Below are 123,545 nucleotides of genomic sequence, written 5' to 3'. Positions count from 1 at the left end.
TATGATTATGAATTATTGTGGTGAAACTAATTAAACTGTTTGAATTATAAAATTAAAGAAAATTGAAATAATATTTTTTTTATAAGGCATTTATTATTGATGATAGTTGAATAATCAAATTCAACTCATAAAAATCATTATTTCATGAAAGATAATACAATTCTTAATTTGGTTCTATATGTGTTTTAAGAAAAGAAAAATCAATTTTCAATTTTAGTTTGTTCCCCTTAATTTAGTAATTGAAATAATCAATTTTTTTATTAATTAACATGTAAAATATAATTTTATTAATACTAGTTATATATTTTATGAATATTCATTTAAAATGAATAATTCCTTAAAATATTTTATTAATTTATTATAATGTTTCATAATTAATTATCTTACACAAATAAAAATATTACAAACGTATTTTTATTAATATTTTCCTAATTAATTATTTTTTATTATTCAATTTTTTTTAATTGAAAATTGGGGATTGGAGAGTAAAATATGAAATCTCTCGGATTTATTAAAATGTATTTGTTATCGGTACAGTTATTTTATTTTTTTATTAGGTATTTTTTAAACAAAAATTATTCTATTATTATTTTAGAGGATAAATGTTTTGGTTCATGGAAAAGTTTGGTTCTAATAACTGAATAATTGGAATTTTTTTTTGTTAAATGAAAGTTTAGTTAAAAAAATAATTTATAGTAATTTATAATATAGTCCTTAAGGTTTAACAAGATTTAAAATTTAGTCTCTACCATTTAAATGAGAAATAATTTAATTTTTAAAATTTTATGTTGTTAACAAAATAGTCTTTATATTAAAATTTATTAATAAGTTATAATAATTTAATATTTCAAATTTCATGACACTTTACCTTTCTAATTTTAATAATCTATAACAATATGATTTTTATAATTTTAATATTTATAATAATTTAATCTTTAATTTGAGTTGACTTTATTAATTTATTATAAAATTAATATAATAATTATTTTATTAATAAAATAAAAATTCAGTTAAAAAAATCAGAGATTTTGCTAAATCTTTTTACTTTACTAAATAAGTTAATTTATATTAATATACTTAGTCAATGATATTGAAGTAATCCGTATCTTAATGAAGACTAATTCAACCAAAAAAATTCATTTATATGAGATTTTATCTATCAAAGATATCAAAATACATTAATTAATTTTAATTCGTCACTATACACCTAATCATTATAATTAAAAGAATAACTAAAATTATTTTTATTCAAAGTCAAACAATACTAATAATTCAGAGTAAATACGTAAGTTAATATTAAATATATTTAAAGGTTAAAATTTCAAAGATGATAGCTCCTGCTTGCCCTTTAAATCGGGGTTTGAAAGCTGTGTGTACCTCAACTAACCTTACCATTTGTCTCTTATTACTTCCTAATGCATTTAGAATCTTTTCCTTACACCCTATATATGTTCTGATATTTCTGATATATAGAAAATAGGTTTTTTTTCTATATGTAATGTATGTGAGCTTGAGCTTGATTTTTTAGGGGTGCCCATTTCCTTTTTTTAACGGTTTCTTTACTACAGTGACATCTGTTTCCGTCAGGTGGATCCACACCATCAATTGCCATACATATGTGAGACGGCTATTTAATTTTCTCTGGTGCACATGCGAGTAGGGCTGCGAAATGATGAGACTTACTCATTTCTCCTCATGTCTCCATCTTGGGCCGACCTCTCCTTTACTGGGTTTGAACTCGCAGATGACCCGAGCTATCTTTTATACTAGATCCTGGATCGAAGCCACTGGGTAGGCCTGCCTAGGGACGTTTCAAATTCAAGATCCGATCTATTTTTGTAGACCCTGATTTAGCCTAAAAAGGAGTGTGAGGCCCGACGGTTATCATATTCCTTATCAATGAGCTACATTAATTAATTAGTAGTAATTTTTAGGGTTAATTGTCAAAAAAATTTTATTTATAATTTTTTATTTTAAAAAATAATCAATTTAAATTTATATTTTTAAAGTTTTGAAAATATATTTAACGTTAAAAATTTCGATTAATTTACCATAGAGATTTCATATTATTGCCAAATTATTATAATATTCTATAAAATATTTGTTAAAAAAATTATATATTTTATATTTTTTATAATTTAACCCTATATTTTAAAAATATTCAATTTAATTTTATATTTTTAAAATTTTCTCCTACGACACCATAAAAAAATCATTAATCCACTCCTAAAAATATTATATATTTTTTATAGACAGACATGTTATATCATTGTAACATCATCATTTTATTAACTATAAGATAAAAATATTAAATTTCTACCTAAATTATATATTAATATCAAAATTTTTAATTTTATTTTTTCAGTGCAATTTGATTATAAATTATTATTAAAAAATTAAATAAAATCAAATAAATTGACAGTAAAAAAATATAATCTTATTTAATATTTTAATAATAATTTATAAATAAATTTAAATTGACATATAAAATTAAATATTTTGACTCCACCATATAATTTGATATAAATTTTACTTCATAGCACGTGAATGATAAGATTATATTTCTATTAACGAGATAATAATGTATTAATAAATTTTTTAATAGTCGAATATAATTGATAAAAATTTTAAAAAATAAAATAAAATTGATTATTTTTAAAATATAAAATAAAATTATAAAAATATATACTTTTTATTTTTTATAATTATTTTATATTATATTATGATAATAACATGGTAAAAATATAGCGATAATGTAACATTTTGATTAATAGATTAATGAAAATTTTAATTGTTAATGGGCATATATTTAAATTAATTATTTTCTATTTTTAAAATAATCAATAAAATCGTAAAAATTATAAAATAGGATTTTTTTTTAACAATTAATCATATGTTTTTAATAGAAATGACAATTAATTAGTTTTGTTGATGCTTTTCAAAAAATATTGGAAAGCATTTGCATGAGAATAATAATCTAATTTAACTAATATATATATATTGTTATATACATGCACACTCGATATACGTATACTTATAGAAAATAAAAAATCAATTCAGCCGCATGTACATGCTTGAGTGCTCTAAATTTAAAAAGTTTCAAATTCTATTTTTTCAATTCTTAAATTTTTATTTAAAAAGAAAAAATCGATTCAGTCCATTTATTATTTTGAGATAAAATTTTAAATTTAGAACTTATAAATTTAATGTGTTAAAAAATATCAAAATTTTAAATGCACAAAATACATTAAGGTTAAAAATTTAAGATAATAATTATTAAAATATATATAAATATTAATTAATTATCAAATAAAATGAATTAAACTCAAAAATTAACAATTTAAATTTAATAATATGATATGGTGATAATTATTTTAATATTTAAACTTATTATTTTAATGATCTTATCTCAAAAAATTTAATTTAAATATTATCAAAATTATTAACTTTTAATAATTATCTTATATAATTATCAAATAAAATTAATTAAATTTATAAATAAAAAATTTAAACAAGCATTAATTTTAAATAATAAATATTTAAAACTATTTTATATGATATATAAATAATTAATAATTTAAAATTATTTAAATAATAAAATAATTATCCATTGTAAAATTTAAATTTAATAAAAAATAACTAAATAATATAAAAATAAAACCGACAATCTCATTATTCTCTCTCATCCCACTTTTATATATAGTATAGATTAATTAGAAATAAAATTTATGATGGATATTATTATATAATTTCATGCAATTAACTTATTATATTTTATTAGAATTAACTAAAATTTATAAATTATTATTAATTACAAATAAAAAACTATTTTATTTTTTGATTTTAATTAAAATTAAAAATATATTTATTGTTAGTAAAATTTAATTTTCATTTAATTAATCAAAATTAAAAAGTTAAAGTATAAAATTAAAGTCATTAATTATAATTAATTAATAGCATTAAAATTAATTAATTAAACAATTAAAATTTAAAATACTACTCCCTCTATTTTTTTAATCTTTCATTTAAAGTTTTCCATAGAAAACCAATAAATATACTAAATTTATTAACGATGATCAATTGAGGATTTATTCTAACTACTGTTTATTGAAAAACCAAGAGTATATATAATTAATTAATTAATTATAATATCAAGTAAAAATTAATAATTTTTATTTTTAAATATGTATTATTTTTTTAAACCAAAGATAATAATATCATTAACAAAGGCGGGTTGCAATTTGACCCAAAACATAAGGTCCAAGCCTCTGAATCAAAGTCCATAAAAGAAAACCCCTCAACCCCATAACAACCTTTTACCCAAAAAGCACAAAAAAAAAAAAAGAAGCTAATATAGAGCATTCGACCCGCAGCACTGAGGATCCAGAAAAACAATTGCAGCAAGACCCATACTGCCCAAAATGCTTCTCTGAAATTCCACAAAGAGTGGCTTTAGACTAAAACCAAGCAAGAAGCACAACAAACCACAGCTATAGACATGCTCTTAGCATAGACGAGAGGGAGGAGAGGCAAAGTAACTGGAGAATCTGGACGGCCGGCCAGACAAAGCCCAAATCATCTAAATCTTGTACAGGCGAAAAGACCAAAAATAGGGGCAGAGCTAGGGGTGAGTCAAGGGCTCTCTTGAAAAATTTTGAATTATATAGGAGTATTTAGATAGTTTTTTCATAAAAAAGGAAACATTACTATTAGATCCTGTATGTTTAGAAAATTTATAGGTTAGTCCTTAATTACTTTATTAAAATATTTTATATTTTATAAAATTAAACTTTTTAATTTCATATTAAATTATTTTTTAATCATGTGTAATATTTATATTATTTAATTCATGTAATTTTAGCTATACATATTACTATTTAGTCTTTCTATTCTCTATTTCTTTTAATTTAAAATTTTATTTCACATCTCTAAGATTTTAACTCTAAATCATAAATTTTTTCTTTATATATTTAGTTATTATTTAATTTAATTTTATACACCATTTTTATTATTAAGAATTTATATTTTTTATTCATTTCATTTAGCTACTAATCTATTTATATAATTAAAATTATATATTAAATTATTTAAATTAAAAAAATAAATTTTAAATTATTATATTATTTCATATTGAAATATTTTTTATGGGTAACTATTAAATTTTAACAGTAAAAAATATATTAATTTATTATGTTATTTTAATAGTATTTTTTTATGAATTTGTTTGAATTTTTTTTAATTCGTATGTTTACGGTTATAGCAGAAAAATATATTTTATAATAAATATTATTAAAAGTTGAGTTTATAATATAATAGAGATGAACTGTAAAATAATTAATCGATGACAAAAATATATTTATAAATATTGATAATAAAGTTATTATTAATATATTTTAATTAATAAAAAATAAAAATTATTATAATTAATTATAATATTTTATTAACTTTTTATAAAAAATTAATTTATATATATTTATTTCATATATTTTATTTTCTTTTATTACTTAGTTAAATTAACTCTCTTAAAATTTCTACATCCACCAATAACTAAAAAGCCAAATTATAGATGGCGACCTGAGCGTCCTCAAAGGTATATGAAATTAAACAATATCAACGAACCGTCAAGACAGCCTTGCAACATCCAAACCACCAGTAAAAGGCTAACGTACAAGAACTCTAGCTACTTTAAGAACCTATCAAGACAACAACCAATAAAAAAAAACACTGGCAAAAAGAGAATTCCTCTCTTAACCTCCACTCTCTGAACGGTATGGAAGTGAGGCCTCCCAATGCATAACTGGAAGAAACTGACGGGCAGTAGAAGAGACTTTCTCTAAAAAATGAAGGAGAATGAAAAGAGAGAATCTCTCTAGAAACCTAGCGAAAGCGTGGCTTCTGCATATGTTAAAGAGGCTATATTAAAATGTAATCAATAAACATGTCAATAATTTCTATCAATTAATTTTGAGAAAGGAAAAAAAAGAGGACAATACCTTCAAAAGTTAAATAAGTTTGTCGTATAATTCGGTCGGAAATCGGAATACTAAAAAAAACCTCATTAGCTGTCATCCCGGTAAGCGGCGGCGAAACCGTGCTGGATAGAAGCACAAACATCAAATGAGGACTCAGCTACGTCCACACAGCTGGTTATTATCGTTGCCCACTTTCCCACCAGTGACACGTGGCCTTCATGCATTGCCCGTTTACCACCAACGATCCGACCCTCGTATCGCACACTTTTCAAAAGCATTGCTCCACATGGGCCCACCTCATAAGCTTACGTGTCGCAATTATCATTGCCCTTCATTAGCGCCTCATCTTCCAAATACTTACACGTGCCAATCGTCTCATATTTTCACCTCTCTTATCCATCACTCTTGCAGCACGTGTAGCACACACTTTCATACAGATAAGCCCATTCGTCCCTATCATTCGTTAAGCCTGGAATGCAACTTGATCCGGCCGCATCGTCTACGCTGCCTATGCCATCCACGTGTCAACTTCAGGCTCCTTGAAACCATGTAATGAGTCCCGCATCAAGGCAGACACGTGTCATTATTTATATGGGTATACGTCTTCTCTGACCTTCGCTTTCGTTTAGTGAAAAAGAGGGTGGAGATTCGTGGGGACATCAAGATCTGGCACCACGTGTCCCTGGCCTGCCAGATTGCAAAGACCACACGGCTGTTTTATCGTAATAGTGGGCAGAGAAACGAACACGTGTCCGGTTCTAAACTATCCTTACTACTGCTCCACGTGGCATATTTAGAACGTGAGAGCGTGCACCGTAGGAGAAGCACCTAAATCGTTAATTAACGATTTCCCGCTAAAACCAAAACACACGCTTTAATTAGCGATTAATCAGGATTTAGTGGTGTAACCTTTCTTAACGCTTCTTCAAAGATAAAACCAAATATGTCTTACGTGTCGTCAACTAACTTCTGCTCTTCTCTCCGTCCTACACGTGGCAGTTCTAATCCTCTCCATTTCCCCGTCCTCATAAACCTGAAATCCAAAAGCACAACGTAATAATTATAAAATAAAGCCTACAAATTGTGAAACATATCGCCGTCTTCGTGGTTCCTATGAAAGTCATAGTTTGAAAGTGTTCTCTTTCTCTCCGTTTTGTTTCTTTCTAGTTGCTGATTTGCTGCTGCTGCTTCAATGGGGAGCAACGATTGTGCAATGATGAAAAATAGAGGTTCTTCAGCTTTGAAAGAAGAAGAGATAGAGCTAGAGCTTGGATTGTCTATTGGAGGGAGTTACAAGAGACAAACTGGTACCAATTCGATTTCTGATACTAATATCGATATGGGTTCGAGAGAAAAGCACCCAAGTTGCTTAAGATCTAGCGTGTCTCGTTGTTTTAACGGAGACATTGTGCAGGAAATAGATCCGAAGAGAAAGCGTGAGATTCATGCGTTGAGGAGAAAGGAAGCGAAGAAGAAGAGAGAGGAGAAGCAGCTAAGGAAAGGTTTTTGTAAAGGGTACTTGAACGGCGGCCAACTAATTAACGGAGATATTATTGCCGGAAATAACAATGGGATGTGGTTAAAGGCGAATGCTTTTCAAGCTAAGGAGAAAGTGGCTGACTCGGAAGAGCGACAATGCAAGAAAAGCAAGACATATGATATGGGATCTAATCACAATGACACAAAGAAGATGAATCTGAACTTGTGCGTAGACCGTACTTCGTCGCCAGTGCAACCAAATCAACCGCTGCCGGTACAGAATGGCCTGCCGGAGAATGGGTTTGTGTTCCCTGGTGCGAATGTTAATGTGGTTCAGGTTCAGCCTGTAGTTAGCTATGGCTTTGTGCCATTTCAGGCTGCATCAAATCAAGGTCATAATTTGCGTAATGGGTATGAATCGGAGCAGAATGGAAGCCGAGATGGAAGGAACAAGAATGCTGGGTCGAACGGGTCCGCCATTTGTACATCCTCTACGGGTTCCGGGCAGAGGAGCTATTCTCACGAAGGTAAAAAAGACGATTATTTATTTTCTATTTGAAAATTACTTGGGTAAGAAATTGTAATTAATATCGTATAATTTTCAGGAGGTGGCGGAAACGACAACAGAAGCCATTCGAGTCCTGAACCCGAACAGCCTCAATTGAAATGTTCAAATGAAAATAATGTGAAGGGCTGGTTTGAACACACTGCAACATCTCACCTCACGGATTCTGCTCAAGTTACTAATCCATCAAAGCGCATTGAGAAAACGATTCACTCGAGTACTCCTCAATCCAACGCAGAACCCAAGGAAGAAGCTGAATTAGAAACAGAACCAGATCCCAGCAGAAGCCAGATTTCAACTCCTGAAAGTCCGAAACTGGTGGAAAACAAAGCAGAAGTGGTCGGAAAGTCGCCTAAGCCTCCAACTACACAGACTTCTTCTTTGCCTTACATGCCATGTGTTTCAACAACAGGAAATGGTCCGAATGGGAAAACCATTAATGGGTTTCTGTATAGATATACAAAAACAGAGGTAAGCATCATTTGTGTTTGCCATGGAACGTCATTTTCACCGGCGGAGTTTGTGCAACATTCCGGTGGTACGGATGTTTCACACCCTCTAAGGCACATCACCGTGATTCCATCAGATTTTTGACAACGCATTGCGTTTTGCGGGCTACTGATATTTAACGGATCCCTTGCGATGCTCCTAGCCTCCTCTTCTTATTCTTTTTTTTCAAAGAAAAATTATTTTATAGGCTCTTCCTGGAAAATGGTAGGAGGTGACTCCCAGGAGATTTTTTGTTTTTTTTAACAAGTGGATATATTATTCGGTTTTGGTGATCAAGAGGATCATGGGAGATAACTCTTTCATTTCTCTCTAGTATCGAAGTTTTGCTTATTTGAACATGCAAACTATGAACTGCAAAGGTTGAAAGCCATTTAAAAACTCTAGACAAAGAAAGGAAAAGTAATTGCTATAGGAGTTGAATATGAGCATAGCCAAGTATTTGAGTGGTATAAATGTGAATATCATCCAACTTAATTTGTTGTTGTATACAATCTATCAATTTATGCCATTATTTCTATTTTTGTTATGATTTATATAAATTTTTATTAAATTAATTATATATAATTTCATGAAAATTTTATAAGTTAAAAAAATAAAATTTTCTTTTTAAATGAAGAATTAATAAAAAATAAATTAAATTGAATTTTTTTATTAAATTTTTATTTCAAATAAAATATATAATTATAATACATTTTTTACATTATAATATAGGGATAATTATTGTCATATTTTTAAAATTTATTTTAATTAATTAATATATTTATATAGTTCTAAAATTATATTAAAATAATTTAATATTTTTATTTTATTAGTAAAAAGGATATTTATTAATTTTTATTATTAAATTTATTTTAAATAATTAAAATAATTTCATAATTTTAAAATTATATTAAAATATTATGGCTCAATTAAAAAGAATATTTATTAGTTTTTATTATGTTTATCGTTAATTTATTAATTAAAATTGAAAAAAAGTTTTGAATATCAATTTAATTAAATTTTTATACTTAAAAATTTATAAATATATTTTTTATAAATTAAGTCTCCATATTTTTATTTAAAAGTAAAATAAATTTAGAATAAAATAATATTATTTTTTGATGATAAAATATTTTTTAATATTAAAATACTTTTTTTTATTATGAAATTTTCAATTTCACAATTTTTAAAATTATGTACTATTTTTATGTATTTTTTTAACAATGTTATGTTAGTTAAAATACTAATTTTAAATTAAAAAAATATTGTTTTCACCGAATCAATAGCAAGCACGTCTTTTAAAAAGTAAAATTTATTTGACTCTTAAATAAAAGTATAAAAATTAAATTAATAAAAAAAATAAATTTAATTTAATTGACCATTGAATAAAATATAGAAGTGTAATTTGACTTTTTTAAAAAAAGAAATTCCTTTCGATCAGGGTGAGTATTCGGTCGGTTCGGTTCAAAAATTGAAATTTTAGAATTTATAAAAATCGAATTGAACCTATTTGATTCAATTCGATTCGATTCGGTTTGATCAGTTTCGATTTTTAATAAATTTTTTATTTTTCACACTTTATTTTTAATATTTTAAAATTTAATTAAAATATTTTAATTTTAATATAATTTAATTTCTTTATATTATTGAAAATAATATATTATTATCACTAATCGATTCGGTTTGATTTTTTTAATTTTTTTTGATCAAAATCGAACCGAACCGAAATAATCAAAATTTTTTAAATTAAAAACCGAACCGAACCGAATTGAATTGAATAAAAAACCGAACCGAATTTTAAAATTAATTCAGTTCGATAGATTTTTTCGATCACTACTAGCTTTTTTTTTTATCAGTCTCTATAATTTTTTACAGTTTTTTCAAAAATTAGAAATTTATAATCAATAATAGAGAGGTGATAGTGTGGACAATTACAAATTAATTAATTAGACAGATAAATTATAGGTGAATGGTGAATTTTATTAACTATGAAGTCAATTTAAATATTAAAAAAATTCAATTTTAATTAATAGACTAACTATAAAACTGGATAAAAATTAACAAATATTATTTTTAGTTAATAAAATAAAAAATAATGATATTTTAATATAATTTTAAAATTAATGGATATTTTAATTAGTTATAATAAAATATAAAGATAAAATTAAACAAATTTAACTAATAGATTAATGGTAAAATAAATAAAACCTCACAGATGCTTTTTTAGTTATCAGAATAAAAATAAATTAAGATATTTGAATGTAATTTTAAAATTAAAAAAATATTTTAATCACTCAAGGTTTACTTGAATTCCCCCTTTTTTTTTTCCTCTCATTTAGGAGGAAAATTAGAGTTGATTATCGAAATCTAATTTTGAAATCAGCAGAGTTTTCTGCATGTTAAAATTTCTCTTTTTTTTCTTAGAAGTGGAAACTCAATTCTAAATTCTTATGTGAGTGATCAAAACGGATTAAAAAACATTAAAATAGTTTTTCCTAAATTGCTTTTTTAATAGTATCTAAAATACTTTTTAAAAAAAACACCTTTTTCTTTTATTTATTATAAAATGAAAAGTGTAATATTTAAAATATTTGGGAGATTTATAATTCAGTCTCTGAGTATTGCCATTATTAACAAGTCAGTCCCTGTATTTTTAAAAACTTATTAAAACGTCGTTATCTTTTTTCTCTGTCAACGAAATAGTCATTCCGTCTATTTTTGCCATTAAAAATATAGTAAAAAACTAAATTACTCCCTTCTTTTCCTCCTCCTCATTTTTCTTCTTCATCAATTTTTCCTCCTTTTTCTGCTTCTTCTTCTACTTCTGCTTCTTTCTTCTCCTTCATCATCATCATGTTCTTCTTCTTTTTTGAGGAGGAGGAATGACTATTTCGTTGACGGAAAGAAACGATAAGGACGTTTTAATAGATGTGAGAAAAGATAAGGACTATTTCGTTGATAAAAATAAATGATAAAAACGTTTTAATAGATATGAGAAAAGATAAAAACGTTTTAATAGATTTTTGAAAATATAGGGAGGGACGATTTCGTTGACGGAAAGAAAACGATGAGGAGGGACTATTTCATTGACGGAAAAAAGTGATAAGGACGTTTTAATAGATATAATAAAAGATAAAAACGTTTTAATAGATTTTTTAAGATATAGGGACTGACTTGTTAATAATAGCAATATTCAATTACTGAATAAGGGATTTTATTTGAGAGTAAAATTGGATTTAAAAATTTCTCTCTTCTCTTTTGTTTAATTTTAATGGAAAAGAGGACGGAAGAACTATTTCGTTGATGGAAAGAAAAGACGATGATATTTTAATATATTTTTAAAATGGGTAAACTGCAATTTAATCTCTCTGATTTAGTGAAATACAACATTTTGTCACTCTGTTTTAAAAAACCTTCAATTTAATCATTCGCATTTAAAAAAACTGCAAAATAGTTCCTACCGTCAAATTTTCAGTTAACCTTCTGTTTATTTTAATGAAAATGACTAAACTACCCTTTAAGTAAAAAAACTCAACCAAACGGTATTCACTCCATCCCAACACAGAAGGAGAAGGAGGAGGAGGAGGAAGAGGAGGAGGAGGAGAAAGGATCGGGAAAAGAAGGAGGAGGAGGAGGAGGAGAAGAAGAAGAAGAAGAAGGAGGAGGACGAGGAGGACGAGGAGGAGGATGAGGAGAAAAGGAAGAAGAGGATCGGGAGGAGGAGGAGGAGGAGGAGGAGGAGAAAGGATCGGGAAAAGAAGGAGAAGGAGAAGAAGAAAAAGAAGAAGAAGAAGAAGAAGGAGGAGGAGGAGGTGGAGGAGGAGGAGAAAAGGAAGAAGAGGATCGGGAAAAGAATGAGAAAGATGATGAGAAAATGGTAGTTTAGTCATTTTTATTAAAATAAATGGAATGTTAACTGAAAATTTGACGATAGATACTATTTTGCAGTTTTTTTAAATGTGAAAGATTAAATTGAAGGTTTTTTAAAACAAAGGGACGAAAGGTTGTATTTCACTAAATCAGAGAGATTAAATTACAGTTTACCCTTTTAAAATTATAGAAACTAACTTATTAATAATGACAAATATCTAAAAACTAAATTATAAATCTCTCAAATTTTTTTTATAGATATTTGAATTTACTCGAGCTTTATAAGCTTATGCTTACCTAGGCTTTTTAGGGCTGGCCCAACACTGCTCCACAGGTCATCAGTATTTAAAATTCAATTAAGTATTATATTTAAGGTAAATTATATAGTCACTATAATTTAATAAAATCTATGCATTAATTTTTATATTTTTAAAAGCCAAATTTTCATTATTTCAATTTTAAAAAATTTTTAAATCAGTCTATTGCGTAAGAAATAGAGGTAGAATTTTCTTTAATTTTATAATTTCATATATTGTAATAAATTTGTTTCTATAATTTAGATATATACAACAAATTTAATTTTTTAATAAGCAATACAACTATAGTGAATTAACTTTTTTTTTTTTTAGTAAATTGCATGTTTCAATTTACCATGACTAAATAATTGTTTTTTTGAAAAATATCTAAACTAATATATGAATGTTTCATTAAATTAAGTTAATCGTAAATTTATATTAAAATAAAATATTATTTACAGCAAACAAAATGCAAATCTTAATCCTTTTTAATGAAAACAATCGTTGTTTTTTAAAAAATAAAATAAAAAACCTTAATCGTTGGTTCAAAGTCTATGAGGTCCCCTGATAGATCGGACCAGCATTTTCGGCCTTGACTTAATTTCACGGACCGGACCGGATCACTACAAGTCCAAGACCCCCAACCACAAGTTTGGCCCAATGACGCGACATGAGAAAGGATAATAGGGCCAGTTATTTCGCAGTTCTGTCCCCACAAGTGTCGGAAAAATTAAATGGCTGTCTGGCGTGGAGAGGACGTTTGATATTTTCGTACGTACGGAGCTGCGTAACAGAGGCAGATGGCACTATAGCAGAAAAACCGTTACACGTCACTAATAGAAAAAAAAAATGGATAAAAAGAGAAGATGACCCTCCTCTCGGACAAACTATTATAAATTCTATTTTTTAAATTTTAGAATGTCAAAAATTAAAATTTAATATAAACACAATTGAGACAACTGTTATTCACATATAGTTATTTAAGAAACACCAAAATATATATATATATATATTCTTAGAATTATTGTAATCCCTTAGAATTATTGTAATCACAATCAATACTATTCTTTTATTAATTAAATTCTAATTTTATAAAATTCTTCCGATTGTATTCCATTATTACTTATACAGTTAAAAATTAACAAAATTATTACGTTATAATCAAATAATAATAATATAAAATTTTAAAATAGAATTATTAATTTTTCTAAAAAAATATAATTTTATTGAAAAAATAGTATATAGTAAAATTATAATAAAATTAAAAAATATATGTTTTTTTAGTAAATATCTATTATGTTAATAAAATTTTAATTTTTTAGCATGATGAGATTTAAATTTATAATTGCAAATACTTAAATAAATCAGACTACATAATTAAATTTTAAATTAATCCATATATTATCAATTTTTTAAACTCACTTTAAATGTTAACATAGTCTGGAAAAAAGTGATTGATTAATATTATATTGATAGTTAAAAGAATAATTTAGAAAAAAAAAATCTAAACAAAGTTTATTATTTTTAATATTTTTAAATTAAATTATATAAAACATTATTTTAAATTATTTTTTAATATTTCATAATTAACATATTTAATAAGTTTATTTTCTTAAATAATAGTTTTAAAAATAATATTAATAAGTATGTTGGACATATAAAAAATAGATTGATAATAATTTTAATTAAAATAAATTATTGGTATGAAATTATTGATAAAAATTAAAAAATAAATAACAATATAAATAATAATTTTAAAATATATTAATAATAAAAAAAATAATATTTTATAATTTTATTAATCTTTAATAATACAGTATATTTAGTCAAATATTAAAAGGATATTATTTAATTGATAAAAAATAAAACTATAAACGTGGTGAGTAACGTAATAATTTATTATTTTTTAATAATATAAATAATAATTAAATGCAATTAAAATAACTTTAAATATTTTATTAATTTTAAATATAATATATAATTACAATAAATTTAAAATTACAGAGTTTTCTGACAATGGTCTTTTATTTAAATATCCTGTTAATATTTTATTTAAAAGAAAAAAAAAATGAATTTTTGGAGAAAAGTAATAAGAAAAATCTATATTTAGATTAATTGTACCAATAAACTGCAAATCCTAAATAATTAAAAAAAAATCTACATTTGCTTATTGTCAGATTTGAAATGGATATTGGATAAAAATCTAATGTAAAATAAAATTAAATAAAAATCGACAAAATCATATTGATTAAAATAAATATTACAACATATTAGTTTCAGTGTAATTATGAGTTAAAACTAAAATTTTCATTTGAACAAGTAAAAAATAAAAAAAATTAATTAATTGGTTTAATGAAAATCATAATTTAAATAAAAAACTTAAATCCAAAGTTGAAAAAAAAATACTATCAATTTTAGTTCTAATATTTTGAAAATTTTGAAAATTACTATATTTAACTATTTTACCTATATTATGAACAAATAAATAAATCTATTTTTTGCGAAGAAAGAAGTTTAAACTATTTTATTCTCTCATTTTATATAAATAAATTAAGTTTCATTTGTTCACAATGTATTTTATTGAAAAATATTTTTTCATATTTTATTTGACATTTGGATGATTAAAAAATTAATAAATAAAAAATATTATTTTAATCAAAGAAAATTAAATAATTTTTTTAAAAAATTACTTTTTCTTTACAAAAACATAAATCATTTTTTATATTTTGAAAATTTTATTAACATTTCTATATATAAATTTATTAAAATGTTTTATTTTTAAATGAAAATTAAACAATAAAAAATTAAGTTATTTTATTAAAAAATATTTTCTATGAGAAATATTTGTCATGAAAAAGTTGAAATTTAAGCAATCCCTTTTGGAGTTCTTCATCAGGGGTGTTTTGCTCTTTGCCAGCGCACTTCCTACCTCTCTTTTTCTTTATAGTTTTTGAGTTTTAGTTCTCCTCTTTTGGAGATACGGTCTTTCGCTTTGTTGGAGGAGGCTGTGGTGTCAACAGCGAATGCCTAGCATTATTCTTCACTTGCAATCTTAATGCTGGTAGGTTGCAATTTTGTGCGAGATGGCTTGGAATACATGTTGATTCTTCTAGGATTAGAGTTGTTCTGGTGGTTGATAAGAGCTGTTTCTTGCGGCTTTAGTTATGGATCTAAATACTGGGTGTGGATTGCTCTTCTACATGAGGTTGCTAAATATATTCGGCTGTGAGAGTAACTATTCTCCAAGGTAGTGAAAATGACCAGCTTGTTTTGATCATCTAACTTATGCCACAGTTCTTTGGAGCTCTAATTGTTGCTCTCTCGTTAGCTTTGGGGTTGATTCGTGTTTGTTAGGCTGAGTTCTACTTTTTTCTAATTTCTTATAAAAATAGAGATATGTATTGTAACTGCCTAATGTTGTCAATCCATCGTTTCCCTCCTATTCGACGGATAATTTTAATGAACTTGAATTATGTTTAATTATTTTCATATAATAGGACCTTTTGTAGAGGGCTAAACCCATTTTTCATCTATTAAAAAAATTTGTAATTATTTTTATATTGATTAAAAGTATAGTTAAATATATAATATAAACCTAAAAAAACAAAAACTTGTTCTTTTAGCCATTATGGACTCCCTATTTCACCCTTGATAATCTTTCCCCTCCCAAAAACGACTAGACGTATCATCATTTTGGCGCTGGGCAGGACAGAATTACTCGCATAATGACACTAACACAACCAACCACCTCGAAATTCCTCATATAAAACCACCAAAACCCTTTTCCTCTGTCCTTCTCATTTCTTCTCCACCCTTTCATTCTCGCGCCCCTGAACTTTTGAGAAGATCCAGAAAAACCCTAGAAATCACCATTCCAAGAGGGAGGTGAGAGAAAGACACTGCAAGTAGCAGAACTAATCACCATCTTTCTCTCACCTCACTCACTTGCTGTCTCTCTCGGATCCAAATCTGAGCTCAGGTACTCTTTTCTCTGATCTCTTAGCTCATCTTTCTTCAGTTATGGCTTTGAAGATGCTTCTGATATAACTTGAATATGAAGTGTAAGCTGATACCTTAGAGTTAAATTCTTCTTCTTCATGATTCGACGAGTCGATGCGAGTGTATCTGTTTACGTGTTTCTCTGTAGGTTAGCTATGTTTAGCTGAGCAAGGTTATCTTTGTCTTGTTAAATGTTGTGTGACGTTCCTTCGATTAGCTTTGGCAAATCTATTTCGTCATTTTTTCCTAAGGTTTTGAATTTCATTAGTACTTGTCAAATAAGTGAATGATGTTGTGTTATTAGTTGATAATTGGTAGGATTAATTAGGCCTTTTAGGTTGATTTCAGAGATTTCATCAGTGATGGCAGCCTCCGCTCAGCAAGCCCCAGTGCCTCCTCCTGATGTTGTATGTTTTTTTTCCTCTCTCTCTCTCTCTCTCTCTCTCTTCGTTAGTAAATATATTTTTGCCTATTTATGTTGTTCTTTGTCGAGTTTTAATTCTTTTTCTTTTTAATTTTTAAATGTAATTTTTTGGATTTAGGTCGGTAATGCGTTTGTTCACCAATACTATCTCATCTTGCATCAATCGCCGGAACTTGTTCATCGATTCTACCAGGATGATAGTAAGCTTGGTCGTACAGAGGAGGGTGGGATCATGAGTACCACAACCACCATGCAGGTGAGCTCCACACTTTACAGCCCACATAAAGTGCTTGTGAATCTGTTTTCTTACTTCCTTTTCAAAGTGCTTTCTGCTCCATAGCAATGAATATAAGTGGATTGTTCAAGGATTTGGGAATTGGGATTGCCAATAAGTTACAGAACTTTTTTCTGCTATTCCAGTTTGGAATGCAAACAAGGAAAAATGCCATAGTCAAAGTCTTCTTTTATTGGGTTTGAGTACTATGTTTGAACTCTGAAGAATTTAACTTAACTAATTGCCATCCGAGAATGGAATATTTTTTTCTCGTGAATGTTTTTTTTTCCAATTACTTTTAACAGTAAGTAAGCTCAGATTAGGGGATTTCTTGGGATTTTTGGTTTTTTCTGATATATTTTTGTTATTATATTTTCATTATGTTAGGAGTCTAAAATTCCTTACACAAGTGCATGTCAATTGCCTGCTGGAAGTAGAGGCTACTGAATGTGAATTATTGTTGAATTTGTGGTGCTGTAGTGCATGTTTGACTATTTATATGATGCAGGCCATAAACGAGAAGATACTATCACTTGGTTGTGGAGATTTCAGAGCAGAAATTACTACAGTTGATTCACAAGAATCATACAATGGGGGAGTCCTTGTCCTTGTGACTGGATATTTGACTGGAAGTGATAATAATCGACAAAAATTTACTCAGAGTTTCTTCTTGGCACCTCAAGACAATGGCTATTTTGTTTTGAATGATGTCTTCCGATTCGTTGATGATGCCAAGCATCAAAATGGAAATCTGGAGGTTATCAGTAGTGTTGAAGCTCCACCAACTCCTAACCAGGGTACTGGCAGAGCAAATTGCCTTATAATTACTATGTCTTTGTTATCTTCCAATTTGATTTTTTTTCTTTTTTTTTTTGTCCAGAATTTTCTTCAGTGAATGAAAATCACATTTCTGAGCAAACAACTGCTTTCTCTGAGGAAGCCAATGTGGAGGAAGTGTGTGATCCCTCTGAGGATGGGGATGGAGCAATTGAAGAAGAGGAAGCACCAGTGCCTGAAATTGTTGATGAAGTTCCTGATGATTCACATATGGTAGTTGATTCCCAGACTGTGGCTGAACCTAATGCTAAGATTGAAGAAGTGCCAAAGAAGTCATATGCATCAATTGTAAGTGGTGATTATGCAGTGTTTTGTGCTTGAAATTCTTGGCAGGTTCATACTGCTATTTTGTATAGTGGTAGCATGTCCAGTGATTTCAATACCTAGAAATGCTTATCAGCAAAAGTTATGAAAAGCTGGAATGCTTGATATCTTTTTGTTATGTCTCCCAGCCATCATTTGTCTTTAGATAGTTAAATGGTTATATATTTTTTTTTTCTAGCTGAAAGTTATGAAGGAGAACGCTGCACCTTTTTCAAGCCCTGCCCCTTCTCCTGTGAGGTCTGCACCAAAAAGCCAAGAACAAGTCACTGCTGCAGTACCTCCTGCATTGGCAACTGAGACACATGTCTTTACTTCAAATACTACTGAAAATGGGAATGTCCAAGAGAATGAAGGTGTTTAGTCCTTCAGTATTTTTCTTTTCTTGGCAGATTAACTTTTATAAATGTTAAGACGTCGATTTATTCTACTCATGCATGCAGTGGACGTGTTTTAACAACTTTCTGATCTGTTATTCATGTGTCCATGCAGCTGAAGGCCCTTCCATCTATGTGAAAGGTCTACCTTTAGATGCGACACCTGTGCTACTTGAGGATGAATTTAAGAAGTTCGGACCTATTAGGTCTGGTGGTATTCAAGTTAGATGTCAGAAGGTGCAAGTCAACTGCTAATGTGACTCAATATTATATGTATCTGCTGCTCATTCTCATTATTTATTTGTTGCATTGCAGGGATTTTGCTTTGGCTTTGTTGAATTTGAAGTGGCAAGTGCTGTGCAAAGTGCATTGCAGGTATGCTATGTTAACAGGTCTTCTTTTCTTTGTTATGTCTTCTTGAGGTCTTCTTTTCTTTGTTATGTCTTCTTGATTATCTGCAGATGTTTCAGTTGTAACTTCTTTGCTTCCTCATTTAGTCATTTAATGATCATTGTTCTCCCATTATAGGAAGGGAAAAAAGAAAATATGATATATAACTTTTCTTAGGAATACCTCTGTAGATTTAAATTCTTGTTATAAATGCACAACCTATAGCCTTGCCATGGAACTTCTCTTTTTTTTTTTTTTTTGGGTTATTTATGTTCACTTTTGTTACTATCATATGCTTAAATTGTTGAAAAAAGTTATATGCAAATGCTTTAAAAAATTGAAGAAATGTTTTGAAGAAATAATTTCTTTACTTGAATGTGTTCTGTTTGAATGGAGAATCTGATAAGAATGAGATGCTTTCTGCTTCTGGATATTATGACATGCTACTTGGTCGAATTTGTAGATGTATGGCATGTTCACTTTTGTGTCCTAGTCGTGCATTTGTGTTGAGCACAAAAGATACCTGAGTGGCGCAACTATTCGGAGAAAGGATGTTTCTACTAGTGTCATATGGGATAATTTGTGCAATAAAGGTTAGTTTCAAATGTAGGAGTGGGAATAAGTACGATGTTTGAGACAATCTGCAATTGGCGATATAGAGTTGGGTAATAGGATAAGTGTCTTGCCTACTTAAAAAAGTTTAATGACTGATTGGCTTAATAATATTGGATTTCTTTTGTAACTTGGATCTTAGATGTTTTTATTGGTTAACTTGGCAGTAATTTGTCTTATTTTCTATCAAATTTTAAGCATAATTTTCCTGCTGGGGTAAAGGGGTGCACAGGTCATGTGCATTACGCAAAATCCTGAAAAGTGCAACCCTTTTGCTCTTTTCCCATTTGCACAGAATGTGATAACATTTCAAATGAATGTAAATCAAAAGTTCTATGGAATTTCTTTGGCATTTACTGCGACAAACATGACATTACCTTCTGGAATTATAATATTTGGTAAATAATTTGAAGTTTTAGACAGTGCTGGCAAAAGGTTAAGTGCTGTTAATGAACTTGTGGATATTAAAATTTCCATTTTAACTATACATGTGGTAAGGAGCAATGGCAGTTCATTGACAGCTTCGATATAGAACTGTTGTTGGCATCCATAACTTTTTACTATTTAAAACACTGGCATTTTTCATTTTTGTAGTTGTCATCTTAGATTATTTGGAATTAATTTGTGATTTGTGATTTTATCTGCCAAAGATTCTTATCCTATAATCTGACTACTCTGAAATTTAGCTGCATGGCCTTGTTGTATACACCAAGTGCGAGGAGGAATTATTTTCCCAGCCTAGAAAGGCGTAACCAAATTAGTTCTGGCTATGGGAAATTGCAAATTTGTGGACATGAGTTCATTCAAGCGTGATAATTGATGTGGAATATTGAATGATTTTGGGGTTGCTTTTCTGTGTTGTCACCTTTCCTTAACTGTTGTTTATGGTTTCGCCTCCTTTCCATTATGAATAGTGTGTTAGGCTGTTCGCCCACCATGTCAGTAATTTTTTTTACTAGTCCTTGGGATGCAAAGACTTCATGAGTTTTACTTATTCTTTAGTTTATTATGACAATGGAAAACTTAATCATATTCAATTATTCATTGCTTTTTTAGTACATCTAGTATTGTTTAGTTGTAAATCATACTATGGTTTAAGCTTTTTGTTTGAGGCATGTTTTTGCTGATGTTTCAGGCTTCTCCTATCATGATTAGTGGATGCCGGGTTGTTGTGGAGGAAAAGAGATCTACTTCTCGAGGCAAGTTGGTCTTCATGGTCAATTTTACTTGTAGAAGATTGTTCCACATTGTTCACATGCAATTCATGGGAGCAATATCTTTTCAACTTACATTGATGCCTTAAATTTCATGTCAAGTTAGATATGAACATATACAGTACTTGTTGGTGATTTTCCTGTAGGATTAGATAAAACCCTTGCCTTGTATTTAATGGGAACAGGAAGGTGTATCTCATGAAAAAAAATTGGATTCGCTTGCCTTAATTAGTTATTAAGAATTTGTTGTCTACCCAAGTTAGGATGGGAAGCAAATGACTCATTTTTGCCAATTAAATGGGAGAATGTTCACAGCTATATAAATCTAATTTCTAGATCCTGCCCACAAGTCTGCATCGGGCCTTCTATCTATTTCTTTTTTATGCTCAAGTCTCTTCATCTGCAGGGAACAATAGGGGTCGATTTTCCTCTGGAGCTGGGGCTGGATACAGGAACGAGGGACCGAGAGGGCGTGGAAATTTTGGAGGGGGCAGAGCCTATGGCCGAAGTGATTTCACTAACAGGACAGAGTTTGGAAATAGGAATGGTAATAGGGGTGGATATTCAAACCGTGGAGGTGATGGATATCGGAGGAATGATAAGATGAGGAACAATGGTGACCGTGCAAACCGTGCTGGTGGGTTGTCTCTTAATGCTGCAGCTAAAACAACAGCACCACGGGTATCTGCTACTGCTTGAAGATCTGTAACATCGGAAGAGGTGGTTTGGAAGAGATTATAGATAATTTTATGTTCATTAGTGCAGTGATTTATCGGTATTAAATGAGAATGATACACATCAATAGATGAGCTTCTTGAAATTTTTGTTAAGGATTACCTTTTCGACTTTGTCTGATTTTTCCTGGGTAAAGAGTCGCATTTCGGTGCATAGTAAAGTTTTGTGTTGGTATGCTAGTTCATGTCTGATTCTCCATGATAGTTCTGAGTCGAATTTTCAATAATCTTGCATGAATATATTGCCTGGCTTTGATGCTCTTATATAGACTTGAACAGTTTAATTAAGCTAGTGTTCCTGCTTTGATTGGATAGGTTGTCTTGAATGGATCCTGTAATTGTTTGAATTTTTTTGTTATTTTAGTTCGAGGGGTTGTCATGAGCCTGCCAGCCTGGTTTCTGCTCTGCTTGGTTTTCATATTTTCTTTGAAATGGATAGATAATTTCTTGTGCATTGTGTAATAGCTTGCAAAATAAATTATATAGTTTAATCTATTAACAGAAAAAAGGCCTATCTCAACCGTTGAATTTTTTTTTGAAAAAAAAAAATTAATATTTAGTTTATGTGAAAATTTATTAATTAGTTTTTGAATTTTAAAAAATATAATTTATTAAAAATATAATAAATAGTGTTTGAGATTTACAAAATATTTTCATCTCTTTTTATTAATTTTAGCCAAGAAATATGGAGAAAATTTAAAATGCTCCTAAGTAAAGAGATTAATTAATTTAATTTTTATAAAATTAAAAAATATTGATCAATAAATTTTTTTAATATTTTAAAGAATTTCAATATATTTTTTAAAATTAAAATATTATTAAAAAATTATTATATATTTTATAAGTTAAATAATAAATTATTTTTATTTTTAAGATAAATTATTTTATATTATATAAATTAAATAATAAATCATATTTATTTTTAAGATAAATTATTTTTTAATTTTTAATTTTAATATAGTGAATGAATTGATATTTATATTTTTAAAATTAAATAATTAAATTTTTATAGAATTCAACTCAAATCGAATGTTTTTTTTATTATTTTGCTAGTGAAATTATAAAATATTTTAAACACTTAAAATATTTTATAATTTCACTAACAAAATAATAAAAAAAACATTTGACTTATAAATATTTAAATTATTTTTAATATAAGTAAAATTTTTTATATTATTTAAATTTTACTCTGATTTTTTAATTTTAATATAATTAATAAATTAATTTTTTTATTTTTAAAATTAAATTTTTATATTTCTTTATATTTAATTTATTTAAAATTATCGTTCATCCACATATATATTAATTTAAAATTAGTAAATAGTAAAATTTTTTTGAAAGTATAATTTTTATAAAATGCTTTTTATAAAAATTTATAATTTACTTAAAAATAATTGAAATTATAAGTATTTTTTATAAATTTTAAAATTATATACGGAAATATTTTAATAAAAGAAAATTGAAGAATAAAAAAATTAAAAAATAGTTAAATAAAATATTATAAATAAAAGTTATTGTTCAAAAATTTTAAATTATAATAAATGAAGATAAACCGATTATAAAATGATTTAAACATATAATTTTAGAAATATAAAAATTGATATATTAATTATGCTAAAATTTAATAATTTAAATTTAATTTATCTATATAAAAAGAATAATAAAAATATTTTCATATTTTTTTAACATCAAATATGAATACAGAAATTTCTAATTTAGATAAATTGGTTATTAAAAATTTAAATTTTAGATTTTAAAAATATAAAAATTGATTCATTAATTATATAAAAAGGTTAAGAATTAAAATGTAATTTACTCTTATTTTAATATGTATTCTTTTCTCTCATAATTTTCATCTATTTTGATTTTTCATTCATTAAAAAAATAATTTTTTATTTACTTTTTCATTATGCCATCTGATATTAAATTTTATTAAATTTTAAGAAATATTTTAAGAAATTATTAAAAATAAAATAAAATTGGATGAGGTTATAATAATTCAGTTATATATGTTATTATAATATAAAAATAAATATATAATAATTTTAGAATAACTAAAAAAATAAAATTTATGAGATAAAAGGTATAATTTTTTAAATGTAAAAAAATTGATGATTTATTTAACAGAAGACAATATGATAAATTATTTTAAAAAAGTTATTATAAAATCTTTGAGTTTTGGTGAAATTAAACTAAAATATAATAATTTTATTTTTTATTAATAATTAATAATCCGTCGTTAATTTTAAGTAAAAAGTCACAAATATTTTTAGAGTCAAATAATTTTCAAATTAAATTAATTAAAACGAACCAAATTAAATCAAATCAGTTGTATATATATAATTTCAAAGAAACCTAATTCTAACCCACCACATGTACGTTTCTCCCTCCATCTGTATCCACTAATCACATTCTTCCTCCTTCGCCTCTTCTTCTTCTTCTACTTTGGTCCCCAATTTCATCCCACTAACCCATTGACATCCTTGTCCTCCTCTTCTACTCCCCTCTCATCTGGCTCTCTCAGATTTTTTTTCATCTTCATTGTTATCGTTGAGTTTTAAGCTGCGAAATTTATAGAAGTATATTGAAGGTGAATAGGCTCCGTCTTGAGAATTTTGATTTTTTTTTTCTAATTATTTGGATTTTTCTGTAAATGTAATGTATATGAGGTGTATGTGGCTTTAATGGACCTGCTCCATGATTCCTCTCATAAATAGTTTTTTTTTTATTCTAATCTGTCCAAAGAAGAAATGAAAAATAGGAAATTTCTATGAAAAATTATCAGTTACAGTGCTTTTTTATTGTTTGTTAATACGTAGAGAAATTACTGTACATCCCAAGGCGAGGAGAGCTACCCCTACCTAGGAGGGACAGGGGTGGCAGCACGAACACCGATAAAAAAGAGAGGCTGACTACTTCGAGAATCTCTCTCAGAGAAGTTTCTCTCTAAAAAGAAGAGAGACAATGAGGAGTTTGAAAATGTCATGTCCAGCTGGCTTCGAATATGTTCAAAATCTTCTCAAACTCGAGGCTTGCGGCCATGATCGAAACTCCAGCCTTGAGGTTAAGAACCTCATCAACATTTGGATGACAACAGAAACTCCAAGACTGGTAGGAATGAGGAATGCAATTAAGAACCTGCAACAGCATTTGACCATTCATGGATTTGACCATTCATGGATTCGACCATTGGATCTAAACAAAGGAATTTTACTAAAAGCCAAGCTAATTTCATGTAATATTATTTGCCATGAAGTGATGTACCGTCTCAAGAGTAGATTTGAGAGCATGAAGTATTAGGAATATTCATGAATTGAATCAATCTATTAAATTCGACCAATCTAAATTAATAAACTTCATTCAATGAAATCTTGAATTAGTTTAGATATTTTATTTAATTTGTATAATTTTTTATTGATTAATCAATAAATAATTATTTTATATTTAATTATATATTTTAATCGTATTGATTTGAATATAATATTAAGGAGTTTTTTTTTTAATTTTTTTATTATTAAATATGTAATATCTCAATTCAATTATTTTTATTTTTATTTTTTAAAAAATTAAATGTCATATTTCTGCATCAATAATATATTTTGAAAATACATTATTTAATGTTTTCATAATTATTTTAAGTGAAATAATTTTTTAAATTTCTGCAAAACTAAAATTAGTCACATTTCTGAAAAAACTTAAAATAATGTATAAATTATTTTAACTTTTGCAATTCGTACAAAATTAAAATTACCCACATTTTTAAAAAAGAATTAAAATAATATGTATAAATTATTTTATTTTTTAATTTCTACAATATTAAAGTTAATCGCATTTCTGAAAAAAAATTAAAATAATCTATAGAAATTATTTTAATTTTTAAATTTTTTAAATTTCTGTAAAATTAAAATTAAAATTAAAATTAAAATTAAAATTAAAATTAAAATTAAAATTTTTATTTTAAAGTTAAAACTTTTTGTGTGTGTTTCCATTATTAGAATATAATTTGCAAGATTTAGTAATTTATAGTTTATAAAATTAATTTATTTTTTTATTATTTAAAATGTAATATCTAAATTTAACTATTTTATTTTTATTTGTTTATTTTATAATATTTTTTTAATTTATATTTTTCAATTGTATTTTTATTATTTTAACAGAATATAAACATGCAAGTAAGAGTAGTCAATGGGTATAAAATTATTAAGCGGTTTGAATGGCTAACTAACGGATAATAAATTATATTCAAATCAACTTTTAAACACCATTAAAATATTACTTTTTGCGATATATATATATATATATATATATAATTTATTTTAATATATTTATTATCAAATTAAATATGTGAATACACCTTTTAATATATATGAATTGATTAGAATGTAGAATGTGTAGTATTTTATTTAATTCAAATTAATGGATGCGAATGGATTTCTTCAAACCTTTTAGAGAGTTGCGGCAAGGAAACCCTCTCTTTGCATTCCTCTTCCTATTATGGAGATGGCACACCATACTTAGGATGGGAAACTTCTAGAGAGGGGAGTTAGATGGCATATCTATAATGTCTGGAATCAATCTTTTATAAAGAAGATAAATGGATCCCAAAGGCTTTTCTAACAAAAAAACTCGAATATCACTGATAATGTATAAAACAAAGCCTGTATTGAGATTCACATTTGTATATATTTTGTAAATGAATATGGATATGGGTAAACCGAGATGAGCGTACTGCAGGTCAATCCACTACAATGTTACATATATCTATTCCATGGCTTCTTGATCATTAAGGGAGCAACTTTCACATGTAGGGCTAGGACCATCAGTACAAGATAAAAAATTTAAGTTCAGGAAAGAAAATTTGGAGCCTCAATCTGCCCAAAAGTTCCTCATTTTCCTTTGGACCTTGCTCAAGCAACGGCTACCAACTAGAAACGAGCTGATCAAAAGATTACCCCGCTTCGCAAAAGAATACAATTTCTACGGAGAAATAAAGATCCCGTCCCATTTATTCTTTCATTCTCCTAGCGCCATTAAGATTTAGATCATCCTTTCTTCAATGAAACTCTGAGATGGATCTTTGGGAAAATCCATCCTCACATCTTCATGGCACTCGAGAGGAAAACTAATCGTACTTGTGGGTTTTATTTTATGGCAGGTGTGGTAGAGACGTAATGACTTGATCTTTCAGAATTGCTGCATTCCTTGCCGTCAAGCATAAGATAATGCCTTGAGCCATTATGAAGAATTCTTCTCAGCTTAAGCCCTCCATGGTGATAGAGATTCGACAGCTCTCCGTGGGGATCATCGGGTGGTTGTGTCGTAGGCGTTTTCCTGGTATTCATGATCCCATAATCCTTTAAGTGCTGACTAGAAGAGATACCATTATGTTAGCCAAGGCCAAGGGATTCAACAAGGTAATTGTCAAAGGAGATTCATTGATAGTCATTCAAGCTCTTAAAGATGTTTGTATCCTTTGAAACAAGTGGTTTGTGTCTGGCTATCTGCTATGGCCTCTCCAAGGCAGCTAATATGTTCCAATCTTGGACAAAAAATGACAGCCATATATTGATGTATCTTTAATGGGAACATCTTTGTTTTCAGTTTTATGGATAATGATCAATTTGGCGAAACTTGATCACCGTTTGCAGTTTCAATCCATGAAGTCACATTTGCCAAATACAGCAAAGTCTAGTTACTTGAAATGCATAAATGAAGTGAAGAAAAAGAATAAATCTAGAATTAATAAATAAGATATGCTACATTTGAAAAAGATGCTAGTATTCTTCCTCGTTAAGAACAATTGGGATCGTGTAACAAACGACTAGTGACTTACAAAAGATTTGATTTTTTGCTGCAGCACCAAGACTGGCATAACCACAGTATGATTAAAGACCAAAATTGCAGGCCTGGACGAAATCCAAATCATAGTCAACATGTTTTGTCCATAGTGGCTTAAACTGTGTCATGGCAATGTCAAGCCATGGCTTCATGTTTCCGTTGAAGTGCACCACTCCAGCGTTGCGAATCTCATCCACACTGATGCTTGGGTTGTAGCCAAGCCCCAGAACATGCCATGACTTATCCAGTGGCTTGGTTGTCGAGTAAAATGTGATTAAGCCTGGGGGCAATGTCCCCAATTTCCACAAGGTTCGATTCTCATTCTGCAATATCAGCACCATCACCAGTTAATGATAAACAGTAGAAGTTTAACATGAAATGTAAAGAAATATATATATAATAAAATCGAATTCAATGAAATATAGGGATTGCAACCTGATTTCAGCATTTACAGCTACAAGAGTCCATCCGATATTTAGTAATAAGAGTCCGAAAAACAAGTAGTAATAAGGAAACACTTAAAACATATCTTAGTTAAGCACCAAGTAACTAAGCATGTTAAGGGGGAAATAATCAGCAAAAGATTTTACAGAAGAGTTACACAATCTTACCAGGTTCTGCCAATAATGATATTGCTCTGTGCACTTCTCACTCCTCCAAGCATCCAAGTCAAAGAAATTCATCCCATAAGCCCAAGCACAGGCCTTTGGATTAAACTTCTCCTTTATCAAAGGGTGCGAGAAATTCATATACTGTGCATACCTATGAAATGACCCAAAACATGTCTCTACTGCCCCATTCACCTTCCCATCCATATCGATCTTCCACAGCCCAGTCAGATCCTTCTGCACCACAATATCGTCATCTAAAAACAATATCCTGTGCAACTTGGGGTACATCTCAGGCAAGTAAAACCTCAAATGATTCAGAATCGACAAGTATTTGGGGTTCCTGAACTTCATATTTGTAGTATCCTTGGTTGCATTCTCAAGCTTATTCTCAAAGTAGAACCTCTGCAGATTTGCAGATTCCAATTGCCTAAGCACGGGCACATAAGAAGAATTCAAGAATTTATAGTCCTCAACGGCTTTGACTTCTATATGTGCCCCATTATAATCCTTTAATTTGAACATAACCTGCATAGCTCCGAGATTCATTTTATCAGTCACGACATGAAATACATGTTTCCACGGCTCTTTTGCATTTTTCACCGCAGAGTTCACCACCACCGATGCAGCAATCACATTGTCTGAGAAAATTGCATAATGGTAAAGCTTTGGATCCTCCAATTCAGGTGGCTGCGGCTTCCCTTCATCGGTATATTTCTCAGGATATGCAATTCTCTCCTCCATCAACCTCATAGCAAGGCAATGCAAGCTTTTAGGTATGGACTTAGCAGCAATCAAACTTGAAAAAGCTCCTTGCTTTTTTGCCTTAGTTAATTGCTCATTAACAGCAAATATTGTATCCTTTAACTTTTGAATTTTCAGCTGATTGTCGAAACTTTCTTTTGCCTCGGCAATTACTTGGCGGGTGACTTTGATTCGCTCTTTCACTTCCTTCTCGAATTGGCGCAGCGTGGATTCCTCAATGGAAAGCGAATCCGACTCGAACAGAGGCCGATACGCAGGCTTGTTAAAGAGATCGGTGTAGTTTCGCGAGAGATCAGCAAAAACTCTAACGAGCTTTGAGTTCTCGAGCTTGAGCTTCCGCGCATAGGATGCATATGCGAGGGCGAGAGAACGGTGGTCATCAGCTTGTTTTCGGATCTGGTCCAATCGGGGCTTTAGTGGATCCGATCAGCGCCAATACGGATCTTCTCCCTGATTCAAATCCGTAAGGTACGGTGCTGAAGCCCTAATGGAGCCAAAAACAGTCAAACATGACATCAAAATTCTTACAGAGTCTCAAATTCTAACTGAAACGTATTGAAACATAACGCCCATTCAAATTTTGAAAAACTTTTAAGACAGAAAAGAAACGCAGAATGTAAAATTGAAGCAAACAAGAGAGAAAAATGCTAAGATCCGTAAGCAAACACATTGTACTCGGTTTCTGCTGTCTATGGCCGACATTTCAAATTTCAATTCATCTGATAATAGAGTTCAGTTTCTGTTTGTTTCTCGAGAAAAAAAAATGTAAAATCGGGAATGAGAGAGAGAGAGAGAGAATGTATCACTTACAAAGTGGTGGAGGTCGGTGGCAGAGTGAGAGTGGGAGGTGAAGAAGAAGGAAAAAGTGAAGAAGAGTAACAGAACCACCGTAATGGCAGAGGCCAAAACTCTAAACGAAAAACTGAAACTCCATATCAATCCAGTTCGCGAGCTTCGATGATTCGCCATTGTTTCCCAGTCAGCGACAGAGAGAGAGAGCGAGAGAGTCTGCCATTGGCTTTCGCTTTCAAGTTTCGAGAAGAGAGAGGGAGAGATTACGTGGTTCATACGTAGAGTGGAAGAAAGATCAGGCCCGTCAGATTACTGGAAACAAGTGGGATCTACGGCTGAGTTTCGTTGAGGCCAGTCGGGGAATTGCTGACACTTGGATGGTGCGGAACAACGTAGGATCAAATTGTCCTGTATTGTACTGTGCAACTGCAATCCATTATGTCGGTGTGTATCTTTATGGAAGAAATAAATATAATATTGTTCTAAAAAATGCATAAAATTCATGATCGACTGTAACGAACTTATCATAGCTCACCATGCCGATTAAAACATATTATTAATAATTTTAATATATTTAATTTTATTTTATTAAAATTATGTTAATTTCATTTTTCCATTAATATCTGAAATTTACCCATCTAACGCTTTCTTTTTAAAATAACATTTTAGTGCTAAGTTAAAAGCGAAAACGCAAAATACAAGCAGTTGTTATCTCTATAAAAATCTCAAGGATATGATAATTTAATGATTAAATACCTTTTTCAATATTTTTTAAAAAAGTTTCCAAATATTTTGTTTTAAAAAAGAAAAAGGACCTTGGATGCCTGGTGAACGAGATAGAATTATTGCAATTCTCTTATATTGGTTGTTGTCTTGCAAAATTGAAGTGAATCACAAAGCATCCCACATGTGAAATGACATTTGAGAGAAGGCCACCAACACATTTCTTCAAAAGTTGGTAAAGTTTATTCAAAAATTTGTTCTCCATATTTCTACACCCATATCATTGCTAGTTTTATTAACAATGCAGCATCCACCGGCAACCGGAAAATTATAAAATATTACCGTTATGTATAACAAGCCATTAAAAAAATAATATGTTAGAATGAATCACCGTTTTATAATATAATTTTTCAATGGCTTAATATCCATTCATAATATTAGAAATAATCCTCTGATCATCTAAGTTGGTTCGCCATGTTTGCCTGGCAAAATTTCTGAAACAAAACCATGCCAAATGAAGAATACAACATATTTACTTTGTGGATCCATAAACAAAGTACACAAATTTGTTGAGCCATTTAAACACTGAATTTAAGAAAATGTAAAGAATCATATTAAATTTAACGGTAACTTTTCTTCTTGGTGACATGGTGCAACCATCCAATCCCCTTGATGGCCTTGGAGATCTTCACAAGATTAGGCCTTCCAATTCCCAGATTCATCTTCCCAGCTGAGAATTTGAGAGCCTGCAAGCAACACAGTTGTCCTTCATTCTCTTCTTCTTCTTCATCTTCATCATCGTAGTACTCAATGCTTCCTTTGTTTCCCTTCTTTGTTTTGTTTTTTGCCAGCATCTTCATAGAATCAGTCTCATATGTCTCCCATAGCAAATCCATGCCTTCACTTCCATCAACATTGTGTCTCTCCTCGAAAAGCTTGCATGCCAATGTTCTTCTCCACTCTTTTTCTTTCCTCATTGATCCAAAACTCCCAAGGTTTGATCCCATTGACTGATAATCATCAGCTTTACTCCATGCATTTGCTTCAAGTTTCTGGGAATTCATCCTTGGAAGGTCTATTTCAGTTGTTTTCTCTTTCTGTTCTTCAACTTTATTGGAGTTCTCGCTCTGTGGCTTGACTTCTTTGTCTCCATTTTGGATTGCAAATTCTTCAAACTTCTGGTTTTGATGAGAGACTACTTCTATTTTATTTCCTTCAGCTATCAGCTGAGAAGTTATCAAAGCTGAACTTCCATCAAAATCAACTTTTAATACTTCAGAGACGCCTGCAACAGGCTCTTGATGGCTTGAACTGTTGTGAACTTCAGTGTCATTGCTTTCTAAGCCAATGTCTTTAGCTTCTAGCTCAGAAACTCCAACTGGGTTTTCTCCAATATCAAAATCAGATGTATCGAACACAATCTTGTATGCTTCTAGCTCCTCAAATTGATGAAACTCATCGTTGCTTCCTTCATCTGCTTTAGGCTGCAGTCTCTCTACAACAGCTTGGTATGTTCCAAGAACAAAGCTCACTTTGGATTCAGACAACTCATGACTCAAATTTTCAAGGAGAAGATTAGGAGAGATAGTGAGGAGAACTAAGAGTAAAAGAAAGGTGGTAACAAATAGGGGAGAAAGGAAAGAAAGGAGCTTCAAGAGATAAGGAAACAAGAAAATCAGGTAGAAGAAATATAAAGGATGAGAGAAAATGAAAGAACAGAAGAGGAAGAAGTCAGAGAGAAGAAGACTTGATATTGAGAAATGAGTTTTCTTGGAGGTGGTTGAAGTTAAAGAAAGTTCAGACATTTTTGTTTTCTTCTTCTTCTTCTGTTTAGAATTGAGTGAGAAAAACAGAACAGAACAGAGAAGAATCAGAAGCAAGTAGATGGAGAGAGTGGAAAGAAGATTGGTTGTTCTCTGTTTGGTTGAACAAATTGGAGAGACAAGGTATGAAATTGGAAGTAAGAGCGGCGTGAATAAAGGAAAGAAAAGATCTCAAAGTGAAGGGAGAGACAGAGAAACAGAGTTAACTAACATTTGACAAGGGGGAAAAAGAAAAGGAAGCAACTTTAGAAACTTTGCTCTGTTTCTCTACAACCACCAACTTTATTGAACTTTTAATTCTAAACAGGATAGCAAAAGCAAGATGAGTAATGACAATGGGATCTTCTTCATCAAACTAAATTTTCCAAGGGAAATTTACTACTGACTCCAATCTGATTATATAAATCTTAAATATTTTTGGCATGGGCATGATTGTTCTAGTTTGATTTTTGACCTTATCCTTGAAATTTTAATTTTTCTTATTAAATTATTATTTACACTTATTAAATATTTCAATTTCTCTATCTGAACAAAAAGAAACAAAAAATTCTTAAATTTGTATATTAGAAATCAAATAATATCTCATGATTTGCAGCTTTCACATACAATAAGATTATTATGCTCATAATGTATAGTTGATAAGCAATCAATTCCCATTCATTGCCACCTTAATCAGCTGGGTTCAAACCAACCAACAATAGATATCGTACCATGGTTTATGAATTGAAGTGATTATCTAAAAATACAAATGTCTAAGGAGTAATTTGCAATAACTGATGGACCCAAACGTGGGCCAAGGAATCATGATCTCAGAAAAATCTTAAATCACTTAATTTTTTTTAAGAAAAATTATTATTAAATCTTTAAATTTTTTAAAAAATTATTATTTCATCTTTGAAATTTACACAATTAAAATATTTTTTATTTAATAAAATTAAAATTTTTTAATATTTTATTAAAAAATTAATAAACTTATCTTAAATATTTATATTATTTAATTCTATAATTTTAACTGTATAAGTTTAAATGTTGATACTATTTAGTTTTTATAGCGAATGGTAAAATAAATTAATTAATAATTTTTTTATAAATTTTTAAATAATTTAATTTCATAAAATAAAAAAATATTTTATTCCAGCGATTTTCATATAGGAATAAACTAGTAAATATTTTTAATATTTAAAAATTTAATAGTAATTCTCTCATAAAAAAATTGCAACTTCAAATATCATTTTTACAATAATCATTTTATTTTTATATTTTTTTCAATTCAAAAAATTTATTTTAATTTTTAAGATTTTAACTTTAAATATTTTTTAAAGTATTTATAAAATAAATTATTTATTTATTATTTAATTATATTTTATATAATATGTTTTAAAGAAATTATAGTTATGTTTATGTTAGACTATTTAAATAAATAAAAATAAATTTTAATTTTTTTAAATTCAAAAAAATGAGTTTAATAAATTATGCGCTAAATTTTTTAATTTTTTAAAAATCTCAAATATAGGTAAAATAAAATAGTATTGATATTGATATGGTTAATAAGTTAAGCCATTCAAATTTATAAAAAAAAACTCTAAAGTGGACAAATTGATTTAATTTATAATATTTTTTTGAATTATTTTAAATTTAACACAAAAATTTTATATTTAATTTTGAGATGAATAAAATTAAAAATTTTGTTGAAAAGATAAAATTGAATCTTTAACTTTAATTTTTGGATCCGTCAATGTTTACAATTAGAGAATGAGCCCTTTGAAGTGATTATCTATAATAATAATTATTATTATTATCTACATTTAATTATATAACAACAAACTCGTCTTAATAAAGTTTGGTCTGATGGGATGTATAAAAATATCCAACCGATAATCATCCTAGAAAGTACTGGGGATGATTATAGACGACAAAAGAGAGAGTAAGGGGTTTTTGAGATGAGATTGGTTGCACATGGGAGACCACTCATGGCTAATCAAGTGCATGACCTTCATGCACCCCTCTGTCTCTAAGCTTTTCACCCTAGGATGGACCCGTATGTCTTGTTACACTTTTGCTTCTCCATTAGGGCTTTCCATGGAAGTATTGGGATCCTTTTTTTTGTCCTCTAATCACGTTTGACCATCAAAGTCTTTCCCCTCTTCATTCGAGAGATTCATTCAGTTCAGAGCAGAAGTAAAGAAGACAAATGGAGAAACTTCTTTCTGTTTTCGCATATAACATGAGAGGGAAAAAGGAAAATCAAAATCTTGGTTGTTGAGAAAAACATTAGTCACTTTCCAATCATACGGCAGAGAATTGAATTTCCGTTAACATTATTTACAAACGAGAAAACTAGAATGTTGCTTGCATAGATAGCCCCAAACGCTCACATATTTTCAATCTAGATACATCTTCTGAAAAAGGAACCAATTAAAAGACCTAAAAAGTCTCAACTTTTTTCTTAAAGATACAAGGCTCAGGAACTCAGTATAATGCATATGCTTCTACATTCAAAACAAGGAAACAGTGTCAACACATATGCTCTATTGCCACGGGCTAGCCATTCCAAAACCGTGACAAGCACACTCAGCTTCTTCATCTTTATAAACAAGCCAAAGAGAAAACAATCACGGCCCAAGGGACCTGGCTAATTGACAATTTTGTGCCACACTCCTAGAAACTACTTTCCCACGAGTCTTGCCCTTAGAAAGCATCTGTCTTTGGGGTCCACCAGCAGACAAAAAGATATCCGCTCCTCTACTACTTCCCCTCCCCTTTTTTTCCTCCAATTAAAAAATCCTAAAAGGTCAAAAGTAAAATTTCTACACCTAATACTTTAATTATCTGCAACAACTAGTGTGAAAATGTCCACCACTAAGACAAAATGAGGCAACGGATATTATTGATCAACCGCCTGTACATCAAATACTGTACCATTCACACTCTAGCCATTAGTTGCATCACACATAGGGTTGGTCTTCATTTTCTCCATAAAGACCATAAATCAGCTACAGTGACAACAGTATCTTTCATGCAAACAAAACGGTATATCATTATTTTATCAAATGTATTGCTCCTGCCTTGGTACTAAACAGATTAGCACTGAATGTCATCAGCATAAATGACTTGAGCAGATAATCCCTTAAACTATTATCCCTTGCCCCTTCTTTTTCACATATTATGAAAACAGAACTCATCTAAATACGAGTCACAAATGATTTAATTTTAGTATGCTATCTCATTGTATGTAAACAAGATCTCATTATAAAGTCAAAATCTTAAGTCTTGCAATACATTTGTTCATATTACCCAAAGACAGAACTTCTAATATTTTATAATAGCATTTGACACAGCTTTCATCTATTTCAAAGATTGGCATACAAGGGCACTGTCCTTCCATTTTAACAGCTTTACTCTGTCATAATAGGCTTATTCTCGCTTGCTTTGGGTTTCTGTTCCTTTGGCTTCTGTTCCTCCATTTTCCTGAAATATTCAGCAACAATTACATCTATAATTCTTATTGTCCAAAAAAAGGATGGGAATCATAAGCACAAAAGAAATCTGTAAAGGTGAACCACTTGAACCCAAGATAATCAGGAGATACTCAAAGTTAATCCAAATCAGGATGCCAAAACCATTTCATTTACAGTTTTGGTAATACAGATACAACAGATAGCATGCGCACATTACAAGAGGAAAAAAAATAAAACACCAGATTGAAAAATGAAAGACAAGTAACGAGAAAAAAAATATCTCTAATTTGAGAAGAACCTCAAGTAAAATTACTTAAATATGACAAAGGGAACAATAAACCCTAATTAAAAAAAAGGTGGACCGTAATAGATGTATAACAACTAGTAAAACTAATGCAAAAAGAGGATATATAGAAATGGGGCCCCTTACAAACAAAGGATTTTTTTCCCAAACTCATTGCAGAAATGAGAGGAAAAATTGACACCATATGACGCTATGTACCATGCAGGAATCACATGTTAGAGCTCTAATCAAGCCAAATGGACTAAGTTAGACAACAAATTCAATAAAATGTAACTCAGATGTCCATTAGTAATTATGCAAACAAGAGTCAATTTTTTTTAATATCTAATTAGTTTCAAATTATAATTAGTTTAGTTACAACCCCTATGTTCATTAGTTTAGATTCAAATACTCTAATTTGTTTTACATCTAATTTTATCCCAACTAATTTGGGATTAAGGCGTAGTAGTTGTTGTTTGCATATGTAATTTGTTTCACATTCGAACACTCGATTCAAGGACATATCATATTTAAACTTCCAATATAATACTTCCCGTTCATTTAATAAAACAAAATTAATAGTGGTAGTGCATCAGAAAAGCTGACTTTACAAAATCTCAGCGCAGATTCCATAAACTTATATAGTGCTTTACCAAATCCCTTTTCCCCGAAGTCTCAAACTGGAACATCAAGAGAAAAGAAAGTGCAAAGAATCCTATGAAAATCAACCAAATTAAAATGCCCACCCAGAGCCAAACCATTAACAATCTGGGTAAACAAATTAACAAATTCAACACAAATCGATCTTTAAATAGTACAAATGGAGAAAGAGAGGATGAAGAATACCTCCTATCAGAGGAACCGCCCTTCTGGCTGAGGAAGGAACGGAAGAGAGGAGAGTTGACGTCGTAGATCATTGTCGAGATAGATAGATAGATTGCTTCGCAGTTAACCCTAGCTTTTCCTGTGCCCTAACAGGTTCTGCAACCTTCGCTCTTAAATGCTCACAAATCATATCAATTTATGTGAAAAATGGGCCTTTTGAAAAGGCCCAACCATTATAAGCTAACTACATTCACTAGCATATGTATTTTATTTTTGAGAGATTTTTTTTCACTAAAAAATATATTTTTAAGAAATTTATTATTTAATTTCTTAGTTTTGCTATTATAAATAAGTTAATTTCAAGATTTTAAAAAATATATTAAAACTTTTTTATATAATTAAATTCTTAATTTTTAAATTTTTCTATTTTTTTTTACGTTAAGACCATATAAAAAGAAAAAATTTTAAAACTTAAATTTGTCCTTGGTCACGATGCTAATTTTTAAAAATAATGTGATTAATCAATTAAAAAAGAAAAATAAATAACAAAAGTGATAAGCTTACCTTATCTTATGATGACACTCACGCAATGAGTACCGAACAAGAGAAACTACATTCTGAAAATGGACAAAAACAAGACGAATAGAACAATAAATTTAAAATATAATTACATATAAAAAATAAAATAAATAAAAATTATAAGACGAATAAAATATATATTTAAATTTATATAAATTAAATAATATAAATAATTAAAATTATAAAATTTAAATACAGTAAATATTTAAAATGGCTAATGTTTCCCTTAATAGTAAAACTGAATTTTTTTAATTTTATAAAATAAAATATTCTAATTAAATACTTTTGAAAATTCAACGAAATATTAAATTTATTTATTTATCAAAAAATCTGTTGTCGAATGGGGTGAGGCGTACGGAGAAGCTTCTCAGTTCTCACGTTTCTTTAATAGAAAATAATAATGAATACGACGATGAGGATGTTTCTATCCATTTGCTACGGTGGGAAAGCACAATAACCTAATTTCCTTCACGATTTTTACTTGAAAACCACATACGTTTTTTTGTTTGGTTGGTCGTGGACCGTTTCAACTAATCAATAAATAGAATAGTCAACGATTTTGTGCACACACCTTTTTTTTTTCTTAGTGATAATTGCATAAGCTAAGGGTTATTTATAATAGGTTTAGATAAAAATAACCAATTAAATTGAATAAATTTAAAATTTTTTATTTTATTTTTTAGTTCAGTTCAATATTAATTTTTAAAAAAATTAATTATTTTAATTCAATTTAATTTATTAAAAAATTCGGCAAAATTATAATAAAATATTAGTAGAAATAGGAGTAAAATATAAAAGTAGATAGACAAAAGTGGACATAGGGAATAATATGTATAAATATGTAGTTTTGTTAATAATTTATGTTTTAAAATTTAATATTTTTAATTAGATTTTATTTCTAAAAATTAGAACAAATAAAAAAGTACAAATATTTTTAAAAATATTTTTATATTTGATTAATCATTTACAGGTATAAGCTTCGTTAATGAGTATTTAATAAATAAAGTTTAAATTCAGTCAAATTCATCACATATTTTTTTAAAAAAGTATATTTTTATATGTACATATTTAAATGCTTAAAAAAGCAAAGAGTTAAAGGGTCATGAGTTTTTCTTTGGTAGGGCATTACTGTGGCATCACCGGCTGCGCCGCTACGGCACCTTCATCCCCTTCAAAATATTTTTCGATCATCGGTACGGCACGTGCGCTCTTATCGTACCCTCCCTCCACCCCTGCTAAGGGTTGAGAGGCAGCATTATAACATTTGAAATTCAATTCAATTTAATTGATTTATTTTTTTATAATTTTATTATTTAAAATAAAAAATTATTTTTTTTATAATTTTATTATTTTTATGATACATAAAAATAAAAATTATGTGTAATTTTATAAAAATTTATTTAAATTTATTTTTTGAATTATTCATACCAAACAAAAAGTATGCATTGATAATGAAAAATTTTAAGATGAATTTACTTATCAGTTAGTCATTCTTTTTAAATTTCACAATAATAATGAATAAATGTGAAGTCTTATAAAAGTTAATATGGCTTTTTAAAACTGCCATTATTTTAAATTTAGTTTATTAAATTTTATTTGATTAATAAAATATTTTTTAATTTAAATTGTATATTTTTAATTAAAATTAATTCTTATATTTTTATAGATTGGTCACGTAATTACTGATAAGTCTTTTATATTTATAAATTAATCTCTTGTGAAAATAATAAAATAAAAATAAAATAAAATAAATCTGATATATTTTTTATTCTATTAATAAAAAAATATTGAAAAGAAAAAAAAAACTCTTTGGACTTAAATTTAAATATTTATTATATTAATATTATTGATGTAATTTTTTTTTATTAATTTATTTTAAACATATATGATATTAAATTTAATATATATATGAGATTAATTTGAAAATAAATATATAATTACTTATTTATAAATAATTATAATATTTAGGGATTAATTTATAAGAATATATGGATAAATTATAATTAAATAGATTATTTTATTATAAAATAAAATTTTATAATTAAATTTATAAATATTTAAATTAAATTCTATATTTTATAAAATTTTAAGGATTAAAATATAATTTTTTAATTAAAATTATTTTTAATTAATTTTAAATCACACATCAATATTTATTAATAATATTAAATAAAAAATTATTATTTTATTGACAAAAAAATAATATATCTTATTTTATTATAAATTAAATTATAAAATCCTACTAAAAAATATCAAACTATATAATAATTTTTTATAATTACTCCTATAATTAAACTAATAATGAAGGAAATCTAATTAATTAAATGAAATAATTAAGAAAATGAGAAGTAATTAGGTGAATAATGAAGGAGAAAAAAACAGAAAGGTTGATATATTAAAAGTGAGTGAGGTTGGCTAGACATTATCTAGATGCTTATATGACAGGCCGCCCATCCAATCAGAACTCGTCGGTGCCCTTAGCTCGCTACCAACCAACCCACACTATTAATAATTTCTCCTCTACCATTTTGTCTACCCTCAACAATTCTCATTATTCCCAATTTGTCCTATCTTCTTCAACTTCCTTTCACTTTCGTACATGGACTCAATTGCCCTCCAAAGTTTCTGGTTTTTTTTTTTTCTTTTGGCCTGTGTCCCAGTTTTAAGTAAATAGGTTAAATTATTTAAAAATTAAAAATAAATAGAATAAAAATAAATTTATAAAAAAATTAGAGAGTAAATTATGCGGTAATACATGTAATTATGGATAATAGTATATAAAAAATTATATGACAAAGTGCATATAATAATTTTGAACGACATGCAAAACACATGTTGCATATAAGTGAGAATGAAGAGCATTTCAAAAAATAATAATAATAATAATAATAAAAGAAGTAATCATGCATATGATGACTTTAATAGTAATTGTTGTTCTTCAATTGAAAAAATATATAAAATTAATTATTATTTTAAAATATTTTTAATTTGGTTTGTTAAATTTCTCATTTATTCTTTATTAATTAACATTTATTTAATTAAAATTTCATTATAATATAAAATAAAATTTTATTCGAAGTAATTACTTAAACAATAGGAATAATATGGCGGAGTAGATTATCTATGAAAATTATTCTACATGAATTTAAATGCATTTCAGTCTACCACAGGGAGGGCGCTGCCAAATCACAAGAGCAGAGGAGATCTGGACCGGAAACACAGGGATTCCTTGGCTACTCAAGCATCTACCACTCCTTCATGCAATGATCAGTACTTTTGATGAAATCACTGGGCGAAAGGAATTTATTATTCCAGAGCTTTGAATTCCTTGCATAACAAAGCTGCCAAAGCAGCATGCAACAGTCTCTAATTTGATATTGGTCAATCAAGAAAAGAAAATAGGTGCAAAATGTGCTTGGCTATTATCAAACTATATATGAGTCTGCTGTCAACAGTTGAGCGCCGTTAGACAAAGGAAGACAACATGCATAATATACTCAGGCTGGTTGCGAGATATTAACTCCCCTAGAGTGGAGGTTAACCTCAGTAGAAAGGATATTCCGACTAGCTCTGTAGAGGAAATTCCTTGCCTTCAGAGGACATTGATTTTCCATAAAGATATCCACACCTCATTTGTATTTGCCCAATATAGAGTTATCCGGAGTCCAGATAGCCATGTGATATCCAAATTTGATAGTAAAAGAGTCTCTTGTAGTCCAATGCTAAATTCTCCTATCCTCTCCTCCTTCCTCGTTAAGAGAAATTTTGGAGAATATGATCAATTGTAGCATCGGAAACGTAATTGTGCAGCTTATTTATGTCCCATTCATTTCTTCCTTCAGATCACTAACAAACATATTATCCAGCTGAGCATGCATAAAACCCTAAATTAAAAAAGTTTCTCGTCACATGATGCTAGAGAAATAATAAATTAAAAATCGAAAAGTCTTATTAAAATCTTTTAAAAATTGAAAAGTGATGCTACTATTTATAATAGAAAAAAAAATTATAATATATAAAATTATAAAAATATTTAAAAAATAATTAAAATGTAAAATTAACTTCTAAACGGTGAAATTTTCATTTTGAGCTTTGTAACAGTTTTGAAAGTTGTGCATCTTGAAATTCTCATAAATTTCCATCGGACGTCGACGTTAAAAGTTAGATTCACTCCAAATTTATTGTAAAGTCCAAAACTTGCTCCGTATAACTTAGAATGCAATAAATTCTTACAAATATAACTTAGATTCAGCTATATTTTAATCAAACTTGAGTATTGAGAAAATCCTCCCAGGGAGATATTTAACTTTGAGGACACGGTTGATAAGAGAGTACTGAGGATGAGATATGAGTTTCTATCCTTGCTTACTAGGTTGAAACAGTGAAGATTGTGGGATAAAAAGGTTTTCTGTATGCCTTAAATTTTAAGAAAACATAAAAATATTTTTTATATGTAACGGAAATAAACTTTATGGGTAAATTTGAGAAAAAAAAAACTTTATTTTATGCTAATTTGATGCAATGCACTTGATTAAGTTTTCTTTAAAGGATTATAACCTCTACTAAATCATAAGTTTATTTAAAAAATAAAATTTCTTATGCGCAATTTATTGTATGTAAATAGTCAATAAATTAGTGATATATTATAAAAAATTATAATAGGTTTCACATTTAAATTTAAATTAATATTATATTATTAATAATTGAGTGTATTTGCATTTAGATGTATATAAAATTTTATAACATTTTCCATAAATTTACAGTATAAATATTACAGATATTTAACTTTATACTAGAACATGATTAAATTATTTTACACAAATAAATTATATCATTCTAAATCTATATATACTCATCAGAAATAAAAATATTATATTCAAGAGTTTTTTTTTTAACTTTGTATAATAACATACAAATTTATTATTAAGGGATTTAATTCAAATTTTAAATAATCTCTCAGCGTTAACATTAGATTAATAATATATTTTTTTTAAATGAAAATTGGTGATTAAAAAGTAGAATTTAAAATATTGATAGCGAATGATTTTTTTTTTAATCCATTGATAGCGAATGATTTTTTTTTAAAAAAAAGAAAATCTAGAATTTGGTTAGATAAATAATTTTAATTGAGAGAAAATTTGGTTAAATACTTGCTCCTACTATCAACATATGTTCTATAGCAGATACTATTTAATAATTTTTATTTAAATTTAATTTATATATATTTATTGCACTTACATACATACTTAATTTAATAGTAAGTATATTTAAATAAATATAAGAGATTTTAGATTCTATCATTCAATTTCAATTTTTATTTTAAAAAAAAGATGTATTTGATTTTTATATTGAGAGATTTATATTTTAAATTTAATTATAATGAGCCAAAATTAGACAAAAATTTCCCCTTAAGATAGTGTAGTCTAATAAGATCATATTCCAATTGGAATTTAAATCATTTTATAATTAAAAAAATAACAATTGTCAAATTATGACGTCCATATGATCCTTTACGCAAATTAATTCAACGTTTATATTAGACTTCACACTTCTTTATTTTCTGAAAAAAAAAAACAAACTTCTTATTCTTGACTTAATCATTTAAATGAATCTCTAATAAATGCCACCGTCCATTTTAAGTCATCTTAATTATATATATATGGAAGAAAAGCTAAGCTTACGGCTATTTTATATTCTATTTAAATTGAAAAAATTAATTAAATTAAATTTATTTTATTTTATTTTAATAAGTAAAAATTGATAAAATTAAATTAAATTGAAGTAATAATATATTATTTATGATAATATAGAAAAATTAAATTATAAATAAAATTAAAATATTTTAATTAAATTTTAAAATGTAAAAAATAAAAAATTTAATTAATTAAATTAAATCAAATTAAATTAATTTAATTTAAATCAAAATTTACCTAAAATTAATTGGATTTGAATTTTATAAATATTAATTTTTAGTTTATTAAATTCAATATTAAATGGTCACACACTTAAATTCTCTCTCCATATACTATTTATATTTTTCTCTCTTGTTTTTAATTTTTTTTATTTTTTGTATGTTTTAATTAAACTAATTAATATTATATCATTAAATAGGGGAAATTCATCGTATGTAGCCTTTTTTTTTTTTTTTGGTAAATAGTTATATGCGTGCACTTGCATAAATTTATTTCAACGACTAATGATTGAATCGAAACAGAGAAATTAAAAAAAGATATAAATTAAATAAAATTAAAATAATAAATAATCGAATTAAATTATATCGAATTTTAATTTAATTTCAATTTCTAAATAGACCTAAAATCAAAATCCAACCTACACACCTCTAATTATTTAGATAATTATATATACATTGGTTGGATCATGAAATTTACCGTGCGGTTATCCTAATTATTTTTTGTTATTATTAATTTGGCTCTATCCTTTTTTTCTACATTTCATTTATTTTATTTAAAAATTACTCTTACGTTCTGATATATATATATTTTTAAAAAATTACTATTTAATTTTTATAATATAGTAAAACTCATTAATTAATTTTTTTATCTTAAAAATTATATTAAAATTATATTAAAATTATATTAAAATGTTATTAACGTTTTAAAAAGTCTATTACTCAATTTTTCCGGTAATTTTAGCTATTAAATATTTTACTGTTTAGTTCCTATAATTTTAAAAAATTTATTAATTAATTTTTTAAATTTTAAAAAATATATTAATTAATCTCTTTATATCAAAAATATTTTATATTTTTTTATAATATTTAACGGTTAAAATTAATAAAAAAAATTAATTAATAGATTTTTTATAATATTAAAATATTTTAATATATTTTTTAAAATAAAGAAATAACTAGTAAATTTTGCTATATTAAAACTAAATAATTAATTTTTTTATTTTTTGAGATTCAATAATTTAGTATTGTTTTCCGATCCCTTCAAATATTTTAGTTTAAAATTTTGATTTTTAAAAATAAAATATATATAAATTAATTTCGACATAAAAATAATTGTTTAATGAAAAATAATAATGATTATATTTTTTAAATTTTATAGTTTAACTTTTATAGCTTAGTTTCATCAAGTTGAATGTCCTTTATCAATATTTAAAAGCAATGATTTTAGTTTTCAATTTAATAGAATTAAAAATATAAAAATTAAATTATTTATTTTTTAAATAAAAAAGTATAAACATTAAACTTTGTTAAAAAATATGATTTAAAAATATATATATATATATATTATATAATTTAAAAATATGATTGTTAAAAAATATAATATATAAATATATTTATTACATAAAAAATAAATATTAAAATTAATATAATATTTTATATTTATTAGTTTTATATTTATAAATAATTTATTAGTATATTAAAATTTATTTACATAAAAAATTTTATTAATTAATAAATATTAAAAAAATAAGATCACGAGAAAAAGCTCTAAATGCAGCTGCAGGTAATTACCAATCATCCCTTATTAATGAATAACCAATGAATTTTTTTTAATTTTTTTTTTTACAAAGGAAAAAACACTAGCGAGCAAAAAAGAGAAGAAAAGGGTAAAATTGTAAATACGAGGGTACAGAAAACGTGGCTAACAAAAATGGTACAAGGGAGGTCCCAAAAGGGCAATAAAGGAATCCATCCCCAAACTGAAGTTCACATACAAGCACACGTTCCCTTTCTCTCCAATGCCAAATTTACCATTCTCCTCCTCCACCTCCTCCACCATCACCGCCACCTCATAAAAAACGCTTACTCCTAAATAAAAACAACGAAAGGTGGCAGATGCATGAGCCTCCTCTCGATATCTCTCTCTCTCTCTCTCTCTCTCTTCCTCCCTTTTCTTTCACCAACTTCCCCTCTTAAAATCCCATAACCTCTTACAGATTTCTCTGTTTCTCTCCTCGGTTTCTTCGCTTTCTCAACCACCATCACCACCTCCTCGAAGGTATAAACAAAAACCATCTCTTTATCTCTTCCTTGTGGGTGGCCGCCTCTCTTGTTTGCTGTTGTCTTCTTCTACTTTGCTTTTGGCTTTTCAAGGTTGTACATGGTTTTGTTTAGTTGGTGTGTCAACTCTCAGCTGGTCATGGGCATTTTGCGTTTGTGGGCCTAGAAAGGGAGAGAAAGTTTGCGTTTTTTCACGTTGGGCTTTGTGGGTTTCTCTTAGATTTTCCCTTTTCTTCTTTTAATTCTTTTTTTTTTCTTGGGGTTTTAGTCCTTCCCACTATCTAATCCTCCATGAAAGGTGGTAGGTTGATGGGGGTCGGTTGACTTCCTTTTCCAAGGAGAGAGAGAGAGAGATATAGATAATTAGAATTCTTCGCAGCCAAGTCTTTGGGCGTTTTCGTTGGTTTCCTCTAAACTCTATAATTCTAATCCCGGTTCAGTGATGTGGGTTTTCTTTATTCTCAATTTATCAACACCCAGATTTTTTCTTGGCTGGTGCTGGGCTTTCTGTCACCCTGCCGCCAGTTTGCGAGCGATTCTCTTCTTTGGTTAGAGGATTCTTGAGCCAAAAGAAGCAGTCTTTGTAATTTCTTGTTTCACATTCTGTAAATTGAATGTGGGGATGGATTATCTAGCGTAAGTACATCCATAATTGAACTTCACATATCTTAGCTACCGCCTGGATTTTTAGCTTCACTTTGAAGGGAATCGTCGTCCATTCTTTGATCGTTAATGTTTTTTCTTACTTTTTAGTTGGGTGGTAGCACTACTAGCAGCTTACTTCCAGTGATTTTTTTCTTTTGCCTGTTCGCATGGGTAGATAAAAGGTGGTAGGACTTGAATTGAAACCAGTGGTATCCATCTGTTCATCTTTCACCCAAACTGCAATCCTAATTAGGCATTTTAATGAACTCTACTTACATTGTTTTGATGCAAACAACAGCTAATGGCATCTGGGAACTTTGCTTATCAGCTATGGGTTGTATCGAAGTTTTGCTTTATGGGTTGCATTTTTTAAGCAAATAACATACTTTAAGATCTCATGTTAGTGTCTAATATTGATTGGGGTGGTTGTTCTTATGGCCTTCATTGGCATGCTTCCTTTTTTGGTCTCAACTTGGAAAAGAGATACTCTGTCCTCATAATTCTATTTCCATTTTTTATATTATTGGTATTTGTCATATCAAATGCTTCAATGGTTTTCTTTTAAATTGATTGCAAGTGTTTGTAAGTATGAATTTTTTAATATTCTTTTATGGTATTTTCAACTTTCAATTGTTTCCATCTAATCTTGTTTAATTTCCATATTTGTCATCAGTTGTAACTGAGATTGGCTCCTCTGATCCAAGGAGCAAGGTGATAAATGCTGAAGGCCGTTGTCTAAGTCATTGTGGACTGACACAAAGATTATAATCCACAATGGTTAGCTTAAGAAGGCGTAAACTCTTGGGAATCTGTGCTGGTAAACACTAATTTAAAAGAAGTTTATATGAAATGATTTATTATATTATGTTGAATTAGCCAAATTAGATTGTCCTTTCTAGTTATCTTATTCACCTTGTAGAAATCTTGATTAAGTTTTGTTAGTCTAATTCTGTTTGCAATCATAATTGATTAATTTTTTGATATTTGGTATCATAAATGTAAATGCTTTCTCAGTTGTGGTTAACAAAAACAGCCCTATAATGGCATATCACTACACAATTTTTTTTTTGAAAAATTTGTCATGTTCATAAAATATGAGTAAAACTAAGATATATAACTAAATAATAAGCATAAATACATAATATACATCATTCTCAGACACCATTAACATTAATCAATTTAAAACTGAAATAATTATGTAGATAGTAAAAACTAACAATTAGGATCACCAAATTGAGTGTTTTAGAGGTTCCTGATTATCTTTATCTTTTTTATGCTTGGCAAACATTATTAAAGTCTAAAAGATTCTTTAATGTTACTTTCCAATTACTTATGTATTTTACTAAAAACATTTTCAAAAATTGTTCAAAATTATAAACAAAGATAGTAACTTACAGATTAGACAAGCTAATGCTCCATACCATAAACTTCATAAATAACATAGCTTAAAACATAATCTTCTTCAATAAATAAGCAAAAAACACCATAAACAAAGACAAATAACTTATTCTTCGCAAAATGCATATGTGGATTGCTCTCCTTCACTTCAATAACCTTCATGTCAATAGCCATCACTAATGGTTATCATTATCTCAAGAAATGAAAAATTATAAAAAGATACAAAATTGTAACGGAAAGTTAAGAGAAAATGAGAAACGTAAGAGGAAGCCCCCAAAACCAGAAACAAAAGACTGAAATGAGTTGTCTGCCCCCTTTGAGTAAAAGAAATGGAATCCGTGTGAGTGACAGCCGTTACCATTAATGGTAAATAACAGCCATTGTCGTTCAGTAACAAGCACAGCGGGTGTTACACCTGCAACTTTTTTTGCCTATATATAACTGGTATAACAGTAATATGGGCCTTCAGAACACTTGGATAACAGTTATGTTTTTAACAGCTGTGATTTAAAATCATGTTTGGTATTCAATTAAAAAGGTCTTTGTGTCTCCAATTAAATTACTTTTTTTTTTTTATAATTAATTTAAAAGGCTCTAATGGTTTATGTCATGTCTTAATAGTATTATTTGTCAAATTCGATTGGCATTTGTAGGAAGAAATTCTTTCTTGACTCCACTTCCTCGATTTTTTGACAATGGAACTGCTTCTTTAAGTGCCACCCAGAATGCAAGGTCTGTAAGTGTACATCCTCTGCCATCAGATAATGTCAAGCAGCCCGAGGAGGTAAGGATAGCTTGTTACTTCTGTTTATTTCTGTAGATTCATGGCAGAGCATTATTTCCTTTGAATGCTTTAGATGAAGTGTTCTTGGACATGTTGTGAATTAGATTTTTATTTACATATATCTATTATCAATTTGTATGAGCTTTATATAGGGATTTTTCATATCTTCCATTCTTTGTGTGTGCAAAGAACACTACTAAAACCAATGGTATTGATATACCAATGCTGTCAAATCTAAAACAAGGGTATGATGCAGGTGACTGGGGTTTGACAAGCCTGCTTGTTTTCTCTTCCAAACAAGAAAGATATAATACTCTAGTTGATTACATTGAAATCATTGCCTAATTCAATTTTGCTTCATGGATATGTGGTGTAACAAATTATTAGAAATTGCTGGAGAGTTGTTCACATATAGAACTTTCTGTGTATATAAAAATTGGATATCCCCTTTCTTCACACCATGGTTTTTAACTTTTGTTTATATAAATATATCAAAATTGCATATTAGAGGAGAATGGATTGCTTTAGGAAGGAGGACATATATGTATATATATATTTCTAACAAGAGTTATAGGGTTCTTGATTGTTGATACATGGAACATATTTATTGGGTAGTGAAAATTTTCAAGCCAAAGTTTTGGCATGATTGTGTTGCTGACTTCTATGTTTTGACATGGAAGGAAATGATTGCATTTTTGGGACTTGTTTTTTGTGTTTGAGCAAAGAATTCTGAGATCAACCATTTCATGTAACAGTAGGTTGCTTTAACTGTGATGCAATGACCTATTATACGAAATCCTGATTGCCCATATTAAATAAATTTCAAAATTTTAAAAAATAAACTTTACTTAACTTGTAATAGGCATTGCATTATACACATGTTATATGTATAATTTTTATTTTTAATTCCTTTTCACATTTGCATTATATTTTCTCAATGTTTGTTTTCCAGAAAACTGTTTCCAAAGTTGGAGCTGGTTCATCAAATGCGTCAGCATCTAGCTCATCAAAAGAGCAGCAATCTCAACCTTATCCAGGTGTGTCTATGTAGAGAAATATGCCTTATCTTTCCGAGTTAATATTGACCAAACAGATGCAAATTAAATATAATTATGTTGATTATTAGTTAATATATCATTTCTTCTGGCAAATTAGTTTGAACATAGAAAACAAATCATTGTTAGCTAAATGCCATATGCACAGACATGCAGCATTCACCACCTTCATATGTTTTCCAGATGGGTTAATTGTAATGTTAGGGAACAATATGATACAGAAGAAGATGGATGTGGGAGAAAAATGCAAATAATCAAGAAATAGGTTAAAATGTGGAATTGTTTTCACAATATGATTCTTTTCTTTAATATAAGATCTCTGGGCACTGGGGTATGGAGGAGACATGGTGCAGAGGTGTAATTAGAAAAGAGAACTTGGTATTCAATAAAATTATTCTGTTTATATTTATTTGTTAGAACTAAATAGAATATTGAGTTTCATCCATATGATTCAGTGTTATATGACAAGTACCATATCTTTCACCAATTAATTATATCTTGATAGCCTTTAAATCAAGCTGATTCAGATTGAACCATGCATACATCTGCAATGTAAGGCTACTTATTTCTCAAGTGCTTCCCATCTTATTTTTTTTCCTAATAATAGAAAATTAGGAATTGGAATGCATCATAAACTCTCTCTAATATCACCAGTGTGCGAAAGCTTCTTGTTTGTCAACCAATATGAACATGTTTGAATGGCTTGGTTACATTGATGAGAAATTTTCCTCGGCAACATATCTGTTTGGGGCAACTTGCTGTTTTTGCATTACTGTTTGTCCTTTTGCGGTTTTTATCGCTTTTATCTTTTGCTACCTTTATTCTGTAAATTGGAGCTGTTGCATCATCACCACTCCCAACAAACTGTCAGCAAATCATTAACCAAAATTTCTGTTAGGCTTAAGTAGTTTAATTTGCCTCCATCTATCCTTTATTCGTTTTCCATGTGAATACCACTAGACAAGTAAAGTGCCACTGACTTTGTTACCATTTGTTTTTCCAGGCTTTGTAATTTTGTAATGGACTGGGAGCCCATATTGATTTTATAACTAATAGTGACTTGAAGCTGAGCTAGCTAATTCATAGAGGTTCACAAATTTGAAATCTTAATGTATTGGGGGATAAGTATTCATATATTACACGGAATCGTTCTTTGGAAACTCACTATAATGGAAGGACAACAGAAATGGCATTCGCACAAGTATCCAACTAATTAGATGGTTGTTGAATGCCATTTGATTTCCATAAAATGCTACCTTCAATGTTTGAGGAGAAAGAATCAGTTTGAAAGAAGCCCTTTATCTCTTGCATTCTATCTGTAGTGTATATATATATATATATATATAATTTCCTCCTTTTCTTTTTCCTTAGCATTTGCTTTGGTTATGTTATTGAACATTTTGTTTTATGTGTTTCTAGGGCAACCAGTTAAACGGAGAAAGCGACACAGGAGAAAGCATGTTCAAAACCAGGAACCATGCCTAATGAGAGGTGTCTATTTCAAAAATATGAAATGGCAGGCAGCAATTAAAGTTGACAAGAAGCAAATCCACTTGGGAACTGTTGGTTCACAAGAAGAGGCTGCCCATTTGTATGACAGGTAGTGATCTGAAATTCGTTGCGATGCATTTATGATTTTTATGTTTAGGAGTATCAATTGCTACAGAGATGAAAGAAATATTGTAGATAAAGATCTGTTGATTTATACAGAAAGTCTGGTGCCTTACCGAACAGATAATGTTTGCCCTCTTAGATTATTGTATGATTTATATGCTGAATGTTGATGCTTGATTACTGTCACAATTATCTAATGAAGGGGAATCCTTCTCGATTCTCATACAACCAAATAGGTAATAAGCTGCAAAAAGTCTGGGCAATTGCGAGTTGTATTTGTGGGTAGAACGAAACCTTCTGGCTTGGTTAACTGTAAGAACAAATGTGGATAACTGGAAAAGATGGTATGCATATGTTCAAACTACAAGGAACAAGATAAATTTACGACTTACCACTTGTGTGATAAAGAAATGTGACATGTTCCTTGTATATCTACAAAATAAAATAACACCTGTAGATTCCTTCAGCTTTCTCAGTTATCATTGTTAGGTTCATATTTCATTGTTTCTCATTTTTGTGCTGGTGTTCCATGCATCTTCTTCATGCTAAGTTGATAAAACAAGCAAGAAGAAAAATTTTTAATCTATTTTTTATTTTTCCTTTTTAAGATTATTTTATATCAACATTCTGGAAATCTTATCATGACATAATCACAAAGGAGATCATATCTTTGTTAGGTTAGTTTGAATAAAACTCTGAAACTAAAGGTTTTTGCATCTGCAGAGCTGCCTTCATGTGTGGGAGGGAACCCAACTTTGAGCTATCTGAGGAGGAGAAGCAAGAACTAAGAAAATTCAAATGGGATGAATTTTTGGCAATTACTCGCAGTGCAATTAATAGTAAAAGTAATATTTTCTTAATGGTCTTTGTTACTCATGACCTGAATTCATGAAACCATTGATGGATTTGTCATTAATAACTATTCCAGAACACAAGAGACGGAATGGAGCGATGTTGCAGAAGAGATCGGAACCTGCATTGCAGAATGGCGACTGGGATGACAAGCCAAGAGTGAACAGCTTGTCGGCTTCAGAAGAGATGGAACCAGACTCATCCACCTCCTGAATATTTTGGTTCCAGAATGGGGCTGAATAACACAGTTCTGACTGTGTGAGCTTTAGCTTGTCCTCCATTTTTGGTGTTACAAAGCCCCCTATCAAGGCAGATGATGGTAGGCCTCACCTTTTGGCAAGCAGATCTTTACAGTTTTAACTCAATAACGAGAGAGAAAGCGCAATATTAAATGCTCTTTCGCTGTCTGCTATCTCCATCATCTGCAGACCTGTTAAATACATAGCTGTACTTAGTTACTTACCTTTTCGTTGCCTGCCCTGCCCTGCCCCGCCCCCCCAATTATGAAAGTTAGAAACAGCAGAATGCTTTGAGGAACTTGGTTTCAGGAAGCAAAATTTCTTTGCTCAATAGTTCAATGAGTATATGATTGATTATGGTGCCCTGTGTATTCATTAATAATATATATGGTGCATTCGTCAGGTTAGGTTCAGTTCAGGGGTAGGTTTTCTTTCTTATGGGATAATTGAAATCATCCTTTACAAATACTGATTGATTCAGCTCCCTTGCTGATTTGGTTTTTATTGATAATCAGAGCATAGAGCATGGGGAAATTTTTTTTTTCTAAATGAGTGACAAGCAGCAAGGTAAAATTTGAGTTATTGAACAGTGTAAATAATTTTGAGAAGAGAGAAAAATAATTAATGGTGTTAAATTATTTTCCCGTGATTTTCACAACTGAACAAAAGGGTCTTGGGCGAGGCAGTTGCATATCAACTTCCCACAAATCCCAAAGGCCTCAGCTGATAAGGAACAGCAATAACAGCCGAAGTTGTTGATCTTGAAGAAGTCTTTGAAATGTTAACCTCATAGTTAAGGAGCCGAGCTGGACTTTCATCCCCAAGGAGAAAAGTAAAGGACAGTAAGTGTACATATTATCTCTTTGACATGTTTCAACAATATTTAACATAGGAATCTGGAAGCTGAGGCTACATAATTGAACAACATTCATCTCATTGATGGATCAGCCAGCAACATCGTTGGCTTGGTGGAGACTGGATCTACGAATTCAACTCTTGGGGATTGGTCAACAGCAGTAATGGATAGCTAGAAAAATTCTGAAGGCAGTGAAATTTCCACGTCATTAAGCATGTGCTTAAGAAATAGAAGATCTGTCCCGAAAAAGATGTAAAGTTGCATCATCAAAAACATCATGTACAGAATATTCATGACACAGACATCAAGAAAAGATGCACAATGGTTTAGGCTGCATTTCATTTACATATTTTCAAGCAGCAAGCCCCGATCTCATCCAAGATTCAAGATAAAGAATCTGCAACTTAATTCAATTTGAGGATAAACAGCATGCAGCTTTGCGGGTAGACCGTGCGAGGGGAAGAGCCTAGTCATGTTCTCAGGAGCTTATGAAAGCAGAGAGACAAGAGAGACAAACTCCAGTGTTATACGACCCTTGGACCTTGTGTTGATGACAAAGTGCTCTGGGTATTTTCTCAACAACATAAGCAAGCCGTACCAGGGTTTCCCTTTGGGTTCAGGACCAGGCCAATCCTCAGATGTGAGATATCGCCTTACCCGAGTATGATGCCAGACATTGCTATATTGCTCCACCAACTAAACAGAATGTAAAAGCACAAGGAGTAAGCAAGTGAAAGCATCCCATAGTAAGTAACTAAAACCCCAAATAAAAGAAAGTCCAGCAACAACAAAGGAGACCAAATGCATAACAAACATATTAAACTTATTTACTAGTTTATTTCTCTGTTATTTTATCTTATCTTATTTATTTATTATTAGATTTCTATTATTTGATCTTGTTTGTTATTAGATTTCTATTATTTTATCTTAGGAGTTCCTTATCTAATAATTGTCTTTATTAAACTTTTAATCTAATTAAAAGTACTATAATTGTATAAACCTCCACTATATAAAAGATTTATTTTTATTAAATAAAACAAGAAGATTAATCACAAACACAATTGAGATTTAAGACTCTCCCTTGTTAAGGGGTATGAGCTCCTTCTCTATCAATACTAATAAATGTTTAGTGCTGAGGAATTGGTAAATTGATTAGGAGAACAAGTAAATCTATCCTTGGTAGTAATAAGATTGAATGTAGTTGAAGACCTTTCGGTTCACCAAGAACAAGAGAATTAGATAAATGCTTGATATCCTTCTTTCTCTAGGATAGATTCCTCACGCTTTTCTTGTTCATTCTCATGAGCTTCACTCTCTAGAATAGTTCCTTATAGTTTAAAACTCAACCTTATCATCTTATATTTCAATGAAGGCTCAACAATCAAACCTTTGAATTCTTCAGGTTTTTGTCTCATTGTCATGAAAGGTTCAGGTCTCCAGCATGCAAACCCATACTTAAAACAACTTCAGGCTTTTCATTGCTGTTGTTAAAATCTTACGGTTCTCGATGTAAATCTTACTGCTCCGATCTATTTTCCAACAAATTGATTCGAAACTATGGAGTGAATCTTAAATGCACATGAATTTTACAATTCTTGATTCGAGTCTACATTTTTGCGATATTATAATCTATTATCTTTTTTACTATTTAATTATTTCATCCCATGATGCGATTCGCAACTAGAGACCATAATAAATTAATATCAGAGCAAGGCGTCATAGGAAATCAATCCATTTTACAATAGAAATTGAATTCCTATATCTAATTATAGGAGGAATGGTATCATCGGCAATGTAATAAGTAAAAATAGATATGAGATTTGCTTGAAGCCATAGCTAAGCATTCAACCTTAGGCAAAAAAAGTGGAAGAAAAATGAAATCTAGAAAGCAAAGTTGGAAGATGAGGTAGTCACCAGCAGAATTTTTTCACTTGAACAGATGAAAGGACGGATAACGAACCTACAACAATAATGGTTCCAGACTATGCCAAACATGACGAGTGAAGATAGTAGATGATCCACTATTATCCTACTTTCCAAAATCTATAAGAGTGAAGATAGTAGATCATGCTTTAAAAGAACATGCTTTAATTCTGAATGAAATTCAGATACACTCACAGCAGACACAAGCACGGATGAAAGAGTATGATGATAAGGGACACATAGATATTGCCTTTGATCCAAGCACTAGGGTTTGCGAAATATTATTTAGCTGGTAGGCCTATCTTGAATGGAGAGTTGCATATTCTACCTTTGAGCCTAGAACAAGCTCCTTTTCCTAGAAGAGAGTAATGTTATGGACAACGGATAAACTAAATCCATAATAAACAGATTATATTTTCTCTATTAGTTTCTTATTTTTATTATCTTATTGGTTTGTTATTAGATTTTGATAATCTTATCTTAATAATTATTTGTACTAGTCTTTTATTTTATGTAGAAATCTTATGATTGGATGAACTTCCACTATATAAGGGGTTTATTTTTATTCAATAAAATAAGCAGAAAAATTACAAACACAATTGAGGTTCTCACAAGTTTGAGGTGTTAAGAGCTTCCTCTAATGAATTCATTTCCTATCAATCATCTCGTGACACGATCCACTATCTGATACTGTAACTTAGTATCAGAGTCAATCTTTATGGTGGATTTAATAAACTGAAGAATTTTGGGAGAAATTTTTTATTCTATTCCCAATTGAATTGATCTTTATAAGATTTGAGTATTTATATACAAAGAATCAACCTAAATTATAAATATTTACAATAAGAATAAAATCTCTTAAATAAAATCTAATTAGGATCCAAAGATTTGAATCCTCCTAATTAAAAATCTTATATGTTGGTCAACACTTCCTCTTGAGTTGGTGCATAGATATCACACATGCCCAACTTGCAAATCAAAGTATAATAAGTCTTGTTGCTGATCTCTTTGGTAAATACAGCAGCTAGCTGTTTATCGGAAGTCACATGATCTAATCTCAAGACACAATTTATTAACTTCTCTCTTTAATAAAGCGTCGATCAATCTCTATCTGCTTCGTTCGGTCATTTTAAACCGGATTGTGAACTATTATCACAGTACAAGAGGAGTCCCTCTCCAATAATTTCAATTCCAACAACAATCTTTGCAACTATAGGAGTTCACAAACACCTTGTGCTATCGCTCTATATTTCACCTCAACACTTAATCAAACAACAACACTTTACTTTTTGCTTCTCCAAGTAACAAGATTTTCTCCCACAAGTGTTCAGTGACCACTAATCGACCTTGTGATAGAAATTCAACCCAATCTACATCTGTGAATGAATGTATGCAAAGATGACCGTGTTTAGAGAATGAGACATTTTCTAGGAGCAGACTTCAAGTATCGCAAAATGCGAAAAACAGTTTACATGTGAGATTCACGAGGATCATGCATATACTGATTGACTAAACTGACTACATATGCTATGTCTGGTCGAGTATGCGAAAGATAAATCAGTCTGTCTGCCAACCTCTGATATCTGCCCATATCCACTGATTCACCGATCCTTGTTTTTAGCTTGTGCATGCTCTCAATGGGAGTTTTTGCTGGTTTGAAACCTAACGTACCAGTTTCTTCTAAAAAATCTATAATATATTCTCTTTGATAAACAAAGATTCCCTTCATTGATCTCACAATCTCGATTCCCAAAAAATTTTACAGTTTTCCTAGATCTTTAATTTTGAACTCCTAAGCCAAAAGCTTTTTCAGCCGAGTGATCTCTTCAGTATCCTCTGTCATTACTATGTCATCAACATAGACTATAAGAAGAACATAGACTATAAGAAGAGTAATTTTAGTATTGTAATGTCTGATAAATAGAGTATGGTCAGCATTGCTCTGTTGATAGTCAAAGGAAATCATAGTTTTACTAAATCAATCAAACTAAGCTCTAGGTGACTGTTTCAACCCATACAAAGCCTTCTTTAGCCTGCACACCTTTCCTTGTGTTTTTTCATTAACAAATTCAGGAGGGATTTCCATACACACTTCCTCATCTAAGTCTCTATAGAGAAATGTATTTTTCACATCAAATTATTGGAGATCCCAGTCAAGGTTGACAGTGCAAATAGCAATACTCTGATTGAGTTCATTTTGGTAATAAGGACAAATGTCTCATGATAATCCACTCCATAGGTTTTAGGGTATCCCTTGGCCACTAGTCTAACCTTGAATCTTTCGATTAATCCATCTGCTTTGTGTTTCACGGTGAACATCCATTTGCAGCTAATAAGTTTCTTTCCAAGTGGTGGGAGAGTGACAAGCTCCCAAGTCTCATTTTTGGTCAGTACTTTCATCTCTTCAATCATTGCTCCCTTCCATTTAGGATATGCAAGAGTTTCCTTCTAATCCTGTGGAAGAAAGACAGAGGAAATAGATAAGGCAAAGGCTCTGTAGGATGGAGACAAATAATCATAAGAGAGAGTTAGAAATAAAGTGCTTTATACAAGATCTAACTCCTTTTCTTTGAGTAATTGGTTTACTTAGATCATCAAAGGGCTCAAGGTTGGGATGACTTACCAGATGGAGAAGAGGAAGATCTATGATACTGAATAGGCTGCACAATAGCTTTTTCTGCTTTTGTTTTGTGTTTTTTTTAGTATCTCCTTAATCTGGTTTATCCAAATGCCCAATTTGGCCACTAATAGTCTCCCCCCATATATAATAGTCTCCTCTTGTATAGTAATCTTCTTTAGAGTAAGGTAAAATATTCTAGAGTTATAGGATTAAGAATCATCTCCTCTCATTGTTCCCCCTAAAGAAGTGACGAGGTAGTACTGAAAAAAGGTTCAGTCTCTCTAAATGTAACATCCATACTGACAAAATATTTTCTAAATAGAGGGTGGTAACGTATAACCCTTCTCTATGGGAGAGTACCTAACAAACACACATTTAATAGCTCTCGGATCGAGCTTCTCACCTGTTCTAATATGAACAAAACACATGCATCCAAACACTTTTGGTAGAATAATATAAGCGTTTTTCCCTTGTCAATCTTCTTCCCAGTTTGAAGGTCTTGAACAACACAATTGTCAGGAAAAAATTCAATTTTACAGTTAAGTGCTTTGGTAAGAGCACTAACAGATAAAAAATTAGCAGGGAAACAAAAAACATGAAGAACAGAGGATAGCCTGATATTTGGAATACAAACAATAGAACTGATTCCAAATATAGGAGTGGGAGATCTGCGATTCTAACAGTGTTTTTCTATAAACATGAAAGATAATTAAGGAAGCTTTCAGAAGAACAAGTCATATGTCTATTTGCACCAGAATCAATAATCCATGGAGCAAAATCAAGAGACGTAACAAAAGTATTATAAAAAGTCCTTACATTACCCATACAAGTCACTGCCATTTCAAGAAAAAACTACATTTTTTCTATAAACAAATAGTGAAAAATTATTGTTACCGAAGAAAGAAGTACTGTTCACCAGCGAAAAAGGCACGGATCCAGCAGATCAGAAGCACGACTTGAAGGTGAGTCTGCCGACTTGAAGGTGAGTTTGCCGGAAAGAATCGCTGCCGGAAAGAATCGCTGCCGGAAAAACCACCGAAAAATGTCTCCTACGTCGAAAAAAGGTGAACCAAGTCATAGGTCCACATAGGTCAGAGGCGTGACTTGAAAGCATTTGCCGAAAAGGATCACAGTTGAAAAAGACCATCGAAAAATGTCACCCAAGCCGGCACATAGGAGAGACGCAGAATCTTGCGAGGGTCTGAGCTGAATGGCAGCAGACTGATAACCCTGCTGGTGGCGGCGATGAGATGAAAAAAAGATTCCTAAATAGGAAAGTACTAAAAAGGTAGATCTAGAGAGAAAAATTGAATTTAAATCCTAAAATAAAAAAAAAAGCTCTGATACCATGAAGAATTTTTATAGGAATTTTTTATTTCATTTCCAACTGAATTGATTTTTACAAGGTTTGAATATTTATACACAAAGAATCAATATAAATTAGAAATATTTACAATAAAAATAAAATTTCTTAAATTAAGCCTAATTAAAATCCCAAAGATTAAAATTAGGAACCTTTTATATGTCAACACAAATTTAAGCCCAGAAGTGAAGTCCTTACTTCGCAGAATGCAAGCACAAAAATGAGGCTAGATTGGTTCGAAGCAAGGATGAAAGCTAGGATTGCTCAAGTCGAGCCTTCCCTGTAACCATTGTAATAAATACTTGGATACAGATACAAATAAGAACAACTGTTCCAAATAAAAGCATTAAAACTGAAGATAGAACTGAAACTCGGACAAAAGCAAGGAAGATGACTACCATAAATCTAGCACAAGCATCTAGCTGCAAGTAACTACTAGTGAAAAGTTGTGGACGGAAGACAATTTTCTAGTCCACCATATTGGTTCATTTTGAGATCATAAAAGAATCTTCTCTACGCATTAAAAAACTCACCAGCTTAGAAATAGTAGGAAAAAAAGGCTAAAAATTTTTCTTACAGTGGTGATGAATTTTATTTTGCTGGTCATCGAAGCAAGATATTGTTTTGGATGAGAATGGAGGAGCACGAGAATCAAATGCAAACAATAGAAAATAGCCAACCTTATCTAGAATTTGGGCTAGAGCACAAGTTCCCTCCAGGAGGGAAGTGATGAATAACGGATAGACCAAATGCATAATAAACATATTGTACCTATCTACTAGTCTTTATCTCTATTAACTTATCTTATCCGTTTATTATTAAACTTTTATTAACTTATCTTATGAGTTCCTTAACTAATAATTGTTTATATTAGACGTGTATTCTAACTAGAAATACTATGATTATATAAGACTCTCTCTTGTTAAGAGGCAAATTAATAAGAAACACAATTGACATTTAAAACTCTCTCTCATTAAAGAGTGAAGTAGTAAGAGCTCCTTCTGTTGAGCTCCTTCTCAATCAATTGAACCATGACGTGATCCGCAACTCAGGAACATTTACAACATAACATAAATGATCCACAGTAGTCAAACAGAACGATTTAACCTCTGGTGACATAGTTTGTGAAATTGATTGTAGCGAGTATCTCATTGTTAGATTGAAACAACTTAGGTCTGAATCAGGCCCAACAACCCCTTGGTAAGCAGTTCAGCAGATGATACCAACCGTCAATTTTTGCACTCTGGCAGCATCGAGGATTCTTTGAACAGTGTGATATCTTACACTGGGTAATCCTTTCACAAACAGGGGGAGGCTATAATATTAATCTTTATGGGCAGTAGAACTACATGTGCAGCTTCCAAAGTTTCATTTATATATCATCATAATAATTTTTGGAAACATCACACAAATTATGCACCCTCATCCACTTTATTGCTATAAATGATACTATCAATTATAAGGGCTTGCCACCCTCCATCCAAAGCCATTGAAGTTGCAGAAAATAATAGCATCTACAATGAAGGAATTGAAGAGATGATCAAGAATTTAAATTCTTCCAAACCCTCAATGCAGAAGTGTCCTTTTCTATAAAGTGAAATCACCAACAAAAAACTGATATGATCAGGCTGCATGCCGTAAGCAGGTTTCCCATGATTATCAACCCCCAAATGTATCATGTGGACAATAGTTAAGGATTTGATTTGCAACTAGTTTGAGTACAACTGGATCTATATATTTCAGTTATTTGAAGCAAAAGTGACTTAGTAAGCTGTGAGACCAAGATAATTAAAATCACTAGAAATGATGTTGAAGACACCAACTAACCTCAGCATGGAGTTTCTCCATAGGCATCCATTCTCCAGGACCACAGAGATCAGAAAGCACTGTAGCAACAGATGACACCACATCTTTTTCCTCCAATTGCATAAGTTGATGATTGTCGGAATCACGATCAACCCTTGATCTTCCGTCTATTTTCTTCTCTGCAGGAACTGATCATGTAGAAGCTTTTTACTAAATAAAATTTTAGGCATTCCAGAAGGAAAAGGAATTTATTGATGCTAGGTTGTGCTGAATGATAATTGAAATTTTACAAGGCATCAAAGCAATAAGGGAAAATCATTGCCATAAGCTGGAACCTACACTACCTGGAGTCTGGATATTGAAAATGGGAACATAAAAAGAATCCTTGTAATTACAATTGCGGTACCTCAGGTAGCAATCTTCAGATTGCATAGCAGAACAAAAATTTGATTAACAGGAATCTAGAACACTTTTCAGGATTGCATGTGGAATGAAATATCTTTTACTTGAATGAGAAAGGAATAACCACAAAGATATTCTAATTTCTGTTAAGTATAACAAATAGTTTCAATAATAAAAGAAAACTCCCATGTTAACTACTTCAAAGTGCTAACAGCAAAAAAAAAAAAAAAAAAATCTACACCAAAATTTGCATAACATTAGTGATAAAGAGACTTGCTGAGATTTGTGTTAATGAATTTCTTTCATTCTTAGCCCATAGTGGTGTAATTTTTGGAACAATAATTTTGATGTTCCAAATCGCTAATGATCCATAGTTCAGGTTGTGTAATTCTGAGCACAAGTCATTAAGGGTTCACCATTTATGGTAACACTGATATAGACATCCATCAAAACTTTGCTTCCTACAACAGTTCAAAGGTCTGCTTTCCATCACTATTCTTCTTAAGATGATGGATAAACTGAACCAACATCAAATACCATAATCAAACAAATAAAAGAAGGAACATAAGGAACAAAAAAAAAAAAAAAATCACGAACAAACAGAATTCACATGGACAAAGCCTGATTAAAGGTATGCAATAGAGAGATGATTTTTCTTTTTTTTCTTTTGGGTTCCAGATTGAGAGAATACACAATCATTAGCAAGTTATAATGATAGCATGACTGAATAATGTCATGTCGCCAAACATAATGGGGAGTCAAAAGACAATATTACATCTCTTGACTGAACACCAATGCTTACAATGGATTCTGTAGACTATGGGATAAAATAACACCAAACCAGCAAAAATAGCATCAATATGCATCCTATAACCATATTTGCAATCAAAGTAAGTTCATCAAAGGCTAGGTAATCGCTCTTATGCTCCACTAAATATTCAGTTTTAAACCTGTTTTATGCATGCCTCTCCGTTATTATGCCATGCACATGCAACACATATATACGAGCGCAAACACACACACACACACAGAGAAAAGACCTAACAGAGTTATCAGACCAATTAATCCATATAACAGCTGCAGAAATCCTGACGAATCACTGACAGTTGCAAACTAACAAACTTTCCAAACAGCAGCGAGCAACAAATTCAATAACACAAATCAAGAGCTGGAAATCAATTATTATAACTTGATTAAAAACTAGTAACGACCATTCTTTATTATAAACATTAAAACCAAAAAAGACGCAAGATCCAATCCAAGCAATAGTTGTGCTAATATTTACATTTTGAAATAATGAATTTTGAAAGCTAAACCAAACAACTGTGACAAATGCTTAGTCCCACAAAAAAAATTTAGAGAACTATATAGTAAGTATCTATACATAGAACTCCTGGTGGATGACTAAAAAGCAACAATCCTCAAACCAACAGCAGGAAAGAACAATCACTGCTACTGACCTAAAGCTCCAGCCAATCCCACTTTACCACCGGAGCCACCGCCTGCACCGTAGCCGTACCGCTCAAAACCCTCTCTCCTAATTTTCTTTCCACCACTACCACCGCCAATCTCCTCATCATCATCATACTCATCCTCGTAAAATTCTCTTCTCCCTTTTTTAACTCCCGCCACCGTCACTGGCCCAATCCTCTCTGCCCCAGCGGAATGATAACCAAACTGTGGCATCATCGCCACATGATGCCTGGGTCCAAGATGGCCGCCCAAAATACTCCTCACAGGAAGCAGAAAATAGAACTCTTTATCCCCAATTTGTAACAGATCTTGAGAATCAAGCTTGACAGGAGGGTTTCCAGGGAGATGAAGGACGCCTTCAACCAAGCAGCCATTTTTCCCAAGAACCTCTAGGGCAAAACGCCGGCGCGTGAAGTCGTAAAAGATGCGAGCATGGTGACGGGAGATGTTCATGCCGCCACCGAGGCTGGACAGGTCAACATCTACGGTTGATTTCTTGGAATTGCGGCCCAATATAATGGAGTATGTTTGCATGTAGTACTCAAAATCCTCGCCTTGCAGCTTTGCAAAGCCGGCTTCGACGTCGCTGCCCGTAGTCCCCATGGCGTGTAAGGAGAAATTGGAATTGACGTTTACACGGGGAATACTTCTTTATTTCGGGAATAGAATAATGGCTGTTTGGTTGTGGGTTGTAGCTTATCCGAACTAGAGATTGTGAACAAGAACACAAAAGGGCCTAGGCCCAACTAGTCCTAGGAGAGGGCCGGTTTTGGTCGGAATCAGCAGTTCAATTTTATTTACGGATCTTTAAAAATGATTTCAAATTTTTTAATTTAAGTTGGATTTTAAAACGGTTATAATTATAATTTTTGTAATTTTGATTTTGATTTCAGTTATGACTAAATTTTAAACGATGAATTTAATTTTAATTGGAAAAAAATTTAAAATTAAAAAAATGTAAATAAAATATAAAAAATATATATGTCTCAAGTATTATTAACATATATTTGATTAAATAAATAAATTATATAAAATTTGCTCATTTACATAATATAAAAAAATAATGTTATATATAATAAAAAATAAAATAATATTACATTTAAATGGAAATAATATTTTTTACAAATAAAAAATTTACACTTTGTCTATATATAATTTTAAATGGTATAATTTATAAATTAATTTATTTAAAAATTAAAGATTAAATTAAAATCGAATGGAATTATGGACTCAAATGGATCGGTTTCGATTTTAGTTCACGTAAAGGAGACCATAATCGGCTTCCCAATTTAAAATTGTGGTACGGTGCAGAAATCAAAATCAGTTGATCAGTCCGCTTTACGGTCTGAACCAGACCGGTGCCAGGCTAGGCCCAACCCAATTGCCCTTTTCTCAAAACATAAGAAGCCTTCACTTCTCTGAGCTGCTGACCGACCTAGAAATCTTCCAAGAACGCGCAGGGGAGAGCAGAAGCAGGGGGGCAACCAAAAATGATAATTCCAGTTCGTTGTTTCACTTGCGGCAAGGTAATTTTGTGCACCCTTCTTGTTTATTGCAATTATTCAATAGCCTAAAGTCCATGTTTTCTAGGGTTTTCTCTTATTTATCCATGAGATGGCTTAAACCCCTCTAGGGTTTAATGGCCTTTTTTTTTTTGCATGTTTTCAGCTTTTGTGGGTGTGTGTTTTTGGCCCCTTAATGTTTTTTATGTCCTTCTCGACTTGGTTTTAGAAAAGGGAAAAAAGAAACTTTTTTTTTTTAGTTTTTTTTTCTTGTTCTTATGTTGCATTTAATGTGACTTCGTTTAGGTGATTGGAAACAAATGGGATACTTATCTTGATCTCCTTCAAGCTGATTACTCTGAAGGGTGAGATTGTCATTGGGCATTTATTTTTTCTTGTTTTGTTGTTTACAGTTCCATTGGTGTGTGTGGAATTTCAAGAATCAAGGGATTGATTGTTGAAGTCTTGTGCATTGAATTGAACCCCCCCACCCTTTCTTTTTCTCCCTTCTCTCTTTCTGGATCTATGGATATGATTACCAAAGGGTGCTCAGGCACTGTGGGACTTGAGGCTCCCCATCCATGATTGTCAAAAGTTCCACTCCACTGATTATTAGTTGGTTTTATGCTGGATTTTCTACCCTATGCCGTGGTGATTTGGTTTTAATAATTGGATGTCACTCTATTTGTAAGCAAAATAGCTGTAATTAAACAGCTTAAATACTTGTGGATATTAAAATATGTGCATGTGCCTTTTACTAATCTTAGTGGTGATCTGTATTGATGTTGCTTTAGGTAGAATTATGGGGACAATAGTGATTTACGAGTTTGTGATTTCTGTTTCTTTTATGAATCAACATTATCCTTTGTTTCTTGTACCCTTTTTGGCAACTATATATGGATCTATAAGTAGTTAAAATGTTAAGGCTCAGTGGTGGATCCAGAAATTTTTTTTTTTTTTCTGGGGCCCATATATATATATATAAAAAGATTATTGTTATAGATCATAGGAAGTAAATATTGATAGATGGGTTAGTCCCTTAATCTTAGGGATTATATAATCAGACTTAATTTTTCTTCCTGTTTAGATACCGTCTTTTATATATAAATAGGTCATAATCTTTATTATGAAATACAAAAACAAATATTATCATTTTACATGGTATCAGAGTCAGAATAATATTTGTCTCTCGCCGTTCACCTAAAGATGATGCCAAAGTCGCCTTGCAGCTCCCTTGTCAGATTTGCGGTTCATTTGCCATTTGGGTGTTAGGTGGAGGCTTTTTTGATACTATTCATTTGGGTTACCCATAAAGAGTAATTTTTGGAGACTTAGGGTTTATTTGGGTTACCGGTAACATTTGGAGACTTAGAGCTCTGTTCATTTGGGTTACTCATAAAAGGTTAACTTTTGGAGACCTAGGGCTCTGTTCATTTGGGTTACTCATAAAGGGTAACAATTGGAGATCTCTGTTCATTTGGGTTACTCATAAAGGGTAACAATTGGAGATCTCTGTTCATTTGGGTTACTCATAAAGGGCAACAATTGGAGATCTCTGTTCATTTGGGTTACTCATAAAGGGTAACAATTGGAGATCTCTGTTCATTTGGGTTACTCATAAAAGGTAACATTTGGAAACTTAGGGTTCTGTTCATTTGGGTTACTCATAAAGGATACATTTGGAGACTTAGAGGTCTGTTCATTTGGTTATCCATAAAGGGTAACATTTGGAGACTTAGGGCACTGTTCATCAGTTATTGTTCACGAGTACTGTTCATCGAGTATTGTTCACGGATTCGAAATTCTATTTATAGTAAGGTGATTAGTCTTATTAATCATTCTGAATTTGTTAACGAATTAATGGAGTATTTGGAATTTCTATATTCTAGCAAATGGAATATTTTTCGTATTTATGATGTGTGTAAGGCGTTTTACCAAGCTGAGAAAATGTGGTCTCCCGTGCTGAACCTGAATGTCGAGTCATGGCAAAAACCGTTTGTGAAGTTTTGTTGGGACGTCAATTATTAGAAGAAGTTGAGTTCACAAATTCGATGACTGCTAAGTTGTATGGGACGAGTTGATTATATATGTAACAAGTTGAGCATGATTAACATTTATGCTGCAACTTGAGGGGAGTGTTATAGATTATAGGAAGTAAATATATTAATATACGAAGTCAATAATGATAGATGGGTTAGTCCCTTAATCTTAGGGATTGTATAATCATAAACTTGATTTTCCTTCCTGTTTAAATACCGTCTTTTATATATAAATAGGTTGTAATCTTTATTATGAAATACAACAACAAATATTATCTTTTTACTATTATTAAAACTAAAACAAAATAAATAGATTAAATGAAATCTTTTTTTTTTTTTTTGAAATGGGAAATCTAATATTTTTAAAAAGTAAAAGTAAAGTTGCATTGTTATGATCCTATCCAAATACGTTTCTTTATGTAAGTAACTCAAAGTCATTTATCAATTTATCACATGTATAATTATATCATTTTGTTTGATAAAGTGTTTTTTTTTTTTTGAAAAAAATAGAGTAGATTTAAAAATGACTAAACTTTCAATGCACAACATACTTTTCTTTTGTCTCAACTAATTTGAAGTTTTGTCAAAAAGAGGGTTCAATAATTATATTTATGAGGTGTCAAATATATAAAATATGCATATACAAAGAATATTTTCTTTTTAAAAATAAAGATGGTCAGTTGACCCTTCATTTTTTACTATACATCCACCCTGTTAAGGCCAACAATTATTCAGCAGTCGTGTTGTGAATAATTATGTGCTTATTCATTTTAAGCGTTGTTCCATTTTAAGATGGTATTGAGATCATGTATATATCTAAGCACAAGCAGAGTGGGGCTTTGCTGTAATTATTTTTTTTAGTCCATTTTAATTATACTTTCTTGTATGGCGAGATGCCTCTTAGGTGTGAGAATACAAAGTTTGGAATTCTTTACATTGATTTGATGCATAAGCTATGGGTCTTAATTTGATAGAATCATCAAGCTACTGTAGTTTTTCTGTATCATGCAGTTCTTACTTGATTTCCAAAAGAGCCATTAATAGCATTTGATGCATTTCTTCTGGCTGATTGTTAACATTATTAATATTTATATGAAGTTTGATGACTAATAATGAACCCTGTAGAGGATATATTGAAGACTAGAAATAATATCTTGTTGCCTGGCATGCAGAGATGCTCTTGATGCATTGGGGTTGGTCCGCTATTGCTGCAGGCGAATGCTCATGACACATGTTGACCTCATTGAGAAGCTTTTGAACTACAATAGTATCTCTCTCTCTTCCTCTTATATATTTACATATAGACACTAAACACACACGCTAGCCTGAGTGGTAGTTATGGTATTAGCTGTTTGGTCAACTCTATCTGCTGTAAGCTACGCAGGATTAGCATATATATATATAAATAATCTGAAATTGCCTGGCGTCTGAGCAGTTCAATCATATGTATCTAATTTTTTCATGATTAAATCCACCTATTCTGTTTGATCATTCTTTTAGCATTTGTATTATTAATTTGATGCAATATTTGGGATCTAAGCTTTGATATGTGGTTCATTGGTTTTAGTTTAGATTTTAAAGTTTACATCTAGAGAATTGATTTATTTAAGCATATGTTGAGCAGGATCAGTTTCTGCATGCAAACTCTGTTATTTATTTCTGTAGTAGATTTACTATTAGATTGGACGTGGCTTTGCGGTGCTGATTAAAATACTTTTGTTGCAGCTCTGGAGAGAAGTGAGGGCAGTTGAAGGAGGCTGTGGTCCTGTGTATTCTGAAACTAGCTGCCAAAGATGTGTGTGGTTACTATGGTGGAAGTATAGACAATGGGAAAAAAAATTTGGGAATGTTCAAATATTAATCATTGTCGTTTTTCTCCTGTTTGAAAGACCTATACATTATTGTGATGCTAACATTGTGAGAATTGAGAAATCGTTCAAATCGTTTTGTGTGTTACTTGTTTGATGCTTTTGTAAATCTTCTTTAAAATAGTGATGATCTCTCATGATCAAGATGATCCTGCCACAACCTGTTTGCTAAGATCTATGGAAGTGCTAATATTCAATACCCTCCAAAATGTTCAAGGCATAAAATTATTAATGCCTCGTCTTGTTTTGGATTTGCAGTTTAATGATTAGTTTTCATCTGTAGATCCATGTAAATTAGGATGGGAGTTCTGCGTTGGATGGCAAAGTAGGCGATCTCAGTCATTATAATATTTTTGAATTTTCTGAAGAGGCCAAAAGAGGTGTTTAGCCATTTGTTGGTCATGACATGTGGAGGATGGTCAATGATTCTTATAATTTGGAACTGAAAGGACGTGGTTATGGCCCCTCATCCAAGTGACCTGCCCTATGAAACAACGCTGGGGCACTATGCTTCCTGTTCACAGGCTGTTGATTCAACTTATGTTAACTTGTGCTGTGGTTTTCTGCTGCTAATGGGTATGGGTGGGAGCTCTTTGATTCAACTTATAGCAACTTGGGCCCCAAAAAAACGAAAAAACAGTAATGGCAACTTGTGCTGCGGTTTTCTGCTGGTAATGGTTATGGGTGGGATGGTTTTATCCTGGAAGTCTTACCATAAAAACAAATGATGTATTGATAACAAATTTTGATAATATAAATAAAAGATTTAAAAAAAATTAGTATTTCAATTTTAAAAAATAATACTCTTTTCTTCTTATAATTTTTATTTATTATTATTATTATTTTAAATTTATTATTTACTTTTTAAATATTATATGATATATAAATTGATTATTATAATTTAGTAATCTAAATAAAATTAAAAAAACGGAAGGAGAAAAAAAAAACATAAATAGACCAATAAAAAATCTCCTTTACTAACAGTAGTAATAATCTTTTATCAAAAAAAAAAAAAAAACAGAAAGAAAAAAACAGTAGTAATCATCCAGATTCCACCATTCTGATTTATCCAAACATTTCCCAAAATCTCTGGCAAAAAGAAAAAAATCCCAAAATCCAAAACGCAGCGTTGCAGTTGGCTTCTCAAAAAGCTTCGTCTTCTCTCTTGCAGCTGTTGTAGAGTAGGCAAAATTGCAAAGTGCATTATTTCCTGAAAATTCCAGCTCAGAGAGAAAGTCCTTTCCTTATTTCACGTATATCTCGTCTCCATTGCCTATTTTTTTTCTCTTTTCTATAATGAACTGATATCATTTTATTGAACTAAAAAGCTCAGAAGGCCAATCTCTTTAGATCCAACCCAGCTGCGATGCTCTGATTCTTGAGCAACAACAAGCAAAACCCAATCCTTTTTACTCTTAAAGGAACGGAAACACTAGAGTTTTTAAGAGAATGGGCGTTTTGAGTGAGTCGTGGTGCTTTTGCAAAGGAGTTGGCAAGACGGAGAGAATGAAGGCCGCCATTTTCTCCGATAAAGGTCCCGCCTTGGCCACAATCTCCTGCGCCGGCAATGGAACTTCTGGTACCCGATTCCTTATCCACCAGAATCTCCTCTTGACTGCTCATGTTAATATTCCCTCCGTTGCTGCTGCTGAGAGTTCAGAGATCCGCCTCCAAAATGGCGTGGCTGCTAACCTCGTCCCTCACAGGTTTCTTTATATATAATTCATATATAATTGTTGTTGTTGATGTTGACATTTGTATCCCATTTTATCTTCTGGGTTTGAGTTTGTTTGACGAGAAAAAAGTGGGATATTTAGTAGAAGTTAAGTGCTTGATAGAGATTGATTCGAAATAGTGGGAAAGGTTCATTTGAACCGAGCCAATGGTTTGTCAGGTTCTGATAAGTAAACGTGAGATGTTGGCGGATTGAGAGGGGAAGTGATATTAGTGGAAATGATTTCGTGAATAGGTTGCAGCACCAGTGATGGTGGGTGGTCATGTTCTAAACAATAAAATTCAAGATGAACTTGGACTTGAATAAACTTAAAGCAACACTCTTAAAACGTCTAAAAGCTATCCCTTTTCATAGGAAATTGCATTCTAACTTTGCTTGCAATATTGCCCATAACACCATATAAGCTTCAAATGACTCAATCTATCAAATGAAAGGTAGAAGACATGTAATGTTGCAGGAGGGTTCTAAACAAGAAATTCTCTCAGTTGTAGATTTGAATATTTGAAAATAGCCTAGCAATGGCTTTCTCTTGTGTGCATTCTGAATTGCTTCTCTATGATGATGCGATTTCATAGCACACAGCGTGCATTTTAGTGATTTACAAATTCAGTGAAACCTGCGTTTTCAATAGTTTAAACCTTATTAGTAGTTAAGGGAGATGTGCAATCTGTTCTTTGAGGTTAACATCTGCAGTACAATTTTCCAGGTGCTGAAAAATCAGTTTGGAGAATTACTATTTAGTCCCTGAATTATTAGAAAATTCACTAGTTGGTTTCTATAATTCTTAGGGCCAATTAAAACGTCTTCCATTATGCATAAATACTACATTTTAGTCCTTTTATTAGTTTAACTTAACAGAAACCGTTGTTAATGGCAAAAAGTAAAAAAATACCCCTTTAGGAAATATTCCCTCTTTCAACAATCAGTATGTGCTAAATTTTTAATGGATTGGGGAGGATTTACGGATATTTAATCCATTGTCCATAAATACTACATATTTGATTCATGAATTGGACTTTGATGGATAATTGTTTAACCCATTATCTGTAAATACTACATATTTTGATTCGTGGATCATATTCTGATGAAATAACAAGAATTTATGGATTGGGGAGGAAGTTTATGTAAAAATTGTTTCTGAGTCACCTAGGAAAGAAAGGTTGAGGCTTTCCATGAATGATGCTAATTAAAGATTTAGGTTTATTGAAGAAGGTGAAAGGAATAATGTTGATTTTATTAATAGGTTAAAAGAAAGATCCATGGCTATGGGTGTGCGGTTTCGGTTTCGGTTTCGGGATGGTTTTTTTAGGAATCGGAATTTATATTCTAACAAAATAATTCTATTAGTATATATATTATATATATGTAATCTATTTAATTAGAACAAATTATAATCAACTAACTAAATTGTCCAAATAAAATGGTAAAAGGTATTTAATTATTAAATAATATTGTAATTATATGTGAGTAATTTTATTAAAATTATATGATATATAAAATATATTATTGGAATTATATCTTAGAATTATAGTATCACTATAAATTATTTAAAAATATATATATAAATTGGTTCTTCAATATGATTTCAGTTCAATTTTTGACAAAAATTAGAATCAGAACCAAATAGTTAAATAAATTTAGTTTGATACGGTTCAGTTCCTACACCATCAGTTCTTTCTCAGTTTCGGTTCGATTCAGTACGATTCTTCAGTTCGATTCAGTACGGTTCTTCGGTTCGATTCGGAATTCCAAGAACTGTGCACAACCCTATTCATGACTAAAACTGATGTTTCTGGAATTGAGTTCAAAAGAGGAGGACAAAACTTATACCTTTTTTTATCACAAAGAAAGATGGTAAAAAGGATGAGAATGAGCATACGAATTCAGGCAAAAAAAATAGCACCTGGATGAGTATGAATAAATCAGTTGATTGCTTTGGATGTTTTGAGTGGAAGAAAGCATCCAATGTTTTGAAGTCCAACTAGAAGAGTCAATGAGTCGTGCAACTGTGCTTCCATCTGCACTCATCAAGGAACAAAGAGAAAGGCAGGAAGAGAAGTTGCGCTCATAAAGAAAGGAGAAGTAAGAAGTCAAAGAAACACGGGAAATAAGAGGGAAAGGAGGATAAATGGAAGAGGGGAGTAACAAAGAAGAAATATTTAAGGGTATTTTAGACATAATTTTTTTCTTTCTTTTTTTTGACTATTATAAAATCATATTGACTAACAGAAAGGCTAACAAAAGAACTAAAATGTCATATTTATAGATGATGGGGACATTTTAATTGGCCTTAAAAATTATAGGGACCAATTAATGAATTTTCTAATAATACAGGGACTAAATAATAATTTTTTTCAAATTAGTTTCATTCTAAATATCACAAGCTTGCTCTGTTACTACTCGAAAAAGGCTGCCCACTTCTATATGTAACAAGCTGAAGGAAATTATGCTCTTTATATCTGCTTCAGGTTGGAGAGATTTGAATGTGAAAAGTACTCTCAAATATGAGTGGGAGTTCTTGGTGGTGTTCCAAATTGATTATTAAACAATATTTATAGCAAACAGTAACAACAGCACAACCTTTGATTCAGGCTTTCCAAAAGCAAAGAATATAAATTTAAACAAATCCAAATCACAAACTAAAATAAGTTGAAATCAATAAGATGCCCATTCAAGTGTATCCGATTTCATCCCAGCAAGAGGTGCAGTGACAGCTACATCTGACTGGAAAAATCCAGACTTTTCAATGATCTTTTTCACCAGGTCACCTGCCACGTATGAAACTCCTGAAGCCATAACTCCAATAACAGCATACTTCAGTACAGTGATTAAGTAGTTCTTCGGTGGCTTCTGGACATAAGCCTTGCCAATGGCAAGTAAAGTAATGCACAAAAGAGAAGCTGCTGCTACTGCTGCCAGCTTGTAATCCTTGTTGTCACTTTTATGGAATGAGAAGCCATAAACTACAGGAGGTACTAATCCAAAGACAATGAATGATAATAGGACAATTGTGGCATGAAGAATGAAGTTCTGTCTCTTCCCTAGTAGTTCCTCGTAACGTTCTTCTCGTTCATTTGTCTGATCTGAGGGAACTCCTCCAGGTTGTTCATTTTTCAGTTCCCTAAGCTGTGGGATCAAGTGTAAGTTAAAAATGCAACAACTTCTCAAGTTTCTTGTCAAAAGAATCTTGAGGTTTAGAGTATTAATTGACGTACCATTTGATTTTCAGAAGCTACGTCTATAATGAGAAGAGCAAAAATACTCACCCATGAAGCAGTCATTATGTAAAAGGGAGAATTATAGTAAGCTACTTGAGTTTCTAAAAAATTTATTAATTTATTTTTATTTTAAAATCTCGCAATTAAAATGTAAATATTCTTATTATTAAGTTTTTCTCTCCGACGTTAAAACAAGTTGATTAATATTTTTTTATTAAAAGACTAAAGGGTTTAATTTTTTTAAAAGAGTGATTTTGAAATATAAATAGACTAATGAACTTCTTAAAAAAATTCAGAGACCTAATAACAATTTTCTCATGAAAAATTGACGACTGACATAGATATACCGTTGTTGTTATTTAAGAATGTGTAATGAACTGTATTGACAGGGAAAATTACTCACATTGTGTCCAATGATGAAGAGTCCACTAACGAGATTTGCCAATGCCAAAGCTAGAATGTTCACTGCAATATGACAAGAAAATACCTAATTAAACCATGCAGGATGAACAATTACTATCTTTAAATCCGGGGGAATTGTTAAGATATTCGACTTTTTACTTATTATAGTACAAAGCATTCGATAATTAAATAATAGATAGTAAATGGATTGTATTGAAAGAATGAATTATTAGTCGTAGAACATTATTCTCACTGACTTAAACTTAAATATAACAATGAGGTTCGGATAATTTTTGCCTCTTATTGTCTAAGTAAAGAAATCAAATGGAAGTAACGGGTTTGATCGAGAGATTTTCTCCATGACATAGAATTGAATGACCCACATAGATGACCATTTTCAATTTTCTTCAGGATCACTTTAGTCTAGTGAGAAATATATATTAACTATTTGCTAATTACCTGATAATTAATGAAAAGAAGGATGAATAAATGAAACAAAATGCAATCTTTAATAAACATTTCCAGAAGAGTATAGTTTTGAACTTACATGTGGCAGCATCAGCACTTGCAGCAGATGTCACAACACCTAAGCTTGTAATTGATTCCATCAAACCGCCATATACAATGCTTTTCAGGATTTCCAACTTTGTCTCATCTCTTGCTTGTGTCTGTCCATCATCAAAAATAATGATTGCTGTGCTTGGTATGGTTTCTACTGCTGCTGCTTATTCACCAAGCAGTAAACTAGATCATCTTTCAGTTACTCATAGAAATAATATTCAATTACAAGGTATTATGCCAATGCTTAGAGAAAGGATTATAACAGAAAATTGCATGCATACCTTCATCAGTCTTCTGTGTTGTAAGTTTACCTTTAATGTCGGCTTGAATTTCAGGTCTTTCATCAGGTTCTGGCTCCTTTTGTGAGTGCTTCTCATCTGCATAATCAATATACGCGACTAATTGTACTAATTAAGAGAATAAAATGATCACATCAAAATATTTTATAAAATTATTGCTTAACTGAAATCAGAAGAATAAGAAATTTCAGCAGATGATCATGTCAATCATTTTGAGAATGATAGTGGAACAGTGCACCAACACTATGATGATGATAATAACTGTAGTAGAAGGTTATCCGATTAATAAAAGAAAAAAAAAAGTACCAAGAGAGAATCCAAGATTCTGATTCTGTTTAACCATTTCAGCAGGTGATGAAACAATTTGTGTTGCTGGAGAATCCACAACCGAAGTTGTTTGTATCAACGAGTCATCTGGTAGATCTTGTGGAACATTAGTTTCTGCTGTATCAGAAGAGTATATCAGCTTCACTTAAATTGATATTTCAGAAAGAGAAAGCAAGCTCCAGAGAAGCACTTCATATAATATCAGAAGAAAAACTCTGAACAGTGTGGACTATGTAGAAGCAAGATTGTATTTGCTTCCTAACTCCTAAGACATGTAGCCATGAATGATCTACAAAAGAATCAAATATCACTCACTGGAAAAAGCAAGCTCCAGACATGATCAATAATTCAAAATTTTCCAGCTATGCTGTTGGAATTCAATGCTCAATGCATGTCCAAGTGAAGTGATGTCGAATAAGATACCAAATTGCGGCGAAAACTTACATAAACCGAGTCGATAAGCACTCGTAATATAAAATCATAATGGGTTCCACGCTCATATGTCGGTCTAAGCAAATAATTGGTATGTGGGTTCTACTCTTAACAGTACTGTTATGTCTCCATTTTTTTTTTTTCAACTGTAGCTGAGTTTGAACTTTGGAGGACAATATCTACTAGGGGATCTGCCTGGACAATGTCAGTTCTACTGTATAAGTAGGGACAAATGTCTGTTCATATGTGTATGCAAGTAAATATTTTTTTAATGTTCCTTTCCTATTTCAACATGAAGCATTTCTGACACAGTCATATAAAGATTACTGAAGAAACATTACCTGGGTCTTGCTTCCCAACTCCCTCCCCCTTGGGTGCAAAATTACTCAAGAGCCATTCACCTGTTGAGTACAAAAGAAAGATTCAAGGAGCGACGGATCGAAAATTTTAAATCAGGAGTCAATTTATAGAGCAAACTCTTTAAATTTATTTATTTTAAAAATTTTTTATTAATATAAATAATAAAAATAAAATTTTTAAGTTGAGTGTCAAAGTACTCGGAAAAAATTACATTTATAAAATTTTACAAGTTCGAATGAATTTTTTTTAATTTAAATAGTTTAACCAATCATTCACATAAATCCTAATTAATTTTATCTATATTTATGATTTATTTTTTAAATAAAATTAATTCAACTCATAACTTATTAAACTCATTTTTTTATAGATTTATTTTTTTATATTTAAATAATTTATGCAAAATATTAAATGATTTAATATTATTCATTGTAATTTTTTTAAATTTAAAATTTATTTTTTATAAATTTAAATAATTTAATATATAATTGCAATCGCATAAATAAAAGTAAATAAAAATAAATATTATTAATTATTATTATTATTAAAAAGTGATCATAAAAAATAAACATGAATAATTTAGCTTATAAATATTTTTGAAAAGAAAAAATATTAATATATATGAAGTTGAAATATCAAAATTAAAAGTAAATTTTTTAGATTAAAATAAAATAAAATAATTTATTGTTATAAAAATAATATTCAGCGTATATTGTGATTTTATTTAGATGAGAATGATTATCAAGTTTTTGAGTTTTTAAAAATTCAATAGTTCATTTTTATATTAAAATTATATTAGTAGAAATATCTCTATATTTTATAAAATTAAATTATTTAATAATTTATTAAAAAATTATTAATAAATTTATTTAGATTTTGATAAAAAAAAATATGAATATTTAAATTTATAGATATTAAATAATATGAATATTTAAAATTATATGAATTATAAAATATAAATATTTAATATAGTTTAATGATATAATTTTTAAATAGAATGAACTAATAAATTTTTTAAAAATTTAAGAATTTAATAATAATTTTTTCTCCGAAAAATTATTTAAACACACTTAAATAATTTTAAAAATTTTATTGGCCATTTAATGGATACTAAATAATATATATATTTAAAATTATATGAATTAAAAATATAAATATTAATGGTATAATTTTTAAATTGGAATGAATTAATAAATTTTTTAAAAATTTAGAGTTAATAATAATTTTTCACTCATTTATTTGTTTTCTTATCAATAAAAAATTACTTAAAATAATAATTTTATTAAAAGTTAATTTCTTTTCAATAATTTTAATTGTCAAACTATTGCCTTAGTATTAATCATTATTATAATATTGTTGTATAATCTCTAAAATAAGTACCTGCGAGAGTGAGAAAACTGAAGCATGATGTGCATCTCAATAAACCAACTCTGTGTGCAGAATCGATTTCGCGAATAACAACTTTCGTGATGCAAGAATGGCAGTGAGGACAGTAGAATTCGTGTGTAACTGGCTTCTTATAAACCTCGTCCAGATATAATTCCTGTCTACTTTCTTTTCTTACGGTAGTACTTTCATATCCTGTCCCATTGTCGGATACTGGAAGGCTCGACTCAGCCAGTAAGCTTGTAGACTCAGAAATTGGAGCAACGTCGTCGTTGACATCTTTTGAATCGTCGGAGAATCCATTAATAGATTCAGTGCCTGAACCATGCATGCACACAATTATGAAGAGATGAGATTCATCTGACGTGTAAAATTAAAGGTCAAAATACTGCAAACCATGAATGAAGATGAAATCTTGTGTTCATTAGACTAGATGGTGAAAGGGACTAAAAATAAAATAAAATAAAATAAGGGACTAAATGCTAAAGTTTTTTTGTTTTCTTGATGATTGTTGAGACTTGTTAGAGGCCCTACTTGATTCCTTCACCGGGTTTACGTGTATCCGGTCAATAAAATTCTTTAATAGAGTAATTTTAATTAATTTTATTTTTTATTAATCGAGTATATACATATTCGACTGTATATAAGAATTTTTTATAATAATAAATAAAAATATCCAAAAAAATTAGTTAAGGCTGCATTCTAAACTTATATTATGACTTATTTAATCTTTATAATTTTAATTTAAGAATGAATAAATTGAATAAATTTGTTGCTCATTTGTCATACTTATCATAAAAATACTAATATTATTTTTATCTATTTTTTTTACCTTCTAATTTACTTTTAATATTATAAAATAGGAATAGTTACCGTCATATTTATAATTTACTCTAATTAATTAAAATATTTATATAATTTTAAAATTATATTAAAATATTCTTATATTTTTATTCTGTTAACTAAAAATTACCTTTGTAATTTCTATTTATTTTTACCATTAAATTTATTTTAAATAAATAAAATATTTATATAATTTTAGAATCATATTAAAATGTCTTTATATTTTTATTATATCAACTAAAAATAATACTTATTAATTTTTATCCATTTTATCTTTAAATTATTACTCAAAAATAAAAAAAATATTAATCCGATTAAATCCTTATATTTTTATTCAAAAATAATATAAATTTAATTTTTTTATCAATTAAGTCCATATATTTTTATTTACAAAATAAATCCAGCCATAGAATAATAATATTTTTTTAATATTAAAATATTATTTTGATTAATAGAATTTATTTTTATAATTTTTAAGATTATTTACTATCTCTATGTATTTTTTAAACATTTTCATGTTAATTAAAATATTAAGTTCAAATTAAAAAAATATTATATCAAGTCAAAATTCATTTACCCCTTAAATAAAAGTATATGGACTGAATTGATAAAAAAAATTACATTGGACTTCGCTGATTCTTAAATAAAAATATAGGATATTAATTGGACTTATTTTCAAAAAATATTTTACTCCCAATTACCCTACTTTGTTAAATAAAATTCACCGCTTACCCTTTTTAATTTGTCTTTATATTATCTTGCATTTTCTTTTACATTTATCTAAAAAAAATAGAAATTTATAATTAATAATAGAGTTTTGATAGTGTAAATAATTGATGAGACTGATAAATTAAAAATAAAAATAAAAAAAAATTAATGATATGTATTTTTTAGTTAATAAATTAAAAATATAAAAATATTTTAATATAATTCTAAAATTAAAGAGCATTCTAGTTAATCAGGATAAAGTATTGGATACAGTTTTCAATTTTAAATAATAGATCAATGGAAAAATTAATAGATTCATTTTTTAATTCACAAAATAAAAATATAAAAATATTTTAATATAATTTTAAAATTAAAAGAATATTTTAATTAGTTAAAATATATTGTAACGTCTCATAGTTATCGCTATAAAATATTAAATTTCATATAAAATCAAAATATGTTAATTTTATATATTTGAAATGAAAATTGATAGTATCACTTCCATTTTAAAAACCCTAACTCAGCATTCTTTAAAAAAAGAAATGGTGTTTCTCGTTTATACATATATAGCTTTCTTCATATACTTACCTTCAACCTTGTTAAAGAAAATCCCATTTTCTGGCTCAAGTTCTTGACGTTGGGAAGAAGAGTAGACTCCACTGGATGGTGCAGTGGTGGTGAAGGTGGGGGTTTTCTGGCCGCTAGGACGGCGAGACGGCCTTCCTCGTAAACCCACCTCCAACTCCTCCTCCTCCTGTGGCTGTTTCCTTTGCTCCTCCAGATCCATCTGCCTTTCTCTCGCAACTGGCTGACCTTCTCCTAGAAAAGCCGAGTCCACGTACCTGAGTCTAAAGAAATGAGCAGTTGAGATGGGAAATGAAGAGTAAATGACCAAGAACAAACCTATTAATTGCTGTCCATGAAATCAGGAAAGGACATATTATAGCTCAAAACATGTAATAAAATACATTACATGTCTGTAAACGTGTCCCCGTGAGGTGTGAACGTGCAATAAATTTTTCTTTTATTTTTTGTCAGAGTTAGAGAGAATCAAAGAAATATATATTATTTCCCACATCTCACTAGTCAACTTTTATATAATTTTTCAATTCAACACTTGTAAAATCTCTTGTTTTTATTGTTCTTTAGTCTCTCGGTTCAAAAGCGGCAAAAAAAAAACATGTAGAAAAACAATGAAGGTTTGACCTTGATCCCAGCATGAAGCCATGTGCATCTGAGAGCCATTAATGGCATTCTCTTGCTTCGTCTTCTTCTGACAGCGATGGACCCGTCACTTAGCAGCTATTGGCTTAAGCCTCCTGTGGAGGAAGGAATTATTGGGTGTTTTTCAGCTGTAAAATAGGTTTGCTTTGCTGTGTTCATGAGGCTGGAGATGAAATGGATGAGTATATGATATGCAAGGCCGACGCAGAAATTAATGTTGGGGGGCCTAAATTTCAAACTGCAATTTAATTAATAAAAAATCTTTTAACTATATATCTTTCAAATAATAATTAAATTTTATTATTAAAAATAATTATATTATATAATTTAGCTATTCTATATAATGTAACACAATAAAAAGAAATATATAGCTTTTTTTCATTCGCAAAAGTTATTTATAAGTGAATTTATAAAAATTATTTTTTTAATTTTTTTTATATATACAGTAACAAACTATTAGATATATGAATTCATCTTTAATCTTATTACAGAGTTTTATTTTTCTAAAAAATATTTTCTATGAAACAAATGAATATTTCATTAGAGTTAATTTTATTTCTTTTGTATAAAATGAAGTGTACAAAAAAAATATCTTAAATTTTTTTTTAAAAATAACTTATATTATATTATTTAGTTGCAATTTTAAATAAAAAGTGTTAATATTTTTCCTAAAATAATGAGTACGTAGAAAATTTTTTTGAAAAAGAAATTTATTTTCCAAATAAAGTAACTTATATTTTATTATTTAGTTGCAATTTTAGAAATAAAAGGTTTTTTAAGAAAAATAAAAAGTCTTAATATTTTTTTTTTGTCGAGATTAGAGTGGTTTTAATAAGATTTTTTAAAATCTAAAATATTTTATATCTTTAAAACCACTTTTAAATCTTAATTTCAAGAACTTGTATCAACCACTTTTAAATCTTTAAAACCAAAGTCTAAATCTTTAGAATTTGAAAGTTATTGAGCGAAGAAAACAAAGGGCATTAATATATACAGCAATCTCACCTTAAAACCTAAATGGATAGTTTTTTTTTTTTTTCGAATCGAAAATATTTTATAGGCGAATTAGAAAAATCATCTTAAATACCGAAATATATTCATTTTGTGGCCGAAAAATAATTTTTATTTAAAAATTAATTTTTTTTAACACAAAATGTATTTAAAATTCATTTATAAAATATTTTATTTTTTTAAAAATTTTTTATCTCAAAATTCTGAATCTGTCAAAAATATTGAAATTTAAGCTGAAATTAGATAGGATTCAATAATAATTCTCTGTAAGATATTACTTGCAATTGTAATTGTAATTTTAAAATATTTAAATTCAATTCAAATCACTTCAAAACAAATTTATATTGAACTTAAATCTTTGAAACTGTAAAATCAGTTGAATTGACAATTTTGACCTGAATCTGAACTGAAGCCGACAGCACTGCATTCCCCGATGATTTAGCCCATCTCCAACCCTATACATCATATGTTTTGTACTATTTTTATGCTTTTGCATCATCTCCGATCTTTTACATCATTTTTAATATTAAAAAAAAAATTCTATTTATATTCTTCATTTTTTCTCTAATATTATATTATTTATTTTACTTTAATTTTATTTATATATTTCATTCAAAATATTTATATATTTTATATTTTCATCTAATATTTAAATATTTAATTATTTTATAAATAAACAAATAAAAATATATTAATTATAAAAATATATTAATTTATTTATTATAAATAAATTAATTTATTTATATTATTCTATATAATATATTATAAATAAATTAATTTATTATAAATATTATTTATAATTAAGAATATATTAATTTAAATTAAATTTCAATAATTATAAAAATATAAAATAAATTAAAAATATAATAAATTATGAGAATAAAAAAATTAATTGAAAATATATATAAATTTTAAATTATATTATAAATTAAAAAAAATAAAAAAAATATAAATTTTAAATTATATTATAAATTTAAAAAAAAATAACGTTATAATATCACACCATATTTAACATGATATTATAATACAGCATCTTCAACGGTAAAATAAAATTTACGAGATAGACCTTGTAACAACTTGTCCTAAGCAGCCAACAACTGTGTCTATTAAATCCAATCCAGACATGGGAGAGGGCAATCTCGTAACTTCAACTGAATCGAATGGGATTTTCATTCCCTCCCTCGATTCCATCGACAAAGCCAATCCCCTTTAAAACAAAAATACACGCAAACAAACAAGTCACTAATAGTGAGAGACGGACAGGTCCGTCTCCTTCGATTTAAGACACAAACTCAGACCAAAAAAGAAAAAAAGACACGTAAAGACAAACGAAGGGAACTGGTCTGCGGCTGAGCTTGGTCGGAGATGTTGAAGGTAACCTTCAAGTCCACTGACCAAATCCAAGCCCTAGTGCAGATTTCTTAGCCATTACTATAACAGGCCTCATTTCACTCGCCGCCCTAATGCTCTTGTTTTCTCATCCGCTGTCTCTAATTCTAAGACCTCCCTTCAGGCTGTTGTGTCTGAGGCAGCGACCACCTGCGTCAATTCTATGTCTGAGAGCTTGGCCAACAGGCTCCGCTTGGGGAACTTGACGGAGGATGGTTTGTCTTATAAGGAGAGGTTTATCGTCAGAAGTTATGAGGTTGGGATTAATAAAACAGCAACTGTTGAGACCATTGCAAACTTTTTGCAGGTAAGTTTCTGATTTTTCATTTCTTTCATTCAAGTCATTGCTTGTTTGGACTCTGGGGAATTTTAAGGGAGTGTTCGTTGACCTCTTTCATTTTTATTTCTTTGTTTTTGCATTGGTTATCTATTCGATTTATTTCTAGAATTTGTTGGAAAATTCTGAGATTTTTTTGGCATCTGGGTATGTATTCTTTTGCCATTTTCTCACACTTGCACGTGTAAAGATATGATATTTGATAATTATCAGCAAATTTGTGATGGTGCATAACTTTGCTTAACAACCGTAGAATGCCTCTTACCTATCCATCACCTTCTTTTCTCATTACGGTTAATTACTTTTAAATGACTGGATTTCATTTGGCTAAGCTACTCTTGAGCATTATACAAGGTTTGGTATCGGATTGCTTTGATTTTGCTAATAATGACATTATGTTAATATCAATTGACTCGATGAAACTCCTTGTTCATCATGTGTTTTTCTAATATTTTGATGTCTCCTTGGGAAATATGGTCTATAGGAGGTTGGTTGCAATCATGCTCAGAGTGTCGGATTTTCTATTGATGGATTTGCCGCAACCCTCGCAATGAGGAAGTTGCATCTCATATGGGTAACTGCTCGCATGCACATTGAAATATACAAATACCTTGCCTGGTGGGTTTTATTAGCTCACATCAATGATGTTTGTGAAAGTTCTGGGTTTATAGTTCCGTTGGCCGTTAAAATATGCATATGTCAAACAATCACTGTTTGTTCTCTCATGTTTCTACAATCGCTGTCCGAGATGAATACATGATTTACTGCCCCAGAGGCACCGTTTCATTTCTAGAGGCCTAAACAATCACTGTTTGTTCTCTCATGTTTCTACGTGGTAATTCATAATTGGCAACTAGAAGGCTATATATTTACTGAATTAGGTTTTCAATAGTGTGGATAAATTCCATCTGCATATTTTTAGAGAGATGGCTGGATCAAGGGTGAGTTGAGAGGGAATTTAATCACGTAAATTTAGTTCTTTTGGATATTTTCTCATAACATGTTTTTCTACTGATCTTTTAAACACCCCTAGCAGAGAAGTTTTAGGCTCGATTTGACACCATGAAGAAACATCTTAGATGCATTAGCATTTGGAATAATTTGAGACCATGAAGTTACAACATAAAATTTGGAAGGAGAGTGCGAGGTTACGAAGTTCCTGAGCTGTAGTATTTTGCTCTACTGTCCCCAGCTCCACTCTTTCTTCACTTGTATTGCAAAATTGAACATTTGCAATTGGATGATGATGTTCTAATTCTAATTTTTGTTCTCATCTAAGAAATGAAATGTTTTTGTTGTGGGAAATCTCAAGCAACTTGGAAGCACAACCAAATCATTGATTTGTCAAGTATCCTAATGAATTTCATTTTGCATGGATTGTATCTGATTCAGAATATTTGATGTATGTGCAAGAGATGGTATCCATATCGCTTGTGAGCCCCTCTTCTTCTTCGTCGTCGTCGTCGTCTTCTTCTTTTTCTTTTCAATTTCCTTTTATTATTCCTGCCACATATTTGCTTGAATATCTAAGATGGTGTATATTGTATACAATCAAGCTAACAGGAGGAAAGCTGCAATTTTCCAGGAGATTGCCATGATTGTATAGAATATGTGGATAATTGACTGCATTCTGTCTCATTTTGATTGATTGGCGGTGTTCACAGATTAGCGTTTCCAGAGGATAATAATCGCAGCTTGAAAAAGATTTCAGAACTAGAAGATCCTGCTTAATATTCCAAATTAGGACTTGTGGTAAGCTATGTGTTCATCACAATTTTCATTCCAATTTATTAAGGTTCATTCAGTTTTATCATTTTATCCTGACTTGTAAGCATGATTTTGAATCTGCAGCCAAGAATAGCAGATTTGGATATGAATCAACATGTTAATAATGTCACTTACATTGGATGGGTGTTGGAGGATGGGAATTGAAAGTATTCTTGAATGATTTCTATGTTTTTCTTCACCATCACTTCTTGGTCTTACATGTTCATGTCTCTTCATGACAGAGCATGCCTCAAGAAATCATTGACACCCACGAACTGCTAAACAATCACTTTGGGTTGTATAAGGGAATGTCAACCACTGCCACTGCAACCACTGCCGACCACGACTGGCGAAGCTTTTTACATCTGCTCAGTTTGTCAAGTGATAGGCTTGAAATAAACCACGGCCGCACTGAGTGGAGAAAGAAACCCGCAAGATAAGCAGTACATATCTGTACTTGTTTGCTCCTATGCCTGTTTCTGAGAGGAGTCCATTGCTGGTTTCTCTTTTTTGTTTCTGTAACTACCAAGTAATGTTCTGAATTTGTGGTGTTAGGCTAGAGATTTTGTTCAGAAACATTGTTTGGACTGAGAAATTTTTCTGCTTCTGTTTAGTATTTAGAGCAGATTCTTGAAAGTTCAACTAACTATTAGACTTTTCTTATTAGTTGTATGAGCAAAAATGTAATTGAAATGAACTAATAGTTTTCATGCGTGTAGTAAGATATGACACGATACAAGTGCAGACGGTGACTTGTTTGAGACTATGCAGATCAACACAAGTGTTGTCAATTCTGGGTGGGTCAGAAACAGAGGAAAAAGGAACTCATTGAGCTTAATAGGAAGATGTTTTTGCAGGAGATCGCAAAATAAGAGCAACCCAGCTTCCTCGCTAGACTGCTAAAAAACATAACAATGTTGGGCTTCATGAAGAGCCTGGAACATTATAACGATTCATCCCTTTGGATATATGGTGGACGCATACAACTAATGAATCTACCCTCAATGTTTTGATATGCTGACAGGTCACTGCTCATGTTATGTGATATTAAATCTTGATTTGATATATTAAAGAATTCTTCGGTTTGAAGCCTACTGACCACTGCAAAAATCTGGACTGGCCTAACCAAAAATTCTTCAAGCAAAACAGTAACTGAGATTATATAAGCCAAAATACACATTGGATGCAAATAAGAGCCTCTTTGGCATTATTATTATTGTTCGATTTGTTGTGAAAAACACTTTCTTTAAAATATTATTTAAAAAATATCTTATAAACAATTTATTTTTAACATAAGTTAATTATAAAATCACTAAAATAACAAAACAATTTTTTCCAAACAGTTTTTTTCAACCACTTATAAAAGGGTGTTTTTTCTGAAAAAAATCTAACACTTTTCTATCCCTGAAACTCAATGGCAAACAGGCTCTAAATATACTTCATATTTAGATACTTGAAACTCTTCGGCTGCCCCTTAAAGGATATTTTCATCTTTCCTATTTTTGAAATTAACGTTTTAATCTCTCAATATTTTTTTGATTAATGAGAAAAAGACTTTCAAAAAATGATACAATTATTGTCAATCTCCAAATCATGACACAATATAGACAAGCTATTAAGTTTTAAATTTTTTTTTTTAAAAAAAAAAAACATGTATTATTTTAACATAATTTAAGGGCCAAAACAAAAAATTCTCCTCTAAAAGATAAAAGTATTTGCGCAACGTAATAATTCAAGGACTTAAAGTCCTTATTCCACTTACATGATTATCATACATGAACCTATTACCTGTGTGACCAGATCAAGTCCTAATGTCACTTCATACTTAATCTACCCTACCTGTCCTGAAAATGTTTATATTAATCATCATGAATAGGATTATAAAATTAAATAAACTACAAACTTTCAATTTCATAGGATTTCTGTTATCTGACCTGATAAATTAGCTAACCAACCATTCGAAATAAATTTGACCCCGAAACAAAATCCACTATTGCCTTCTGGCATATCAATTTGAACCGCACATGTTAGAGGAAATCCAAGTTTCGAGTATAAGAAAAAAAAATTAAATAAAATAAACCCACCAACATGCTACAGCCATTGTTGCATCTCTCTATCTCAAAGCTGTTCCTATCAACCCTGCTGCAGAAAATGAATTAAATATCACTATGAGATGAACATAAATGAGATATAATACATGGACTCGTAGAAGAACACACATAAAACGCATTTGTTACTTTTCATGATATAACCATTTTTTAAAAGGAAAAGAAAAATAGACATTATAGTTGAGCATACCCTCATTCTTATGTCTAATTATTCCACCATTATCCCACAAATAAACTTTAAAGCTCGCAATTTTCATTTTGGAATCCTCCTTAAGGTGAGTGTCTGCGTGCATGGGCATGTGCATGCGCATGTATATACTATCATATTGACATCCGATATAACAAATTTTTGACGCCAAATATATTGCACAATCTGCAGGCTGATACTTTTTGTCTACCAAATAAATGACCACAGGAAATAAATAATTATAAGTTTAAAAAAGAAACTCACCTAAAATAGAAATTGACCATAAGCATCACAAGCAGTTGGTTGCTGGAAGGAACACCCGAATAAGTTCTTTAACAGCAACCTTTTTCCTACATGTAGGACATTTTCCCTGTACTCTAATTGCAGCCTTAATGCAAGCCTTGCAGAAAATGTGCCCACATTTTGTTGATGTCTCCTCAACAAATGGACCCATGCAAATAGGACAGTTGAAGGTTGGCTCCTTTGGAGGCTGAGGAGAGGGGGGTGGCTGTACATTCTCTCTCTGCCCAAAAATATAACAGTAAGCCTCACACCTTTAAAAGCATTCCTTAAAACAAGTGAAATGAACACGTCAAATCATTAGTCATACACTATTCTTCCCTTCTCCAGTGCAATTAATTATAAAATTAACAAATAAGATAAATTTAGACCTCCAGCAGCAAAATCCAGGCGCCCAAAATAATCCCCTTTCACTAGTGCAAATATTGAGATACTAAAAGTTGAGGGACAGCGACATGTCAACAGATAAGTTCCAGTCATACAGCCATCAGAGCTACACTAACCTCACATTTAATTTCAGCTGTGTTTTAACCGCATTTAACTTTCCCAATTAAAATCTTATTTGCAATATGCAGGTTACAAAAAGCCCCTGAAGTATGATGGACAACTTAAATTAACTCAAGCCAATTGTCCACCTTAAAGCATTAAGCATAATGATACATATTTAACAACAGTATGCTGATATAAAACACAAGAAGGAGAAAACAATAACCAATATGAGCTTGACAAGCAGAACCTAAGCAAATGCTTTCAGGTATTACCATGGAGCTGCTACTGCTTTCCAAATTTACATAATGCTCACAACTGATAATTGTTTGGTTTGGTAGAATTCTTCTGCGCTTGTTATGGTTATTATAATTCAACCTAGTTGTTTGCCCTGGAAAAAGCATGGTACACACTTCAGTTGACAGAACAAGAGAACATAGAAACATCATTTACCAATCAATATTACTAAACAAGCATTGTCCACTCCATATGATTACTATAAAATAGAACATAGAAAAATGAAGGAATTATCATAATACCTGAATCCACATCAACTACAACAGTACTTCCATGAGTTCTTTGGGTATTGTTTCGTTGGGCATTACTCTTAGCCTAACATGAAATTAAACAAATAAAGGTTTTCGTTCAAAATAAAAACACTACTGGGAAGAGGAGAGAGACAGGAAGCAAACTTCAGCAAAAGCTCTGGGGGAAGATTCAATAACATCATCATCCAAAGCCTCAACATCAATTGTAGTAGGTGGTACAGGCTGCTCTTGTTGGCTTGTTGGCACTCCAAATTGCACATCCTGAGTTGAAGTTCCTTCCTGATCCCTGCTTTCATTTGGAAGCAAATTCAAGTCAAGCATTGCCTTCCTCCTCCGGTACCCCCTTAAGGTAGGGCCCCTCACCCCCTGAGCCTGAGTGCTCATTCTTTATGTGCAATCTCGCTATCAATATTTCCAGCCTTAAAAACCTAAAAAAGCGTAATGAAAAGAAAACGGGAAAATTATGGCTTATCATATAATGCATTCACCAAATTATTTTCCTGAAGATTCTAAAGCGTTTAAACTGAATTCCAAAATAGATTAATGGAACAGTATACATTCAGAACCAAGCATTTACAATATAATATTTTAAACCCAGAACTACAATTTACATTAAAAGTTCCTACCTTCAATGCTTTCTGCTTATAAATGCACTTTAAATTTCATGATCAAGAAATTCAATTTTTTTTCTTTTTTGTAAAAATTCAAATACTGGATTCTTAACATTCAAATCAAGCGATCACTCAACTATGGATTCCATCAACGCAAAAGAAAAAAAAGGACAAATACTAAGGCCCAATCAACAACAAGCAAAATTAATTACAACAAACTTCATCCAAGATACAAAAACTATTGAATTTTTTCTTTAGTATAAAAAAAAAAGTCAAATCGAAAGGCCACTCCGCCGATTAACTGAACAGATATTTGAAAAATTAGAACTGAAAATAGGAAGCAGAGAATCTACCCTTCAATCGAATACCTTGCAAACCAAATCGATTAACATATGAATATAAAACTCGATGATGAAGGAAGAGATTAAATTCTAGGGTTTTAAACAGAGAAGTAATTTGGAGAGACAGGAGAAGGAAGAGAGGACTGATGGGTACAAAACGAAAAATAAAAGTAACGCTTTCGGGTCTCAGTGTGAAAGCGGGTCGGTGAGAAGAGTCCTGATTCTTGTTCACGTGGCATCGTTCGTATGGTGTTACGTGTATCCTTTGCATCTAGAGCGCGTGCTTTGTCAACATTACTCCAATGACTTTTCTTGGAGCGTCTTGCTCTCGTGTTTTGTCTTGAGTCTTGACCAATAGACGTGAATATTTTCTTTTCATATAAAATATTACTCTAATCTTTATTTTAATTTTTCTAATTACCTTAATTTTTACATGAATTTAATATTTAATTTATAAAATTTAACTTTTTAATTTCAAATTTTATAAAGAGCTATAATTAAATTTTAAAAATAAATTTAATTAAATTCTTATATTTTCACTCGATGATAAAATAAATATATTTTAAATTTTTTAATTAATTAAATTCATATATTTTTATTAAACGTTAAATAAAAATTAATATAATATAATATTATTTTTAATAAGGAAATTTTTTTTTATTTAAAATATCCAAAAAATAATATTTTAATTAATATAAAAATAAAAATATATATAAATAGCAAATAATTTTTAAAATTATATAAAAATAATTTTAATTTTTTAAAAATATTATATATTATTAAAAAATAATATTATATTATATCATGATTTATTTAACTCTCAAATAAAATTATATAATTTAATTGATAAAAAAATTAAAATTAAAATATTTAATTCTCAATACAAAATGCAGATATTTACTTGAATTTTAACATTTTATAAAATATAATGAAAAAATAATTATATAACTCATATTTAAACATAGCAGCTAAATAATTACTTTTGTATAGAAATTAATACTTTTTTATTTTTAATTTAATTTTTTTTATTTTTCCTTTTATATTTAGCAAAATAGGAAAACAAATTTCTTTCGTTGTCTATCCAAAATAGAGAGACAACAAATAAAGAAAAACAAAAAGATTATTTCCTTTTTTTCTTTTTTTTTATTTTCCTCTTTAAATAAAGAAAAACGAGAATTTATTTTTATTTTTCATGTTTTATTTTCCTCTCCTCCTGTTTCCTGTAAAAGGAAAATAAAATATCAGCTGATCAACCATGCTTTCTACGAACAAAAAAAGACAAAAATTTAAATAATCCCTCAAATTTTCATCAAATTCTAAATAGGTTCAATTTAATTTTTTGAGTAATTAAACAAAAATTTCGTATTTAATTTAAATTGGCCATAATAATAATATTTTGATTTGATTTTGAAGGTAGGGTTGAACACGAAGCCCAATCAATAGCCATCGAATTCCTCAAGATGGAGATTATCGGTCTGTCTGATTCTCTATTTAGGTATACAACTTTTGATTTTGAATTTGGGGGATTGGTTTTCTTTATTATATTGCTAATTTTTGGTGTTGAGAAAATATTTTTTTTAAAAAATATATTTTTTATATTTAGAAGACATTTAAAAAATTTAATTAATAAAAAATATTTTTTTAATTAAATAAAAAAATAAGTTATTAAAAAAAAATTATTTTTCACACTTGTGAGGTTATTTATCTAAAAAATAAATAGAAGAGCGAGATGAAAATGGAAAATAAAATATCTTGATTAGAATTAAAGAATTTGTATCTGGTCCTTAACAGCAATCAAGAAGTGAAAATAATAATAATAATAAAGGGACAAGACTACATTTCCAGCAAACCACTGTTTATACTCATTAAAAAAAGGAAAAAGCCACACAAATAGAGAGAATATACTCAAAGAAGTAACTCTCCATGAAGAGAGAGCCTTCAAAGTATTTACAAGTTCCACACACCTCATAATTTTCAACAGTGCACTCAAGAGCCATCACTTTCTCCACCATGGGAAGCAGCAACTCTGAAAATTTGAAAAAGAAAATGGTAAGATCATCCCCAAGTATGCAAACCAGTGAAGTTGGTGACAAACAGAGTGATGGCTTTACCTTGGAGCTGTTGCTCGGGGGTCGCTTACGATCGTTGCCCATTGATGACTCGGTAGGCATGCCGGGAACTTTGCCTGCCCCACTATGCTTTTCCTCCCTCACTTGGTTGAAAATGTGAGTATAGCCATCAGCTGATGCAGGGTTGTTCTCATCCCACTCACCGAATTTCGGAACAGCAGCACCCTTAACAGGCTGTGATGCAAGAAAAGCAATAAACATAAATTTTAGTAAAGCTTTATTCTTCCCCAGAATGGGATGGAAGGGGCCGCCAGGAGGGGGAATCAATTACTAATAGATCAACACGTAATCAGCCGAATACTGGAATTATAAAATTGCGGGGAAGAAGAGAGAAGAATTACACTTTCATCGCCTTTTGGTTTCAATCGGGATCTTCCAGGAGTACCATGGCTACTTTCATATGAACCTTTCCCTTCCCATGCAGGAGAAGGAGCCCCGCTGCCTTTCCCTGAGATCCTCGCTTTATGATGCACGGGAGAGTGCTCCATGCTGTTGTCAGAACCAATGCTTTGTGCACTTGTTTTTCCAGTCCTCCTGGGGTTTTCACCATGGATTACTCCACGGCCACCATGACGCTGGTTTGCTGGCTCGTTGCTAGCTCTCCGATTCATGTTGTCATGGCGTGCTGGAGAGTCAGCAAACCGTCTGAGTTCACCATCTTCCCTGCTCCTTTGACGCATGTGTGCTCGCTTAACAGCTCCCTGCCCTGTTGTTTCCTCTGATGCAACTCTGCCTCTGGAAGGGGGAGCTTGAGCTGGAGCTGCAAAATCTGAGCCTAAATCAGGATTCTCTTGGGGATCATTTGGATTTATCATCTTCCCTTCACCTCGACCCTTTCGAGCCTTTTCAAAGTAGGCTGTGTAAGGAACATTCTCTTCACTTTCCCAATTGCCAAACTTCGGCACGTGTGAATGTTGCTGCAAAAATAACCAGAGATTGTCATCTACCAGAATGCCATCCATGAAAACAACTCATTTCCATCATTGAAAATGTAACTGTTCATCTAACAGGATTAGAGAGTCATGTCCACAAAGTTAGAAAGACATCTCATTGCTAAAGATAGGCTGGATCAAGGCATGCTAATAAACCAGGAGCAATAGCAAGATCCACACATCTAAAGTAGCTTCAAATATCTGAAAATGGGAGAGGAGGCATTGCAACCCCATGACTGCCATATACCTTATTATTTTCAGAGAGCACGAGATGATAAAGGCCACTTTCCAACGATGCAATACATTATTCACCTTTTGTTCTGTTTGAACTAATGAATTAAAATTAGATCTACAAGCCTCAGATATAAAAACAACTCAAATTATACTCAAGCATTATCCATTATCTTCTTAACAAAATGAAATTTTATATGAACTCATTCCAGAGGAAAATATGGGTGAGAGAAACAGGAATTCATAAATTCTCCTAGCACATTTATAGACTGTAACATTTTACCTAGTAAAATTTATGTGGTACTTGGCTAGAATGGAGTTACAAGCATCAGAAAAGACAAAAGTAGAATGTACACGAGTAAGAGACTATCTATAACCATCTATCATTAAATAACAGCAGCAGCATATCCATAGAATTTAGGAGGAAAACAATAATATAATCTTTGTCAGCTTCTGCCAAAAGGCCAGAGAATACCCAGAAATAGAAAAATGCAAAATGGAAGACAACAACAATACCATTTTCCGAAAGCCAAGATACTATTTTTTTTTAGATGTTCCTTATGCAACAAATACAAAAAGAGAACTGTCAAATAATGCTCACTAACTAAGACACGACAATGAAAAGCGTGTTAACCAGAGTACATATTTTGTTCGTCTAGACTTCCTTAACTGGTATTCACAGAGAATACTAATCAAGCAACTGTCACCTGAAAACAAAGCATCATCCTTTTACCAAATAAGATAGGCTTAGTTAGTGCACCAAGAGCGAGGGCCATGCTTGTGCTCAACACCCAAACTCTGGTACAACAACACAAGCTCTGCTGTACTTTTACATATTCTTTCATTGTTATCGAAGAAGAGAGGGCATAAAATAAGTAAAATACATAATTTTCCAAGAGAAACCCCTTTTGTGGCATATTTTCTTCCTTCTGTTTTTCACTAAATGAAACAGGCCCTCAGCTCCACTTAAGAGTACTAATAAAAGTAAAGGAGCATGCTAGACTGCTCAGTTATGTTAAAAGAGAAAAGCAAAGAAATGGCTTACTCTTAGCTATTGACAATATATATTAAGAGACAAACCTAGTTGCATGAAACGATATTACACAAAACACATGCTTGTTTTCTCCTTAATACCAACAGAAGTTGTACTCTTTGAAGAATTCAGACATCCATCATCCATGCACCAAGGTGAAGATACAAGACTTCTAATTATCAAATTTAACAGTTCTATTTATGAAAAAGATCCATAGCCAACAAACCCGAACAGGTGTATCTTGCAATAAAATAATAATAATAACTTACATGCACATTTGCAATTAAATAAACTGATAATCCCAACATGCCCAAAGGAAAACACATTTAACCTCCAACAATATAGCATATACTAGACAACTAAAAACTGCAAACAAAAAGGGCAGTTCAATTATCTGGCATAAAACTTCAACAAAATGACATTTCAGATAAGTCAAGATTAATTTCTATCATAAACAAGGAAATCTGGACACAAATGTTCAAGAAAAGTTCATACACGTTCAATAACGTTTCACGTGAACTTGAACTTCAAAATCATAGAAGGCATTTATCTCATTGATCAATGATATGCTCCTAATCTGCATATCTCATATTGCATCAAGATCCCAAGGGGGGAACATTCCTTTAAATTAAGATATGGTCCAACACAGAAAGTGAATCGGGTATGGTCACAAACTAAATCAGAACTCAGCACATCTCATCAGTTAAAATATTTTAGATTAGGATTAATGTCAAGTAAGCACTTAATTGGTAATACTTTCCCAAATTATGGTGATATGATTATGTTTCATCTACCATTTGTTACTGATGTTGACTTAGAGATTACACGATTCCCTTGCAAGCTAAATAGAACAAGAAAAGCTGAGACAGACAAACTGCCAATTTACCTAATAATTAGTGTAGATATTATTTCACCTACAATAAAAAGGGAATTCATCTAAGTTCTAATCTTTTTATTATCAAGTGCACAGTTAAAATTTCAGTACTAATTCTAATCCCTAGAATTCATAACCATGAAAGGACAAATGAACCAAACCCAGATTACTACAAAACCAGTCCAACTATATAACAATCAACAGCTGATAATAAAACACAACATTGCCAATCAAGGCAATACAAAGTACCATAATCTACAAAGACTAAATATGATTCAGTCTTTGGTTCAGAACAACCAGAAGAACATATTACATTTTCTCTTCTGCAAATTAAGCAACCAAACAGCAAACAATGAAAATAACCCAAATCAAAGAAACATAAAAGCACAAATAACTACTAATTTGAAAAGGAAATAAAAAGGGGGGGGGGGGGGGGGCGCAACACTTACTGCCATTTCTCTCTCCACCACAGTTGAAAGGAAACCCAGAAAGCAAAGAACAATCTTTTAGGCTTGAACCAAAAATTCAGCTTTTCCCCTAATAAAAGAAGCTCAAAGCTCCAACAATGAACCCTTCAACGACCCAGCAAGAGAAAGAGAGACCTTTACCCAAACGGAGTGAGAGAGATAGAGAGAGAGCAAGTTTTTAGAGAGAGTCCATAGAGACTTTTTGACAGAGAAAGAGCTTGTTTATAGAGAGGTTTATCAACCATTGACGGGATCCACCGGTGATGTTTGACCATTCTCCCTCCTCCCTCTCTCTCTCTCTCTCTGTAAAAAAAGAAAAGTCTCGGTTTCTTCTCAGTTTCAAGGGTCTCTCTCGCTCTCGCATATCGCCGTATGTTTCCGTATATATACGATCTTCCCTTCTCCTTCATCACGATTCGTGCTAATGGCAGAGAAGTTTCTATTGCTTCCACTACCGAAATTTGTAAGCCAGCCAATGAAATAAGTGAACATGGTGTGGAAGAAATGAGTTCATATTCTAGTAATAGCAGTTTTTGTAAAGAATCATTTGTTTTCTGTAGTCGTCTGTTGGGGGGTTAGAGTTAACGGCGTGACTGTTACTGGCGGCTGACCACATTAACCTTAAAGCCTCGTGCGTCTCTGTCAATGGTTAATGGTATTTTCTTTGTCTGCTTCTGTCTAAACATTTCTGTTGACCTTTCTTTTTCTTTTCCTAAATTATTTTCTTAAAAATTTATAACTGCACACAATTTTGTAAATTTAAACTCATTACTGATTTTTTAATTAAAAAAATAATTTATAATATAATACTTAAAATTCACAAAATTACAATTTAATATTTAATTTTAATGATAAACACTTTAATCTAATATTTAGATTTTTTTTTAAATTCATAATGGTGAAGTCCATCGCATATCATTTATTATAATAATTTAATTATTATAATTTTAATACTTATAATTATTTATTAAATTATAATTGAATCATAATATTGAGAAGGTTGGGAAATTGTGGTAATAAAATCCCACATGGAATATATTATATTACACCTGTCCACTTGTAATAAATGAGCAAATTGCTTTGTCTTAGCTGGAATTTTTTTTATAAATTATTATTCAATAAATTTTCTTATCTACCAATTGGATGAATTCAATTGAAAGCTCATCTTTCATTCTTTCCAAATTTTTAATGAATTAAAATTTTGTGAGGTATTCACTATTCATCAATCCGATAACCATTTTAAAATAATTTTATTTATTCTAATATATTAACAATTTTAAAAGAAATTAAATCAATAATTTATTTATTTCGTTGTACATTTGTTTTTATGAGTAAAAAATGTTAAATTTATTCTTAAACTATTTAGTAGAATTAAAAATATTAAATTTTATATTTCAATTTAAATTTATTTTTATTTTACTAGTGAAATTATTTTTCAGTTAACTTCACCCTTAATTAATCATAAATTAAAGAAGTTAATTCACATTAATCAAATTAAATTATTTTAAATATAAAAACTAAAAAAATAAATGAAGTAAATTATAATAAAAAAATCCAATTTAAAAATTAAATTAGTTTATTTTAACACTAAATTTTAATAGTATAATTATTTTATAATGAAATTTTAAATATTAAATTATTTAAAGATTAAATTATGAGTTTTGTAAAATCTTGTGATAAAATATTCTAAAAAATAATAATAGGATATTGAATAATGATTTTATTGGTGATTACTGTCTTTGAAGGTGAAATCACAACAAGGATGGCTCTTAATTATTTGAAAATGATTGAAGGTCCTACTTAGATACTACAGTGGGACTAATTAATTAATTAATATAATAAATAACCATTTGGTATTCTATTTCATTTTAATTTAAAAAGTGTACTCTTTTTTTTCTTTTAATTATATTTTAGAAAAAAAATATTTTTATTTTTTTTATTTTTTTCAATTTTTTTGAATTCTGGAATTATTTTATAATTTTAATTTTTTTATTAGTCCATCAATATATTTTAAGATTTACATTTATTCTTAGTAAAATTTAGATTCTTTTAATTTATCTTTGAATTTTTTATATAATAAGTTCGTTACCCCTTTATATATTTTATATTTATTTTTAATAAAATTTAGATTCATTTAATTTGTTTTTTAAATTTTTTATATACTAAATTTATTTAATTTATCAATTCATATTTTTACGATTTAAATTCATTTAATTTACTCTCATGACTTTTTGCTCAAATTTTTTTGTATGATTTTTTTGTAACTCAATATTTTTATTTTTATTTTTTTTAAAATTTTTTTTCATAAAAAATAGTCTGCATTGATTGACTATGGACGTACGACAGAGAGACGATGGGTAAAAGGTTTGATGGTGTAAGGATGTGCAAAATTTGAGAGAGAAAACTAGAGAAACAAGTGGAAAAATATTGAAGATGAAGGTGTACATCAAAATTTCACAATAATTTAATTAATTATTTATTTTTTAAATTATTATTTTTTATTTAAAATGAAGGAATTAAATACTTTTTGATGAAAAGAGATCCAATAGAATAGGGTTTTACAAGGGTTTTGTATTACTGAATAAGGCCTCCTCTTTTATACATTATCTTGCTTGCTGGTGACGTGTAAAGGTCTCTCCAGGATTAGGGATGGCAGGCGGGTGGGTTTTCGCGGGTACCCGATCCGCCCAAATCCTATTAGGACGGATTTGGGTATTTACAAAACGGATTTGGGCGGATTCGGATTTGAAAAATTTTACCCGTCTCGGATTCGGGTAGGGTTCGGGGTTAGGTGATCGAATACCCGTTACCCGAACCCGATTAGCTATACTTCAAAACTAACCCTAAATTCCCTTATCCCTAATTCATTTTCTCATTTTACTCGAGCTTCTGCCTCTCTCCCCCCTTCCCTTCCCATAATTTCCAATCGACACCTCTCCCCCACTTCACTGCCGGCAGCCCAGTCGGCACCGGCGACATCTCCTTTCTCTCCCTAGAGACGATAAATCTTCTCTCTCCCCAGTATCTCCTTCTCTCTCTCCAGTCGGCCATATCTCCCACTTCCTAGTCAACGCCTCTCTCCCCTACTTCCGGTCAGCGATATCTCCTTCTCTCTCTCATCTACTCGTTCCTCTCTCCCCCACTTCACTGACGACTGGAGACAACTCGTGCCTCTCCCCAATCGGCGTCAGCAACATCTTCTTTTACTGAAATCTCTTCGGGTATGTTAACTTCATTTTTTTATACTGCATAAACACATCAAAGATACATAGAAATAGTTTTTTAGAATCTATAGACTATTAATCTAATTATTTAGATATTGTTAAAAAATCTAACTATTTGTTATTTGGGTTATAATATGTGAATTTTTAATTTTTTATCATTGAATTGAATTATAAAAATAGGGAGCTTGTTATTTGGGTTATAATATGTAAATTTTTAATTTTTTATCATTGAATTATAAAAATCGGGTTCGTTCGGGTTCGGATAGTGTGCGGGTATTGCTAAACGGATTTGGAACGGGTACGAGTAGTAAAATTAAAGCACTAAACGGATTTGGGACGGGTTTGGGAATTTTATATATAATCGGGTTCGGATTTGGGTACTCCCAATTTCGCGGGTACCCTACCCGTTGCCATCTCTGTCCAGGATTGGGTCACGTGTCTCTGCCATGCGGATTCGGAGGTACTAGGGTATCAGCCGCCTGCTCCATGCGTAACGGCCTCTGATTCTTCTCGTGCGTACGTTCAAGCGGATCTGCCAGGCTGTCTGGTGAATATTTTTCTGGATCCTGGGCTAGGCCGAGAGTTGGGCCGGACGCTAAGCCTGAGTGGAGAGGGCCTGCTTCGTGTGGGCCGGGCCGGTTTGAGTGAAGAAGATGGGTCGAGCCCGGCATTGAGGGTTGGATGAGCCAGGCTTGTTATGTATATCAGGTGTGTGGGCCTCTACGTCATGGGCCTTGGGCTGCGGTCAAGCCCCTGGCCCGGGGTGAAGGAATCCAGCGGTCATCAATTGCCCCTTCACCTTCTCGGCAGTTATTGCTCCAACTGCCGAGGGGGTGAATACCAAGAACTAGTATGATCGCGTCTGTTCGGGTTCAGGTGCCTTAATAACATCCTTTCATCTTTCAGTCGTTGCGCAGCTTCTGAATTCTATCTGCTCTTTTCTCTTTCTGTCTTTTTTTCTATTCTTCTTGTCCTCTACCGCCTTTGCTTTTTTTGTCATCATTATCTGGACATCTCCTTTCTTTCCTTTCCCGTGAATATCTTTTAAGAATCTGACATCACTGGCTTAGAGTCTAGTGTAGCTCTGCCCCGTACTAAGTCCTCAGGCTCCGAGTATATATCAGCGCCAGCTTTTCTTCATTCTTGAGCCTTCTGTTGAAATGAGAAATTCTTGTTTTATCTGTGGCAGGTCTATTCGACGCCTTCTTTAAACAGGTTGCCTTGTGCCTCAGAGGTTTGTTTTGATTTTGCTCTTATCATCTTAAGGGAGAACTGTTTCTGACTTGTCTCTGTTTTGAAACTTTTTGCAGTTCCTGAAATAAAAATGGGTCAGCTCAAAATTCTTGAAAATTTGATGTTACCTCTAAGGCGTCTGGATGGTGCATTGAAGATCCTTCTGGTATGGCAGTCGAAGGGTGGGACCATTCGGGAAGCTGCTGAAACTGCTTTACCCAGGTCGTCTGGCCGGCCTCCTCCTCTGCTTGTTGCCCGGGCTCCAAAGAAGTTCTGGGCTATTGAGGGGTTCGCTCTAACTTCACCTTTTTCCGCAGAGAAAAAGGGAATTTCCTCGATGCCCCTGTTGTCCTCTTTTGATATAAATGGGAGTGGCGCCGGCACTTAGCTTGTTGTTCTTTTTTTATGTGAAGTACCAGTATTATTATTCCCTTTGGTGTGAAGTACCAGTATTATGTGAGACTGGGATCTGCTGCACTCAGTCAGGTCTCCAGCGATTTCTTCGAATGTGTACTTCGCGATCTCTTCGGGGCCATAGCCCGAAGACTTATGTTTTTCATGTGTGGTGCACGGCCGGCATACAATATCTGAGCTTGTTCGAATGTACCGTGTATCACATTCGGGTAATCGAACGTTTGCCCAGGGGGACAGTGAGAAATGCTTATGGGAATCAACTTGTTCAGTTCCCCTATAATAGCGGGACAGATCTTGGCCTTTTCTGAAAAACTCACATTCCGAGCTACGAGAAGTCCTCCGAGCTGAAGACTAGAATAGTAGGGTAGGTGATAATCGTAGATGATGAAATATCTGGATATGTAAATCCTTTAAGGATAGTCTTTCATCCCGTAGTGTAGGCCTTTGTAACGTGCTGTAATGTACTTTTCTTTTAATGAAGTTCTTGTTCTGCTCTCATGCTTAAGCTGTTCTTCCTTTATCATGTGTGAAATACTTTAGATTGCTCGCCTTATAATTTTAACCAACTGAGCTCTGTCCTGCTTTTTCTCGAGCTGATCTAACCATATCTGCGAGCTCTGATGAGTTGAACTCCGGATCCACTTAGCCAACTGGGCTTTCAATTTTCCGAACTGGACTGTCTGACCGACCTGTGAGCTCGGTCTTTACTTCGATGAATTGAGCTTTGAGTCTCCTTCATCCGACCGGGCTCTCAGGTCATGTTGTCCGAGCTGGACTGACCGACCCAAGAGTTCTGTCTTTGCTTAGTGAAATGAGCTCTGAGTTTCCTTTAGCTGGCCGAGCTCTCAAGTCATGCTTCTGATGAGTTGAACTCTAAGCTCTCAGCTCTGTATGATTCCGAGGTGCTCTTGGCGCCTCTTTCCGATCTCACATCCTTTGTTTAATAACGATAAATCAAATTTTATAACTTTTTAAGTGATGAGCAAGTCTGACCTTTATCATGCTCCCATTTGCTTGTACTTTTGAGTCTTTTCATGACTTGCCCCTCTTTCCTCGGCATTTACCATAGGGATGGTAAAGTAGTAGGCTAAGTTGCTCTGACTGATGAGTTGGGCCTGTATTATGTGGATGGCGAATGGGCTTTTAAATGATGGGCTGTCATCGTATACTTGGCCCTTGATAGATGTAGATAAGCCCAGCGATACTGTTCAGATCAACGCCCTGCCTCATAATTGCCCTTCTTTTCGAGTTCCTTCTGTCTTTTGAAGAACTAGCTCTTGTCTGCTCTCTGTCTTCCTGCAACTCCTTGTACGGTTTTTCATCCCATCGTGTTCTCAGGTACGCTTCCTTGTTCTTCCATGGCAAGTTCAAAGCTTCCTGATGTTTTTGACCTTGAGTCGCATATTACACCTTCCAACATAACTAATCACATTTCCCGGAGGCTTTTAGATACTCCGTTGTATCTTATTCGAGCACCTCTTCCAAATGAGAGGATAGTTCTTCCTTACCCTCGCCCTCCTGGTTTGGTGGATCCCCAAGAGGTTCGTAGCATAGTATTTTTCCTGAAGCAGAGAGAATTTGGTCTACCGTTTCCTTTTACCCCTTTCTTTGTTGAGGTCTTTGAATACTTTGGGGTAACTCCTCGAATGTTATCCCCAAATTCCATTTTATTCATGTCCTGTTTCGAGTCTATCTGTCTGGGTTGGGGTTTCGCACCTACGGCCTGTCTGTTTGTCACTTTTTTCCGCCTGGTTAGGGCGAAGCAAAACTTCTATTACTTTTCCCCCCGTAATGGGCTGTCTCTTCTTACAGGCTACAAGGATTCTATAAAGGGATGGGTAGAGAATTTCCTTGTGGCGGAGTTAAAACTAGGGTCCTGCCGATCGTGGGATGTGGACCTAAGGTGGGGGGAGATCTTTCCGGGCTGCAACGATCTGCCCGAATTGAGTCTTATTGAGCAGGTCGGGCTGCTTCGACTGACTTCCGTTGAGAGGAAGTATGATGTCGAGAAGTGTATGTTTGCGTCCAACCTTAGGGATATCCGGGACACGGGTATAGTGCTTTGTCCGGCTATTCTGTTTCTTCTTTGCTCATAATATCAGGAAGTATGCTGACTCTTTATAACTTCTTGTTTCTTGCAGCTTCTGAGGTTAGAATGGATGGCATCAAATTCCCCAAGAATTTTGACCTGTCTCGGGAGAACATGCATGCAATTTTTGACGCCTTTGGGGATGGGCGTTCTGTAACTGAGATTGCTGCAGAGCTGGCTCAGGCCGCTTCCTCCAAGAAGGTCAGCCGACCTCCCGTCAAAGCTTCTTCTCGAACTTCCAAGCCGAGCTCTCGCAGCATCAAATTAGCTCGGCCATCTAGGCATGGTGGGTCGAGCTCAACCTCGATGCCTGCTGAAGGGTCTAGATCGGTTCCAGCCTCCTCAGAGGTCGCGAGGGAAACTTCCCTAGCTATTGTGGAGCAGACCCAAGCTACTGAACAAGTGGGGCAGGGTGCCGCCCATTCTACTGAGGGGGTGTTAGGGGGGAAATTTAAGTCCCCTGTTGAAGACAAGGAGACCTCTGGGACAGGGATGGAGATCATCCTCCTAGAGGATCAAAGCCCAGAGGTTTCTGGTGAAGGTGCCCCTGCCCCTGTGAGGACTGAGCCTGAGGGATCTGAGGGTGTCCCCTCAAAGACCGGGGGCAAGCGTCCGACCCCTTCTGGAACGCCTGTCCCATCTCCTGCTCGGAAGAAATCCAAGACTGCTGCGGGTCCTTCCCCACCTCTTTCTCCCATTGGGAAGGGGAAGGGTGTTTCTGTTGTTCCTTCGTCGTCCCCTACTGACAACATTCTGGACCTGTCAAGCATTTCCTCTGAATCTCCGGCCTCTGCTGTTGCCGCACTTCTCCGGGAGCGGATGTTCGGCGGGATAACAGAGGCTTCGGATCCTCGTCTTCTGGCCCTGACTGGTCACTTGGCCAGTTCTACCAAGGAGCAGGTGTCCTTCCAATCTCGCTCTCGTGAGGAGCTCGGATCCACGATTGGAGAAATGCTTCTGATGGTAAGTTATTTTTTCACTTCTCTTTGAGTTTGCTTTGTTTCTTTTCTTGACAATTGTTCTTCCGTACTAGGTGTTAGGCCTGGTTATGGAGGTGGATGCCCGTGACCTCTCTCTTCGGGAGTCCGTGGACCGCCGGATCGAGGAAGCGCGTCGCGATGAAAACCTGACTGCCACCAACGACGCGAGGGGCCACCTAGCAGCCGCCCGGGAGCAGATCCAGTCTCTCCGAGTGGAGTTGCATTCTGCGCTGGAGGCCTCTAAAAGAGCTGAGGACAGAGCGGCTGAGGCGGCAGAACATAGCAAATCCCTGGAATCAGAGCTGTCTCGTACTCGCAGGGTTCTCCAGGAGTCCGATGGGAGGGCAGCTGAGGTGGAAGCTCATTGTGTAGAGGTTGTAAAGCAGCTGTCCTCTATGACAGCGGCCCTTCAGGAGAAGGATGAGGCTGTAAGCCAAAAAGCTGAGGTCCAGCGCCAATATGAGGCCTTAAAGGCCGATTTTGAAGGGCTTCAAGCTCACCTGAATGAGGTGAGGGCTCAGAGGGAAAGTGCCCTAGCCTGGGTGGAGGTCCTTGAGCAGGAATTGGGCACAAGTTCTGAACGTATCAAAGATCTGTCTTCATCGGCTGAAGAGTTCAACCTTCGCCAACAACAGCTAAAAAATGAAGTCAGGGCTTTGGAACGTAAATGTTTAGCCCTGCTCGAGGTGGTAAAGTATGCCGAAAGGAAGGCTCAGCTAAAGCGTGAACAGTGTATAGCGGAGTATCAGGAGTCTGATGAGCTGAAGGTTAAAATTGAACAGGCCTGTGAAGCTCATCTTCAGGACTACAAAGACTCTTCTGAATTTAAGGAATTTGTGGCTGAGGCTTGTGAAGAACATCTTGATGAGTATAAAGCTTCTGGTGAAATGAAACAGGCTATCATTGATAAGGCCTACCGCATGTATGTAACTGGCTACAATCGCGGTTTAAGAGAAGCTAGACAGGCTCCTGATATTCCTTTGGCCAAGCTTCGTAGGCGCGAAGTGGACTCAGATGGTGAGTCAGTGCTATACGGGGAGGATGATTTCCCTTTGCCCCGAGGAGATTCTCGGAGGAACATAGACCGGCCAGCTGAGTCTTCGTCAGGGGAATCCGAGATAGGGTCGGAGGAGGATGATCCTGATTCTGAGAAAGACGGCCTCCACCTTGGGTCAGAAGTTGCCCCTACTATTAATGTTGAGAGCTCTGGCCCAAGGGACACCGAGCTTCCTTCGGAGGTGGCTGTAAATAGAGATAATGCAGGCGAGGGTGTTCTTACTGATGTAAGTCCTTTAAGGACTATTTATCCTCCTGCCTCGCCGGAGAGATAAATTGTAATAGTCATTAATGAAATATTAGTTTCCTTCTTGTTTTTCATATTTCTTGACATTTATCTTGTAATACCCGGCTAAACCCCGGTATCGGAATTCCTACGTTCCGGCGGATTTTCCGTTGGAAGTCGGGATTCGAGGATGTCGGAGCTTGCCCTAAGGGTATAAGAAAGGTTTTAAAATGTTTTTAAGTGTTTTTATCATGTTTTGCGTTAAGAAACAATTGAGTTTTGAAATGAAAAGGCCAAGGGGACAAAAGCCAGGTTCGGCCGCCGAAGGTGAAGTTCGGCCGCCGAAAGTTGCATGGTTTTGCATGCACGTTAGGCCGCCGAAGGAGAGTCGGTTGGCCACTACAAAAGCCCCTTTGCCCGAGACTTGAGTGTTAAACACTCTGTTTTTGGGTCAAAGGTAGGTTCAAGCTCTCCTTGGTGTGATTTCTCATGTTTTCCTCAAATCTTGCATGTTTTAACTTGATTTGAGCTTTGTTTTAGAGTTTTGAGCAAAAGGAAGCAAAGTTGAGTACTTGGAGATTTTGAGTGAGTTTCCCCCATCTCCAAGCTTGGATCATCAATCCTCTCGTTCTTCAAGAGGTAAGCATGGATCCTCACCTCCCCTTATGTTGAAAGCAAGTTTTAAGAAGTTTTGGAGAGTTTTATGGCATGCTTTGGGGTATAAGCCTGAGTTTGAGCATATGTTGATCATATGCGTTTTGTTGTTGTTTTTGGGGCTTGAACTAGTTTTGAGGCCTCTAAATGCATGAGCTAGGTTATATGTTAGTTGAGACGTGTTGGTATGCATGTTATGGGTGTTTGGTAGGATTTTGGAGGCTGAGAGCATAAGTGGTGCTCGGATTCTGCCTTTCTGGAGAATCCAGGTTCGGCCGCCGAAGCAAGGTTCGGCCGCCGAACCCCTTGTGGAGGCAGTTTCGGCTGCCAAACCTTGCCCCCGAAAGTTTCGGCCGCCGAAAGAGGGAGTTCGGCCGCCGAAAGTGCATGAGTTTCGTCTCTGGACGAGGCTTTCGGCCGCCGAAGGTGCCGCCGAACATGCATGAGTTTCGTCTCTGGAGAGGGGTTTCGGCCGCCGAAAGTGCCGCCGAAAGTGCCCAGTCCAGCCTTCTTTTGCCCATTTTTCCATGCATGCCTATGATGTTTTAGAGGGGTTTTGGGGAGATAGTAGGAGTTATGTTTAAGTCAGTTTGGTCCTCATTTGAGTCCACCTGTGTAGGTACGGACCCGAGAGACCAAGGAGGCCCACAGAGTTAGAGTTACAGAGACTGCCCAGCAGTTGACAGAGGTGAGTGGAACAGAACTTTATTTTAAACGTTAAAGAACTGTTTTAGCATGATTCATGCATCATTAATGCCATGTTAATGTAGGATGCTTTGCATTAGTATTCACCAAGTTGATGCATTGCATTATTACTTGTATATGTGGATTGGACCGAGGCGATCTCAATAGCCCATAAGTCTGTCGTTATTGTATGTCCTGTGTGAGCTCCTTTGGGGCCGGGAATTTACCTTGGATGAGTCCTGTGAGAGCCCTTATAGGGTCGGGCACCATGAGTAGTTAGTGAAAGACCTGTGTGAGCTCCTTTGGGGGCCGGGCACTGACAGAGGGAGTTTTGGGATCATGTCCAATCCGAGATGTGAAATGTTTGTGCAGTGATGCATCATATGATAGCATGTTTTAAATGTGATTTTTATAGATTCCGCTCACTGGGCTTTAGCAGCTCATCCCTCTCCCTAACCCCATTTTTTCAGGGCCTCAGAGAAGAGAAAGAGAAAGAAAAAGCAAGGGGAAAAGTATATGTAAGAGCATAGAATAGTGGACATGATTATTATGAGAATGATGTACAGTACAGAGTTTATGTAATGGATAGAAATGATGTAATAGTAAGTTATGTATTGAGTTATAGAATTGTGCTTGGCCCTAGTGTATGTTTATCCCTTTGCACATGATCATTTTATGTTTAGCTAAGCTTGGTGCATGGTAGTTTTCTATCTCTGTAGTTACTGTATGGTACCATAGTAGGTATCACTCTCTGAGTGCATACAGACAGAGCATGCATAGTTCCAGCTTAGTGTATGAGAAAGTTTTATAGAAAAGAAAGAGAAAAGTTTCAAGAAAAGAAAAGTTAACAAAAAAAAAACCAAAAGTAACAGTTCAGTTTTAAGTTTAAGTGTGATCATGTATGGGATTTATCAGGTACACAGAGTTGACAGTAGGCTTACTACGGGTCCCGGCGGCCTTAAGCCGATCTGGATCCTAGTGCCGGTGATGGTCCGGTAAGCGGGCTGTTACATATCTCTACTCTTCGTATTTGTGATGTAAACTATATATTTTCATTCATAAGCTCTGAATTAATCTTAAGTTGCGAGCTCAGCTCTTAGCTGATAGTCTGAGAGATCAAATCTCGTACCTTTTTAATGGCAACTATCATGTCAGTTTTTGGCTTTTAGTCCTTCTTTCTTGGTTGTGACTTCGTATATTTGTTCTAGATAAACTGATTTAGGCTTTGATTATAGCCTTTTTATCCTCCTAAGGATTTCTTCATTTATGAGTCCTTCTATGGAGGGAGCTCGGCCTTTCTCTTTGGCCTTCGTATCTTGATCCTTTAAGGATATGAGTCTATCCGAGCTGAGAGCTCGGTCTTGGGCCTTTGTGAATATCGGTCCGAGCTGGGAGCTCGACCTTGAGAGAGATCCAATAGAATAGGGTTTTACAAGGGTTTTGTATTACTGAATAAGGCCTCCTCTTTTATGAGGAGGGGACTCCTCTTTTATACGTTGTCTTGCTTGCTGGTGACGTGTAAAGGTCTCTCCAGGATTAGGCCACGCGTCTCTGCCATGCGGATTCGGAGGTACTAGGGTATCAGTCGCCTGCTCCATGTGTAACGGCCTCTGATTCTTCTCGTGCGTACGTTCAAGCGGATCTGCCAGGCTGTCTGGTGAATATTTTTTTGGATCCTGGGCTAGGCCGAGAGTTGGGCCGGACGCTAAGCCTGAGTGGAGAGGGCCTGCTTCGTGTGGGCCGGGCCGGCTTGAGTGAAGAAGATGGGTCGAGCCCGGCATTGAGGGTTGGATGAGCCAGGCTTGTTATGTATATCAGGTGTGTGGGCCTCTACGTCATGGGCCTTGGGCTGTGGTCAAGCCCCTGGCCCGGGGTGAAGAAATCCAGCGGTCATCACTTTTAAATTTTAAAAAAAATTTTAATAAAATTTATGTAATTTTATAAAAATTTATTTAAATTATTTTTACGCTAGAATGAACCGTTGCAAATCCATCCTAAGAAAATTAGAAGTGAAATTGAAATTAACATTAATTATATGAAAATTTTAATTAAAAGCCTAAATTAGTAAACTTAATATATGATAAGCTAAATATTTAATGTTTTATTTTTATTTTTTTATACCTTCGTTAATTTTCATGAAAAATATTTTTTAACTAGATAAATTATTTTTTATTGTTTAATTTTAATTTAAAAAATAAAATTTATTAGTAAATTTATATAATCTTAATAAACATTTTAAAATATAAAAAATGATGTATTTTTTAATTAAAAAATATTTTTTATTAATTAAAATTTTAAAATATTCTAAATATTAAAAAATACAGAATTTTTTAAAAAAATATATATTTTTTATAATACAAACGAAGTCTAAATATTATAAAAATTGTGATTGTTAGCTTAATTTTTGTGATTAAGTGTTACTTTTTTAATACTCAATTGACAAAACTTAATATCTTTATAATTAATTTTTTTATTTTAACAATGTATTATTATTATTATTATGTAAAACTTTGATATGATCATTTAATTTAACTAATATAAAAAATTTGTATTTTTATGCTATCGCTATATTTTTTTATTATTTTTTAATATAGTGATTAAAAAATTATTATAATTTTAAATATTTATATCATTTAATTAAAACTAAAATAATTTAAACTAATAATTTTTTAATAAAAAATTTAATTTTACAAAATATAATATTTTAATTAAATAATTTTAAAATAAAGCTGAACTGATGAATTAAAAAAAAATAAAAATAAAAACATGATAATAATTCTCCACAATAAATATATATTAAATATTTATTCTAATTTCTTCGATCTTAACATAATTAATACATTAATTCTTATATTTTTAAAATTAAATACTTAAATCTCTATACAATCACTTCATCTAAATTAAAAATTTTTTTATTTATAATTTCATTAATCAATAAATTAAAATAATAATAAATATTTTAAATATCTAAAACACTTTAATAAACTTTTAAATATATTTTAGTACTTAAATTTTAACATAATTAACAGATTAATTTTTATATTTTTAAATTTAAACGGTTCAATTTCTTTGTATGCGTCCGTCCAAAATCAATCGTTTTCTTCGTTATAAATGTTATTTAAATCTAGTGGACGGTCAAACATTTAAAAATATAATTTTCTTCTTTAAATATTTATTGTGAAAATATATAATTTATTTAAATTTATTTAATACTATTTAAAAATAGTTGAAGTTATAAATTTTATTTAAAAATTGAATGAAAAGCTATTTTTAAAAATTTTAAAATTATAAATACTGAAATATTTTAATAAATAGAAATTAAAAAATAAAAGTGTTAAAAATAAATTAAATATGATAATTTAGATAAAAAGTAATTAAGAATTTAAATTATTTTTTGAATGTAAGATAAATAATTAAAATGTTTAAATTTTAATATATGAGAAAAGTAATAAAAGTCTAGCTCTTTAATAATTTTAATTTAAAAAGATGTAATAAAAATATTTTTACTTTTTAACTGTGAGTAATGAACGAAAGAATTGAAATTTGTATCAACGGATTATAAATAAATTTAAAAATATTTAATTTTAAAAATTTAGAAATAAATATATTAAATATATTAAAATTTAAATATTGAAATATAATTTAAACTTTTTAAAAAATAATAAAAATATTTTTATATTTTTAATTATAAAAATAAATAAAAATATTAATGGTTAAACATATTAATTTTACAGATATTTAAATATTTAATTTTAAAAATATAAAAATTAATATATTAAAATTAAAAATTAAAATATAATTTATTTTTAAAATTACTACATAAATTTATAATTTAATTTGTGAATATTATTATTATTAATAAATAATTTTTATATTTTTAAAAATATATTAAAAATATTTATTTTTTCCTCCATTAACCAAATAATCTTTTCATTTATTTTTATCGTTAAAAATATAATAAAATACTAAATTAATCTCCCACTTTCCTTATTCTCCTCTCTTTTTCTCTGTCTTCTTCATGGATTCTTCTCCTTTACTTTTTTAATTTTCTTTTTATTATTATTTAAAGCGAAAGAGAAATGGGTGATTCTTCTTGTTTTTTCCGTTTTTTTCTTTATTATTATCACCTTCTTCTTTTTTTCTATTCTTTCTCTTTCTTCTTCTTTTTTCTTCTTTTTTTTTATTTTTTATCATCATCTTCTTATTATTTTTCTTTTTTTTAAAAAAAAAAATAAATTATTTTATTGACAAAAAAATAAGAATAATATTTTAATAAATTTAAAAAAATATAAATATATTTTAATAAATCTAAAAAAAATAAAAATATTTTAATAAATTTTTAAAAATATAAATATTAACTTATTAATAATAATAATATTTAGAAACTAAATAATAAATTTTATTTGCACGTAAAATTTAATTTTAATTTTTTTTTTAATTTTTCATTTATTTTTATGAAAAAAGTATAGAAGTTATTTTATTTATAAAAAAATAAAAAATATTTTAATAAATTTTAAAAATATAAAAATTAATTTATTAATAATAATAATACAAAAAATTAAATAATAAATCTACCAAATTATTAATAGCTAAATAGGCGCTTGTACGGCAATCCCCTAGATATATTACAGGCGTTTAGACCAAACTAGTTTTACTTTGTTGAGCGTGAAGCTAGGGAGGCGTGCCGCGTCGCTCGATGTTTCAATTTTCTAACCTCCACTCTACCTTAAGCTTTCTATAGAAATCTAACAATCATCAGCCTACCCATCACCCAAAACACTTAACAAGTAGTGAGCCACACATGATTGTCTATCTTCTCTTCTGGGTCTAATGGTTACTGCCCTTTTTTTCTCCGCCTAATGCCTTTTTAATCCCACTCTCATTGCTCATTTTGGCTTTTTGCTGATACCCATTTGGCCCGCCGAAAAGCAAATTTATTTGCTAATTCCACCCACCACTAATCCCCTAAAAGTCTTTATTTTCCTGGAAGCTAAAGAAGCTCAGGAAAAGCTTCTGCCTTTATTTTGCTTAGAGGACAGATCTGTAACTTTGCAAACCCATGTTTTGATGATTAAACCTGATTTTATGAGCTGGTTTTCTTGCTTTTCTTGTAAATTTCAGACCCACTCTTCATTTTTTTTAATCTTTGTTTCCTTTTTCCCAGTTGTTCCTGCTCGTGTGTAAAGCGTAATTAGGTTTAAATGAAAAAGAAGAGCTTCTTTTTGTTTTCTGCCTGAAATTAAAGATCTTTAGGTTTTAAAATCCCCCTTTTGTTTTCCTGAAAATAGAGGGTGGGCATTGTTTGTTGAAGCAGAGATGATTTATTTGTTGTTCTTAGTTCTGTTTGCTGAGGGAGTTGTGGCATTCTTATTACTAGTAGATATTGGTCCCTTGAGAGAGTTAGTGATAAAGAGTTTAGATCAGCTGAAGATGGGAAGGGGTCCAGCCACAGTGAAGACCATTGCTGGTACCATGTCTTTGATTCTTGTTTCAAGCATTACGAGTAGTTTTAAGATCCAAAACAAGGGGGCAAAGCTTGGCACTATGTCACCTATGGATCAGGTTCTGTGGAGGACCTACTTGCTTGAGGCATCACTCATTGGTATGGTCCTCTCCTCCCTGGCTTCTTCTATTTGATTTTTTGTTTCAATATACTGTTTCTTCATTTTGTTTGTATCATGATGCTTAGAGTTGCTTTAGATTCAGAGGATTGTGCTTTCCAGTTTTAGCTTATTGGGTAATTGAACATTAAACGAACTCAAATAGCTAAAGGCCTCTTCAGGGATGGGTATTGCTTTTAATAGTACAGAAAGTTGAGATAAGAATCATAGACAATATTTCGAGTCTTGACTCTTGAGAATCTGTGAGATACCAGAGATGTTAGATTTGGATGCAAATTGGTGAACACAATGACCTTCTTGGGGACAGTATGTGCATCTCTAGTATTATGTGGTCACCCACTAAGTATCATTCTCTGTCTTTTGCTTCGGATAAATCTAAAATTTCTGTCTCTTACTGGGATTCAAAGTCCATAAGTCAACCATTCTGTAGAAGATTTCCCATGGTTTTCAACTCTTCATTACTCATATAATATTTTTTTTTTTACCTCTGATCATCTTGTGGAAGGCTAATGTCAGTAGAAGTAATTGCATAGCCATAATTGCTTTCTTTTTGGTCAGAACATATTGCATTTTTTCTGAATTTTCTATAAATGGAGTTGTACAAAGAAATAATTGAACTTTGTCCTATGATGCACATGTTGGTCATTGGTGTCACTATAACATTTTGGAGATATTTGATCAGGTTTGAACATAATAGGGAGGAAGTAGAAAACCATTAGTAGGCTTTGAGAAGGAGAAAACTGAAAGCCACACTGGTCCTTGTATTCTTCTTGGATGGAAAAGGCCCTCTTCATTGTTGATCTGAAAAGGAGAAAACTATCATAGGTTTTCACACTTCTTTTTTTGTTCGTCAAAGGTAAAAACACTCATAAAACAGAGAAGGATAGTTTCTGAAGAATCCTCGTGTGCTTCAAATATCGAGTAGACAAAGGGTTTATGTGGTTTTCTGTCATTTATCACACAAAAGTCAATTGCACCTTAATCTTTTCAGTTTTATAGCTGTTAGTTACGAGAGACATAAGTCATTTATAATGCGCTCTGCGAGCTCACCAATTATGGATTTATAATGCGCTCTGCGAGCTCACCAATTATGGCATGTTGTGAACCTCGAAGCTATGCTGCATCATATAACCAATGTAGTTTTTAATTGAACTATTCTTGGTCTTTGGTTCAGTCCACTGTCCTTAATTACTTGAACTTGATCTTTCAGGTTTCACACTATTTCTTGGCTTCATGATTGATCGTATGCACCACTATCTAACGGAATTTATTGGATTGAGAAGTAGCATTGGATCTTCAAAAGAAGAAGTTGAAAGGCTTCAAAAAGAGAAAATGCAGCTTAAAGACAAGGAAGAGAAAGCTTCCAAGGAAATACAGCAACTCAAGGAACAAATTTCTACTCTAACAAAGAATTTGAACAAGCTGAAGTTGGAAAATGAAGAGAAGGACAAGCAAATTGAAACCGCCGAAGCTCATGTTGTTTCTCTTCAGAAACAATCTGCTGACCTGCTACTTGAATATGACCGTTTGTTAGAAGACAACCAAAATCTTCAAGCTCAAAGTCTAGGATACAAGGGCTGAGGAAATTCTGAAATTTGCCAAGTAATTCAGGTTTTGTGAAGTATTTTGTTTTACCAATTTCATGGAAATGGCCATTAATCAATCCATCATGGCTGGGTAAAATGAGGCATTAGCAACATTTTCCCAGAGCAGAGAATGACTTCCATTGACAAGGATGAAAAATTTTGTATTCTCAATCTAGAATCGTTGATTCTGCCATCTTTGTTTTCTGTTTTTGGTAATGACTTTTCGTTTCATTTAGCTTGCTCCAACTGATATAGTAGTCATCTGATTTAGATTGTTGATGATCATTTTGGTAGAGATGGTTGGAATTATTCACAAATGTATTACGTTTCCTCTTTCCTTGTGTGTGCACTTGTGTGTTTTGTTGCAAGTGTGCCTATTTGCTATTACAAACAGTGGAGGAATTTGTCAAGCAAATTATGGACAGATTAGAAAATAGATGGAGCGGATAACTAAAATTTTTTTTTCCTTTCCAGCTGAATTATCCAAGCAATTGAAGAAAATGTTGAAACATCTTCCTCTACCACAATGCAAATTTCAGATTTCACGATTGAACAATAATATCTTACGTTTGAATACAGTATTGGGAAAAAGTCCAAGAGCTTCACAATGTGTTTAGTACCTAACTTGTAGTGCATGAGCAAAAGAAATTATTCAGTATTTGAACGATTTCGTAATAGATATTTACCTCCATTAGTTTAGAAACTAGTGGAGATTTCCCCTTATCTTTCTCATAAAAAGCTTGAAGGGCTTCCTTTTGTGCATTAAGATTGAATCATTTAGTAACATGCATTTGACTCTTGATCAGTGTCAGAGAGCAAGATAATTCCAGGACAAAAACATCAGAGCCTCATCTTTCATATAGAAAGCTGGTCCATATTATATATCAGTTGCAGAAGCAAATTCCTTTTCATTTGCGTCGACCATTTTTTTTTTCACAGGCCTTTGGTTGCTTGTCCAGCCAGATAAATGCTCCGGTCAAATGAATGAACATCTGATTGTGACCGAGTCTTCCAGTTCCAAAAGTCCTCGGTAGATCACTGTACCATGGGAGGCAGGTCTAGAGATTAACAGCAGCGTCAAATATCCTTTTGACAACATGTGCAAGTGCAACAATACTCTGCTAGAACCTGCTACGGGAGTCTTCTTGTTTGATGTGAATCATTCAAGAACAAGGATATAATAATCTCCAAAGTTTTCTATACCCTGTCGGTGCTAATTATGATTGAAAATCAAAGCTCCATCTGAAGCAGCCATTGATGTGATTGAAATTGTGGGTTTTCTGCAACAAGGATCGCAAAGTGATTACACAAAAAATGTCCTTTGTCCTCAAACTCCAACTCAGTATCTGGGACACATCTGTTAGCTCTCATCTCATTGTCCAGAATACCCAATATTTGCACTATGTCTTCAAATAGATGGTGGTTCTTGTCTTCCATTAGAAAAACTTGGTGCTTCCCATTCACTTCCACTGCACTATAACCAGGCACTTTCTTCATTCCTTTGTTTCTCATGATCTTCCTCAAAACAGCTGCTTCCTCCCATTTCTTTGCCGTGGAAAAGAAGTTTGAAACCAAAACATAAATTCCCAAATCATCTGGATTTGACTCAAGAATCTTCTTTGCTGCCATATCTCCAATCAATATTTTTTTATAATTATAGCAACCTGACAAAAGAGCAACCCAAATGCCAATCCCTGGTTCAGTGTGCATTGATTCTATTAGCTGATAAGCTTCTTCCACTTGTCCTGCTCGGCTCAAAAGATCAACCATACAAGCATAATGTTTCTCATCTGGCTGGATCTTGGATTCATTAACCATGAAATGAAACCATTGTTTACCTTCTTCTACTAGTCCTGAGTGGCTACAAGCTGATATAAGAGAAGCAAAAGTTGCATGATCTGGACTTAAGTTTGTTTCTCTCATCTGTTGGAATAGCAAGAGAGCTTCCGTTCCATCTCCATGGGTTCCATAGCTAGCAATCATTGCATTCCACAATATCAAGTCCCTAGAATCTATTTGATCAAATAAAGTACGTGCATAAGAAAGTGCTCCACATTTTGAATACATGTCAATCAATGCTGTGCCTGAAACTTGCTCCAAATGAAGCCTTCTAACAATGTATCCATGTAGAGATTTTCCCCATTTCAAATATCCCAATTGTGAACATGCCAAAAGCGCACTGATAAGACAAACGGAATCCGGTTTGAACCCAAAACTCTGCATCTCAACCAGCAATACAAGTGCATTCCCTGCAAAACCATTCTGAGCAAAACCAGAAATTAGTGCTCCCCAAGAAATAACATTCTTATTCGGCATCTCCTTGAAGACAAGAGAAGCATGCTCCAGTAACCCATTCTTAGCATACATATCAACAAGGCTAGTTTCAAGGAGGATATTATCCATGGCCATCTCTCTTCTAACTATATACCCATGAATAGAAAGACCCAATTTTGAAGCACCAAGACTACCACAAGCCTGAATCAACCCCACTATCGCAACTGCATCACCTTCAAAACCCACCTTCTGCATTTTCCTATAAATATCAATGGCATCCAATGCCCGCCTGCTTTTTACAAAGCCAGTTATCATAGTAGTCCAACTCACAATATCCTTTTTCAACATTTTATCAAACACAACTTTTGCTTCGTCCATTTTCTCGCTTTTAGCGTACAAATTCAAAACGGATGACGCAACAAACACATCATGCCTATATCCATAATCCATTGCCTGATGCCAAATTTCCTCTCCCACTTCCAACTCCATCAAGCTTGAACAGGCCTTTAGCGTGACAGTGAAAGTGGAGCTATCAGGTCTAACTCCCTCCGCTACCATTTTATAGTAAAGTTTTAAAACTTCTCTCGGACAAATTCGAGAATATGCAATTATCATAGAATTCCATGCATCAACGCCTCTTTGAGTCAATCTATCGAATATGTGGCGGGCGGACACGATATCGCCAATGCGCCCATATGACGCGATAAGGCGGACAAGAGAGTTAGAGTTGGTGGAGAGACCAGTCGTAAGCATGAGAGTATGGATTTGGGCGATGGATATTTTGTCTTTGCAAGCAAAAATGAGAGATTTGAGGCAATTTGGCCATGGAAGTGACCGCATTTATAAATCATCAGAATCAAATAAGAAATGAAAATGCAGGGAAACAGATTTCAAATAGATTTTGGATTTTCTATCACCATCAACCGTGAACCCCATATCATAAAAAGGTCTTCTTTTGCTTTCTTGGTGAAACCTTAATCAATTTCCATGAATTCTCGTCAAAAAATGGAAAACAAATCCTTTTACCTGGTTTGCTGACAGTTGATGGGCGACATAAATTTCCCACTTGCTCAGCCGCTTTTTTTACAAAGTAATTGTGAAATGGATAAGAATAGATTCTCCTACGTACACAACTGTCTAATTGGCCGAGGATTTTGTGAGATAAACACTTCAATTAGAAGCCAAGTGCACATTCAAGAACTTGATTTGAAGCAGCTGCAGTCTTGAAGAGCGTCGTTTGCGTTTGATATTTTACATGCTTTCTGATAAACAGTGGAAGCTGAAAACTATAACATGGAAGATCAGAAAGGAAACACAAATTTCATGGACACCAACTCGAGCACCAGGTGCAATTCCAGCAAGAAAATCAGCACATCTGTTTGCCTCGCAAATTATTTAGAAGTTCAAATATTATAACTTTATTATTTAGTTTATGATGGAAAATGGAGATTTACAATTTAGTCCGGATTATAGTTAGCGATTAAAATTTATATTTTTAAAAATTTATTAAAATATTTTTATATTTTCTTTCTATCAATGGAATAGTTATTTCGTCTTTTTTTTCTTTTAACATTAGATGAAAGAGAAGAGATAAAATTTTTAAAATATAATTTTACCTTTAAATAAAATTCTTTATTTAGTCGTTGGATATTATTATTATTAACAAGTTAATTCTTACATTTTCAAAAATTTTTTAAAATATTTTTATCTTTTTTTCATATTTATTAAAATATTTTTATTTTTTTTATCAATAAAATAATTTATATCTTTTCTCATATCTATTAAAATGCCTTTATCGTTTCTTTCCATTAACGAAATAGTCATTTCTCATCGTTTCTTTTCGTTAATAAAATTATCCCTCCCTATATTTTTAGAAATCTATTAAAACGTCTTTATCGTTTCTATTTGTCAACAAAATATTCTTTATTTTTTCTCACATCTATTAAAATGTCCTTATCGTTTCTTTTTGTCAACGAAATAGTCCCTATCTTTTCTTTTCTCCTCCTCTTCCTTCTCAAAAGAAGAAGAAGAAAAAAAAGAAAAAAAAGAAGAAGAAGAAAAAGAAACAGAAGCAGAAGCAGAAGAAGGAGGAAAAACTGATGAAGATGAAAAGGAAGGAGGAGGAGGAAGAGGAGAAAGAGGAGGAGGAGGAAAATAATGGGATAATTTAATTTTTTTTAACGGCAAAAATAGACGTAAGGATTATTTTATTGACGGAAAGAAAAAATAAAGACGTTTTAATAAGTTTCTAAAAATATAGAGTGTGACTTATTAATAATGGTAATACTCAAAAATTAAATTATAAATCTCTTATAAAAAAAATTATTAGTTGATAGTTGATTAGTTTTCACCGTGGATTATACTTTTCAAAATCTCAAAACATTGTAATATATATTTTTTAAAAATTTAGATATTAACTAGAATTTCTCCATAATAATTAAATAATAATTTTTTCAGTTTTTTTTTTTTTTACTATTTTCTCAGGCCGAAATCACCCTCCATTTGGCTTTCACTGGGCTTTTTGCTACAAAGAAATTGCATCATCATAATGACAACTTTCTGAGAGGGAAATGGTTTATTTAATTTGCTTCTGATTGGCAATCGTACCTACCCGAGAAAAAAAATGCCCATAGAAGCTAATTGGCAATTATCCTCAAATATGCTATTTTTTTAAAATTATATATATAAATACTCACTAATCTCAAAATCAATTAGCAAAATATTTGAATGCATTTAGCCTCTTAGCCTAAAAGAATATCTGGAAACTGTATACCAACAATAAATGCAGCCTAACTATGGGAGTAACCCAAGCTTAAACGGAGCCCGTAATTATCATCTGTGCTCAATCCTCTATTTCCTTGTACATTTTGAAGGTGGAAAAAAACCCCTAAAGTTTAGAGCTGTAATGTTTATTTTAAGTTGAGCTATTTAATTACAAGCAGCACTTTATAAAACCCCATAAAAAGTTGAGTGAATAGATCACAAGAATTTCATTAAATATAAAAGATCCTGCTAGTAGAAGAAAAACACCTATGGCTGGTGCCAAGCTAAAAATTCAACCAGTCTCATATCTATAAAGAGCCAGTCAGGCCACTTTCAGCAATAATACACCAAACAAAAATCAACAGGGAAAACTTGTTACATCTTGGTGGTATATTAATCAAACACAGCCCTGCCAATTGGACCGTCCATCCAATAATACATGCAAGTATGCACTTCCCTTTCCAATGCTAGCCCCTAGATTCCAATGCTAAAAGTATCTTTTTTCTTGGACCCTGAAATCACCAAAAGATACTGATGAGTTGGGCATAGAAGTGGCAGAAGGAAACAATAAAAACAAGACGCTCAATCAAAAAATTAGAGTAGAATTACACCAGAACGCATTAAGTTATCATGGAACCTGAATGCTTTTCCAATTTCTAGCATTCCAGACATAAAAGTTCACACTTAGTAAGCTAGGCAAGAAACTAATTTAGATCATACACAGACAGAGACACTTCCCTCCTCAAATTCCAAGTGAGCAGGCGACAAAAAGTTGAACCAGTTTTCTAAAAAAAGAAAAAGAAAAGAGGGCTGCTAACCAGAGGTTGGATTAGTATCTCAAACTGTAGGGAGTAAGGAATTAAAAATCAACAACACCCGTCCTAATGAGCATATACAACTGAAACGTTTGATATAGGTAATTTCTTTATAGTCTTTAGAAAAGACTATTTTTCTTCGTAATTTGTTATTCAAAGATAATTAGAAATACTCCATGATAGTTAAGCTAGTCAAGATAATTTCTGAATTAATGATTTTATTGACATATGATATTATGAAATAATTTTTGCACATTATACTTGCTTTCATGATTTAGTTAAATATTGATCACACCCTCTTACTTAATCATACTTTCTTTTTCAAATAATACAACAAAACTATGATATTCCAAATATAATGTTCTCAAAAAGAAAATGCACATCAAATATATTACAAGCGACATTTCCATATGAACTTATTATGATGTGATAAAATGCAATCTTAATTCTATAGTTTTCAACTTTAATTCAACATTTTATAGTAGTTTAATTATTTTTATCCCATTTCATTTTAACTTTTTTATAGTTTATTTTAGGTTAGCTGATATATTTTTTTTAGCCTCCTTTTATTGAACAGTCTAGCTCTATTCTTCTCTTTATTTTGATTTTTATTTTTATGAAACTACTACTCATTGATTTTATAAACTTAAAAATTAAACAGGGTTGTAGCATGTGATATTAAATCTAGTAACAAACATAGATTTTCAACTTAAATAAAATAGTCAAAGTTAACCCATACAGGAATAACTCTAGTAATAGGCTTGGAACTTTTTATTGTTTTTATATTTGATAACCATTTTATTTCAATGTATGGAACCTGCCAACCATTCATCTTATGTTTTCATATATATTTTATTGTGATCATTTGATTAATGGCTTACGTTTTGTTAAAACAAATCTTCAAAGTCTAACTGCAGAACCCCGTTGCTTCATGCTTGTCAGTATAATAGTTAACTAATAGTTTAATTTTAAAATAAATACTAAAAAGTCTAACTGCAGAAAACATATTGTTAACTGTTAAAGACCTTGTCAACCCATTTTGAAAATATCTATCCTCTCTTTGAAGCAAAAAGGCCTTTTAAATATCTAAACCGCTATTTATAAGTGCCTAAGATGCAGCTAACTTTGATAGCCTCTCTACTTTCACATGTATTGCTGTATTCCTCCTTCATTGTCTTTCATTGTGACATTCTAACTCCACCATAAGAAAATTGAGCATCTCAATTGTTAATTGCCCACTTTGTTTCTTAAAGGTATTTTCAGTAACCACTCATCCTCTTGATCTGTTCTAGACAAGGTGTTCCTGGAGGAGTTTAGCATATGTGGTAATATGTGCCTATGTGGCTGTCTGCATGTATGCAAGAAACTCAAGCAATTCATGCAATCCACATTCCAAGCTTGTTTCAAAATTTTGATGATGTAATTAGATATATTGATGAGTGCTTCGCTGCTCCAAGATCATATAATACCCTTAGTTTGATGGGACCTGTGGTTTTGGATAATCTTCATAAGAGAGGAGGTTTACCTAGGATTTTAGGCAAACTTCAGAAAGAAAGGAGGTTTCCCTCGTTACAAAATAAAAGTTCAATAAGACTGTACGGCTTTTGGCAAACACAACTATGTTCCGGAGTTCTGATCCACCTCAAACTAAAAAGATAATATAATAATGACAAATGTAATTAGCGTTGGACTTCTAATTTTGAACAAGGACTTTCAGAATTAAAGATCCTTTTGAGGAAAGTTTCACCTTTCACATTTCTTTAATGCATATCAATAAAGGCCAGTCCCTAGCCATTCATCATCAACAACGACAAAAAAAATTGATGCATGAACAGCTAAAAGTTTAAACCCATTTCCAAGCCCATCACCTTTATAAGTTTGAGTTGTTGAGCCCCCAGGTGAATTATGGTTTTTATCTACACCCCCAGACATTTTTTTTGAAAACACATATAGCCCTTTTCTACTGAAGTTGAAAATGTGGAGCACAAGACCCGTTTAATTGGGGAGTTAATAAGGTAGGAGAGAGAATTATTGTTACATTATGACTTGATAGAACAAAAAGAATAGGTTGTGGGCTAGATGGCATGATATCCATAACAGAATTTAATGAATAGTTTTTCTCCGCTCAAAACAAAATTTCTTTATCCATTTCAGATTCAGAAGAATACCTTGCTCTGCAACTTTGGATCTCCTATTCTTGACAATGGATTGTAGTTGTGGGCTAGATGGCACGATATCCATAACGTAAGTTAATGAATCACAGGTTAAAACACGTAAAAAGATTGGGATTGGAGTTTTTGAGATGGGAGAATTTTGTCCCTGTTGAAGGAGATCCGATCATTCAAGGGTTTGATGTGGAATGTCTACAGTTATATTCTTGCTCAGGGTTGGGATTTTAATGAATGTCTACAGTTATATTCTTGTTCAGCTTTGGGATTTTAATTGTTCTGATTTGTTTTTCACCTCTTACTAGGTTTGGTCTAAATACAATACTATGCTTCGTCACGCTACTTTCCCTTCCTGAATTTTTCATTTTTCTGTAATTTTCTGAAAAATGTAAGCAGAACTTTATATATATATTCACTTAATGTTGATTAAAACAAACTTGAAAAGTTGTTTAGCCAAGATGAAAATGCACCACAAAAGAAAAGCATGTCATGTCTGAGAGGACCAGGTTAAGTTTACCATTGGCATTCCTATAGCCTTGAGATCCTCATCATTCATGTGTACAAGGGCTGTCATATCAACCTGTAGAGACTAAAGTAAATGAGAAGAAGTCCCTGAAGATGATGTTCAGAGCCAGCAAATAATATACATACATATATATATATATATATATATATATATAGAGAGAGAGAGAGAGAGAGAGAGAGAGCAAAAAATTTACTTACTTCCTCCGCTTGAAAAGTAATGAGGTACTTTTCAAGGCCTATTGATTGCAGAAAAGCTTCAATTGAAGTATCAGCCTGCACCAATATGGGTAGAACTTACAAATAAGAAAAGGAAGCTACAGCCTATAGGAACAAGTGCATGTGCATTCGTGTTAGACACTAATGCGGTAGTAGTAATGGTCTTCCTAATTATTGCCTTTCATGAAAGGGACCCCCTCCCTCTCTCACAAGCATGGTAAAGGCACAACATGAGGGGCATGCAAAAGCTTACACGTATCAACTCTTCTACACTAAAGACACGGAATGAGAGAATTACAAAACATATGAAAATTCACAAATGCAATAAGTGATAATAAATTTCTTTCCGTCAACAATAAATTTTCATTGCAATGGGGTAGATAAATTGTGTACGTGCAAACAACCTTCAACTATGATACAAATGCTAGCAATGCTTTTCATTACTCAATTTGCAACAGCCTCTTATTTCACTTAATAATTTATATGTAATGCATTAGTTAATCAAGTTTTTCCCTTTTTTCTTCTCTAGTTATATCAAAACATAAACTTACAAGTCACGTGTCTCAGATTCCAAATCCAGAGCATGCTCCATGTGCCACTTTCATTTTTTTAGGTGACCATTCATTGTACATAGAAAAATCATTAACCCTTGTTAAACATGCAATAGCACACAACAAACCTTACCAGAAAAGTAATCCCAGACAGTAGTTACAGGTATTTTGATTAAGGCAGCAAACAATGTGAACAAACAGAAGCTGTGTGCCTAAGGTAGCCTCTGACAGAAAATAAAAAAAAAAAAAGAAGAGGAGAAAATGAAGTAGATACATGCCTTTTGCTGAGACTTTTTTCTAGGAGCCACACTAGCAACCTTTTTAATCTCTGGCTCAGGTGCTTCAACTGCAACACTTCTTCGAGCTGGTTTAGCAGCCTCCGATTTTCGTTTAGGTGGATCAGCATTAACTGGTTGTGAATTCAAAGTCCCAGATAGTTTCTCACGTAAATCCAACATGCCTGAAACTGACCCCCTTCCACTTTGTGAGGCTTGTGGGAGACTCTTCCTTTGAAGCTTTAGCCGAAGATCTTGAGAACTGACTTTTCGATCTTCACAAGCCATTAACAAAAAGTCAAAAACCAAATACAGTTAATTTGATTGCATCCAAAAATAGCAGCAATTTTAGTTGCCTGTATGTCACAGTCAACGCATACTTGAAAATTGTGGTCCATCCTCGTCATAGAGATCGTGTTCCCACTTATCATCTTGCCTCTGCCTGCAAAACATGTAGAAACAACTTGCTAATAGAATTTGGACCTTACTAAACAGGAAGTAAAAGACAAAGAACAAGCAATCTAGAGGAGTTGTGGAACAGGAATACCATGCAATGAACTCAACCCCTGCAATGCATAACCCAAAAAAAAATGCTCTAAACTTGGAAAGCAAATAGAAACCCAAAAAAATTCTCATGGTATTCTTTTTGTTCTTTTCAGCAAAACGTATAACATGCCTTGCATAATGAACAAATTTAAGTTTGCAAATAAGAACAACAAAATGCTTCACCAACATAGAACCTTCCATGAGGGAATATAATGCTCTATTTTGTGACAAAGGATCTCCATCTCTCATCGAGAAGAATGAAAATCCCAAATTAGACTTTCCCACCCTTGGCATCTAATGCCCCAATTATATTCTGATATTTCCTCAATCTATTCACACAATAAATTTTGGGTGAAAATTCATAGGCAAAATTTGAATGTCATGTACTAGTATTCAGCTAGCTTCTCAAACTAAATAAAAAGTTAACAGCACCCGCAGCATTCCTCAAATCTGTATTCTATGGCATCACATGAATGCTCCCAAGGGAAAACGGCAATTTATCAGCCGAACTGGGGAGGGGCCCAAAAAACTAGATATATCAACCCAATTCTCCACAAAATGAACACTCCAATTTGAAGTGATTGAATATCCAAACAAATGATTTCCAATGCAAAATGAGAGCAACAGGGAAGGAGTGGAAAAATTAAATGAAGAGAATCTCTTTGGATAAAATTGAAAAGGGCAAAAGACATTAAGAAAATTAAAACTTCATACAAGCATGCGAACAATGTGAATAAACAGAAAATGCAAACTAAAGGAAATCATCTGAGAGAAAGAAAAAGGGAGTTCAAAGCGATTTCCGGAAATACCAACCTCTTGCCTGTAATTTGCCGCTGGCGAGTAAAGTCGCTGGTAGAATTGCCATTAAGACGCTCCTTTACCGACCTCTTCGCTGCAGCCTCCACTCGATCAGCATACATGTCTATGCAATCGTAAAACCCTAACACGAACGGGACTGGAATTAATTTTGCGATGCTTTGGAGTGGAAGGGAGAGAAAATCAAAGCCCTAACCCTTCATCTTAGGAGTGGAGGCACAAGTAATCGGATTTATTTGCAGACAATTTCGAATTCTATAGAGAGATTATATATACATAATATGTGAACCTTTTTACAAGTAAATTTTATTTTTATCAATAATTACCGTTAAAATTTAATATGCGAAAAAAGCATAAGCAACAATTTAATCCCTTAACTTTAAGTTAATATCCAATAACCCCATAAACTATTGGATGAATTACTGTAAAATTTTTAAATTATTCAATTAATTTATTTATATTTAAAAATTATTCAATTAAAATATTTTTATATTTTATAGAACTAACGGATCTAATATAAAAACTCAAAATAAAAAATAAGATTAATAAATTTAAAAAACCTCAATATAATAACTTAGAATTATAGATAAGACATAGTTTCAAAGTAGGGGTGACCAATATTAAGTTT

The 123,545-nt window shown here is 31.6% G+C and overlaps 14 protein-coding genes, 1 long non-coding RNA gene and 1 pseudogene across 38 annotated transcripts; 6 read left to right on the top strand and 10 right to left on the bottom strand.

Annotated features, from left to right (window-relative positions):
* Window positions 1-5,565: 5,565 nt before the first annotated feature.
* On the bottom strand, window positions 5,566-6,973 carry LOC110627255. The gene is made up of 2 exons (XR_002489860.2): window positions 5,994-6,973; window positions 5,566-5,895 (listed from the first exon to the last, which is right to left on the bottom strand). It is a non-coding gene; the product is annotated as an uncharacterized LOC110627255 (long non-coding RNA).
* Window positions 6,974-7,029: 56 nt separating this feature from the next.
* On the top strand, window positions 7,030-8,867 carry LOC110627880. The gene is made up of 2 exons (XM_021774254.2): window positions 7,030-7,978; window positions 8,057-8,867. The coding sequence occupies exons 1-2, from the start codon at window positions 7,165-7,167 to the stop codon at window positions 8,608-8,610; spliced, it is 1,368 nt and encodes a 455-aa protein (XP_021629946.1). The 5' UTR covers window positions 7,030-7,164; the 3' UTR covers window positions 8,611-8,867.
* A 7,560-nt stretch (window positions 8,868-16,427) lies between these two features.
* LOC110628236 (nuclear transport factor 2) lies at window positions 16,428-21,949 on the top strand. Of its 3 annotated transcripts, none has more exons than XM_021774799.2 (10): window positions 16,428-16,650; window positions 17,008-17,077; window positions 17,213-17,350; window positions 17,877-18,165; window positions 18,249-18,493; window positions 18,708-18,882; window positions 19,019-19,140; window positions 19,219-19,278; window positions 21,041-21,104; window positions 21,526-21,949. In XM_021774799.2, the coding sequence occupies exons 2-10, from the start codon at window positions 17,033-17,035 to the stop codon at window positions 21,816-21,818; spliced, it is 1,431 nt and encodes a 476-aa protein (XP_021630491.1). In that variant the 5' UTR covers window positions 16,428-16,650; window positions 17,008-17,032; the 3' UTR covers window positions 21,819-21,949. The 3 variants fall into 3 exon arrangements, with proteins under 3 accessions (XP_021630491.1, XP_021630490.1, XP_021630492.1); XM_021774798.2 differs by having other exon boundaries at window positions 16,456-16,650; window positions 17,019-17,077; XM_021774800.2 differs by having other exon boundaries at window positions 16,456-16,650; window positions 16,999-17,077.
* Window positions 21,950-27,563: 5,614 nt separating this feature from the next.
* On the bottom strand, window positions 27,564-30,144 carry LOC110627816 (annotated as a pseudogene).
* Window positions 30,145-31,041: 897 nt separating this feature from the next.
* On the bottom strand, window positions 31,042-32,767 carry LOC110628018. The gene has a single exon (XM_021774456.2). The coding sequence runs from the start codon at window positions 32,382-32,384 to the stop codon at window positions 31,200-31,202; it is 1,185 nt and encodes a 394-aa protein (XP_021630148.1). The 5' UTR covers window positions 32,385-32,767; the 3' UTR covers window positions 31,042-31,199.
* Window positions 32,768-35,602: 2,835 nt separating this feature from the next.
* LOC110627736 (wound-induced basic protein-like) lies at window positions 35,603-37,146 on the bottom strand. Its single transcript, XM_043948557.1, has 2 exons — window positions 36,990-37,146; window positions 35,603-35,870 (listed from the first exon to the last, which is right to left on the bottom strand). Exons 1-2 carry the CDS (start codon window positions 37,058-37,060, stop codon window positions 35,798-35,800), a joined length of 144 nt encoding a protein of 47 aa, XP_043804492.1. The 5' UTR covers window positions 37,061-37,146; the 3' UTR covers window positions 35,603-35,797.
* An 8,067-nt stretch (window positions 37,147-45,213) lies between these two features.
* LOC110628073 (ethylene-responsive transcription factor-like protein At4g13040) lies at window positions 45,214-52,463 on the top strand. 2 transcript variants are annotated; one of them, XM_021774534.2, is made up of 7 exons: window positions 45,214-45,517; window positions 46,838-46,981; window positions 48,216-48,346; window positions 49,299-49,383; window positions 50,821-51,001; window positions 51,739-51,860; window positions 51,944-52,463. In XM_021774534.2, the coding sequence occupies exons 2-7, from the start codon at window positions 46,939-46,941 to the stop codon at window positions 52,078-52,080; spliced, it is 699 nt and encodes a 232-aa protein (XP_021630226.1). In that variant the 5' UTR covers window positions 45,214-45,517; window positions 46,838-46,938; the 3' UTR covers window positions 52,081-52,463. The 2 variants fall into 2 exon arrangements, with proteins under 2 accessions (XP_021630226.1, XP_021630227.1); XM_021774535.2 differs by lacking the exon at window positions 45,214-45,517 and adding an exon at window positions 45,535-46,155.
* A 480-nt stretch (window positions 52,464-52,943) lies between these two features.
* LOC110628072 (FHA domain-containing protein FHA2) lies at window positions 52,944-63,194 on the bottom strand. 2 transcript variants are annotated; one of them, XM_021774532.2, is made up of 3 exons: window positions 62,537-63,192; window positions 60,696-60,862; window positions 52,944-53,658 (listed from the first exon to the last, which is right to left on the bottom strand). In XM_021774532.2, exons 1-3 carry the CDS (start codon window positions 63,150-63,152, stop codon window positions 53,449-53,451), a joined length of 993 nt encoding a protein of 330 aa, XP_021630224.1. In that variant the 5' UTR covers window positions 63,153-63,192; the 3' UTR covers window positions 52,944-53,448. The 2 variants fall into 2 exon arrangements, with proteins under 2 accessions (XP_021630224.1, XP_043804567.1); XM_043948632.1 differs by lacking the exon at window positions 52,944-53,658 and adding an exon at window positions 58,565-58,735 and having other exon boundaries at window positions 62,537-63,194.
* Window positions 63,195-63,918: 724 nt separating this feature from the next.
* On the top strand, window positions 63,919-68,046 carry LOC110627682 (DNA-directed RNA polymerase subunit 10-like protein). The gene is made up of 4 exons (XM_043962239.1): window positions 63,919-64,075; window positions 64,358-64,416; window positions 67,263-67,357; window positions 67,816-68,046. Exons 1-4 carry the CDS (start codon window positions 64,040-64,042, stop codon window positions 67,839-67,841), a joined length of 216 nt encoding a protein of 71 aa, XP_043818174.1. The 5' UTR covers window positions 63,919-64,039; the 3' UTR covers window positions 67,842-68,046.
* Window positions 68,047-72,171: 4,125 nt separating this feature from the next.
* Window positions 72,172-79,106, bottom strand: LOC110627903 (membrane protein of ER body 2). 2 transcript variants are annotated; one of them, XM_021774289.2, is made up of 8 exons: window positions 78,815-79,106; window positions 76,670-76,993; window positions 75,274-75,333; window positions 74,480-74,617; window positions 74,156-74,251; window positions 73,861-74,034; window positions 73,315-73,376; window positions 72,172-72,819 (listed from the first exon to the last, which is right to left on the bottom strand). In XM_021774289.2, the coding sequence occupies exons 1-8, from the start codon at window positions 79,011-79,013 to the stop codon at window positions 72,349-72,351; spliced, it is 1,524 nt and encodes a 507-aa protein (XP_021629981.2). In that variant the 5' UTR covers window positions 79,014-79,106; the 3' UTR covers window positions 72,172-72,348. The 2 variants fall into 2 exon arrangements, with proteins under 2 accessions (XP_021629981.2, XP_043804540.1); XM_043948605.1 differs by having other exon boundaries at window positions 74,480-74,614.
* A 2,608-nt stretch (window positions 79,107-81,714) lies between these two features.
* Window positions 81,715-84,596, top strand: LOC110627917 (oleoyl-acyl carrier protein thioesterase 1, chloroplastic). 8 transcript variants are annotated; one of them, XR_006348022.1, is made up of 5 exons: window positions 81,718-81,835; window positions 81,963-82,157; window positions 82,672-82,761; window positions 83,852-83,939; window positions 84,039-84,596. XR_006348022.1 is itself a non-coding variant. In XM_043948972.1 (4 exons), exons 1-4 carry the CDS (start codon window positions 81,827-81,829, stop codon window positions 83,870-83,872), a joined length of 315 nt encoding a protein of 104 aa, XP_043804907.1. In that variant the 5' UTR covers window positions 81,718-81,826; the 3' UTR covers window positions 83,873-84,596. The 8 variants fall into 8 exon arrangements, 2 of the variants coding, with proteins under 2 accessions (XP_043804907.1, XP_043804908.1); XR_006348021.1 differs by having other exon boundaries at window positions 81,715-81,835; window positions 81,975-82,157; window positions 82,672-83,939; XR_006348020.1 differs by having other exon boundaries at window positions 82,672-83,939.
* A 1,034-nt stretch (window positions 84,597-85,630) lies between these two features.
* Window positions 85,631-88,734, bottom strand: LOC110628758 (E3 ubiquitin-protein ligase RNF4). 11 transcript variants are annotated; one of them, XR_002490114.2, is made up of 8 exons: window positions 88,563-88,734; window positions 87,728-88,011; window positions 87,575-87,647; window positions 87,311-87,426; window positions 86,514-86,772; window positions 86,039-86,096; window positions 85,889-85,954; window positions 85,631-85,798 (listed from the first exon to the last, which is right to left on the bottom strand). XR_002490114.2 is itself a non-coding variant. In XM_021775557.2 (6 exons), exons 2-5 carry the CDS (start codon window positions 87,965-87,967, stop codon window positions 86,539-86,541), a joined length of 663 nt encoding a protein of 220 aa, XP_021631249.1. In that variant the 5' UTR covers window positions 87,968-88,011; window positions 88,563-88,734; the 3' UTR covers window positions 85,631-86,096; window positions 86,514-86,538. The 11 variants fall into 11 exon arrangements, 3 of the variants coding, with proteins under 3 accessions (XP_021631249.1, XP_021631251.1, XP_021631250.1); XR_002490115.2 differs by having other exon boundaries at window positions 85,631-85,793; XR_006348018.1 differs by having other exon boundaries at window positions 86,039-86,093.
* A 1,531-nt stretch (window positions 88,735-90,265) lies between these two features.
* On the bottom strand, window positions 90,266-94,566 carry LOC110628851 (RPM1-interacting protein 4). 2 transcript variants are annotated; one of them, XM_021775669.2, is made up of 4 exons: window positions 94,184-94,566; window positions 91,006-91,581; window positions 90,647-90,838; window positions 90,266-90,561 (listed from the first exon to the last, which is right to left on the bottom strand). In XM_021775669.2, the coding sequence occupies exons 1-4, from the start codon at window positions 94,187-94,189 to the stop codon at window positions 90,532-90,534; spliced, it is 804 nt and encodes a 267-aa protein (XP_021631361.1). In that variant the 5' UTR covers window positions 94,190-94,566; the 3' UTR covers window positions 90,266-90,531. The 2 variants fall into 2 exon arrangements, with proteins under 2 accessions (XP_021631361.1, XP_021631362.1); XM_021775670.2 differs by lacking the exon at window positions 94,184-94,566 and adding an exon at window positions 91,844-94,112.
* Window positions 94,567-109,411: 14,845 nt separating this feature from the next.
* Window positions 109,412-112,263, top strand: LOC110628353. Its single transcript, XM_021774990.2, has 2 exons — window positions 109,412-110,363; window positions 111,593-112,263. The coding sequence occupies exons 1-2, from the start codon at window positions 110,078-110,080 to the stop codon at window positions 111,961-111,963; spliced, it is 657 nt and encodes a 218-aa protein (XP_021630682.1). The 5' UTR covers window positions 109,412-110,077; the 3' UTR covers window positions 111,964-112,263.
* Window positions 112,264-112,487: 224 nt separating this feature from the next.
* LOC110628352 (putative pentatricopeptide repeat-containing protein At3g25060, mitochondrial) lies at window positions 112,488-115,679 on the bottom strand. The gene has a single exon (XM_021774989.2). It carries the CDS (start codon window positions 115,080-115,082, stop codon window positions 113,199-113,201), a length of 1,884 nt encoding a protein of 627 aa, XP_021630681.1. The 5' UTR covers window positions 115,083-115,679; the 3' UTR covers window positions 112,488-113,198.
* Window positions 115,680-117,208: 1,529 nt separating this feature from the next.
* On the bottom strand, window positions 117,209-123,178 carry LOC110628761 (Usher syndrome type-1G protein homolog). Its single transcript, XM_021775562.2, has 6 exons — window positions 122,915-123,178; window positions 121,936-121,997; window positions 121,559-121,830; window positions 120,712-120,786; window positions 120,506-120,568; window positions 117,209-117,517 (listed from the first exon to the last, which is right to left on the bottom strand). The coding sequence occupies exons 1-6, from the start codon at window positions 123,019-123,021 to the stop codon at window positions 117,473-117,475; spliced, it is 624 nt and encodes a 207-aa protein (XP_021631254.1). The 5' UTR covers window positions 123,022-123,178; the 3' UTR covers window positions 117,209-117,472.
* Between the last annotated feature and the right edge of the window lie 367 nt (window positions 123,179-123,545).

This window comes from Manihot esculenta, chromosome 12 (genome assembly GCF_001659605.2).
Source record: "Manihot esculenta cultivar AM560-2 chromosome 12, M.esculenta_v8, whole genome shotgun sequence".
NCBI lineage: Eukaryota > Viridiplantae > Streptophyta > Magnoliopsida > Malpighiales > Euphorbiaceae > Manihot > Manihot esculenta.
This window is presented reverse-complemented; position numbering and strand designations above follow the sequence as displayed.

Excerpts from the sequence above, each read along its gene's own strand:
- LOC110627880 (XM_021774254.2), top strand. The coding sequence starts at position 7,165 with ATGGGGAGCAACGATTGTGCAATGATGAAAAATAGAGGTTCTTCAGCT. Across the intron at positions 7,979-8,056 it reads GAGGAGCTATTCTCACGAAG|GAGGTGGCGGAAACGACAAC; the intron begins GTAAAAAAGACG and ends TATAATTTTCAG.
- LOC110628236 (XM_021774799.2), top strand. The coding sequence starts at position 17,033 with ATGGCAGCCTCCGCTCAGCAAGCCCCAGTGCCTCCTCCTGATGTT. Across the intron at positions 18,166-18,248 it reads TCCACCAACTCCTAACCAGG|AATTTTCTTCAGTGAATGAA; the intron begins GTACTGGCAGAG and ends TTTTTTGTCCAG. Across the intron at positions 21,105-21,525 it reads AAAGAGATCTACTTCTCGAG|GGAACAATAGGGGTCGATTT; the intron begins GCAAGTTGGTCT and ends CTTCATCTGCAG.
- LOC110628018 (XM_021774456.2), bottom strand. The coding sequence starts at position 32,384 with ATGTCTGAACTTTCTTTAACTTCAACCACCTCCAAGAAAACTCATTTC.
- LOC110627736 (XM_043948557.1), bottom strand. The coding sequence starts at position 37,060 with ATGATCTACGACGTCAACTCTCCTCTCTTCCGTTCCTTCCTCAGCCAG. Across the intron at positions 35,871-36,989 it reads GGCGGTTCCTCTGATAGGAG|GAAAATGGAGGAACAGAAGC; the intron begins GTATTCTTCATC and ends TGAATATTTCAG.
- LOC110628073 (XM_021774534.2), top strand. The coding sequence starts at position 46,939 with ATGGTTAGCTTAAGAAGGCGTAAACTCTTGGGAATCTGTGCTG. Across the intron at positions 48,347-49,298 it reads ATGTCAAGCAGCCCGAGGAG|AAAACTGTTTCCAAAGTTGG; the intron begins GTAAGGATAGCT and ends TTTGTTTTCCAG. Across the intron at positions 49,384-50,820 it reads GCAATCTCAACCTTATCCAG|GGCAACCAGTTAAACGGAGA; the intron begins GTGTGTCTATGT and ends ATGTGTTTCTAG.
- LOC110628072 (XM_021774532.2), bottom strand. The coding sequence starts at position 63,152 with ATGGGGACTACGGGCAGCGACGTCGAAGCCGGCTTTGCAAAGCTGCAA. Across the intron at positions 60,863-62,536 it reads GGGATTGGCTGGAGCTTTAG|TTCCTGCAGAGAAGAAAATA; the intron begins GTCAGTAGCAGT and ends CTACATGATCAG. Across the intron at positions 53,659-60,695 it reads TGGAGAAACTCCATGCTGAG|TTGGTGGAGCAATATAGCAA; the intron begins GTTAGTTGGTGT and ends CATTCTGTTTAG.
- LOC110627682 (XM_043962239.1), top strand. The coding sequence starts at position 64,040 with ATGATAATTCCAGTTCGTTGTTTCACTTGCGGCAAG. Across the intron at positions 64,076-64,357 it reads GTTGTTTCACTTGCGGCAAG|GTGATTGGAAACAAATGGGA; the intron begins GTAATTTTGTGC and ends GACTTCGTTTAG. Across the intron at positions 67,358-67,815 it reads GAAGCTTTTGAACTACAATA|CTCTGGAGAGAAGTGAGGGC; the intron begins GTATCTCTCTCT and ends CTTTTGTTGCAG.
- LOC110627903 (XM_021774289.2), bottom strand. The coding sequence starts at position 79,013 with ATGGATCTGGAGGAGCAAAGGAAACAGCCACAGGAGGAGGAGGAGTTG. Across the intron at positions 74,618-75,273 it reads AGTTGGGAAGCAAGACCCAG|CAGAAACTAATGTTCCACAA; the intron begins GTAATGTTTCTT and ends CTTCTGATACAG. Across the intron at positions 74,252-74,479 it reads GAATCTTGGATTCTCTCTTG|ATGAGAAGCACTCACAAAAG; the intron begins GTACTTTTTTTT and ends TTGATTATGCAG.
- LOC110627917 (XM_043948972.1), top strand. Across the intron at positions 82,158-82,671 it reads CCATTGCAAACTTTTTGCAG|GAGGTTGGTTGCAATCATGC; the intron begins GTAAGTTTCTGA and ends TATGGTCTATAG. Across the intron at positions 82,762-83,851 it reads GGAAGTTGCATCTCATATGG|ATTAGCGTTTCCAGAGGATA; the intron begins GTAACTGCTCGC and ends CGGTGTTCACAG.
- LOC110628758 (XM_021775557.2), bottom strand. The coding sequence starts at position 87,967 with ATGAGCACTCAGGCTCAGGGGGTGAGGGGCCCTACCTTAAGGGGGTAC. Across the intron at positions 87,648-87,727 it reads CCCCCAGAGCTTTTGCTGAA|GCTAAGAGTAATGCCCAACG; the intron begins GTTTGCTTCCTG and ends ATTTCATGTTAG. Across the intron at positions 87,427-87,574 it reads TGTAGTTGATGTGGATTCAG|GGCAAACAACTAGGTTGAAT; the intron begins GTATTATGATAA and ends TGCTTTTTCCAG.
- LOC110628851 (XM_021775669.2), bottom strand. Across the intron at positions 90,839-91,005 it reads AACCAAAAGGCGATGAAAGT|CCTGTTAAGGGTGCTGCTGT; the intron begins GTAATTCTTCTC and ends CTTGCATCACAG. Across the intron at positions 90,562-90,646 it reads CCCCGAGCAACAGCTCCAAG|AGTTGCTGCTTCCCATGGTG; the intron begins GTAAAGCCATCA and ends TCAAATTTTCAG.
- LOC110628353 (XM_021774990.2), top strand. The coding sequence starts at position 110,078 with ATGATTTATTTGTTGTTCTTAGTTCTGTTTGCTGAGGGAGTTGTGGCA. Across the intron at positions 110,364-111,592 it reads GCTTGAGGCATCACTCATTG|GTTTCACACTATTTCTTGGC; the intron begins GTATGGTCCTCT and ends TTGATCTTTCAG.
- LOC110628352 (XM_021774989.2), bottom strand. The coding sequence starts at position 115,082 with ATGCGGTCACTTCCATGGCCAAATTGCCTCAAATCTCTCATTTTTGCT.
- LOC110628761 (XM_021775562.2), bottom strand. The coding sequence starts at position 123,021 with ATGTATGCTGATCGAGTGGAGGCTGCAGCGAAGAGGTCGGTAAAGGAG. Across the intron at positions 120,569-120,711 it reads TTACTTTTCAAGCGGAGGAA|GTTGATATGACAGCCCTTGT; the intron begins GTAAGTAAATTT and ends TAGTCTCTACAG. Across the intron at positions 117,518-120,505 it reads AGGCTATAGGAATGCCAATG|GGTCCAAGAAAAAAGATACT; the intron begins GTAAACTTAACC and ends TGGTGATTTCAG.